General features: G+C 37.5%; 2 protein-coding genes, 1 long non-coding RNA gene and 1 pseudogene across 6 annotated transcripts in view; 2 read left to right on the forward strand and 2 right to left on the reverse strand.

Moving 5' to 3' along the window:
• Positions 1-34,253: 34,253 nt before the first annotated feature.
• Positions 34,254-103,252, reverse strand: TRMT11 (tRNA methyltransferase 11 homolog). 4 transcript variants are annotated; one of them, XM_069077459.1, is made up of 13 exons: positions 103,118-103,252; positions 89,186-89,251; positions 86,796-86,869; positions 80,917-80,998; positions 80,738-80,830; positions 80,411-80,545; positions 77,021-77,177; positions 71,482-71,562; positions 66,084-66,248; positions 62,975-63,047; positions 62,702-62,833; positions 53,135-53,255; positions 34,254-34,850 (listed from the first exon to the last, which is right to left on the reverse strand). In XM_069077459.1, exons 1-13 carry the CDS (start codon positions 103,187-103,189, stop codon positions 34,719-34,721), a joined length of 1,383 nt encoding a protein of 460 aa, XP_068933560.1. In that variant the 5' UTR covers positions 103,190-103,252; the 3' UTR covers positions 34,254-34,718. The 4 variants fall into 4 exon arrangements, with proteins under 4 accessions (XP_068933560.1, XP_068933562.1, XP_068933561.1 ...); XM_069077461.1 differs by lacking the exon at positions 66,084-66,248; XM_069077460.1 differs by lacking the exon at positions 62,975-63,047 and having other exon boundaries at positions 62,702-62,828.
• A 4,336-nt stretch (positions 103,253-107,588) lies between these two features.
• LOC138153108 (E3 ubiquitin-protein ligase RNF115 pseudogene) lies at positions 107,589-108,636 on the forward strand (annotated as a pseudogene).
• Positions 108,637-110,670: 2,034 nt separating this feature from the next.
• Positions 110,671-112,916, forward strand: LOC138153349 (uncharacterized). Its single transcript, XR_011166347.1, has 2 exons — positions 110,671-110,802; positions 112,602-112,916. It is a non-coding gene; the product is annotated as an uncharacterized lncRNA (long non-coding RNA).
• A 19,776-nt stretch (positions 112,917-132,692) lies between these two features.
• HINT3 (histidine triad nucleotide binding protein 3) overlaps positions 132,693-140,995 on the reverse strand; it is a 26,556-nt gene continuing 18,253 nt past the window's right edge. Inside the window, exons 4-5 of the mRNA XM_069077463.1 lie at positions 138,324-138,450; positions 132,693-135,419 (exon numbers count right to left, since the gene is read on the reverse strand). Coding sequence (XP_068933564.1) covers positions 135,372-135,419; positions 138,324-138,450 — 175 coding nt within the window. The 3' untranslated portion in view covers positions 132,693-135,371. The remainder of the gene's footprint in view (positions 135,420-138,323; positions 138,451-140,995) is intronic.

The raw sequence follows: 140,995 nt of genomic DNA on the forward strand, positions 1-140,995 counted from the left end.
GAGTAGGACAAAACTTAAGAACAACTCAATAATAACAACAATTGTTGCCTGGAATACCCATGCATCTTTGGGGATACAGAGACAAAAATGAAACAGGCCATCCTCAGAACTTTTATATTCTATCAGAGTATGTATGTGCACATACAAAAAAAAAAAATACAAGGCATTTTTGGCAAAGGGAAAAGGGCAGGATCAAGAAAGACCTGATTTATGAGTTTTTAGGATGGTGACATTTAAGCTAAATTTAGAAGGATAATGGAGAGTCTAAGTCAGAAGCTGAAGTAAGGAAGGAGTACAGTCTAGTTAACACCATAGCTAACATTTACACAGTGCCTACTACATGCTACACACTATGCTAAGCATTTTATAATTATTACTTTATTTACTCCTCACAACAACCCTGGAAGGCAGGTGTTATACTATAAAATTATTGCATGTTATAATATGCTATAATAATTATGTTATAATATTATCCTCATTTTATGGTTGAAAAAGTTTTGTTCAAAGACTTCAGTCTCAGCTCAGCTTAGACTTATGTGACCTTGAACAATTTGCTTAAGGCCCCATCCCACCTCACCCCCTCAGAGTTTCAATTTCCTCATCTGGGAAATGGGGACAAAAATACCTGCCTGGCTCACTATACAGGGTGAAAATAATGCATATAAAGTCCTTAATATACTTCACATAAATAATAGCTATTAATATTATAATTATTAATATTGCATTCAGTCTTTCCCTATGAGAAAGTGCCATTGCAAGAGAATGTTTTCCTCAACACTTCCCATTCTTCTATAGATCTTTCACTGGATCCACCCACCTATGCTGTCTACCAGATCTCAGAGCACAGATCCTTCCTAGGTAGAAGTTCTAGGCCTGAAACCCATTGGATCAAGTCCCTCAGAGTATACAGAATTTTGGCCCTGGTTAATGGCTAGCTGAGCTACTGAGCTGACTATGTTTGGGGTGTGAAAGCTTTTATGTTGTCCTGATTGTTTATGTTTCCTAGGCCCTGAGGGCTTTCCAAGGTCATTAAGAAGGAAAATTTTTCCGCCTTTAGACATTGGAATGGTTTCTACTGTTGCAACAAGCTTAGTTCATCATTTTTCTTCTGTCCCCAGCTGAACAGCCTCTCTACAAAAACCAAACTGAACTGTCTCAAAAATACTTTCTTGGTTCAGAATAGCAAGAATCCCATTAATATAAAATAAATAAAAGGGAAAAAATAAGCTAATGAGACTGTCTTTTTCCAGATTCTTGGGCAAATTTACAACTTAAATAATAGTCCTACACATAATGTCATCAAGGTTACTCCTTAACAACACATCCCTTTGGATTAATTTCTACATACAGCACAATGAGTCTCTAACTGATTATTTATTTTGGAAATCATATCAACTGATGATTCATCAGGAACCAGTTCCCATTTTCTCCAAATACATTTAAAAATAGAAGGTAGCTTTTTAGTCATTTCATATCCATTATTCAATTGATTATTTATAATGCAACATTATTTATTCATTTGATTAATGTGCATTATATCCTGTTCCATATGTTCACAAATAAAGAACAGTAAGGGAAACAAATTTGTCTTTTTGCTAATATCTGCTTCTGAGACAGGAGGCCCTTAATAATGCTAGTTTCCATGCAGCTGGAATCCCACATAACCTAGGTCTCACTAACTTAAATTGAAAAATCTTGTTTCCTTCCCTTTGCCCATAGAGGAATATGCTTTCGGCAACTCTTCTTGTTCTCAACCAAATAGTTTGTTTTCTTAATTGATGACTATCCTCATTAAGACATTAAATCTGGCAGACTGAAAAATTGGATTGGTTTATTATTTTGTACCTGCAGCTAATTTTTTAATCCATTTTTGCTGTGCTAAGTGCTTCGAAAGACAACAGCCAGGATTTTTTTTAAGCCTCTAAAAAACAAAAGTGTCAACCCAGATATAGTCTATTAACAGTGCTTTACGTATGCACTGTCAATTCTCTGTTCTCTGCTGGAATGGAGATGGGAAAATCATGAAGAATAATGAAGAATAGATCATTTCTTTTTTAAAAAATCATTTACACTTGGCTACAGGATGCAATCCAGCCAGTAAAAGACAACATAAGGCACATGGATGAGCTGAAGCTGGCAGGACTCATTGGTCAATTGCAAGACAGAAGGAGGATTCAAAATTATTTTAACAGGCTAAAACAATAGTTTAAATAATAATAGTTAGCATTTACATAGAACTTTAAGAACTGCAAAGCACTTTACAAATATTAATCTCTTCTTATCCTCAAAACAACCCTGAAGAGTAGGCACTGTCATTATCCCCATATTACCAGTGAGAAAACTGAGTCCTATGGAGGTTAAGGGACTTGCCCAAAGTCACATAGCCTGGCACACACTCTGACACAGATTATCAGAAACTGAATTTGAAGTCAGGTCTTCCTGATTCCAGGCCTAGCCCTCTGTCTAGCCTCTAGCCCATCTGATAAGAGGAAGTTTTTAATCTAAGATGAAATTTAATAGGGGTGATATAATTTAATAGGGGTAAGTTCCTGCATGCAGATTCAAAAAGTCATATTTATGAGTATAGGATGGTAGGGGGAAGTGGTAACTGCACAATAATTCATGTAAAATGGAGGATGTGGTGAAGGAGGGAGGTTTAGGACTATGGAAGTACCAAATGATTGAACAGTATGATGAGCAGACCCCCAAAAATGTTGCAATCTTTATTTTTTCTTTTTTGTTTGGATCTATGATATCTTTGGTATAGGCAGCTAGTAGCAAAGAAACTTCCTTCTACCATTACACATTAGCAAGTGTTCTGCGATGTGTATCTTTGAGTTGGCTAGGGGCACCTGACTTAGCCAGGATCACACAGTCAGAATGTGTCTGAGGTCTGACTTAGACCCAGGTCTTCCTGACTCCAGGTTCAGTCATCTATACACTCTACTTAGGTCACCTGTCAGCCATGGTCTTAGACTGCATTAATAGAAATCTAACAAGTGGGAGTGGGTCAACAGAACCCCTGTATTCTACAATGGAATACTTCTTTGGAATAATGTTTGCAATTCTAGGCATCACATTTTAGGAAGGATATTGACAATCTGGAGTTCATGACAAGAAAGGCTATCAATCTGCTAAGCACTGTACTATGTACTGAGGATAACAAGACAAAAATTAAATTGCCTCTGCCTTCAAGCTAATGTAGAGAGTTAAAAACCATGGGATTCAAGGATCACTTGAAGGATTTCAGGATGTTTAGTTCACAAAAGAAGAAATGTACTTGTATTCAAGTATTAAAACTGTTGTCATGTGAAAGAAGTATTTAATTAATTCATCTTAGACCTAAAAGGCAAAATTAGGACCTAGGACCAAAAGTCCCAGGAAAACAGATTTTAATTCAATGTAAAGAATTTTCTAGAATTAGAGCTGTAAATATTCTAATGGAATAGAACAGAGTCTTAGTAGGTAGTAATTCCCCTGTCAACAGAAGATTGTCAGGTAGAAATCCTTGACCACTAGTTAAGGGTAAACCTATCTTAGCTGCCCCAGATACCTAGTCACTCTCTCTCAATTCAAATCTGATTCTGAAATCACTGATCTGTGAAGCACAGCAACATTGGGACTAACCAACAATCGTTTGCAACAGACCTACATGGCCCAATTCCCGTTGTGGATTAGACTTATGCATGAGCTGAAGAGGGATTCTGCATCTGTTATGGTCACAAGATGTGAAAGTGTGGTGTCACCCTGCTAGGCGTGGTGCATAGACACTATGCAGGGTGAATAAAATATAAACACACTTGTGAAATCCAATACATTATTTCTAAAACAAAGAGGAGGCTTGGTAGAGTGGATAGAAATGGCCTTGAGGCCAGCAAGACCAGAGTTCACAAGTCAAGACCCACCACATACACACACACACACACATACACACACACACACACACACACACACACACGCTGTATAATCCTAGGCAAATCTCTGAAGCCTCCCAGTGTACTCAGTAACTCTGCTGTGCATTAGTAAGGGAAGTTTCCTCCTCACCTGGGAGTTCCCTATACAAATGAAATCACCAATGTCTAGTATCCATATTATTGTTAGACTTAGTACTAGAGGATAGCTAAAGTCCCTTCCCAGTTCAAATGCCCTAAGGTTGTATGATCATTCATTAATCCATTCAATAAACATTTTTAAAGTGGCTACTGAGGGACCGACCTGAAGGCATCTTAACATTTTGGCTAAAATAAACAACTTATTAGCCATAATAAGTAAAATTTAAACAGTTCCCTAATTAGTTGACTAACCACTCTTCCCTGTTACTAGATATTCCTTAGGGGCAATAAACTATTCACATATTAGTGAAATCCTGATGGTTCTGAGGCTGATTCTCTGGTTTTCCCCTGTCCTGTGGGCCCTACTCTCCCCTTGCCATCCTGTCCATTTCAATTTTCATTATTACTTCTAACAGAAGATGAAGGAAGGTCACTGGTTAGAAGCACTTGGTTTTGTTTTGAGGCAATGGGGCTAAGTGATTTGCTTAGGGTCACACAGCATAAGTGTCTAAGGTCACATTTGAACTCAGGTCCTCCTAAACTCCAGGGCCACTGCTCTATCCACTGTGCCACATAGTTGCCCCAGTTAGAAGCGCTTGTAAAAGTCTGGTAAGAAAGGAAGCAGAAAGTAGTAAGCTGAAATGGGCTTTATAAATTCACTCATTTGTTGTTATTCAGTCATTTCAGTCACATCCAATTCTTCATAACCCCATTTGAGGTTTTTTTGGCAAAGATACTGGAGTGATTTACCATTTCCTTCTCCAGTTCATCTTACAGATGAGGAAACTGAGGCAAACAAAGTTAAATGACTTGCTTGGGGGTCACATGGCTAGTAAATGTCTGAGGTCAGATTTGAACTCAGTAAGATAAGTCGTCCTGAACCCAGGCCTGGCACTGTACCGCCTAGCTGCCCAATTATCTACATTATCCCTTGCCTGGCACTGTATCGCCTAGCTACCCAATTATCTACATTATTCCTTTTTCCCTGAAAATACAAAATAAGTGAAGAATATATTTGTGGTGTGAACAAAAGATGACTACATGGTTAGCTAAAATGACTTTATATACCCAAAATGCTGTGGTTGTTGCAAGCCTAATCTATTGCTTTACTCCCTGCTAAAACGGAGGATTATCTGTTATTATTATGGGAGGATTCATTTTGAGACAATTCCCCCTCAAAAAAAGACCTTCAAAAGAATCTGGCCTGTGAATGCTAGAAGGAGCCTGGCCCTTGTCTTCTCTTCCAATACTAAGCAGCTACATCCAGAAAGCAGAGCCACCTGAGAGAGATTCACTAAGATGTTGTGACTCCTTTTATCTTTACCCTGTCACAGGCCTGCTGAGTGATGGCACCACTTGTGAATGGCCTATTCTCTCTGCAGAGACTCAGTGTCAACAAGACTCTGGATTGCAGATTTGGCCAACCTTGCCTAAAGGGAAGGTGGAGAGAAGATGCAAGCCTGGCTTGGCATTTGAGCCTTGGAGTCCTGGAGCTTGACCCTGAGTGGCACTGATAAGATAAAAGCAAAAAATAAATGTTAGACTGAGCTAAGGGAAGACATTATTTTTAGAGCATGTGGGTTTTAAAGTACCCCAATCTATAAGGAGAGGAAAAATTCCATATTTTCTTAACTCTTCCCACACTCAATCCCTACCCCAACCCCCTAATACCTGAATTTAATTCAATTCACTAAACATTTATGTGTCTTTCCAAGCAAGGCACTGTGCTAGGTGTCTGGATAAAAATGACAAAAGCAAAGGTCCCTGATCTCAAGAAGCTGATAGTCTACTAAGGTCAGGGGGAGGCAGAACACAACATATATACATATGTGAAAATACAAAGCAGAGAGAGAGAGATGGGGAGAGGGAGAGGGAGCGATGGAGACAGAGACAGAAGAAGGGAAACAGAGAACAACTCTGGAGCAGAAAAGGCCTTGTGTAGGAGAAGCCACATGTACTGTACTTGGAAGGATACAGGATTGTAAGAGATGTCAGAGCTACCATCTATATGGTGCTTTAAGTCTTGCAAAGTATTTCCAAATATTATTTCATTTAAACTTCATAACAACCCTGGAAGGTCGATGCTATTATTATCATACCCATTTAAAAGATCAGGAAAGTGAGGTTAGGTGACTTGTCTAATGTCCTACTGCTGATAAGTGTCTTAGGCAAACCCACCTTCCACCATGCTAGCTAGCTAGATAGCTAGCTAGCAGCCTCTAAGTGAGGAGAGAAGGCATTCCAGAGTTCTAAGAGTTTAGAGGTAGAACCAACATGCCAACGATGGACCCAGAAGAGGTGAAATGATTCAAACCTAAAATAAATTATGTCCTTGGAAAGTAAAAGCACGAATAGAAATTGAATTGGCAAATGAAGGATTTTTCTTTGTTTCTTCTTTGGCCACCTGAGAATCATTACCATTCAGCCAATTTGTTCATTTTATTTATTCAATTACTTAGCAACCCTACTGAAATCCAAGATATTTTCACCATAACAATAACAAATTGATATTTAGGAAGCAGTTAAAGTTTTGTCCAGCTAAAAGATTTTTCTTCTTTATAATCATCAAAAAGCATTTATTAAATGACTATTCAAATTCACCCCTCTGATGAGTATAGTCAGTCAACAGGTATTTATTCATCCCGGTCATGTGCTAGGCTCTCTACAAAGAGCTGGGGCCACAAAGAAAAGAAGACTGGAAAAGAGTACTGGAAGTGGAGGCAGAGGCCTGGGTTTAGATCCTGGTTCTCCTGCATATTCCCTGGGAATCTTAAGGTTAGTCACTGAACTTCAATTTTGTCACACATAAAAGTGAGGGATAGAGAAGTGGGTTAAACACTCTCTAAGTTTCCACCTAGCTCTAAATCCTATGATTCTGTAATCGGGGAAATGGAGGGTGATTTCCTCCCAATACCTTGACATTTGGGTTGGGGGACAGAGCATCTACAGGGGAAGAAAATTCCTCCCACAGCTGTGATTAAGATATAATTAGCCCACAATAATCACAACAATGTCCACAGAAAGAACAACACACCAAAAAAAGCAAAAGTGAGTGGAACAAAATTATAAAGATCAAGTAGGCCTCAAATGAAGAGATATGAGAGAGTTGTTGCAAGTATCAAATGACTTAAGGTGTAAAGTACTTTGATGGTAGTTGTTACTAAGTCATTTCAGTCATGTACAACTCTTTGTGACCCCATTTTTGGATTTTCTTGGCAAAGATACTCGAATCGTTTACCATTTCCTTCTCCAGCTCATTTTACAGATGAGGAACTGAGGCAAATAGGGTGAAGTGACTTGTCCAAGGTCACATAGCAGTATCTGAGGCTGGATTTGAACTCAGGAAGATGAGTCTTCCTGACTCCAGGCCTGGGACTCTGTCACTACACTATATAACTGACTCTAAAGTGCTATGGAAATAAATTCTAGTTATTATTATTTATTGTTATCCTGTATAGTGTGTTTCAAAAAGTCAAATCTAAGCTACCAGGAATTTAAAATGTATCTATTATCAATTCTACATTACTATTCTTTACTTTATTTTTCCTTCTGCTTCCAGGTCAGGAGAGAATATCAGGTAGGTTTAACTATTCAGAACTGAACATATTCATTCAAAAATATTAATCCCAAACCCATATGAAGCTAAAACTTAGTTTCTGAATTCAGATACATATACATGTGTATATATGATTATATGACTTAAGTCATATATTACATATATAATATATAATACATATATAAAATTAAATATAAAATATCTTATACATATTTTGCATTTATCTGTGTACATGCTATCTTCTTCCCTTCCTACTACCACCATTAGAATATAAGCTCCTATAGGGCAAGCACTTTTGTTTTTCCTTTTTCTTTGCCCCACTAGTGCCTGGCATATATAGCTAGTACTTAACAAATACTTATTGATTGCTTCTATTCAATTCAACAAGCATTAAGTGCCAGACACAGGGCTAGGTGTTGGGGATGCACAGACAAAAATGATACAGTCCCTCCCTACCCTCCAAGAGTTTTCAAGCTTACATTCCAATGGAGACAGGAGATGAAACGTATAAAGATTAATATAAGGCATATATACAAAATAATTGAAGAGTAATTTCCCATGAGGGAGACACTACCAACTGGAGGAATCAGGGAAGGTCTTGTATAGGATGAAGCGGCTCTTTAGCTGAGCTTTGAAGGGAACCAGAGATCCCAAGAGGTGGTGGGGTGAAGGGAGAGCAATCCAGGAATAGGAAATAAGCTGTACAGAGACATGGAGGCAAGAGGGAGAATACTGAGCAAACAGCGGAAGCTGTGAAGTCAGTGTGCCTCCATTCCACCTCCTGTCCCCAAACCAACAGGTGTACAAGGAAAGCCAAGCATCAAGAAGGTGGCTCCATCCTCTCCATTCATCAAATATAATCCAGACAGGACACAAAAATCCATTAAGGTCCTGAGATCTGTCGGAGGTAGCACCTAACCAATGTGAGTCTTTTTGTAATATAATCATGGAGCGGTTGTTGCCTTGCCCTTTTGTGGAGATGCTCTCGTTGACAAGCTTTGAAGACTAACATAACAAGAAAGAAATAATCTCTTAGTCTTCAGGCTTCAGCCTGTTTGCTTGCAATTCTTCTCTCGGCATAAAGAGTAAAACCCACCCCACATGCGGAGGATTGGTTTGACTGACAGAAAGCAATGATGTGGATGAGTGGATGACACATTTTTCTGTGTTTAATTAGAAACAGCAATTGCTTCCTGGGCAAAAGCATTTTAGCTATTTTAATTGTTACCAAATCCATTTGTGGGCCATTAGAAAGCTCCCCTGGCGTCCAGGACCCGAGCTAGCCCTGCTCAACACCACAAGGAGGTATTGAGGCCGCTTCAAATATGGATCAATGTGCATTCCTCTGGAATGACAAGAGTGTTCAGAGCCTTTTTTCATGTTTAATACTGACACAAAGAACTTCATCAATCCCTCCCCACTAATGGTACACTACTGCCTTTATGAAAGGCTGGAGCTAAGAAAGCCAGAGTCTTTGGAGCAGACAGCCCAATGGAATCCCACAAAACATATCCTGAGAATCTCATTTTATTTTCTCCTAATAACATGGAAGGCAAGAGTTAATGAAAAGACATTGTGAGTTATAGGGATTCTATCTCTAGGAACAGAGATCTGGATCACTCTAGAAGACATTTAGATATAAGCCTGGTGGCCTCCGGGCCAACCAAAGAGCTTTTGCATTCTTACCACAGGGAAAGAAGGAATAATACTTTGACAATCTTGCAAACTCTTGATAATGATAGTTTATATATAAATAGACATTTAAGATTTGCAAAGTAGCTTATTAGACCCTCCTTTGAGGTAAACATTACCAATATTAGTGTTCCTGTTTTACAGATTTAAAAATTGGGTAAATTAAGTGACTTGCTGAAGGTCACAAAACAATTAAATTGAAGAGCTGGGATTTGAACTCAAATCTTCCTCACTCCAAGTCCAGGGATATTTGTATCACACTGAACTTCCTCATACCTTTAAGTGGTCTAGCACCGGGGAGGTTTGCTTGGACTGCTTTAGAAAGGTAGAAAAATTGTAGACAAAGTTTTTTGTTGATTAGGTCCCTTCTAAAGAGGTTTTCTAAGGTATTACCAAAAAGAGAAGTCCATACAATGTACATATAACAAATATGATAATCCATTATTAAGCAAAACAAAATGCTAGGTTCAGAACAGGGTTCAAAGTTTAGATAAAGTACAGTACCTACCTTCATGGAATTTACAATCTAACAGAACCATAGATGTTTATCAGGAAGGTCTCAAGGTCACCTAGTCCAAACCCCTTGTGGAAGTAGCAGCATCTACCAGGAAACTCTATCATATAGACTAAGCTTATTTTTTCCCCTAAAAAATCAAAAAGATTGTTGCTGAGATTTTTAATTTTTGCATAAGTTTTTTATTCATGTCTTTTGTTTTTCACATCATCATAGTTTTCCCCAGTATCTTTCACTATTTTTTCTCCCAGAGAGCCATCCCTTATGACAATAACGTTTTTAAATAAGAGAGACAGAGAGACTTATCATCACATTGAAAGTGCCTAAAAACATGTGCAATTTTAACACCTGTGGACCTCCCATCTCCATGAAGGGGTGGACTATGAGCATCATCATACATTTTTTTTCTTTTAAGTCCCACTTGTCCCTTAGCATTTTGCAACATTCACTTTTGATTGTGTGTATGCAGTTCTTCATTCCATTTTCACTGTTGTATGCACTGTGTATCTTGTTTTCTTGGCTCTATTTACTTCACTCTGTAACAGTTCATGTAGATCTTTCCATGATTTTCTATATTCATCACACTCATCATTTCTTATAGTACATTAATATTCCACTATATTCATGTACCACAATTTGTTTATTCCCCCAATGCGTAGTAGAAAACTTTGTTTTTGATTCTTTTCTCTTACAAAAAGTTCTCCTAAAAATATTTTGCTGTATATGGGGATTTTCTTCATATCAATGGCTCCCTCAGATATAAGGCCAGGAAGAGAATCTCTGGGTCAAAGGGTATGGACATTTTAGTCACTATATTTGCATAATAGCAAACTGTTTTCCAAAATGGTTGTACCAGTTCACAGTTCCCCCAATGATGTAGCAGTGACTCTATCTTCTCACAACCTCTCCAGCATTGACTATTGCCATCTCTTGCCAACTTTTCCAATTAGCAGGGTGTGAGGGAAACTTCAAGGCTGTTTTGATTTGCATTTTTTAAAATACTAGTTATTTGGAACTATCTTTCATGTAGTAGCGAATATTTCGCAATTCTTCTTTTGAGAAATGTTTGTTCATATCCTTTTACCACTAATCTATAGGAGAAAGGCTTATTCCTGAGATTTGATTGGTCTAATTGGGGTAAGGCTCCAGCCATTGACTTGTCTTCCTGATCACCTAAGGGCCATAAAAGAGGCCACTCCAGAAAGAATCAGTACTCTTCAAACTTGGTACATCTCCCACCACCATGCAACTCAACACATTCTGCCCTATAAACCAAATGAGTTTCTGTTTAAAGTAAGAGGGGCAGCTTAGGTGGTGCAGTTAATAGAGCACCATCCCAGGAATCAGGAGGACCTGAGTTCAAATCTGACCTCAGACACTTAACACTTACTAGCCATGTGACCTTGGGCAAGTCACTTAACCCCAATTTCCCCTGAAAAACAAAAAAGATTAAAAAAATATACTGTTTAAAGAAAGGAAGGACTTCATCCACCAGTGATCACTAAGTATCCTTTCCATGAGATAGGTAAATAAACCTCCTTATGCTAAATGTAGATAATCTATGAGTGCCTCATTTCATTCCAGTCTCAAACTTGAAGTATCAGACCAGGCTGAATCAGACCTGACCTACAACACCTCACCCTTAATCTTACAGAGGAGAAAACTAAGGTTTATAGAGATTAAGAAACTTGCCCAAGGTCATGCAAGGTAGCAGGTAGCAATGTTAGGACTTCAATCCAAGTCTTCGGTCTACAGATCCAAAAATCTTCACTCACTATGCTGCCAGTACTGGAATTAGAATCCTGTCCATAGTTAAGTCAGGTGTTCCTATCACAAACCAGGACACATAGCACTACCTACAGTCTCTCAGGAGGTAAATGGGCAAGGAATCAGAGCCACTATCTCCTCTCAAAGCGTTTTTTTCAAGGCGACTCTCAGACACACACATGGTAGTCAGAATTATCTCTGCGCCTTGCTGCATATCTTCTGTGAATAGAGTGAGGGCCTCGGTCTCCTTAGCTATCAGTCTAGCACCTCTTCACACATGCCCATATAATTATACATCTGATCTGCATTCCTTCCTAAAGTAAAATTTCTTCTGAAGCGCGAGGCCATTTTACCTCAGGAAAGATGACAAGAACAAGCCTATAAAAAGCTTTTTGTTAGCACTCTGTATCTTTTTTCTCCAGACCAAGGTTTAAAGTGTCATTTCTGTTTCCTTTTTTTTTTCTTTTAGGGAAAAGACACCCCCTCCTAGACCAACCAAGAGGGAATGGATTACCCTGGGAAATAACATGCTAGGCTGCTGTTGACCCCAGAGGTAACAGATCAACTCCATAGAAAATGAGCAACATTCTTTCCTAAGGTCTGCACCTCAAAGACCTGAGCACTTCCAGCTAGATGATGGGAGAATTGTGGAGAGGATTTGACAACTGACAGGAAGTAATTCCACCTTTTGTCCTACCCTAACCCCCTAAATCTGTGTGCTAGAAGCTTTGAAACACGTGAAAAGGTTCCTAAGGGAAAAGCATTCTAATTCAATTCCTCCTCACCATAAACATAACCAGTAGGGTTTGGGGTTTTGTTTTATATAATTTTCTAATCTTTTATAATTATACTTTTTGTTGTTCAGTTGCATCCATTCATGACTCCATTTGGGGTTTTCTTGGCAAAGACACTGGAGTGGTTTGCCAGTTCCTTCTCCAGCTCATTTTACAGATGAAGAAACTGAGGTAAACATGTTTAAGTGACTTGCCCAGGGTCACACAGCTAGTAAACATCTGAGGTTAAATTTGAACTCAAGTCTTCTTGACTCCAGGACTCTAGTCACTGCACCACTTAGTTGCCCCATAATAATACTGTACATCTGTGGAGTATTTTGTGCTCTTAAATATATTCCCATAATATTTTCACAGGAGATCCTTCTAACCTGTTTATGGGGTAGAGCAGATATACTTGGGCAGACACTGTGATTTCCACTCTATGGCTAATAAAATAGACCCTAGTTCATGCTTTACGGCTAAAGAAATACAGATTTGGGGGCAGCTAGGTGGCACAGTGAATAGAGCACCAACCCTGGAATCAGGAGGACCTGAGTTCAAATCTGACCTTAGACACTTAACACTAACTAGCTATGTGACCTTGGGCAAGTCACTTAACCCCAATTGCCCTGCCCTCTCCCTTCCAAAAAGCAAAAAAGAAATACAGATATACCCAAGGACACATAGTGAGTCAGTCAGCGCTAGAGTTTCTGAGACTCAGCTATATGCATCTCGACAGTACCATGCTGGTGTCACAATCATGATTTCATCACTTTTGAGTCCTTTCAGATACATGGCAGTGAACTAAGAAGTTTAGAAAAAAAACTTACAAAACTCAGAGTAGGTATGATAGTAAAGGGGAGTGAATTCAACCTTCAGCAGAACAGGCTGTAAAAGTTGCCAGTTAAGTGTGATGGAGAGAACAGTGGACTTGGAGGGAGGGAGACCTGTGTTCAAATGCTACCTCAGACATTTTTTTACTTGCTGTGTGACACTGGACAAATCACTTAACCACCCCATGTCTTAGTTTCTTCATCTGTAAAATGAAAAGATTGGACTCAGTAGCTCCAAGGTCCCTTCCAGCTCTGAATCCATGATTCTACGACTGGAATTTCAACTTTCAATGATTTGAAGTCAGGAAGCTCTGAAGTTTAGATTCAAACCTCAGTGCTCTGATTCCAACCCTGGCTTTCTTTCAATTACATCAACTTTGCATTTTGTGTATTTGGGAATATAGTTCCTTGGATCTTGAGAGCAACTTTTTCAAGATGTATTGCATGCTCTGGGGTGACTTATGTCAAATTTCCTTCCTATTCGTATTAGTAGGCTGGGCTCCCTGAGGAAAGCTTCATTTTTTTTCCTAATCGTATCTCTGAAGATTCGGGGAGGGGTGGTTTTCTAAAGCTGTTCCTTCACCATAGTACTCCATCTCTTCACTCTGACTGTTTTCACTGGCTTGTCTCCCATTCCTGGAATGCTCCCCTTCCTCATCTCTGCCTCCTAGCTGCCCCGGCTTCATTCAAGGCTGAGCTGAACTCCCATCTTCTGCAAGAAGCTTTTCCCAGTCCTCTTTAATCTTACTGCCTGTTCTCTGAGACTACCCTAATTTCATATATGTATATATATATTTATATTTATATATATATGTACACACATACACACATACATGCATACATCTATTTATTTATACATAGCTGTTTGTATTTTGTCTCCCCCATTTGATTGTGAGCCCCTTGTGAACAGGGAAAAAGTGCTTACTTTGTAGTAAGAACTTAATAAGTGTTTATTCCCTTCCCTCATCTCTAACTTCTAACTTCCCTGGCTTCCTTCAAGTCTCAGCTAAAGCCCCACCTTTTACAAGAAGCGTTTCCCAGTTTTCTTTAATCTTAGTGCCTTCCCCCCTGAGACTAATTTATCATATCTTTTTCTGTCTCTCTGGCTCTCTATCTCTCCCCCTTTCTTTCGCTGTCTCTTTGTCTTTCTCCCTCTCTCTCTATCTTTCTATCTATCTATCCTTCTAGTTTGTATATAAATGTTTGTGTATTGTCTCCCCCCACCCTTTAGAATGTGAGCTCCTTGTGAAAAGGGACTGGGTTTTTGGTTTTGGTTTTTTAGTTGGGTTTTTTGTTTTGTTTTGTTTTGTTTTGACCCTTCATCACTCAGTATCCTTAGCACTTAACAGATTGTATGGGACATGAACTAATAGGTGCTTAACAAATGTAAGATGATGATTTGACTTGCTATTGCCCATGAGCCCCCCAGTGTACTTCTCCATGAATATAAGTTGATATCAATTAACCAGCCAGACTTAATTTGTTTTAAAATAAGTATTTGCTTTGGCAATATAGTTAACACAAAATAGCCCTCCTTGCCTCCCCTGTCTGCAACAACACAGGTTGCAGGTGAGGGACTCTTACAAACTTCCTGGGTGAATCAGCCTTTTCCCACTAAAGAAGGATGCCCACTGGTGGTCTTGAAATTCATTCCTGCCTGAGTGAGAAGGGCTAAAGGATATGGCAGATAAAGAAAGCTATGGATCCAGTGAAACCAGCATTGTAGATGGTGATAATGATGTATCTTTTGATCTCTCCATCAGCACTCTAAGTACACAGAGTCCAAGAGGAAATAGGCTCCAGATTAGAGCCAATGTGACACAGCTCCTAAAGGTCCTTTTGGCTGTGTATGTTATGCCGTAGTTATGCCGTAGCCCTTTTGCTGGGTTCCTTGTAGAATCATGAATCTACCTTTCCTCCTCACATCAGTTTACCCTCTCTTCCTTATACAGACACAGGATATTGCTAAGATACCAATGAAAAAATCCAAATCCTTCAGTTCTCTGAAGTTCATGAGGTCCTTCTCTAGCCAAGCAGGAAGAGATATGCAAATCCTTCCATTCTAAACTGGCTCAATGTTTGTAAATGATTCACAGGGCATGACCAAGTTCTCTCAACTAGTTCAAACATACTTCTGGCACAATATTGCTCCAGTTCATCCAATAGCTTTCAAATACACCTAAATTAATCAAGGACTTGCCCCACATAATCTAAAGCCTCTAACTGATTGATTGATTAAATGAAGGTGTCAATACCATGTTCACACCTAATGATCAAGATGTTTCTTCCCTGCTTAAGGGATCAGAGCATAACATGCTTTAAGTGGGATGGGAGCAATTGTCTAGACCACACTACCCTACAACATACCCTTACAAATACCGGAAATAGCATTTGAAACATGAAACATTTATATTTAAAATATAGCAAGGCTGACCAGTTTTCCTCTGGTACATGTTGGTATACTGTGGTAGGACTAAACAATTGCCCCCATCAAACCTCAAAAGAGGGAGCCCCTGGCTCCTAGTTGGTCTTTATGTATCTTTGATTGAGAGCTGTGCCAAAGAAGAAGGGTGAATAAGTCATGGCTATTATAGCCCCAAAAGTAAATAGCTCAGAATGTCCAGGTCCATAGGAGGTGCTCTGGACCAACTATCAGACCAAGGGGTTCCCCTGTCCACCCCCTGTTTACCAAAACATGTCATATTCTATGGGGTAATCAATAAAATTTCATTTTCTGAAAATTTTTTACATTTCAAAATTGTGATTCTTTCACAGGGAATTTTTTAGATGGTTTCCAACAACACTTAGTACTCATAGTGCCCTTAATAAAAACAATAAAAATATACCACCTTATATTTTTATTTCTACCAGTCTACTCTTTCCCAAATCTACAGCATCACTTTTGCATAGATAGTAAAATCAATACAATAACTTTCCTACTTACTGGCTGACCTGCTGCAGACTATTCCTTGCTATAGTGGTAGGATAATCTCTGTTGGAGAGATTTCTATACAATTTTTATGTGAAATAACTTAAAGTGCATTAGGTAAAACCAATAACAACTTATATTTCACAGATAGATCAACAGAAAAGCTATCATTAGTCCAGGATCACAATAATAGAATAGAAGTTCTACATTTTTCTAGATAACACAGGCAACTTGAGAAACTGTATATGTTGATTCTATCATCTCCAGCAAATTGAAGTGGAGAACTGCCCAAAAGCCATGGAAAGGCAGATGGTAGGCATGAGAAGTCTGAAACACATTATAAATGTGGAACTATGTGGGAGAAATGACACAAAGGATATATTCAGATACATGATTAGGGAAAAAGTTGGGCCAGTTGTACAGTGAAAGTACACAAGAGATAATTAATAAAAGAGTTCATGCATTCCATTGGTACCACAAAAACGTCAGGAGATCTAAAGCGAGGCCCCTAGCACTTAAGTGGCAGATTTGCCAGAAGACATGGACAAGAGTCAGATAGGAAACACAGGCAAGGATGAGTGTGATCAGCATTGTTGGAATGACTAGCCTCTTTCATGAGATCACAGGACAAGCTAAGTATTAAAGTAAGGTTTTTAAGGATCGCAACATATCAAATCTGTGCCCAAACCCTTCTAGCTTCCTCCACATGGCTCTTAAAAGTTTTCATGACCTTAGAATGTCCTAAGAGGCCTAGGAAGTATGGAAGAAAGGCAGAGTTACAAGACCTCTCTTCACAGGGCACAGTATGCTTAGAGGGAGTCCAGATCTTGAGTTAGTTCAACTGTTCCTAACTGTGGAAAGTGCTGATGTAAGAATCAAGGGGTTCTCCATTCAAACATTGGCATTACCATTATCTTCCTAGGTATGTGCCTTTGGGCAAGTTATTTTACTTTCCTAGGGCTCCATTTCATCACTTTTTGAATGAGAGGACTGAATCTTTAAAGTTTAATCTTTAAGGTTGCTTCCAGCTTGAATACTCTAATTCTGCTTTCCAGGAGGAAAAGGGGAGAAATAGGAGAAACAAGTGAGATGCTTAGGGCAAGCAAATGAGAGGCACTATCGCTAGATGTATAACCTCTCACAAACTGGGCAAATTGTGAAATGGAATATGTAAGGGGCAATATGGTAGCAACTGGCTTGAAGTCTATGGGGAGGGGACTTGGGATTTATTACAGACTTTGTAGATTGAATACTTATCATAGGATTACAGATTAGAACCGGAAAATACCTCAGAGGTCATCTAGTCCAGGGGTAGATGACCCAAGGCCTGGAGGCTACATGTAGCCCTCTAGGTCCTCAAGTGCTCAAAGGACTGTGCTTGAGGACCTAGATGGACATGTGTAGCCTCAAGGCCACAGGTTCCCCACCCCTGACCTAATCTAACATTCTTATGTTAGCCTTATGAAATTTAAGTGATTTACCCAAGATCACACAGGTGATAATCATTAGAGAATTTGAACCCAAGTCCCCTTAACTTCAGAAGTCAGGGCTTCTGCCTCTCTTGTGAAAATGGCAGCAAAAAGAGCTGCTATAAACATTTTTGTACATATTTATAGCAGCTCTTTTTGTTGTGGCAAAGAATTGGAAATTAAGGGGGTGTCCATCAATTGGGGAATGGCTGAACAAGTTGTGGTATATGCATGTTATGGAATATTATTGCGCCATAAGAAACGGGGAGCAGGCAGTCTTCATATTTACCTGGAGAGGCTTAAAAGAACTGATGCTGAGTGAGAAGAGTAGAACCAGGAGGAATTTGTACACAATTACGGACACAACGTATGTGTGATGACCAACTTTGATAGACTGGACTCTTCTCAACAATGCAGGGATATAAGTCAATCCCAAAAGACGCATGATGGAGAGAAAAACGTGCATCCAGAGAAAGAACTAGAAAGAACTAAATTTATATCCAGGTGGAAGCAAAATACCTGATCTTTTTTGTTCTCTTATTTGATTTTATGTCCTCTATACCATTTTTCATCCCAGCTGGTACAATCCATCCTTATAACCTGACCATTGTATAATGTGAAAGTATTTACAGATCCTATACTTGATTATAAGACGCCATGGGGGGGGAGGGGAAGGAGGGGGACAAAATGTGAAATTCAAGGAATTGTGGAATTGAATCCTGTAAATTAAAAGGAAACAAACAAATTAATAAATTAAAGAAAAAAAAAGAAAATGGCAGCACAAATGTTCTAATCTGAAGCTTTTATTATATACTCTACTTATAGTTCAGCAAAGTTACCTTTTCCTTTCATCAGAGTTTCACTGAAGTCATGTTTCATTGCTCTAGAAGGGATCTTAGGCCATCAACTTCAGTCCCTTCATCGTATTCATAAGGAGACTGGTCTTAAGAGTAGAGTGACTTGCCCATGTATCCACAGGTCATAAGGGTCAAAGGTGGAATCTGGACACAGATCTCCTTCACAGAGCCACTGTACCACATTGCCTCCAGTGACGGAAGTTCTCTTCTACTGTGGGACACTAAATAGTAATGACCCTTTGAGGTGAAAAAGAAAAATATCTTTTCAAAAAGTCTCACTGGTTTTAAGCTCTCAGCTGTATTTGTATTCCCCAAAGTCAAAGAAAGAAGCGAACAAATGGAGGATTAAGAAATTATATTTTCCTAATTTATTTTGCCTCCAAAGATAAGAACAGCTTGGAGAACCAAATGCCAAGGGACCTCGGCATATCTGCTGCCAGGATTTGCTACATGAGATTTTCTACTGGCTAGCTTAATCCAAATTAGTAGGAGCTTCAGAAAAGGCTTTTGGCTGATCCACAGCTGGAAAGGGTTTTGTCATGAACTCTGCCAAGTGCTTAAGGATATACAGAAAAAAAAAAAAGGAGGAGGGAAAAAAGTGAATAAAGGTTGGGGGAAGCAGATTTTGTTCTTTTTAGAATAAAATAAAAAAAAACAAATGAAACCTCAGATTAAATTAAAATTCTCTTCATATTTCTGGCCCACCCCACAATTTTTATGTAAGTCCCCAAAGTTATTAAGTGCTTATTAAACAACAGAAGGAGTGGGGAAATATTTTAAATTTTAGAGAAATGGGAAAGGAGGGAAACAAAATTTTGAACTTTTCTTTGTCAACCTCAGGACCAACAATGGCAACCTGCGGTATGTATTTTTGGGGGCCTGATGAGGTGCTACAGGCCTAGTCCTGCAGCCAGTAAAAGTAGTTTATCAGCTCTTCTGCAAATGATTCAGCAGAACACAGCTGGTCCTTCATCAGCAGACAAATGCAAGACACAACGAGAAGCCAACCACCCATCCAATTCAGGAAGATAGAACTGTGTTGTACAACTGGGTCCTTTCATCTTTAGTAATATTTCATTGCTGTAAATTGGTTTCAATTAACTTGAAATTATCTAACTGAGTCTCATGAGGATTGTGTCATGCCAAACTTCGTTGCCAAAGATTCTTGTGATCTGTGAAAAGGAAACAATGTTGCAAAATCAATCTTGGAGCTTGACAGTAGATTTCAAATCTGCGTATATCTGTCCTACAGCCTGGGCTCTCTGTCACCTTCCATTTCCAAATGTTTATCAATTTCAGCTTTTGAAAGTCTCTGCCCTATTTTCTATTCCTCAAGCTCCCATGGTAGGACCAATGGATTTGGAATGATGGAACCAGGGTTAAAATCCCAACTCTGTCATTTTCTTCCTGTGTGACCTTAGGCAAGTCACTTACCTCTCTAGACTTCAGTTTGTTCCTCTATAAAATCAGGGGGTTGGATGAGATTTAGATCCTAAAAGAGCACTCCAATAAGTTCCATTTAAAGCTGGAAGGGACCATAAAAATCATCATGTCCAACTAACTCACTCACTTGATAGATGAGAAAATGAGGCCCAGGGAGGGTGACTATGAGAGCCAGGTCCTCTAACTCCAAATCCAGTGCTGTTCCCACTTTGCTAGTCCCATGTTCATAAACTTTTGATGCTTCCCCACTGTCTACAGGATAAAAAAAAAAAATCAAATGCCTGAGCCTGGCATTCAAAGCCTCCCACAATCTGACCCCAACCTACCTTTCCTATCTCAGCTATCATGATTTCCTCTACGCTCAAGCCATACTGGCCTAACCAACAGTCCTGTAACATTAACAGCTCTATACCTTTGTACATGCCATTTTTTCCATGCAGAATATACCTCCTCTACACCTGGGGCCAACCAGTCATCAATTCAATTGTCCTCTCTACAAACAGTGACCATTCTACTTATTGTCTATACCACTCATTTGGCAATCAAATAATGCTATATGTTGTTTGTCATCTTTTGGTGTATATGTTTTGGCTCCTTGATTAAATTTCAAATCCCTTAAGGGCAGTGACTTTATCATCTATTTCTTTAGCCACCAAGGGTTACTGCTAACCAATTGCCTGATCCTTTTCCATTAAAGGGGACCGAGTGCTGTCAAAGCAACTCACCTCCAACAGTTTTGTGTGTCACTCAACACCAGAGGGCACTCTATGGTAAGACCAAGTTCTTTTATGGCTCTCAGAGGGTTGATTACCTCCCTCTCCCCTTGCTCCATCCCTTTATGGATGGCAACATTCTCTTAGTAGTTTAAGGATATGGTGTAAATTATTCCATCAGATTCTTAGCTCAGCCCCTATTCCTAGACCATGAAAACTCTCTACTCCATCTACCCTGTTGCATTTTAATTGAGGTTATATATAAAAGTACAACATATGTTTATACAGATCTCTAATCATAATACTACTGCATTGTCTTTCTTTTTTCAATTTTTATTTATTTTTAATTTATGGAATAAAGTTTTAAAATTTATTTTTATTATTATTTATTTTTAAAAATTTATTTTTTAAAAAAGATGATTACATATGAAACTGCTATTCTATTATGTACAATTTGCTATTCCTTTTAAATATGTAAAAAAGTTATTCTGTAAATTTCTTTTTTTTTCTTTTGTTCTTCTCTCTCCCCCACCCACTCCGGAATTTAAATGATTGAAAAAATATTAATTGTATTGCCATTTCAGTTGGCCTGTGGGCGCCAGTTCAGGGAATGAGCACACAGAACTCCACTGAAACTTCAAGAGAAACCAGGCACATAGTGAATCAGTACTTGGGCCTTTGGGGGATGAACTTTGTGGCTGTTTCTAGAAATATAGTGAACCAGCACTTGAAAGAATTTGACAGTCTAGGTGACACAAAAAACTGTAAGTGGTGCCCCACTTCCTTCCCCCCATACCCTACCAGATGACAGTGAAAAGGTAGGAGCCAATGTAAGGACAAAATTCCTTGCCAAGTAAAAGAAAATACAGCTTTTGTCTGGCTCTCTTCCTTTGATGTAACTTCTGAGATTTATAGTGAAAGAAGATGAGCTGACCCTTCCCTGCCCCCAAATCACTTTGATATGAGCTAGAGTAAGGATACTCCTTTAGGGGAGCTTGTACCTGGGCCCCTGGACCTCTTCTACTTTGTGTTTCTTTTTCTGAGTAGGTGGCCAAGCACGGAGCTTGAAGTAGACATTTCCAGGCTTGGAGGTGACTTTATGAGTTCTAGAGTTCAGAAGTCCTGAATCCATTAAGTGAGGTTGACTGTTGTAATGTAATGCCAAGCAAAAGAAAGGCAACTTCCCAAGGTTCAGAATACCAGCATAGGTGCTCTCTATTTTATTCAGTGACAAACCAAGAACAGAGAAGATCAAAACATGACATCATTCAAAATACAGCATTTACTAAGTGTGATTAAATAATCTCCAAGGACTACCCCACCCCAGGACCTTCCAATCATTCAATCAATTACAAAGTCCCTGTTCTAAATACTTCTCCACCCCTAGGCTATACCTTAATTAAGTCCACCACAAAGCCCCTCTTCTCAAATGGAGATTAGTTTCCAAACATAAGGTCAAAAGTTCCCCACCCCTGGATCACAATTGAATCTACCCCAGAGTTACATCAAGTTTAAACACAGCACTTAATACCCAAATGGAGCTCTTTTCTTCATCTTGACACGAGGCAAGTTCTCAGCAATCTTAGTTCCTGGGGAGACAAGGCTTAGCAAGGCCATAAGATACATTGCCAGTCCCTTCATGAATTCATCCTCTGTCTGTAGAACAGTCCTAGAACCCCTGAACACATTAGCAAAGCCCTCTCCCAGGATCTCTGTAAACATACAACAAGAAAATCCTTCTTCAGGGCTTCTGAACCAACAGAAAGGCTCCCAGACCCCTGCAACAACAGCACTGTCCTTCACCAGTGGACAGTATTCACTCTGTCTGCAGGACAGTCTCCAGACCCCTGCAACAACAGTACTGTCCCTCACCAGTGGACAGTATTCACTCTCTGTCTGCAGGACAGTCTCAGGGCTTCTTAACCAAATGCCAGGTTCCAGGACTTCTTCAACAAAAGGACTGTCTTTCACCAGTGGACAAATCTGGCAAAACAACATCAAAACAGACAGACAAAGTACCAGCAAAACAGCCATGTCTCCTCAGTCCTTGGCAGCTCAGGGGGCAGGTCTCAAAAGTCCAGGGCAATTCAAAGCGGCCACCAGCAATTCTCTTAGTCTCTCTCTCTCCACGAGGTGCTGCTTCCAAAAAGATCTTCCGCCTCTCTCTAGTGTCTCTCCAAATCTACATCACCAGCTCCTCCCAGTTCAGGACTTTCTTTTCACATCAACAAGCCCATCCCACAGGTGGGATTAACAAACTCTGGGTTTTAACACAATCAATTTGAAAACCAAGCCAATACAGGGGAATCTTTAATTGCCATTATTATCACAACTGTATAGGAAAGGGAAGTTTCTTCATCAGAGAGGATGACCACTGAAAACAGAACAAGCCCTTGTTCTAGCTTATCAGCCAACATGGAGTTTTTTGGACAGTACAAAGCAAGGGTAAAATATAAAATGCCTAATTAAGAGTTCTGCAAACTGCTTTATGTCCTGATGAAGTTTTAAGTATCACTTTCCAGAAAATTATAATGGTAAGATTAAGTTAAGTTACTAAATCTTAATTTAAATTGCTCTATCAGCATTTGCTTTTTGAGAGTCTTTTGTGTTTGGCATTTCTCTTTTTCTGTGTGAAATATACACCTTATCCTTACCTGACTTATACTGTACAGTGAGAACTTTTTTATTTTCCACTTTGGGGAGACCTAGACATGAACCAAAATGTCTTCTGAGTGCTGGGAGAAGGGATGTATGAGCTAAGGAATGTGGGAAAAGAAAACCTAATCCCTCTCATCAGACACCAGGCTGTCCTAGGATTGAACCAAGTCAGATGGCCTGCTTGGGTCCAGAGCAGAGGGGCCCTTAATGGAAGAGGGATAGGGGCAAATGGCCCTGCCCCTTGTGCTCTGCAGCAGTTTTTATTGTTATTTTAGAAACAGAAATATTCAAGCAACCAACAAAGAGCCCACAAAGTCTTCTCTCACAGTAGCCAACCCTCCACCCTGGTGTAGGTGGGTCAAAAAAACAAAAGCATGAGAAGAATGTTGAGGTGGTTAGATTCTGCTCTAGCAATGAGGGAAAGACATTATTAGCTTACTAAAGTCCCACGACTAGACTAGACACTAGAGTTCCTGGCTTTATCTTGATGAGCTTCTGTTCTTCCTAATTTGCTTCCCATCCAGTTTAACTCCTTTCTGCTGGTAACTGACTACCCTACTTTGGCCACACCTTTCCCTTCTCCCTTGACTTTTATATGCCATGTATTCTCTGCTTGCCCCTGGGCCTGGCTCATACCAAAAGAACATGTGACTTTCTTATTAAAGTCTGTAGCAGCAAGCACCCCAGCATCCCCAGGGTGTCTGCCACCACAGGTTCTTGGATCTGCTTTGATAAAGGAAAGCAACTCAAAATGGGTTAACAAGCTTACTTTAATCAATCAGATGTGTATCATTTACCTAGTTCAGGGGAAAAAGGTCAGCACCCCGAACTTCAGAATATACAGACAGAATTATCAAGACAGAAACAGATCAAGTAGCTTTCCAAACTGTCCAGCCATTACATCCATACCAAATCAACATCTGGGTTTCAACATCTGGGTTTTTCAAAGTCGGGGGGCTCTAGACAACAGCTTCCCAGAATCCAGATCAAATCACAGAACACTTCTCAAAGTGAGCCCCGAAACAAAGCTACACATCAGGGCTTATATAGCCTTCTCCTGGCTCAGAGAATGTAACAACCTTATTGACCCACTGGCCAATCAAGAAGTATCTACTGAAAAACAAGCCTCCTACCCCAGGCTCCAGGTGCACTTTAGCCTAGGGGCAGGGAAGATCTTACAAATTTAAATTCCCATTACAAAGTCACATCTCAGGAAATCAACCAATCAATCAACAACAATTTATTAAGTGCCTACTATGTATGAAGTACTGTCCTAGGCAGGGTAGATACAAATAGAAGACAAGGGAATAAGTATTTACACAACACTGACTGTGTGCTAGACACTATGCTAAGAACTTTAAAATATTATCTCATTTGTATATAAGGATACAAAAACAAAAATGAAAAAGTCATTACCCACAAGATGCTTACATTCTATAAGGGGAAGCACCACGGATACTTAAAAGTATATACAACATACATACAGAGTAAAAAAAAAAGGCATTGGAAAGTGGAAGGGTCAGCAAAAGCTGTAGGAGGTGGCACTCTAGGTAATTTTTGAAAGAAACGAAAGATTCTAAGAAGCAGAGATGAGGAAAAAGTATATGGGGGACAGACTCTGCAAAAGCATGCAGATGAGAGGCAGAATGTAGTGTATAAGGAACAGAAAAAAAAATGCCATTTGGCTGGAACATAGAGTACATGTTGGGGAGTAAAGTGTAATAAGTCAGGAAAGAAAGATGAGATCCAGGTTTTGAAGGACTTTACAAGCCAAACAAATAAGCTTGTACTTGATCCCAAAAGTAATAGGAAGCCACTACAACCACTTACTGAGAGGGGTGACATACTCAATCCTGTGCCTTAGGAATATTAATTTGGCAGCTATGTAGAGGAGGCATTGGAGAGGGGAGAGACAAATAAAGAGACCAATTAAGAGGTAACTGCAATAATCTAGGACAGATTCCATGCCAAATCCTATTTTCTCTGTCTTTTCTTCCCCTCTCGCTCCAACTCCCTGCCATTAAATTGTGAACTCCTTGAAGGCAGGAAGAATTTTTCCTTTTATCCCCAACACTTAGCACAGTACCTAACACATAAATATGTACTTTGTTGCTTTGTCAACTTGGTTCTGTCCCTCTTCCCCTTTCCCCAAACTCATGCTGCCTCAGCTGATGTGAAGTTCACTTCATCCATCCCCACATAGATGAGTGTTTTGTGTCCTACACTAAGCCACACTAATGCAACACATCCACTATCCTTTATTCAGTCTATAAGCATTTGTAAATTACCTACTACATAGAAGACAGGGTGGACTAATAAAGCAAGAGTCAGCACCTAAATTAGGAAAACCTGGGCTCTGAGTCCCACTTCTCTGACATACTGACTGTTAGTGACTAGATAAATTACCTCACCTTTGAGCACTCTAAAAAAACTCTCTAAAATTGTAAATTGCAACAAAGGTACCACCTCCATTGGTAGAGGGAGTTTCCTCATGTGGGAGTTCCCTATACTAATGGAATCTCAGGACCAGTTCCTATCTCTTTAAATAAGGATCCATGCTGATTCCTTTAAAATAGGAACTAGTATTTAACCTCCCCTTCACCTACACGATACATTATATTTAATAGGCATTTTTCTGAGAGAGGATGATTAAGGCTAATTGGAGTTTTATGGCTCTGAGAATTTTAATCATAAGGTAATCTTCAACACTCATCTATATATCCAGGAGAATAATCATAGACTTATGCCAGGTGATAAAGAATACTAAATTCACTTGTTTCCCTACATGTCACCCTCTTGTAGAAAGTCAGTTAAGTAGATGTTTTTATACAATTAAGTAATTTTTAATTACACAATTTTCACAAAATTAAATTTTACACAATTGTATAAAAATTTTATGCAAATTTTCACACAATTTAAGAAATGATCTGTGTCACATAGAGGGATGGCTTTCAGTCTAACAACCAGAGTGAACACACTTCTAACGCAGTGCTGTGACTTTCCTTCTGTGTGACTTCCATTCCTAGTGTCAGGATGACCTGGGGATCAAATTCGGGCTCAGATACTTAGCACCACACCCAGAAATAACTGGCTGTGTAACCTTGAGCAAGTTACTTAAATTAAATTAAATTGCTTAAAAAAAAACAGATCTTTCTCCTCACCACCTTCTCTAACATGTGTTCATTGGACCTAAATTTCTGGCCAGGAAGGAGAGGAGAAAAGAGGAAAACAAAGAACCCACAGTGCTATCTATTTGCTAGTAAGTGCTATGCTGTAAGCTAGTGAAATAGGATATACACACGTGTGTATATGTATATATAATGTGTGTGTAATATATATTTACTTCATCTTCAGTTACAATGCAGTCCAAAATTGGAAGAGACAAGGAACCTGCTCCTTTACCTCCTCTCTTCTTAGGGCAGAAATGATGACATACAAAACACCAAGAGCCAATGTTAAATAATAATAGTCAGTGGTGTGACTGGTGCATATTCCCCACTATAAACAAGGACAAGAGGTAGCTATAAGATGACAGCAGTTTGTGAAAGATGTTCAAAATTATGGAGACCTATTTTTATCCACACTGTGCCCTGTCATCATTCCACCATCCCAATCTGTTCCTCCCTTCACAATCTTGTCCCCATAGTTAATAAGTTTATCTTTATGCTGTGTTTTGCCCTTATATCCCTTTTCCCCTTATTGAACTGCTGCTCTTCCCTTTCCGAACTCTACCCTAGGTCACCTCCACCTTCTTTGACTCCTACTTGCATGCTGCCAAATACTAAGGAAGGAAGTCACATAAGTCAAGTCATTAAGTATTTATTATACATAATTATGGTGACCAAGTGCCCTGTAAATTTATGCCATTTAATCTCAACTAGCTTCTTGTTGCTACATGTAAATCCTTTTACTCTTCCCTGATTAACTCTATCAAACCTACAACACTATTTAAAATCCTCTCTCAAGCCACCAACACAACCTATTCCAACATCTATCCTGATGCTTTATTAAGAAAAATAAAGGCCATTCATTGTGAGTTTCCTCTTCTCACAATCTAATGTTACACCTCAAATTCTATCAACATCATCCCTCCCCACTTCTCTTCTCAGATGTTCCACTCTCAGTGAGAGATGGCTCTTCTCCTTGCCAAGGTCAACGACTCTATTGGTGCCCTCGATCCCATCCCCTCCTATCTCCTCTGGGATACTGACAATCCAGTTACTGTCTGTATCTGTCTCTGTCTCTCTCTCCCTGTATCTGGGTGTGTCTCTCTCTCTCTTGTTTTCACTTTCTTTATGCACTGGATCCTTCACTGTTGACTAAAAATATGCCCAGATCTCCCCCATTCTTAAAAAAAAAAAACTTAGGGGCGGCCAGGTGGCTCAGCGAGTAAGAGCACCAGTTCCAGTGTCGGGATGACCTGGGGATCAAATCCGGGCTCAGATACTTAGCACCACACCCAGAAATAACTGGCCATGTAACCTTGAGCAACTTACTTAACCCCAATTGCTTTAAATAAAAAAAAAACTTTCACTTGGCCCTCATTTCCAACCCCACCATTTGACTGAAATGACTCTCTCCAAACCGCCAATGATCTTTTAGTTCCTAAATCCAAAGGCCTTTGCCTGTCCTCATCCTTCTTGATTTCTCTGCATTATCTGACTCTGTTGCACACACTCTTGGATGTCCCCTCCTCTCTGGGTTGACCTGGGACTTCTTTTTCTAGTGCTCTTCTTGCCTCACTCCCCCTCAGTATTCTTCACTGGATCTTCATCCGTGATGTTTAGCCTAAACTTGAGCTCCGTCCTGAGCACTTTTTTCTTTCCTTTCTATACAGTCTCACAACGACCTTATTGGTTTAATGGTCATTTTTATAGATATAATGACTCCTAAGGCTCCCTTCTCTTTTCTCCCTCCTGAGTACTAGTCTCTTGTCTTCAGGGGCCTACTCAATATCCCCACTTGAATGTCCCCTAGGTATCACAAACTTCACATTTCCAAATGTAACATTCTCTTTCTGCCAAAACCCAGCTCTTCCTAACTTTCCATTCTTTCTAGGGCGCCACCATCCTTCACCCAGATTTGCAGCCTCAATCATCCATGACTCTTCACTCTCCTTCACCCACCCCATCCAAATTAGCTGCTAAGTATTTATTCTCTATTTCTGTGCCATTTTGTATCTCCTTCTCTTCAGGCACACAACCACCACCCACTTTTGATCTGTGATATTGCAAGAGTTCTCTCTGCTTCCAGTCTCTCCCTGTACCAACCTATCCTTCACACAACTACCAAATTGGTTTTCCTAAAACATATACCCGGACCACATCACTCTCCTGCAAAGAAGCCTTAATGGTTCCCTAGTGCCTCTAGAATTAGTGACTTCTCTGCTTGGCATTTAGTCTTTCACAATCAGTTTATATCCTCCTTCCAGGATTATTTTCATATTACTCCTTCACTTATGTTCTATGTTCTAGCCTTGAGGCCACATGTGGTCCTCTAGTCCTCAAGTGCAGCCTGGCCACCCTGTTCTAGCCAAACTTGCCCACTTTATGTTCCCCATATACAATTAATAAAATTCCTTCTCCCACCTGTCTTTGAAACGACTGTCTCAGGGGCAGCCAGGTAGCACAGCAAGTAAGAGCACCGGCTCCAGTGTTGAGAAGACCTGGAGATCGAATCTCAGGCTCAGACACTTAGCACCCACCTAGAAACACCTGGCCGTGTAACCTTGAGCAAGTTACTTAACCCCAATTGCTTAGGGGCTGCCGGGTGGCTCAGCGAGTAAGAGCGCCGTAAGAGCGCCGCCTCCAGTGTTGGGATGACCTGGATCAAATCTGGGCTCAGATACTCAGGACCACACCCAGAAATAACTGGCCGTGTAACCTTGAGCAAGTTACTTAACCCTGATTGCTTTAAAAAAAAAAAAAGAAAGAAAGAAATGACTGTGTCTAGAATGTTTTCCTCTTCCCACATCTACCTCTTGGAATCTCTAGTTCTCATCAAGGCTTAACTCCAGTGCTGCCATGTACATGAGAACTTTCCTGATCCCCTCCCCAGCTGATATAGTTCTACATCCCCACCCTGAAGTTATCTTGTATTTACTTATCTGTGCACATATCACTCCTCCTTTCCCCCACTACCCCAAGTTAATTATAGTAAGCTCCTTGAGGATTGAGACCATTTTTCTGTCTTTGCACCCCCAGCACCAAATATAGTGCCTTACACAGAGCAGTTTCTTTTAAAAATACTTATTGTGGGGTGGCTAGGTGGTGCAGTGAGTAAAGTGCCAGCCCCGGAGTCAGGAGGACCCAAGTTCGGTTCCAGCCTCAGATACAACACCCACACAAAAAAACTAGCCGTGTAACCTTGGGCAAGTAGTTAATTAACAATTGACCTCCAAAAGGCAAAAAAAAAAAAATACTTATTGAATGAATGAAGTATAGTTTGTAGAACTTAGAAGCAGCATCTTCTAGAACTGAGTATAGCATTTAAATTACAATTTGAGATCCAGTTCTCAGACACCACCTGTGAAACCATGAGCAAATCACAATCTTTCTAACCTCTATTCTCATCAATGAAATGGGGAAGACAGTACTGACACTACCAATTTTGCTGTGTTTTTGTAACTAACCACCCTGAATCTTTTCAATTCTATTTCTTCCACATAGTCTGCTTTCTTTTAAACCTGAACAAACTTTTGGGATGAGCCCACAATTCCATGCTAAATTGCACTATTGGTACTCTGCCAATACAGAGTTTCCCTTCTTAATAATTACCCAGGAGAGTCAAGAGAGGATGTTTGAAGGAGAAATTTCTAAATTATTGAGCTCAAAGCAGAGTCCTTTTTTGGCAATTTAAAGTCTGGCATTACTGCAATATGACTGTCTTTGTAAGAACATTCAGATGCCAGAAAGAAAATGTACTGAGTGCATTCTAATACCCTGTGAAGTAGGGCTAAGGGCCTGAAATTGCATAAGGGCAGCTGGCTTATCTTGACATTCATCTAGTAAAGCTTAATTTTGATCTGGGGCCCAGGTTACCTAAGAGATTGCTGAAACAGTTTAACTTCTATCCCCTAAGGTCTTGTCACCAATAGCGTACTGATGGAGGGAGAAGAGTCAAATACCAAGTTGGCCTCAGTTACAACAAAATGTCAATTGGTTTACCTAACTCTGTGAAACAGATGAACATTTTCATGAAGACCCTTGCAGAGAGAATAGGGTCAGGGTCCTAAGTGAGTTATTTCATCCCAGTGTAGACAGGAATGTGCTGCATCTGTGATTCTGTGGCTAGAAATGTGTTTATCCTTCTACTGCAATACTTGACACTCTAGACCTTCTGTTCCCAGACCACTCTGGTATTAAGGAAGATCTAAAATGTTTTAATGAAGTGCAAACACCCTTAGCTTAAGTTTATTGTGTCCATATACATATACACATCATGGATTAAAGGATCAGGTTGTGGGTTTTGGGGGAAGTGAGGGGGAGGGGAAGAGGGAGAAAGAGGTTGGAGAGAAAACTGCAGCACTTGACAAATGACAGAGAAAACATCAGTGGAAAAGTCTAAAGTGGAAAGTCCTTTTTCAGGGGGACCTGAGTTCAAATCTCTCTTCTAATGCTAAATACCTCCCTGATGTTGAACAAGTGACTTAACGACTCTGGGCCTCAGTTTCCTCATCTATAAAATGAGGGGGTTCAACAAGAGGGTAGGAGGAGAGGTCTCTTTCAGTTCTAAATCTATCATCCGATGACCCAGAAGAATAATTCTCTGCACAATTTGCTCCACTTGTTAAGACATTAGAGTATTGTCCTACTCTTATCTTCCCTGATGACCTAAGGTACTTAATGTGACACCCACTGATAATAAAGGAAATCAAGTCCCCAGCTCTCCCCAGCATCTATCCATTATTCATAACAGACAAGAAGAGACAAAGGCTATGGTTAAGAGGAGGCTGCTGCTGCTGCTGCTGCTGCTGCTGCTGCCACACAATCTTCAGGTCAGAGATCAATTCAACCAGCTCAATAAATATCGATTTGAGAAGTCCTCCCAAGTTTCATCTTGCTGTGCATCTTGGAGTGTGAGTCCTACCAAAGGGAAAAGTTTTGTGTCTGTTATATGAGGACTACACTAGTTAACTTTGGAAAGGTTCATCGCCAAAAAGCATGCCAAAGAGGGGTGCTGAATTTAATACAGAAATTCACTAAAGGAGAAACAGAGGGGAGTTCTGTCTAGACTGTGGGTCACGACCCCACTGGCCAAAATAAAAGGTTTCTGAATACACAGCGACCAAAAATTAATTCAAAGTCAAATGAGTAATGAATCCAAGGTGTTTCTGGCAGCGCTTGCCCGTGATGCATCGTGCAACTTCACTGCGGTCTTGGTTCTGAACACAAAGCATGTGCATTTTGCACTGCACATGCCCTCGGGCCACAAACACCAACAAAATCTGCAGAAACACGAAGAGAGGTCATGAGTGGGAAAAGTTTAAGAAGCCCTGGTCTAGAGGACTAGTGTTAAGAGTCAGAAAGACTCAGTTTTAGTCTCGCTTCTAATACACACTTATGACCCTACTAGAAAAGCTATCTAACCTCTCAGGGCCACAGATGACTCTCTGAAACCCTAAGTTACAAATGTGTTGTTAATTGTCATCACAGAGGAAATTTCTGGAGGTAAGTAGATAAGGCTGAGTCTTGAAGACTGTGAGAGACAAAAATAAGGAGGAAGCGCATTCCTAGCATGGAAGGCAGCTTACTCCAATTTGGGCAGGCAACAGATAGGATGTTAAGTTCTGGAACAGTGAGCAGTTCTCTCCAGTTTTCTCAGTGGACTGCTCACACTGGCAACCAGATCACTGCATCTTAAAGTCTTATTTCCTGGATTTTAAAAATAACATCCTTGCTTCTTTCATTTACATTTTAATAAGGGTATAAAAACACATGAGTCAAAAGCTATTTCCATGTCTCCATAAAGCATGTGCTTAGAGACTTTTAAAGCATATTTTTCACCCAATAATATAAACACATTCACTTTAATGAATCCAATTATGCTACCTCAGGCTGTACTTCCCTCCAAGCACAAAGCTTGGAATAAGATTCTTTTCAGTTGTAATATCCACTCCTCTCAAGTGTATAGAGAATGGCCAACTTTATGAGTGCACATTTCCTTAACAAGGAAACTATGATAAGATTGTCTTACCTCCCAGAGCTTGCAAACACTTTGAAAATGTCATATTGCTAAATCCCTGTCTTTAAAGGATTTCTCATGGATAGGTTGGCCTAATGTAGCGGTCACTCCCAGGGAGGGAAGCTTCTATGAAAATATTGCAGCAGAGAGTTCTTGAATTTTTTTGTGTCTATTGGTTACTTGGGCAAAAGGCTCTCAAGACCACCTACTCTACTTATTCCTCCTGCTTACCACCAGACCAAAAAAAAATGCTCACCAGAATTAACAAGGGTGTTATTACCTTTGATGAAACATCACTCAGGTGGTCTGGTTTTTATTATATGTTAAATAAATTAATTTGTACCAGAAACAAAACTACAGACTTTTTGTCATATTATAAACATTAAAGAGACTGGTCTAGAGACCACCTGGGGGACCCTTACAGACCATATTTTGAATCACAGAGCTCCAGGGCTGTTAAGTGGATTAGTGTTTAGTTAACTGGCTAGGTGATATTCCTGCTGCTAAATACATAAAGAAACGAGCCAGCATCCACACATAAAGTTGAAATAACCTTCTTTGAAGTGATGTTATAATTGCCACAAAATATTACAAAATATATAATAGGATAAATTGTGTATTCCAATGATTGGCTCCCAAGCTGGTGACAAATTAGGAGTTTAAGGGTGGTCCCGCTGAAAAAAACTCCAAATAAATTCCATAGAGTTTCTACAGACTCAAAGTTTAATAGACTTTTAAATTACTGATCTTAATAATTAGCTCGATTAAAAGGATAATTTAGAATCTGAAGTCCATTTATAAGTTATATGGCTTTTGTTTTGCTGTTGTTTTAAATGGTGGCCAAGTTAAAATTCATCTTAAAATACTGCAAATTTTTAAACAGAGACTAATTTCTGTTTGCAAGAGGGGAAAAAAAAAATCACAAGGCTCAAATCTCTCATTCCAAAATTTGCCAGTTACAAAAATTCAAATTTACTTCTAAATAACCTCCAATTTTTAAAAAAATAAAATACAGCAGTTTATGATAGAAATACTGAAAATAAATCACTGTTGGATACTTTTAGATTTTCCCCTAACGTACCACAAATCACATCCAGAAGCCCAAACAAAACAATCACTGAAATTTCTGAGACCTTCCTGCTGAGATTCAGAACCAAAGCAGAAGAGGACAAAAAGAAGACTCCTCCAAAGCAGGGAGCCTTCTGCATGGGCTCCGCTGGTCTTCTTAAGGTACTGATCACGGACTCACTAATGGGTGACCACAATTACCAAAGGTAACATTAAACAAACAAACAAACAAACAAAAAACCTTTTAACTCCACCAGCATCTGGAGGGATTGAAAGACTCCACTTTACCATCACCCTGCTGAGGTCCATTTGACCACCAAAGGCAAGGAAAGCCATTAACATCCTGAATTAATGGGGTTAGTGGTTTCCCGAGGAGATACTTTCATGACACAATGTGGATTCAGCAAAGTTTCCCCTTCAAGAAAAATAAAGCTTCAATTTCAAAGAGCACTGATTAGAAGTAATACCATTAGGGGACTGTTACGGGCATTTTTGTTGTTGTTGTTTGTTACTGCTTCAGTTGCTGAATCAAAAATTGTGGGCAGTCGTCTTCACCAAAGTCAAGGTTTAGGAATGTGAGAGCAAATCCAAGGTACAGATGAGCTTCAGATGTGAATAGGCTTCGGACAATTTGAGAGTCTTTTTTCAGTTTTAATAGGTCCTAGGGTTTTTATTATCACTACCAGAAGAACAAGAAAACTTCACCAAAGAAATAACAAAAAAAAAACAAACAACAAAACACTGAATGTGTTACATGATGTTTAAGAAGCTGCATAAGTTTTATTGGTTGCAATGAATATTTGTTACAAATGAAAATTAAATAGCTGGACAAATCTACTTAAGAAATAATTCTTGATCTACTCCAACAGGTCCTAAAATAGACAGAAGATCCCAAATACTAAAATACCAATAGAACTATTTCCTTTTGCAAGTTAATGGTAAAAAAATATAACTTTAAAGTCAATCTTCATTAACACTTGAAAATACAAATATAAATTAAATAAGGTTTGGAAAAGACGTATAAAAAATCTGCTATAAACAAACCCACTTTCAAAAGAATTGTTCAATTTACTTTGTCACATTTATTTTTTCTATTTAAAAAAAAAGTTTAAAACAGTACATGTTCTCTAGATCATCCATGAATATCCAGATGTTTTTTCTCTTCAAACCCCAGATCTTCATTCTTAGTTCATTTGTTGTAAACTTAATTTTCACTGCTGGCTGGATTTTTCTTCCTTGGCAATTCTTTTTGTTACCCCACTAAAATACTTTTCACGAAATGAATTAAGACCTTTGTATGGCAGAAACTGATTATCTAATAGGTGAGAATATTGGTCCTGGTCCTGGATGGGAAGATAGAGAAAAAAATATTGTTTATTAAATTGTTTATATATGGCATAGCAAAAACTCCATTAAGCAAACTCTTTGTCTTTTTGTTACCCTCTCATTACAGAATATATTTTCAGAAGGAAAATATGAATAAAAGGATTGTGTCCTGAGAGTGCTTCTGCACAAGTCAATCAATAATAATTTTTAAGGGCCCATTATGTGCCAGGTACTAGAGATGCAAAGCGAAAGATGAAACCAGAGAAGAATGGTCACAAGATGAAACCAGAGAGGGCTGCATTTGTGTAATATTCAATGAATAAATGAAATCTTTGGTTTACCCCCATATACAGGCATTAAAGTGAATGACACACTACTGCAGCAAGTGCCATTTTAAAATAGTTAAGCAGGCTAGACTACTAAGAAATGGTGTGCCAGGATGAGATATGTTGTTGCTGTTGTTTGGTTATTCAGCTATATCTGACTCTGTGACCCCATTTAGAGTTTTCGAGGCTGAAATACTGGAGTGCCATTTCCTTCTCTGGCTCATTTTACAGACAAAGAAACTGAGGCCAATAAGGTTTACTCAGGGTAACAGAACTAGTAATTGTCTGAAGTCAGGTTTGAACTCAGGAAGATGAGTCTTCTTGACTCCAAGTCTAGCATTCCATGCACTGCACGACCTAGCTGCTCTGGATGAGATAATCTATACCTGACAGTGAACAATGCTGCTAATTCAACTACTTCTCAACTAGACCTACTCTTCCATATAAAAACTGGAGGGAGTGGGGGAGGGAGAGATAGGTTCCACTTAGAAAAAGGGTCTTATTACAAACAAATAGATTTATGTTGCTATGCACACAAATTTTTTTCATATAGATAATCAACTAGAAAGCAGAAACCTAACCTCTACACCTTAATTTTAATATCAAAATGGTAGCTACAAATGCATCTGGAATGTATCAGCTGTCAGAATGTTTTCCTATTTCTGCTTATTTCATGAGAAATTAATATCTTTGTCCTACTTCATTGTTAGTTTATAAATACCCAGAAGCTTTAGCTAATATGAAATTTCATTTTATATACTGTTAGCCCATATGTTTTCCTAGGAACATTTTAGTCACAACCAAATAATCCAAACTGTGCAATAAGTATTTCATAGATATATCTAGCTTTACTATTGCATTAAGCACAAACAGGCAGCTACTTGAATTTAAGGTAGTACAGTGTACAATGTGTCTAGGAGTTTATCAAATTTTCTAAAGAACACCAATGAATAATTCAGTCAACAATACAAAAGCATAATGAAAATAGCAAAGAGTCAGCAACTTCTGGGAATATATAATCCAAGAAAGATGAGTTTGTTCCTAGCCACCTGTGACATAAACACTTTATCTTATTTTTCTCTTCTCACCAAAATAAATAGGACTAGTTGAGGCACAAAGGGGGTGGGGGGGTGGATGAGAAGTATGGCAGAGGGACCTGCATGGGGTCACCTCAAAAATGGAAGGCAGGACTGGATCATAAATACAATAATATGGATAGGAATCTGTAAACCTGTGATTTCGCTGGTTTTGGAAATGCCCTCATAAGGAAACTCCCCCTGTCAATGCAGGTTGGTATCTTTTCTGTAATTTATAGTCTTAGTTGCCTAAAACAATGACAGGTTAAATGACCTGTCCAGGGTAACAAAGCCAGTATGTGTAAAAGGATGCATGCCAACCATATACTCTGTGGTTGTAAATTCTTGTCAAATACAGATTATGGAAAGTGTTCTAAGATAATATTAATAATAGGCAACATATAGCATTTTATGTTTTGCAAAGAGTTTCAGATATATGATCTCATTTGATCTTCACAATAACCCTATGACTTATTATTATATATAATAACCTATTATTATCCTCATTTTGCTGATGAGAAAAATGAAGCTGAGAGATTATATGACTTGCTTAGAATCATACATAAGTATCTGAGGTAAGATTCAAACCCAGATCTTAATGGCTCCAAGTCTAACACTATTCACTATGACAAGCTACCTCCTGTATCTTTAAGCACCTACTATGTGCCAGGGACTGTGCTAAGTGCTAAGAAAGGTAAAAGACAATCCCTGTTCTCTATAAGTCTTCCCTTCATCTCTTATATACCAGGCAGGTATATCTCCATTGGGGAAGGAAGGAACTCAAGTAATATCTCCCTAATTCTCAAGTGACTAGCCCCAGTACCTCAACTAAATGAAAAGACGAGCTACTGACCCACTTTTCTCATTCTACCACTACTGCCACTGACCCAGTACTAAAGAGATGGAAAAATTTCCCTTGCATCCAGACCAACTTTGTGGAAAGTAGTTTTGTTCCTGAGAATGTGTTATTTAAGATATCGCTATTTACAACTACCTTAAAAGACAACTAATGAATAATAAAAGTGTTAAAAGCTTATCTTATTTGATATATAGGAGTACCCAGAAAAAAGAAAAGTCTAGTCAAGGAATTTCTGTAAGACAAGACCACCATAATGCATCAGCTGACAGATTACAAATTGGCCGATTTCTACCTGAACCTGAAGAGATGGAGTTTTAACAAAAATAAAAACAAAAACCTTCCTTCAGGGTTAAAATGTGGCTAAAGGAAATAATGTGATCTTTAAAATAAGGTGAATTTAAAGAAAGGGTAGTAAATTCAAGGGTCATGGCTGTTAGAGGAACCAGTGACTGAAGGTGAAACAGGGAAGTCCCTGAAAACACAAAAGTAACACTTTCAGCCCATGCCAAATGAAGGAACAAAAAATTACACGCTATAAACACCCTATGTATAGTTTATATCCCAAGATCTCCTTACAATGTCTTAAAATTTGTGCACTAGAACATAATGTAATGTTTTATATTGGGATAGAGAAGGGGGAGTAGTGCTGATGAACAAGACAGGAAAAACCATTGTCACATATAAACGGCAACAGCACATTACATATATGTGTGCTAGTCCATATGAGTAGCTTACAGGTGCTTTAAGGTTCACAGAGTTCTTTCTTTTATCAACTCTGTGAGGTGGACAATGTTGTTATTTCCATTTTCCAGATCAGGAAACTAATCCTTGGCAAAGTTAACCCATATCTCCTGACTTCAAGTCTAACCCTCTTTGTATGTGTGCATGCACATGCGCGGGCACACACCCCCCTATGAAACTATTTGTGACAGTGAGAATTTATAGTGCCTCCCTTCAGATAAATTCAATTCTCAGTCTTCTGCTCCTCTCTATCTACTCTTATCTTTTGTTAGTGCCAGAGTAAACACTTAAGATGCTGATATTCAACTCTACATATCTTTCAACACCTTCAATGACTCTTCTCTATTCACATTCCCTGTCCATTCTGACCAAGTATGTCCGTGGCTTTGTTTCAACTCTCATCAGGTAAACATCTCTGAGACAAAAGGGTTTCCTTTAAAGAGAGGAGGACCTTCGTACAATACAAGCTCCTATCTCTTTCTCCTTGACTCAGGATTGCTATTTGCTTGAACACTGCATCTTGCTTCTCCAATTTCTTTAGTATTCATGAAACTGCCTACAAGTCTGAACTACAGTACTATCTCAATATTACAAAGCCTTCATTCAAAATACCTTTTTTTTCTTTAAAGTCACCAATTTTCAATGACAAAGAAAAGTAGAGAGAAAATAAAGATACTCAGAAAACTAAAGACTACTAAGAAAAGAAGGGATATGGAAAAAAGATTACATCTGCCCTGGTTTGTTGTTTCACACCCTGATTTTTTAAGTACTAGATGAATGGGGGGGGGGAGGGGAGGGAGTGGAGGAGCAAGAAAGACAAGCTATTGAACATCTATTCTCAGAACAGAGAATGAAAATGGCAGAGTGGATAAATTCAAGAAGACTTGGGTTCATATCCTGAACACACTGTGTTCCCACAATTGCAGATAAGATTCTAACTTGCACTGGTAGAAGGAGGTTCCACACTGGTAATTCCTAAAATTAAACCCACCCATCCCACCCTGAAAAAAAAAGCTGGCAAGGGAGATGGAAAAGAGGGTAAGACACAAACAGATAACTACATACATGTTACATGATAAATTCATTAGAGAAGTATAAGATAAATGCTATACGATTGGTAGGAGGGGTTCTTCACATCATTCTTAGAGGAGCCAACATCTGAAATGGACTTTAAAGTATGGGTAGGAATTCAACAGGTAATGAGAGATAGTGAAAGTACTTCAGACATAGTAAACAGCATGATGAAAGGCATGGAGGCAATAGAATATAATGTATATTCATGTGACAAAGAGTAGTCAAATTTGGCAAGAATAGAGAATACCTGGATGGAAGCAATGTGAACCAAATCTGTAAACGTAGTCTGGTCCTAGATTGTGGAGGGTCTGCAATGCCAGGCAAAAACAATGGAAACTTTACTCTTTAGATGACAGAGAACCACTGAAGATTTTTGAACAGAGGCATGACATAATCAAATCTTGTATAAGTACAGTTTCTGGTATAAGAAAGACTGGGAGATGGGAAGAGGGAGAGCAGAGAGGTAAGAATAATTTGTTGAAGCCATGTAAGATAGTTAGAACATGTGGTAATGAGGGTTTTTACTAGAATAAAGGTGATTAATGTGTTGTAGACAAGAAATCAGTAAGAGTTGGCATCTGACTGGGTATGAGTAAAGGAGAGGGAAGAATCCATATAATCTCTGAGTTATGAACAAAAGATGACGAATCAGACAAATTATAGCTAGAATAAATGCTTCTAGAAGAAAAATTATGGTAACCACAATTACTCCATAATGGAAATGAAAATATCTTAACCATGCAAACTGGTAGGTAGTTTTACATATCATGGGAAATAAACTACTTCAGAGTGTATAAAAACCAACACAACTGAATAATATTCAATTCCAATTTGTACAAAATAATTGCTAAATGGTGTCCTGTAAAGAGAGCTAGACTTTTGAGTTTGATGCAGGTGACCTTAGGTAAATCATTTCATATCTCTAGGTCTGTTTGATCATCTGTAAAATAAGAGTGCTGGATTAGATGACCTCTAATGTATTTAACTCTAAAGCCTATGAGCATGTGGTTAATTTTTCTAAACAAAAGATTGGTGGGATTTTCAAAATAAAATAAGATTTAAAATCTACTAAAATAGCAAAAAATCTTTGACCTAAACTTTTTTTAGCAAGGATCCTATTAACACAATGTCCCCACCGAGGCAATTTCCTGCACCATCAATACTGCTAATTTCAAACATAATCCATACGGAGAAGTGAAGCACTATCCCTAAAGTCGAAATGGAATTCCAATACTTTTATGTGTACCACTGCCCTCTGCTGGCTAAGATCACAGAATCCCTCTTTATGCTCCCTTACCCCATAGGTTACAGTAACACTTTAAACCAGAACTGACCACATATCCTGGGGCCTAAGAACTAAGGTTAGGAGCTCTTGGGTTTCAGTGCTATTAGATATCTGACTATGTAGTTATCCATTATAAAGATGATCCAATCTTTTCCCCATTTGGAGGGCTAGTCATTATCCATACCAACTCATTTCTTAAATATACAAATACAGTAATTGCAAGAGATTTCTACTAATCTCCATTGGTGACCAACCAAGAACTGAAAAATTCACTTTAAAACAAGAGCAAAGAATGGACCCTATATACAAATGAACTGTTTATATGCCTAACTATCCATCAAAGAGTAAAATGGGATGTCCAAAATAAAGGAAAAAAGGGCATTAAAAACAACTGACCTCACTTCCGAAAGCATAAAAAAACACTTCATGATGTAATATATATTCGCATAAAGGTTCATAAATGCCAAATTAAAAGAAACCTCATGGAATATTTTGTGCACATACAATCAAAAAAGGTACTTAACCCAGGGCTACTGAAGTTAATTGGTTATTGCTTAAGGGTGAATATACAGATGCATTTCTCAACCTGAGGATCAGAAACTTCTGGGAATTAGAGAAAGGTCTTGGGGCAGTGGGGGCTAAAACAAGAGAACAGAAAGGATAAATCCAAATCACCTTTTTTTAATCATATTTGCTCCTAAAATCTATTATCCAACCCCTCTTATCACCTAGTACTCAGAGAAACAAAGGTTCTTCTATAGTTCTTGACAGTATGGTGATTCTGCCACCTCACTGTTGTCCACTAGAAAAAAAGTGAAGTTAAATTATCAGTCACTGGTTGAAAAAGTTTGAGAACTCTAGCTTTAGAAAGTGGCTCCACTTAATTCTGATATTATAATACTGAAATTAAGTGAATTACAAAATGGAAAATTCTGGACTCTGTAGCCATTGGCCATATTCACACACACACACACACACACACACACACACACACACATACACACACCTCTACACCCTTTTTCATAAACAAGTGGCATTTTTTAATCAAGCAAGCAACAAATGAGTGTATACGATGTACAAGACACCAGATGCTGTGAGGAATACACAATAGTTTCATAAATCCTAGTCCCCATATAAACCAATCCCTATCTAACTCAGACCTAACTCTCCCTAAGACTCATTTCCTTTTGACTTCACTTCTACTGGATCCCTTGGAACCTTCATTCAAATAGAAATAGACTTCTCTTCACTCTCAGTCACCTCCTCTTATAATGCTATCTGTTTGTATTAAATTAAACCTGACTTGCTTCCGAAGGAACTCACAGCCTTTTGCTCCATAACTGACTAGTCCCTGTTTCATTCCTCCTCATACAAACTCACTCCACAAATCGGTTGTTGTCCTCTTTATTCTCCACTGCGATTTTATACTCTTGTTCTGCCACTCATCCTGGAAAACCCATGCAACTCTGCCTTCAGTCACACACTTAACCAGGTGGCCATGTTTTATAAGTCACCATTACTTGGAAGAGTTCTATCTTCAAGAACTTCACTTCACAAAAGTCCCTCTAAAACAATAATCTTGTCTTTCCACTTCTCCCACACCATCATTCCTAAACCATATCATCATTCTCAGTATGACCACCTATCTCTTGATCCTTCTCTGTTTTCTCAGACCATCATCAACATTTTGGCATCAAGAAATTAAAAGTTGGAAGAAAACAAAAAGGTTCTTTGGTCCAACCTATACCTGACTGAATTCCTTACGCCTCACCACAGGCAAGTGATCAACCATCCTCTGCTTGGAGAACTCTAATGACAGGGAACACTCAGACTACTGAGATAACGAATTCCATTTCTAAACAGCAATCATTGCTAGGAAATTTTTCCTTTATAACAAGCCTAAAATCTGCCATAACAACTTCCACTCCCTTGCTTCTAGTTTTGTAATCTGGGGCCAAAAAAAAATCCCTATTCCATATGACAGTCCTCTAAATACTTTAAGACTGTCATCATGTCTCCCTTCTACTCTTTCTAAGTCTTCCTTGCTACAGGCTAGATAAGCCCAGTTCCTTCAATTAATAAGAGTTCTTTTCCTTTATTACACAATGTAACACTTTTGGCAGTCTGGGGGAAGCCTATGGATTCCTCAGAATAAAGTTTTTAAATATATAAAATACACAGGATGACAGAGCAAACAAATCACATTTAACTATCACAATACTTAAAAAAAAAAAGCTGCCAGACTCCACGTTAATAATTGCTTTTTTATGGTATGGATTCCAGGACTCTTACCATCTTGTTCACAATCAAACTTATGTCCTTTCTAAAATGTGGCACCTAGAACTGAATACAATATTCCAGATATAATGTAACCACAGCAAAATCATTCCCTTCCTTTTCCTGGGCACCAAGCCTCAGAAATTCTCCTTAGAGAGCTTTGGGTACTGCCATATATCACTGTTGACTCATGTGTTGAGGCTTAGTTCATTAATCTTCCTCTTACCCCAGTTTCTTTTTCCAGGAATCATTATCTAGCTATACTTCTCCCATCCTATAATTGTAAAGTTATTTTTTTTTTAACTCAAGTGTAATACTTTGCATTTATACCTATTAAATCCCACCTTTCATGATTTGGTTCATTGTTCTGGCCTATTAAGTTTTTTGGATCCTGACTTTGTCATTCAACATTCTAGCTCTCCCTTCTAGCTTTATGAAATCTTCAAATTTAGCAAAGCAAGCCATCTAGGGCCTCATCCAAATTACTTCCCTACCTACACTCTTAAATCAAAAGTAGGCCATTTCAACAATGTTTTATCATAAACCCTTAAGTGTTACCTTTTGGCTAAGAGCTTATCACGATACCATACTGAATCCTTTTATTCACCTTTTTTTGAATCATATTCAGGAAGTTTGGCAATACAGAAGAAAGATGAGATGTTACCAGGTCAAGGAAAGTTTTCCTGTAAGATGAAGTGAGCTGAGTATTTTTATAATCAGAGACAGAGGAGCCATCACAAACTAAAAATGGTTGAGATAGGGATGACTGATGGAGCAAGGTCCTAGAGTGGATTGGGAGTAGGCTGGGAGAAAGAGTGTCAAGGCACAAGTGGAAGTTATACTTAGCAGTAAGAAGAGGGTAGGGGAAGTGAGAAAGTCATTGAGGTACAGGAAGGAGTTGAGAGAACTTGCCACATACAAGTTTGTATTAAGAAAAAAAAATATGGAATTGACCATTGATTGGAAATGTGGAAGGAGAGAAAATAAGGAGACAAGAATAACATCCCAGGCTGTGAGCCTAGGTAAGTAGGAGGATAGTAATACCCCAGACAGTAACTGAATCTAATGCTTCCTTTAGGCTCATAATGTGACCAGACTTGGTTAAAGTGCATATGACTTCTAGTCTGAACTACTGCAAGAGCTTCCCAACTGATCCCTTTTACACTGGCCCTTCCCCTCCTCAAGATTCATCTCATGGTCTGAGAATGAAATATGCTTACTCAACATTTAGTTATTAAATACTGAAAATTCCTAGATGGCAGGTGGCTGCACTTATTTTAGCTTTCTTTATGTAGTTAGCATTTGAGACTATTTTTCCAATATAATCCTCAATGAAATTAAAATTCCATGTTTCTGGTACATCCTCTACTACAAAAACAAAAAACAATGATATTTATTAAATCTGCCACATAATCATAACATTAGTGACAATTCCCAAGGACAATTTTCAAATTATAATATGGCTATTTGTAGAGAACAGGTAATTGTCCCAAAAAGGCATCAATTTGGGACATGGACAATCAAAGACTCAATGATGCTGACCTAAGTAAATCTATAATGATAACAGAGGAAAACAAGGGAATTTTACTTTATTTATGGGTCAGGGTAAAGTTGTTTCTTTACTTACTATCACTCCTTGATAATGAGATAATGATTTCTTCCACATCACTGGCATAAACTTCAGATCATTTATATTTTCCCAAGTGACAGCAATTTATATAAAACAGCAGTTTTCACTGCAAACTTCTGAATACAAATGGCTTATGAAGCATCTTATGATAAGTGAAAGCCAGTGATGCTAATAGCAAAGTGAAAACCACCTAACATAATACTTATCTAATTTTGTCAGCCAACATTAAGAAAAGACTCTTTAATTACAATGGAGACTGGAGGTACATGATATATTCTTAGAGAAATACTAAAGTGAGAGCAACAAGGGGAAAAAAGATGAGGAAGGGAGAGAAGGAGGAAGAAAGCAGCAGGTAGTTTTTCTTTTTTAAATTAATAGAAAAATGAAACATAAATGATGTTGCTGAATTCAGTGGGCCTCAGTTCAGCTTCAGGGTAATTACCCATGTCCGGCTTTTGTTTAAAAATCCTGCTACCCTTATCAAAGCTTCCCACTGTTCGACATCTGGTACTGGACAGTAGCTATAGAAACCACTTGTGCTGAAGTTATACAACTATAAACAGCACTAAGCAATTTCCAAACCAAGGACAAGCAGGTCAAAAGTCTGGCACCCAATACTGGTAAATAGAAACTCCCAACATTAATCTTAATGAGAACCTGAATGTCATAAGGTGAGATTGGAAATATACATATATATTTGCAACTCTATTCTCTTCAAAAGTTCTTTTTTCAATTACTCTCACCTATAATATCTTTTATGGAATTTTTTTAACATCCTCAGTCCTAGAATTCTAAACTTTGGGCAATATTCCCAACAAAGTATTAAACTTTAATAGGACTCTTAGCATCAACTACAGGAATCAATTGTAACAATGACAGCTCATAGTTCTATAGTTTAAAACAGTGAAATTCAGGTCCTTCAGGTATTGTCTTAATTTTACTGATCAAAGAATTGAGACTGTGAGAAATTCTGTGACTTACCCAGTGTCACATGGCTAGTAAGTGCTGGAAGCAAGATTCAAACCTGGGTTTCTCCATCCTTTTCACTACATTAAACTGCCTCTCTGAAGAGGTTCAGAATGAGACTTAATAGATTTCTAACAAAAGGTTCTGTACTCCTCAATGTACCACAAGGGCACCCTATTCAGACATCTACAGCTTTATGTAGAAATAGTCAAACTTGAGGCCTGAAACAGCACCAGGCAAGAATTTACTTACTGCCAACTTAATGTATTTGCTAGGGTTAAAGTTTAATTATATCAAAGAAAATATCTTGCTTACCTTCACTTCAAACCAACAAAAAATAGTATATATATATTTTAGGTCATATTTATTAAAAGATTTCAAGAAACTGGAAGTACTAACAACCCATATGAATTTTAGAAAATGCCTATACATGCCAATAGAAACAAAGTATTTTATAGAAATTAGAATTAGAATGGATTTCTATGGTTGAGAGTTTTGTGAGAGTGATTGTGATGATCCATATTTGATTTAAGAAAAATGCTAGAAAGACTATTCTAAATTAAAAACTGAATAAAGAACAACTGAAAAGGCCACAACACAAAGAAAACATTATTGAAGTAATTCTACAATAGACAAAGTACTGGTATTTCTATTTCAGCTTAGAATACTGACTAACAGAATAATAAATGTTTGTTAAATGGAACTGGAATTCACCTCCATAGCCACCATCATGAAACTACATATAATTCTTCCATTTCCCTTGTTCAAAATTCACTTCCATTTCTATTTTATCATACTATAAGATAGACTTTACCTAGGATTCTACCATCACTGGTCCATAAAGAAAGGATTTTCTAAAGACTCTTTAAATGGAAGAGGATATTATTCATAATGACTGACTCTCTATTTCCCTTCAGAAAAACAAATGATCTTACAATTGAATAACCAAATTATGCCATATATACTGGGATCCAAGTAACTCAAAGAAAAAACAAACTGACCATTAGGAAAATAAAAATAGTTGTCATGCTTGTCCTTGGTTTGAGCAGTAATCAGTTTATAACCCAATGTAAAGGAATATAAACTATACTCATCTATATCTCTCTATGTGACATATATCACATATGTGTATACGAATATACTTCTCCTAGATAAACATTTCCTAAGGAATGTACATCCCTCTAATATGTAATATTTAATGTAAACTCATCATAAGGTTTAATTTATTACCCTCCAAGACATTCTTAAGTCATCTCTGTCTCTGGGGATACCACCATCTTGCAAACAAGTGACCTCAAGGTCATCCTTGATTTCTCTTTTTTCTCACATGTCCAAATAATTGTTACAATCTGGACAGTTCTTTCTCCACAGTTTTAAAATAGGATCCCTTTCTCTAGAGCAAAATCCCTCATCTTTGGCCACATTCCACTCTGATTTATTACAATCTTCTCTTCATTCTTTCCATATACAAGAGTCTTCTTCCCAATAAATCCAAAACAGAGAAACTAACAACTTTTGCCTTGTCCCTACGTCCACGTTATTTTCTTCATTAGGGCCTCTGAACTAGCATACTAACATATCTGTGACAATAATCACAACAGTCTGTACAATACACATATAACATTTTTCTAGAATGCAGTTAAAAATATTCATAACAAATAGAGATGCTTAAACAATTTTAAAGAAATAGATCCCTGTTGAACTATGCTTTTAATGAACAGAATATTTTAAAATAAGAATTAGCATAGTACACAGAATATAACTTTATATTTTAGCAACTTTCTTAAATTTACTAAAAATAAAAGTGAGACTAGTATTTTGATATGTGCTAAACAAACTTGTGGAGTTTCAGCATTTTCCACATACTAATTATAGATGGTGAAGACTACATAAAGAAAGTAAAGTACTAATCAACTGATCATCACAAAATGAATAGCACTTTAACTCCAGCATGGAACAGTAAGGGCACTGGTTCTTCAAAGACAAAAACATAAATAACCTGAGGCTGTATAAGTTAAGAGAAAAAATTCCTTAATATCCATTAAGAGCTAACTATGAATTTCACTGTGCCCCTAAGAGAAAGATATTACATAGCACCTTAAGTTTTATGTTTTAAAAAGTGTTTTCTGGGGAGGCTAGGTGGCGCAGTGAATAGAGCACCGGCCCTGGAGTCAGGGGGATCTGAGTTCAAATCAAACGTCAGACACTTAATACTTACTAGCCATGTGACCTGAGGCAAGTCACTTAACCCCAACTGCCCTCCAAAAACAAACCAAAAAAAAAATAAAATAAAAAGTGTTTTCTCCAAGACAAAGTATTGTTCTCATTTTCCAAATAAGGAACCTGAGATTCAGAGACTAAGTGATTCAATCATAGTTATACAACTTAGTGTTAAACTCAAGTCTTTCAACTCCAACTGATATTGGTCTTTTCCTATAAAGAGTTCACAATCTAGTAGAGGGGAGCAAGGTAAATGTGGTGGAAAAAATGTAATAATAATTCAGAATACCATTATATACAATGACAACGATATGGTAAAGACAAACAACTTTAAAAGAATCAGGGTGTGATCAGGTAATGACTGACTAGGATCTGAGGAAGCTAATGATGAAACACACTTTTGCTGGACTACACATGCTTGTAATAGGGGTTTTGCTTTTTTCTTGTACCCAACTGGGGAGAGGATTACGGTAGGCAGAAGACGAGAAGAAAGATTCTTGCTGACTGAAAAATTTAAATGTAATTTTTAAAAGAATATGAGTATATAAGAGAAGAATAAAATCAGAAACTAGATCAATAATCCCCAAGGACACTCACAAGAATATTCTTGTAGTGACTCTCTTTGTAGATATAGTGTGAGAAGATAGACACATTACTAATTTATCATTAAGACATACATTACTGGGGAAGAACAGATTTCTCAATATGTTTTTGGCTCGGTAATGGACCTTTATTAAGTTCATCTGGATTATCAAGAAAACACTTTTTACTACTGAGACCCAGTGGTCAAGTTTAAATAGTCCATCCAATAACATACCACAAATACAATTTTTTATAATACACATTTTCACCAACTACTACTTTTCTCAATTTTAAAAACAGAAATTTCAAAAGGGTAAAAGGAAACCATATCAACATAACAAATACACTCAAGTTGTACTGATGTTAAACATGACTAACATATTACAACCCAGCAATGAAAAGAAAATACACAAAAGTATAAAAATTTATAATTAATGGTATTCTGTAGCCAAAGTCAATAGTGCTAGACAAGCACAAGTGCAATTTGTTAGAGAAAGGAGAACTGTTTGACAGTTTTATGTCATCTCTTGCATTATAGAGGACTAGGACCTTAACAACAGTTACATACATTCCTCATTATAAAGTAAAGGTAAATATAAAGCAATATATTTCCATCTAAGCACAATTACTTAACATAACAAACTAAAGAATACGCATAATGAGTTGTAGAAGACTCTAAATGACGCAATAATGAAAATAGGATGTTCAATTCTTAGAAAGCAAAGATCATGTTATAGAGGACAGCTATAGGATTCTCCTTGGCAAAATGGAATGAGGTAGCTAGCCAATTATTAACACTAACATTAATGCCTATAAAGCACCCTGGAAAGCTTCTCTTTACATCTTTCATATGTGGTTTAAAAAAAAAATTAAAAAGATACTTCAACTTTATCCCTACCTTTTCTTTTCAGTCCCAAATGAATTTTCCTAGAGGGAGATTATAACTTTGGAAAGAGGATGAAATACACTGAAATAAATTAAGCTCCAGAAGGGAAAACAAAGGTAAAAGGTCCACAATAGATCTTATTTCTGCCATAAAAATAGAAATTATGAGCTTATTTTGCTGGATAACTAAGCTTGAAAAAGTCTACAAATTATTTCTGTTATGTCTCACTTTCCATTTCTTTGGAATAATGTTTCAAATTAGCCATTATCATCCAGAGTTAAGGGGCGATTTATATTGTCCAAATAATAACAACAAAAAAATGTTCATTTGATTTGTTTTACTTCCAGCACAATCCTGGTGGTGAGTACACCTCTGCTCCTCCCCAAAGTACTGTAAGTCATCTATACAAATTGCATAGTTAAAAAAAAAATCAAACATGCCAAATTTACTTCTGAATGAATGTTGCCCTCTTCAACATAATCACTTTCTTATTCCAATGGTGCTACCATTGCTCAAAACATTTGGGAGGAATTCCTGGATTGGAATTGCCTTCAGAGATAGCATCACATTCTTCTGAATGTACTTAATGATAGCAAATATTAACTTTTGACATTAAAAGTCATTTGAGTCTTCCCCCCTCCAAAAAAAGAAAGAGGCACTTGAAACCAAATACAGCTAATAAGGCAAGTGATCAAACCAAATAATACTTTGGGAGGCAAGAAAAAAAAAAGGCAGGGAGTTGAGGATAAAGTAATAAGACTAGTAAGTTTGGCTTTTATTTTTTCATGTCTCAGAAAATGACTTTGAAAGTCATCTGTTAGGACAGGTAACCTACAAACATAGTCAGGGAGTAGAGTCAGGTTCTATGACTCAGGAAATAGAATATCTCCCACCACACCAGTGTCCCTCTCATGAATTAAAATCATAAAAGTTGAGGTTCATCAGAAAAAGGCCCCTGAAAAAAACTAAACAAACAATAAGATAAAGAAAGGAGGAGTAGATTGATCTGTGATCAATAAGACATGATAACATAGGAAAACAAAGTCTTTGTCCTTCAAAAGCCCTGCCTTGATTGAGTTATATAGAATGAACGAATCATATGTGTGTGCCAATTAATGAAATAGTAGGTTTCAGAATAGCCTAAAAGGTTAAAGAATTAAGGAGAGAGAAGAAGCAAATTAACAGTTCTAAGAAATGGGTGAGTGTTCAAAAAATGAGTGTTCAAGCTAAGAGGATAGCTCAAGGGTGGGAATAGGACAAGGAGAATTCAGATAATTTCATTATCTGAGCTAGAAGATGGGTAGATAAATAGATGGCTAAATGGACACAGATAGAAAAATATATACACACATAAATAAAAAGGAAAAAAGATAATTACAATTTAAACATACTCAATTAACTTGGGATAGGAAAGGAAAACAAGGTAGGAGAGTGAGTCTATAGGTTAACACTGAGATCAAATTAGTGCAAGCAAAACTAATTGCAAGAACCAAGTGCTGATTTAAGGGAGGAGGGGAAACCACTAAATTGAATGTACTTTTGGAAAAATTAGATTTTAAAAGCCTAAAGGATATGGCATATGAAGAAAACAGGATATTATTGCACTATAACAAAATTTAAAAGGGACAGTTTCAGGAAAACCTAGAAGGACTTCTATGAACTGATGCAAAGTGAAGTCAGCAGAAACAGGAGAGTGATTTATAGAATACAATACTGCAAAGAAAAAAACACTTTGAAAGACATAAAATCTCTGATCAATGCAAAGACTATTGGAGGACTAATGACAGAGCTAGCTACAAGAAAGGTGAGAATATGCAAGATGCAGAATAAGTTATATATCTTTGGACACATAGCAGGTGCTTAGTAAATGCTTGCTGAAACAACCAATGTGGGAATTTGTTTTCCTTAACTACACATATTTGTTATAAGGAGTTCCCCCCACCCCAGCTATGAGAATGAGAGTTGGGAGGGAGAAAGGACTTAAAGGATATGGTAGTCCAAAAAATGAAAGAAAAACAAGAGAAAGAAAACAGAGTTGATTAGCACATTTTTAAATGAATAAAAGAGAACAGAAGACCAAAAAAAAAAATCACTGACAAACAGAACTTTGAAAATAACATGCTGAATATATTACATATTTTAAAAGATAAACAACTCTTACAAAATATAGATTCACAGTTTCATTTATAATCCTCTTCCACTGTGATATTGTGTAAATGTGAATATATTTAGTGTTAGTTAATTTCAGAATAAAAACAAATTTTTCAAAAAAGAAAATTTATGCCCCACTAGGCCTGGGTCTTGGTATATTTACACATGGAGATATTACTTTACTTGTCTTCATTCTGTTATTTCTAAATTTATATATTATTCTCCTTTTAAACATGCCTCAGAAAACACATATACACATACATTTTACATCATGGTCTGAATGGGAAAATTAAAGTATATACATATTTCTTAGCATCCCATAATGCCTTTATCAAAACTAATGAGGAATCAGGGCGGTGGCGCAGTGAGTAAAGTGCTGGCCCCTAAGTCAGGAGGACCTGAGTTCGGTTCCAGCCTCAGACACTTAACACCCACATAAAGGAACTAGCTATGTAACCTTGGGCAAGTTACTTAACCCCAATTGCCCTCCAAAAGGCAAAAAAAAAAAAAACTAATGAGGAACCAAAGCACAAAATCATTCCCTAATATCTAAGTGATCAAAATATATCAAAAAATATTATCAAAAAATAATACCTATGTGATCAAAAGTTTCCAAAGGAACTGCAAATTATCAAAAATCATATAAGAGAATGTTCCAAATAACTTGTAAGAGAAATTAAAGTTAAGAGAATTCTGAGGCTTCATCTCACAACTCTCAAAGCAGCAAAAATCACAAAAAGATAAAAATTGTCAATGTTGAATAAGGAAGCTAGGTAGCCCATTGGATAGAGCACCAAGCATGGAGTCAGGAAGACTTATCTTCCCGAGTTCAAAGCTGGCCTAGCTGTGTGACCCTGGCCAAGTCACTTAACCCTATCTGCCTAAGTTTTCTCATCTGTAAAATGACCTGGAGATGGAAATGGGAAACCACTCCAGCATCTCTGCCAAGAAAATCCCAAAAGAAGTCACAAAAAGCCCCACATGATTTAAAAACGACTAATCAACAAGTCAATGTTGAAAGGGCTATGGAGAGGCAGACAAGTCAATATTCTTTTTTTTTTTTTAAAGCAATCGGGGTTAAGTAACTTGCTCAAGGTTATATGGCCAGGTGTTTCTGGGTGTGGTGCTAAGTATCAGAGCCCGGATTTGATCCCAGGTCATCTTGACTCTGGGGCCTGTGCTCTTACTCTCTGAGCCACCCAGCCGCCCCTAAGCAACTGGGGTTAAGTAACTTGCTCAAGGTTACACGGCCAGGTGTTTCTGGATGGGTGCTAAGTGTCTGATCCCAGATTCGATCCCAGGTCATCCCAACACTGGAGCCGGTGCTTTTACTCACTGTGCTACCTGGCCACCCCGACAAGTCAATATTCTTGCTAGTGAAATTGAAATGGTTCAACCTTTTTGAAAAAGAATTTGTAAATATGTGAGAAAAGTGACTAAACTATTAAGACTTTTCTGACCCAATGATTCCACTACTGAAGTTCTCAAATAGACCAAAGTAGAGGGAAAAGTGTCATATACTTATAGCGGCAATTTTATGTTAGCAAAAGACCAGAAACTATATGAGTATCCATACATTGGAAAATAGCTGAATAAATCTTTTTTTTTCTTTTTGGAGGGGGTAAGGAAGAGCAATTGGGGTTAAGTGACTTGCTCAAGGTCACATGACTAGTAAGTATTAAGTGTCTGAGGCCATATTTGAACTCAGGTCCTCCTGACTCCAAGGCCAGTGTTCTCTATTCACTGTGCCACTTAGCCACCCCCACTGAATAAATCTTCATATTTATTGTAAATGGAATGGAATATTATTGCAACAAAAGAAATAACTAATATGAAGAATCCAGAGAAACAAAGGAGAGTTTGTACAAACTTATAAAGAGCAAAGTAAGCAGAAGCAAGAGAACAATACTTATACCGACAAAATAATGTTAATAAAAACAACTTTTTTTTTTTTTGCAGCTGAATTCAGCTTAATTGTAATGGCCACTCTTATACCTGGGGGTATGATGATGAAACACCCTTGCCTTCAGACATGGAATGTAGCATGCATTATCAGAAACAATGGTTGCATCAGCTGGTTTTACTTAAATGTCTTTCTTTGTTATAAGGGAGGGTTGAATGGGGGAGATTGTGTTTAAGAAAAGATGACTGTGGTATGAAAAAAAGGGCAACAATGGGACCTTAAAAATAAAATCTACATTTCTTCTAAAAAGACCAGATTGATTTACCTCAAAGTCTTTCACCTTTTCCATTGTTATCAAACGCCTTGCAGTATTACTGGAAAGCCTCTGCTCACAGTTGCTAATGAGTTTCAGGCAGGGGTGGCGTGGTACTATCTCCTCCATGTATCTGGAAAGAATAAAGCCACTGTAAGCTTAGGAACATGTGTGCCCCACACTGAAAAATCAGCATTATTCAGCTGTACTTATTTTACCTAGTCCCACCACAGCCCATACTACTTTACTTTCCTAAAGTAGCATATGCTAATTGCTCTCAAAATTCATGACCAAAGTATACACATTTATTTAAGATAACAGTATTAATAATAATAATACAGAACATAAACTCAAACCAAAAAAAAGTATTTGTGGTATATAAAGAAAATAGCTTTCTTTATACAAACACTATAAGATATTCATTGAACCAGAAATATGTAAGTAGTAGCTTCTTCATTACAATTTACCTAAAATGGGAAAATGCTTTTAAAAACTTTTAGTTCAGACAGTGAACAAAATATAACTAGCCTCTTGGTAATATTCACTCAGTTCTGAAAAAGCACTAGATTGTGAGACAGAAGATTAATGTTTTGATGCTATTTTTACACTAACAGCAAAAACTTGAGTAAGTTGCTTACAAGATCCTTCTATAAAACAATGGCAAGTTGAACTAGATGATGGTTAAGATACTTTCCAGTTCTAACATTCTATGATGCCTTCTTATATGAACCCTTGGCTTCACTGAATCATAAGTAACCCTATACATTCTTTATGTACCTTAAGTAGAAATCAGAATTCAACAAAACAAAATATACTATGCATAAAACTATATCATGTTCAAATAAATAAAAACAACAAATGTTCCTAAGGTATTTTTAATTAAGTTGTGCTTAAGTATAAATTTTAAACTACTTAAGTCTCCAAAATTAACTATTCCAAAGATGCTTTGCTAAAATCTATTTCTGTTAGATATCTTTAGAGAAAATATAGTACATATAATTCCAAAGTGGTCATCTTTGAATAAGGTACCAGAAAACTATTATATCCTTCAATAAATTGAATAAAGAAATTTTTTAAAAAGTCTAGGTAAAGGACTAAAGATATAGAATCAGATATGATTCTATAACTCAGACACAGGCATTATCTTGACTTGTAGTACATGGTTATATGTATTTTTCATAAAGGAGAATTTTTACTTGGTGGGAAAGAGGGTGATACATTGGTAGGCAATGATAGTTATGAGTGGAAAGAACTTCAATAAAACACCTTTAAAGCTGTACAGAGGGCAGAGAGGATAAGTGCAAAAGAGAACAATCTGTTATTACTGGGTTAAACATATACTTAAAAGAAAGAAACCTATGTGGTAGAAGTTCATGGTTTCATGTTCATCTTCTTCCCTCTCCTTCATTTCGTGAGATTGTTCAAGTCACAATGAAATCTAGGTTTTTTTAATTTTTATGGTACTGTTTTTTCATAGTTAACAAAGAAAGAGAAGCAAAGTAGATGCCCATCAATACGGGAATGAAATGTAGAAAATTAATGGAATGGAATATTACTGCACTGTAAGAATCTATGAGAATTGGGGCGGCTAGGTGGCGCAGCGAGTAGAGTGCCAGCCCTGGAGTCAGGAGGACCTGAGTTCAAATCCGGCCTCAGACATTTCACTCACACACACACTCACACACACACATACACACACACACACACACACACACACAAGCTAGCCGTGTGACCTTAGGCAAGTTACTTAACCCTAATTGCCCTCCAAAAAGCAAAAAAAAAAAAAAAAAGAATCTATGAGAATATGAGAAGTATAGGAAGACACATAAACTGACATTAAGTAATCTACACCAGGAAAACAATTTGTTGTTATACTGATACACTTTTGTGTATATAGGTGGGTGTGGGTGCGTAGATGTTGATATATACATTTTTGTATACAGATACACACAAACACGGAGATACATTTACTTATGTACCTACTGAGTGAGTGGTTTTGTTTTTGCCCTCATATCCACAGTACTGAGCACAGCGTTCACACATGGCAGGAGCTTAATAAATGCTTGTTGACTTGAACTGCTGAATTCATGTATTCTGTGTTTTAGCCAAAAAAGACTACTGTCTGTTCTCCATTCTCATACTGTCCTGTCCAGCTTTAAATCTTTCATCAGAGAGATGACTGAAATCTACCTCTTCCTTCAAGGTCCAACAGGCAGATCATCTGAATTGCAATTTTGTCTGTGATCTTAGAAAGATCTTAGAATGGAAGAAGCACTGTGGGATCAGAGAAGGGCATTTGTCTCAGTCTTCAAATAAGAAAACAACATGGATTCTGCAGATTAGAGGCCACTGAGCTTGACCTTACTTTTTGGCAAAACTTTAGTCCTTTTTTAAAAAATGGTTAATGAAGATCTCAAAAAGGAAACTGTGATCACAAAGGTTCAGCATGACTTCTTCAAGAGTAGGTCATGCCAGACTGAAGCTCTGGGAAGAGAGTAGAAGCGGAGATACAAGATTTGAACAATATCTGCATAAAAGTAATAAGTAAAGGTAAAAGAGCCAGCGAAATCACCAAGAGAATATACAAAAGGGGGGAGGGAGGAAGAGAAGACAGCCTTTAGTTATACATATTTTGAAAGGGTCACCTTGTCAAAAATTATTAAACTAAGAAGCCTGCAGACAAAAATATCCAATATACATCCTTTACAGTCTTTGAAATACTGTAAGCAATTAAGACAGCCTCTAGCTTTACTTTTGCAAAGGTGAAAAAACTAGCACAAAGATTCTAAACTACTGCTTTAGCAGACAGAATTCCAAGCATAATTAAATGCTGGAAAACAAACCAGGGAAATGCAGGATCATATATTTACTGCTAAAATTTATCCCTACAGGAAAAAAGCTATATGGATAAAAACTATAGAAAAAAAGATATTTAATTCCCTTTGCCTAAGACAGAAGGAAAACACTTCCACAAACATTATGTGCCAATAAGCTCCTTCTCTGACAGATGGTATATATACAAACCCACCTGTCATTTCAGACATCAACAGACCCCAAGAAATGATTCTGGTCTTGAGTCTCTTTGTGTTGCCTATTAGCTACTGAGATACATACTCAGAATAATAAGATCAGTCTGGACAAGGGAGTCGGTGGTCTCATTAGCCATTATATCAGAAGCCAAGCAAAAATAACTTTCAATAACCTATCCCACTCTAAAAAATTCATTAATCTCAATGCATGTTGCCTCTAACATGTAATGGGCTTCCTATTATTCCAACAAAGGCAAATTCCATGCCACTGCTCTTTAAAACCTTGTTTATTATGATCATGATTATGAGAGGCATAATAGTAGCATAGCAAAAAGGGCAATGGAGCTGGGCTCAGAAGAGCTGAGTTTGATTCCCTCCCCCTCCTTCTGCTACACACTTATTAGCTATATGACTACAGGGTAATGAGTTATCTTTTCAGAGCCTAAGTTTCCATATCTGCAAAACAATAATACTTACATACCTGTTTCACAATGGATTGTTGTGGGGAAAGCACTTTGGAAATATTATAGCACCATATAAATTTAAGTGCACAAACTTGACAGCAAAAGAATTACAAGAATTCTAAAACAATTATTTCTAGTTCAGTTTGAAAAAATAAACTCCATTGGTGTTTGAGGTTGATGAAAAATGATTTTCATTACTTATAAGAACACATTATTACCTCTAATCATTAACATACATGTTATTTTTCTACAAATTATGATTATTTATAAAAGCAAGGAAACCCCCTAGAACACTGGAAGAACCCCAGGTATGAAAATCATAGCAGAGCATAGAAAAAAGTTGAACAGGTTAAAAAAGCACAGATATATGGCAGTTTCGACTGTTAGAGAGAATCCCCATATCCACAGGATGACAGACCCATCTCAGTATTAAATAAAGCTGGGCCAATGATAAAATACATAACCAGGGCTTTCACAAAGAAAACTCCCATTTCGGTTTCACCTTTTTTTTTTTCTCAAAAAGCTTTAATGCACTCAAGTCAATGACCAACCAAGATTCTACCATACCAGCTAAAGAATGCAGCCTGATCAGTACCTTTGTAAAGAAATGGACAAGCAGGCTTTGGTTAAATAAGAAATTGGAACTGATACAAAGTAAAGTGAAAAGGGTCCAAGAGTCAGTGCTTTAATTAGCATTCACTGGGTACCCAGAGATGTTCCCAAGGGTCTCTTGAATGAAGGTAACCCAAAAGAGTGGAAAGTAAAGAACACCAGCAGTAACAGAGGCACTAAGTGTCTCTGGATCTCTAGCGGTAGGATGTAAGCTCCTTGATGAAGAGGAAAATTTTTTTTGTTGCTTTTGGATCTGCTGAACATAGGCACTTAAATGTGTGTGGAGTTGAATAGCTGCAAACAAATGTATCTATGCCGGTCCAGCCTTTCCATTTAAAATTATTTTTGAATTGATGCATTTTGTTTTACATTACAAATACTTACAGATTTCTCCCACTTTGTGAGAGATCTCTTGTAGCAAAGTAAAAAGTTAAGTAAAATTAATGTGATGACTTTATCTGAAAGTACATAAAGCATTTCACATCTATAACATCCCCCTCATCTCTCTTTTTTTAATTAACTGAACTCCATTTTCTCTCCCTCTCATCCCTCACCCCATTAGGACAGGGGAAAAAAAATTCTCAAAACAAATATGCATCATTAAGCAAAACAAGGTCCCTCAACAGCTACATATGTATGTATATGTATCTATGTGTACATGTATATATATACACATATCTAATTATGTCTTTCAATGTTACTTCTCTATAAGAGACAGTATGTTCTATCTCTTACACAGTATATATGTGTACATATATATGTGTATATGTATATATATACTTATATCATATGTGTGTGTATACTTATATCATACATATAGTATGTTCTATCATTGGTCTTCTGGAATCATGTATTGACCATAATTCTTACAGCTTTCAAAAATATTTGTTTTTACGATATTGCCACTAGTGTGTAAAATGTTCTCCTAGTTCTACTCATTACATCCTTCATCAGTTTATAAAAGTCCTCAAAATGGTTCATTAAAAATTGAGAGAAGCCACAAAAGGATAGGGGAAAGGCGTAAGGATGAGAAGAAAAATGAGAGAGAAGAAAGGGAGTGAGGAAGAAAGAAATTGAGAAAGGGAAGAAAGAGAGCCAGAGAAGATGGAAGAAAGAAATGAAAATCATCAACACCATCAGAAAATAGCAGATTCTAAAAGCAGGAAAGATGAAAGCCAGGAACAAAGACAAGAAAAATTAAGAGAAGTAATAAGAGAGTAGCCTAGATGAGTAGTGCAGTCAATGGTAGTAATTAAAAGTAGTGACAGAAGCAATGAGCAGCACACATTCTGAACCTGGAGAAGGAAGCCTTCTAAGAAACAGAAGCTACCACAGCGCTGTAGTTGGCAAATGGCATCAATAAACACGTTAAAACTCTAGCTTTGAAGGTAAAAAAAAACAAACCCTATTTCATGTGCATCTGGAGAGAGAAGGGAATACCAGAGCAAATGATTTCTTGTACCTTATCAGCCCCTAAAGCTATAGAAAAGGAATATTAAATGGTATATAATTCAGCAGCTAGAGGTATGAATACACTGTATAAACAGTATAGTGACATATTAGGTCATTCAAGTCTTATCTCATACCATTTATGGATGCATCTTATAGCTAGAGTTACAGCACAGTATAATAACAAGGTTTATTTGGAGCCATCAAGAAAAAGCTAAATTATGTATGGTATATTTTGAGGATTATACATTATAGTTCATCTTACAAAATTTCTCTCAGCTACTTAAAGAAACTCAGGCATCCAGAATAATTCCCTGATAGTTTCAGACAGATAAGAATTTATTGGGGCAGCTAGGTGGTACAGTGAGTAAAAGCACTGGCCCAGAGTCAGGAGGATCCGAGTTCGGTTCCAGCCTCAGACACTTAACACCCACACAAAAAAACTAGCCATGTAACAAAAAAAATAATAATAATTTATAGTACTATTAATTAATAGTTTTCCCCAAAAAACAAATCCCTGAGAAATAAAATACAATATCCATTTTCCTCTGGAGAAAATACACACAAATATAAAATGTGAGCCCAAATATGTCTCCCTCTCTCTCTCTCTTTTTTCTTTTTGGAGAGGAGAAGACAGGGCAACTGGGGTTAAGTGACTTGCCCAAGGTCACAGAGCTAGTAAGTGTTAAGTGTCTGAGGCCAGATTTGAACTCAGGTCCTTCTGACTCCAGGGCCAGTGTTCTATCCAAGTATGTCTCTTAACAATAAAAAGTTTTAATCTGAAAAGTTCTGAGTTCTCTTGATAAACTAAAGTCACACTGTACAATATGCAGTAAGATTAATTTTTCTTTTAGCTAAAGTACTAAGTGCAATATATGTTAACTTAAGAAATCCTATACTGAGTCAGAGCAATCACCTATGCACCCTGATATTTTCTCTGAGAGAGGCACTAAGGATGTGGGTTGCTTTGTGTGATTTCACCCCCAAAGAATGTAAAATAATCCAAACATCCCCAGCACCCTTTAACTTCTCATGGTTCTATCATACAGAAATTTATCCAATCCCTGACAAAATTTTTATAATTTTTGCCTAGAGTATTCCTTTTTTTTTTTTTTAAAGCAATTGGGGTTAAGTAACTTGCTCAAGGTTACACGGCCAGTTATTTTTGTGTGGGTGCCGAGTATCTGAGGCCGGAACCAATCCCAGGTCTCCTGACAGTGGGGCCAGCGCTCTTACTCACCACTGCACCACCTGGCTACCCCAGAGTATTCCTTAAAGCTGTCTTTAGTTCTAGCTGTCATCCACTATCTCCTCCTTTACTCCAGTCTCTGATGAAGAGTAGCTCCTCTTCTCTCCAAGACCAAGCCATCTATAAGTACCCTTGATCTCATCCCTTCCTATCTTCTCCAGTAGATTTCCCCCATCATTATCCTGTCTCTCTCTAATCTTTAATCTCCATCTATATATTAATTCTTTCCTTGATGCCTATAAATATGTCTCTATTGTCTCTGTTAGCCATTTTCCCTTTCTCAAATGAAGTCTTGGAAAAAAGCCATTTGTACTGTTTCCCCACTTCTCCTCTCACTCTCTTCTAAATTCTCTTGAGTCTGGTCATCTGACCTCAGCACTCAACCGAAACTTTTCTCTCCAAAATTACTGGTTATTTTTTGATTGTGAAATCTAATGTTCTTTTCTTAACCCTCATTCTTTTTACCTTTCTGCAACATTTGACACTATTAACTATCCTCTCCTCCTTGATGCTCTGTCCTGGGCTCTCTACTCATTGCTTTCAACATCCTCTGACTTAGGGTTTTCATCAGCTCTGATGATGGTGATCTCTATTCTGAAGATTCTAAGATCCATACACTGAACCTTCATCTCTCTCTTGAGCTCCAGTCCCACATCATCAACAGCCCATTGAACATTTTGAACTGGATATCTGAAAGGAATCTCAAACTCAACATATTCAAAAGAGTACTTGTTACCTCTTCCCAAAAACTCACCCCTCCTATAATCTTCCTGTAACTGCTGAGGTACCACCATCTTTTTAGTCAATCAGGCTTGTAGCCTCACTGTCATCCTCATTTACTCCACAGAGACAAACCAGCTGCCTAATCTTCTCACTTCTCTCCCCACATTTCTCATACACACATTCTTCTCTCCACTTAGACCTCTACCACTCCAGCTCAGGCCCTTATCACTTTTGGACTGAACAAAACAATAGCCTCCATATTGGCCTACCTGTCTAAGTGTTTCCTCACTCCAATCCATCCAACATATAGCTGCCAAAGTGATTTTTCTAAAGTACAGGTTTGACCATTTCACTCCCCTACTCAAGAAACTCCAACAGCTCCTTGTTACCTGAAGGATCAAATACAAACTCCCATTTTGCATTTAAAGCTGTTCACAACCTGGCCCATTCCCACCTTTCCAGTCTTCTTTATACATTATTGCCCCTCCTGATTTCCTTCAAAACTCAACTCAAGCTCCATCTTTTGCTGAAGGCTGTTCCTGGATCCCTATTGCTAATGCCTCCTCCTATAAAGTATCTACTTTGTATATATCTTGTATGTGTCTATAGTCAGAATGTGAGCCCAAAAAGGGCCGATCTTCACTTTCATTTTTGTATCCCCTACATTTAGCACAGTACCTGGCATACAGCTGGAGACTTATAAATACTTGTTGATTACTTAATTTGTTAAGATTACTCTTTCAAATCCCAAGTTTTAGTATTCTGAAATTTTCTCCTTCTGCCCTCTTATCTTTCAGTTTTTTAGCCTGAATCCTACTTTTTTTGTTACTTCTTATATGAAAGCTCCTTCTTCCTTGGATTCCCTAACTTCTGATCCATTTCATCAGATGTAGCAAAAAGAAATTTAATTAGTGTTCTATAAACTCCTATGACTCTTATGCAAAGACTTTACTGTGGACTACAGCAAACATCTCTTAAAACTCTAATTTTTAAGTAATCTTAAAAAATAAGCTGAATAACAAAAATAAGTCAAAACAAAACAAAAACAAAGGATGCTCAGGATTTATAAAAGAAAATGAAACTTTACACAGTCAATACTATGACCATGTCACTAGTATCTTTAAAAAGTTAATATAAAGAAAGCTAATATAAAGAAATTAAAATACTAATTGACATATGTCAGAAAAAAGTATAAAGAAATAAATAAATATAACTTTTAGCTTAAAGTATTCTGAGTATGACAAAATATTACATGCTAACCAGGACTACCAAGAAAAAAATGTTAAAGAGTACTACTGGCTATGATTACAGGAAGAGTGGGCAATGAGAGTAACCCATCTATTGTAGCTTCTCCCTCAACAATAACGTTCAGTCTAACTGCTCACATTTGTCTGGCAATCTAAATTTCCTTACTTTATACCTATACATTGCCACAGTACTTTGTTTTATGCTCTAGAATCTTAATTATTTTTTTAGATTATTAATCTATTTTTAGAAAAAATAACAAGCTTTGTCTTAATAAGTAATTAATAGGGTAATTCTGTGGGCATCTCTTAAGGTTCCAGACCCTCTCCTCTTTGCTCTTTATATTTTATGACTTGGTGATCTCATCAACTCTGTGTATCCCTGCCCTGGTCTATGTATTTATTTTTTAATATTTTTTTTTTCTTTTCAAAAAGACCTCATGTGGGGATATAGCCTATATTCAGAACAATGTATGCAAATTGATTAGACAGACAGGATCCAAAAATAAAAATGTTTGAAGAGCCTAAAATTAAGAGAGAAGCTACAGTGTGTCATATGCTGCTAAGCTTTGCATAACAAAACATTCATTCAACAAATATTTATCAAGTCTAAATAAACCAAAGAGCTAGAGAGACAAGGGCCAAATAAACAAGACTGTGCTGTGTATAGAAACTAAAGACTTTCACTCCACTTGAAATACCAAGACTCTTACTCCTGACACAACTAAAATTAAGAAAAAAAAAGATACAAGATAATCTGAGAACACTATAAATAGAATTTAAAAGATAGTTTTCCAAAGGATACATACTCTGGTGTATACACTGGCAGCCAATAGACTAGTCTTCCACCAAGTACAAGAGTTTCTGAGGCAAAATTTAGAAGGTCTACAAACATATCACTCAGATGATAGTTGAAAGAAACAGGGATGTGGCTTTCTGGGCTAAACAAAAAATACCAAAATGATATGGTTAGTGAAATACTGTGAAGATTTTTTTAAAGATAAAGTTAAATAAAGGAAAGCAACAAGCATCCCAAAGAGCTTCAATTTTAATATGTACATAATTACCTAAAGTTTACTTACCATTTTTCTATTCCTTTTGGTATTTCTTTCTGTGAACCAGTTTTTCTAGTAGATTCTCTGATACCATAGGGAGCTAAGCAGAAAACACAGGGAACACTGACAGCCAGAATTCATCCTTATAATTTCAAAAAATATACCTACATCTAAATAATAATGTCTGGGCAATTTTTCTGCACTCTTTTTAGTATCAGTAATTCATTTAAGTGACTAATTTAAAAAAAATTTATTAAACCTCTGTTAAATAGAAGACACTGCTTCATATTCAGAAAACCAAGATTAAAAAGGCCTCTGAAGAAGCTTACATTTTATTGGGAGGTGGAGAAGGGGGGGGAGGAGAGCAAGGGTGGTATTATAGCATGGACATAACTAAATATAATAAAGCTAACAGAATAATTGTGGAAAAAGTGAGATCACTATAATGTTTTCCAAGAACATGTGAGAAAAAACATCTCAATAAGAAACTGAAGGAATGGAAAAAAACATAAAAGGTGGCCAATGAATAAAGACTTGATAGGTGCCATACTGAAAAGGCAAATCTGGTTCATTAACTATAACAGGGAAAAATACTACTACTTTCATAACATGAGAAAATCGATTTCTATCTCTAAACACGTATTAAGAATCTACTATATGCCAGGCAATGTACTAGCTTGGGGGAGGTGGAGGGCAAAAAGTAGAAGCAAAACCGATTCAGAGCTCAAGAAGTTTATATTCTATTGGGGGTAAACAACTTGCATATTAAATAAACACAAAATAAACAGAAGGAGGTGGGGGGAGAGGAAGCACTAACCACTGGAAGATCAGGAAGATACTTTTGCAGGAAGTAATGTTTGAGATAACCTTTGGAAGAAACTAGGAATTTTCAGAAATAGAAGTGAGGAAGGAATGCATTTCAGTAAAGGGAGACAGCATGTACAATGACATGGAGAAAGAAGGAGTAAAAGAAAAAGCATTCACTAAGGACTTACTATGTGCCAAGTGCAGTAATAAGTACTAGAAGATGGAGTGGTGTGTGTAAGGAATAGAAGCAAGGTCGTTTTGCCCTGCCTTAAGTAATATGTAATAAGGATGAGAAGGTAGATTGGAAACCGTTTAAGCGCCAACAGAGGAGCCTGTAATAGGAAGTATAATAGGGAGTAACTGGGGTTTCCCAAACAGGGAAGTGATATTCTAGGAACAGTGCTTTAGGACTATCACTCTGGCAGTTATATGGAAGACAGATTGGAGAGGCAAGGAGACTAACTGGAAGATTATAGAAACAGTCCAGGAAAAAGGTGATAAGGGTAGTAGGCAAGGTAAATGGAAAGAAGGGGATACATGTACAAAATGTCATGGAGGTAGAATCAACCAAACTTGGATATGTGAAAGTAGAGAGAGTGAAGAGTTGGAGATAACTAAGGGATTGCAAAGGTTGGGGGAAATGGAAGGATGGGGCTTCCCCGGAGAGAAACTGGAAAGTTTGGAAGACGTTGGGTTTGGATGGTGGGAAAGGTAACGAATTCTTTTTTGAACATGTTGATAGGTAGCTAAGTAGTACAGAGTACTAAACTTGGAGACAGGAAGTTCAAATCCTACCTCAGAACCTTATTAGCTATGTGACCATGAGCAAATCACCTCTGTGAGCCTCAGCTTCCTCATATGGAAAATGGGAACCTGCCTCCTAGTGCTGTTGTGAAAATCAAATGAAATATCTGTAAAATGCTTAATACAGTGCCTGACACACAGTAAATATTTAATAAATGTTTATTTCCCTCCTTCATACATCAAAGGACTTTTGTGAAGACCAAGTGAGATAACATATTTAAAGTACTTTGCAAACCTTAAGGTACCATTTAAGTGCTGGCTAGTACATAAATGCTAGTTATTAGTGAGATACTTATGGGTTAGGCAGTTCAAAATGTCCACTAAGCAATGGGTGATGCAGGATTAGAATGCAAGAAAGAGGCTAGGAGGAAAGCAAGATCAAGGAAAAAAGTCCATCAGCATCTATGGCATAATGGAAAGAAAACTAAGTTAGGAGAGGTGGGTTCTTTTCCTGGTTCTGCTACTTATTGGATATTCTTAAGAAAGTCACTTAAATTTACTCAGCTTCTTTTTCATCTATAAAATAGAGTTAATAATATAAGCTCTAACAACTTCGCAGGATTATTATGAAGATCAAAGTAGGAAAAAGAAATAAATTGCTCTATAACAACAATAAACATTTATTATGTTCTTCTATGTTCCAAGCACTCTGCTTTGTGCTAAGCATACAAAGATAAAAACAAAACAAAAAAATTCTTCAACTTCAAGAAACTTGTTGCCAAATAGAGGACACCGCATATAAATAGATAAGTAAATACACAGGAGAACAAAGGTAACAGCAAAAGTTCCCCAAAAGAGGTATGTCAGATAAAGTAAGTAATTTTTTTTTTACCTTTCAAATATTTATTCTCTTACATATCAATCTCTTGGAGGGTTTTCCCCATTTTGTTTATTTCTTTTCTTTTTTGTTTTAATAGAACACTTATTGCTATTTGTTTTCACATAGCCTACATTTCCCCTATATCTTTCTCCCTCTGCCTAGGATTATTACTATCACTAATGGTAGTATTATCAAATTATCTCAGATCTATGAGAACTCCGTTTTCCTCTAACTGCATAGCATAAGATATCCTGTGAACCTTCCTCAGGTAGCAATAAGTGCTATAGAAATACAAAGACTTCTATTTAGACAAACATGCAATATTTACATGTTGTCTTATTAAAAATCTCAGATTATAAATCTAAATGAACTAAACATCTTGCCTCTAGTTTTTTCTTGAGACAACTGAATTATCACATCCATGAAAACAAGTGCATATGTACATACGTAGAGCCAAAAAGAAATTAGACTAAGGGAAATTAAGAAATTAGAAACTAAACCATGAATCATGCTGTTAAATTCTCTAATCCTCTTCAATCAACTACTTGTGCTACTTCCCTAATTTTTTCCCTTACTACTAAATGAAGAAGCGTCATAGAAATATCAATGGTTAGTTGTATACCCTGGTAAATGTTTTCCCCAATACATAAAACTACTTTGCATAATTCTAATTGTATACCTACTATGGTATAGAAAGATACTTACGATCAGTGATAATTGCATCAAAAAACAATCCCTTCCTCCAGGAAGGCTTAGATGCATCTGCAACGAGGACATCAAGATAATATTTCTCTAAGCCATACTGGCGAAGATTTGCCTTAATATTTTCGTCTGGGCCTCTCCATTTCTGATTTTTCCTACTAGCCTTTCCTAATGAGTAAAAGGAATGGGAGGAGAGAGAATATCATGCATGACATATCAGTATTAGCCAAATCATTCTTATTCCTTATCATGTAACTCGCAGCACTTTTAATTCTTTGTTCCTCAAAGAAAAGCTATTGATAATTTCATTTACATTTTATTTATCTAAGTCAACAGTCACTTTTGTTCACCTTATTATGAAACTACTTCAGTACAATAAGATACATCATACACTGAGCTCTTGCAATGATTGTATCCTTAGGCAACAAAATACAGGGTCTATTTTCATGCAAAACTGCCTTCCTACATACTTTTCATGCATTAGAAACTAAATCACCTTGGAAAAAGAATAAAACAGGCCAACCTTTAAAATGAATTCTACCCTTTAACACAGTACCCTACAAAATGAAAAAAAAAATTTAAAGAATTTTTGGGATATTTTCCCTAAAGGAAATCTACCTACTATGTGCAAGAATCAGAAGATAATAATTCACCTGAACACTTTATTCTATAATTTCATTAGCATGATATCCTCTCCACCAACACTACAACTGTGGCATATGGGTATCCCCTCCACCAATTACTACTGTGATACAGTAGTCAGTCTTCAAGAGTTGTGGGCTCTTTTTGCAGTAACAAAGAACTGGGAACCAAGCAGATGACTATCAACTCAGGAAGGGCTGAACAAATCATGACATATGAATGTAATGGCATACCATTGTGACATTAGAAAAGATGAAAGGGCTACGTCAGAGAAACCTGGCAGGACTTCTATGACCTGATGCAGAACAAAGTGAGCAGAACCAGGAGAACAACTTAGACAATAACTATAACATTTTAAAGCCAAACAATTTGAAAAACTTAAGAACTCTGATTAATGGAATGACCAACAACAATTCCAGAGGACCACTGATGAACAGTGGTACCCATATCGACAGAACACTGATAAACTTAAAATGCAGAATAAAATATACATTTCTTGAAATAGCCAACTGAATGACCACCTCAAATACCTACAAAAAATGATTCTAAACAAATTTTAGGGCTGCAGAACCCAAAAAGTGATAGAGAGAAACAAATCTCTCACTGAAGACGGCCTGGCAGGTGGACAGGAAGGATTCATCGCAGCTGCTGGGAGCAGAGCCCAGCCCCATGTAAGCCTGAAGTTTTAGCCTCAGGGCAGCCCAACCCATGGGCTAGAGGGAGGTTGGAAGAGTAGATCACCAGCAGCTGTAGCGGTTTCCAGAATTATCAATCCATAAATGCCAAAGACAAAGTGAGAGGGCAGTGTAGACTTTGGGAACAGGGAGTCCGGAAGTGCAGTCCGGCCTCTGCCACCTGAAGGAGAAGTGGTGGCCTCCGCGTGGCTGCTTCAGAGCTCCTGGCCTGCAGATCGTAGGGAGACCAACCAACCATTCTGAGGGGTAATTGCTCTTGCTTTAACCTGCTTGGATCTGAATTGCTATCTAGAGTGGAGATCCAGGGGTGTGTGACTAGTGAGCCAGAATGTGTGGAGGCTTCAAAGAGGGCAGCCAACTAATAGCTCCAGCACCTGAGAAAACCCCAGCAATCTGGAACAAAGCTCTCCTCTCTGAAAGCAGAGTTCTACAGCGGCAAAAAGCTCACAAGTCAAGTAACATGAGCAAGCAAAGGAAGCAAAGCAAGCACAGTAATACAACTTTGGATTCCTTTTCTGGGAACAAAAAGGATCAAAGCACTAAATGGCAGGAAGACAACAAAGTCAGAACTCCTGCATCAAAAGCTTCCAAGAAAAATATGAATTAGTTACAGGCCACAGAGGAGCTTAAGAAGGATTTTGAAAACCAAATAAGAGAAATGGAGGAAAAATTGGAAAGAGAAATGAGGATGATGCAAAAAAAAAAGATGAAAAGAGAGTCAACAACCTGACTGAAGAAAAGAACACCTTAAAAAATAGATTAACTCAAATGGCAAAAGAGGTTCAAAAGGCCAATGAGAAGAAGAATGTCTTAAAAAGCCGAATTTGCCTGATGGAAAAAGAATCTCAAAAGCTCACTGAAGAGAATCATTCCTTCATAATTAGACTAGAGCAAATGGAAGCTGGTGACTTTATCAGAAATCAAGATACTATTAAACAGATCCAAACAAATGAAATAATAGAAGGCAATGTGAAATATCTCATTGGAAAAACCACTGACCTGGAAAATAGATCCAGGAGAGATCATTTAAAAATTATTGGACTACCAGAAAGCCATGATCAAAAAAAAGAACCTAGAAATCATCCTTCAAGAAATTCTCAAGGAAAACTGCCCTGCTGTTTTAGAAACAGAGGGCAAAATAGAGATTGAAAGAATCCACCGATCACCTCCTGAAAAAGATCCCAAAACGAAAACTCCTAGGAATATTACAGTCAGGTCCTGGAGTTCCCAGATCAAGGAGAACATATTACAAGCAGCCAAGAAGAAACAATTTGAATATTGTGGAAACACAATCAGGGTAACACAGGACCTGGCAGCTTCTACACTGAGGGACTGAAGGGCCTGGAATATGATATTCCGGAGGTCAAAGGAGCTGGGATTAAAACCAAGAATCATCTACCTAGCAAAACTAAGTATCATGTTTCAGGGGAAAATATGGTCATTCAATGAAATAGAGGACTTTCAAGCATTCTTGATGAAAAAACCAGAGTTGAATAGAAAATTTGACATACAGATACAAGAAGCAAGAGAAGCATGAGAAGGTAAACAGGGAAAAGAAATCATAAGGAACTTATCAAAATTGAACTATTTACATTCCTACATGGAAAAACGATAATTGTAACTCATGAAACTTTTCTCAGTATGAGAATAGTTGAAGAGAATATAAATTGTATATGTATACATAATATATATGTCTATATAGGAGGGTATATGAATACATATGTAAGTGTGTGTATATATGTGTACAGGTATACATAGACATAGACAATTGAATAAGAAGGGATGATATTTAAAAGGTGAAATTGAAAGGTTAAAGAGGAATATAATGAGAGGAGATGGGGAGAGACAAAATGGGGCAAATTATATAGAAGAGGTAAGGGAAAACTGTTACAATGTAGGGGAAGAACAGGAAGGCAAAAGGGAATGAGTCAACCTTACTCTCATTGAATTTGGCTTAGGGAGGGAATGACATACACACTAAATAGGGTACCTCATCCTACAGGAGAGTAGGGGGAAAGGGGAAGAGAGAGAGAGGATGATGGAGGGGAGGGCAGGTTGGGGAGAAGGGATGTTAGAAGCACACTTTTTTTTTTTCCTTTTTGGAGGGCAATTAGGTTTAAGTAACTTGCCCAAGGTTACACGGCTAGTTTGTGTGTGTGTGTGTGTGTGTGTGTGTGTGTGTGTGTGTGTGTTCAGTGTCTGAGGCCAGAACCAAACTCAGGTCCTCCTGACTCTGGGGCTGGCGCTTTACTCACTGCGCCACCTAGCCATCCCTAGAAGCACACACTTTTGAAAAGGGAGAGGGTCAAAGTAGAGAATAGAACAAGTAGGGGGTGGTGCCGATAGGATGGAGGGAAATATAGTCAGTCTTTCACAATATATCCACTATGGAAATGTTTTGCACAGCTATATGTACAACCTATATTGAATTGCCTATCTTCCCAGTAAGGGTGGATGATGAGGGAGGAAGGGAAAGAATCTGAAATTCAAAGTTTTAAAATCAAATGTTTAAAAAAATTATATATATATGTAATTTTATATATGTATTTATATATATAATATATTATATATATATATACATATTTTTTTTTTTTTACATGTGACTGGGAAATAAGATATACAGGCAGTGGGGTATAGAGATCCATCTTGCCCTACTGGAAAGTCGGAAGGTGGATGGGGAAGGATATAGGGCAGAGCAGATTGGGGGAAGGGATATACAGTGGGATCACTGTTTTGGGGTGGTGGGTAGGGGAAAAACGAGGAGAAAATTTGTAACTCAAAATCTTATGGAAATGAATGATGTAAACTAAAAATAAACATAAATTTTAATTTAAAAAAAGAACAGCAAAATAAAATAAAATCCTACCTTCTACAAAGAAAAAAATTTAAAAAAAGAAATAGCCAATGTGAGAATCTATTTGTTTAACGATGTATTTGTTAAATGATTTTTCCTTTTTTTCCCAATGTGGAGAGAGGTAGTGAGAAAAAAGAGGAAATGAATACTTGTTAATTGGAAAATTAAATTAAATTAAAATTACAACTAAAAAAAAACTTTTGCAATAGACAAAAAACTTATTACTCTAAGAAAAACCTAGTGATTAGCCTCTCTGAACTTAGCAGAACTAATCTTCAGACAAAAGATATGCTGTCTTTCACCAAGTCTATATTCAGTGGCACTTTACCCCAAATTTTTCTAACAACTATATCATTTCTATTATTAGTAACATATAAACATAAATATGACAATGATATAATAAGCTTCATTTGCCCATTTTAAATGTTACAAAATCTTTTCTATTCAACAAAGAAAAAAAGACAAGTTATCAAGTAGGGACATTTAACTTTGGCTTATTCTAATAAGAGAAAAGGAAGCAGCATAAGAAAATCTCATCCCATACATTATACGTAAAGCTAACTGGCTACCATCCTCTATAATAGACTCCCATTTCTTCATATAATAAAGTAAATCACAAAGAATACCTCTGTCCTAGGAAGTGGTTCATGGAATAGCTTGTTTCTCCTTGCAAATTGTTGGGGAAACAAAACAAAAAACAAAGACAAAATAGTGCTACAACTCATTCTGTCAAATTTACCCTACTGAACAGTTCCTTAAGGCTAGTCCTACATTTAGCACCTCAATAGAGCAATTTTGGCTTCATTGTGGGAAATGCTTTAATCAACAGCTGCCAACTTTTGACTAATAGTACTAAATATGCCATAGCAAGATTTATAATATTGCCTCCAATCTGTCACGTGAAAGAAAGCTATGAAGGTCACCCAGGAAAGATGAGTTATTGTCATCATATTCATTCATATATGTCATCCCTCTCATGTGCATCTGAAAGAAAAAAATTAGGAAGGCTGGGAAATGAGAGAAGGTAAGAAGAAGGAAAAAAAATGTTTTTCTTGTCTTGGAGTACCCATCACTTACTTTGGCACTTAGTCATCTAAAGATGACTATATCACAATAATACCAAGAAATTTCTTTAACATTCTATTATCTAGAAAAAGAAACTTTTAATATAATAGTAAAGCATATTAAACGATTTAGAACCACAACTTACCCAATCCATGAACTGTATTATAATCTATGTCCGTTCCACATACATAGGCCCCAAAATGAGCAGAGGGTATCAAGAGGCCACCTGAAAATTAAAGAGATTATAACAGTGCATGACTAATTAGGAAGAAAGCTGCCTATTTTCCCCTTCCTCCTTTTCACTTAAGTTCCAGAAAGCCTTAAAATATAGCTGTATGAAAGGTATAATGGATTTATTAATCCTTGCTAGTAAATTAATCTGAGCTCATCAGAAAGTAAGGTATGAATTAGTGTGTTATTATCATTACTGAAAAGTATTGCTGTTATGCAATTACTTCAACAACTTTTCTACTATCTCCATTCTATTCAAAGGGGCCCCTACAGACATATCCCGCTCATTTCTGAAAAGTTAGCTCATAGAGTTTGCTTCACAACCACAGTTGGCATCCCGCCCCCACATAAAAAAGGAATAACTTCTGACATTTGGGCTTAATTCTCAATGAAGTCACAAAACTATAAATAAATATCAGAGGGCAGAATTTATGCCACTCACGTGCCAACCCCTACCAAAACAAAAAGAAACATGTTAGGACAAGTTATAGCTTCTCAAGTAGATAGCTATGCAATTTTCCTTCATATTTTAAAATAATTCCATTTTTCAAAGTTAAATATCAGCATAAAAAAGAAAAAGAAACACAATAAATTATCTGAAATTTTATTTATGTCATATCCCAAAGCAGAGTAATCTGTCAAACTACACATTTGCCTGGTCTATCTAAATTTGATTTAGGCTATAAAATATACACTGGCTTAGAAAAGAAAAGATATGTATCTTCAGCCCCAGAGCCTTCCCAAATGTGATGTCTCAAGATAAAATGGGTAGTAACTCCAGAGAGTCAATTACTCTCTCCAGAGTCAAAAACATTACACCTGTATTATGTGTATGTATATACACACACACAATACACACAGAGTGTTGTCCTTTAAACACTACTTAGAATATAGTATTATAGGATTCGTATAAAAATACTTTAAAAGAGCAAACAATATTACCACTAAAGAGTCATGAAAGTAAAGGACGAAGAGAAAATAAGTGCCAAAAGCAATCTGAAAACTAAATCCAAAGTTCATTCATCATGAAAAAAAAGATAAGGGGATAAAGCCCTGATTAACCTAGTCAAAAAAACAGAATAGTTCCAGTAATATTTATGAAATGTGAGGATAAAATATGTCATGCTGGATGACTTGTCATATTCACACTATGAATTGAATTACCAAAATTCTGCCCAAGGACATAGATACTCACCTACGAGAACTAGTTGCCAAGGGAAAAAGAAAAACTTCCCTGTACTTTCTTAAATACAACCTTATCTACTTGGCTACAATGAGTTTTGAGGAGACAAGACACACTTTATAGTAGAGTACACAGCTAAAAGGAGATGAATAATCAGTTTCTTTCTACTTTTTAGGTTCTTTAAAAAAATTAGCTGTCTCACTGACTTAGTTGTTGGACAATTACTGGTAGCAGGCCACTAAGGTTGAAGTACATTTAGGTATTCCAAAATTGAGGGTGTATAAGGTTTCCACATCAAGAGAACATGACAAGATTCAACTGCTTCTTGCTCTCCTTGCAGAGCCTGGGATGCCTTGGCTTCACACTATTTAGCAGGAACATTTTCAAACAAAGGGAAAATCTTATACAGAGAATTTTAATTTAAAAAACACTACTAAATATGCTATCCAAGTATAGCCTGGTTATAACTGATGAATAAAAGCTTTCCATTTCTGAAGATTCAGATATCAATCATAACATGGAAATGAATAACTGGACTTTGGTTTATATGTAAGAAAAGAGGTAAAATAAAAAAGAAAGGAAAAGAAAGGTAGAATCTAATCAGTTAATTATGGCATTTAAAACATACATACATGATATGAAATGCCATGCATAATTAAATCTATTAATCAACATTAGTCTGAAGCAACATCAGCAGAATGACATGGATAATACTAATACATAACCAGACCAGTTAGCTCAATAAACGTCCACACCTTTCAATTCTTTCATGAAAATTAGTCCTTTCTTCATAGAATTTACAGTTAGAATTATACCAAATTTGAATTTTGCCAACTTGGAATTTTAATTCCAATTCCATTTAACAGAAACTAAGCAATGGGACAAGGCCAAGTGAAGTTGAGGTCACAAGAGTTTAAAATGAGAGTTTCCCACTCTGGGTGCTATGAGTCTCATCCTGAATAGTGAGAAAAGTCAAGGGAATATAACTCAGGGTGGCTAGGTTGCACAGTGAGTAGAGCACGGGCCCTGGAGTCAGGAGGACCTGAGTTCAAATCCGGCCTCAGACACTTAACACTTACTAGCCATGTGACCTTAGGCAAGTCACTTAACTCCAATTGTCCTACCTTCCCCTCTCCAAAAAGCAAAAACAAACAAACAAAACAAAAGAATATGACTTAGCACTCATTGCCCACTTAGAATAAATACTATTCAAAGATATCTCTGGGTATCTCCCAAAGGTATCTTTTGGGTATCTCTTTGGGTATTAAGGGTATCTCCCATGACTTCACAGCACTAACCCCTGCAGCTCTCTCCAGTATAAGTGTAGCTACAAACAGAGAATTAGGGTTTTCCAAACCGAAACCTTTATTTCCTTACCCTACCTTCTGCTCTATTTTCACATAGAAAGAATAACTATAGTAATAAATAATCCCAAGCAAACTTCTAGAAATTAATCACAGAAATGTTCAATTGTATTTTAACAGAAACTGGGTACATAATAAATTTGTTCATTATAACCCTACTGCATCTTGCATCTGTAATCAGTAATAATAATAATAATGAAAGCTCAAGATTTGCTAAGTGCTTTACTAATATTGTCTCAATTTTATCCTCACAAGCCTAGGGGGGAAGGTGCTATTATTGTCCCCACTTTACACGTGAGGAAACTGCCCAGGATCATACACCTAATAGTTCTTCAGGCCAAATTTGAACTCAAGTCTTCCTGACTCCAGGTTGAACACTGTATCGAGTAGGCTCTATCCACTTCTAAGATCTTGACTAATAATGACTCAAAACCAATATTATCTCTCACCCATTTGGTAGAAAGGATAAGAGTATGAATAATATAATTTATGTAAAGATATATACAGCTAGTGAAAGTGCAAATAAATCATAAATCTACATTTATAACATAATTCACAAAACAAAAAAAAAACAAGTAAATATCGTGAGTGAAAATTTACTCTAAGCACATAGCAGACATTAAAAAATTACTTTACTGATTAAGCTTCCACTAAATTTTGTTCTCTGGATGTGCTTGGGATATTAGAATAATATTTCCAATTAATAGTTATTAAAAGTAATTATTTCATTCCTTAAATAAAAGGATATATGCATGTTTTTAAAATCCTGAAAAATCTGCTTGTTGAAAAATAGAGGAAAATAGTTTTTTACACAGCTCATAATGTCATTCTAGAAAACAGTAGCAGACTGTCTAAAAGAACAAGGAAAGTTATTCAAATGAAAAAAGATTAAATCTCTCTTCTTCCAGTTTCCTAGAAGTTTTTAACCTATTACTCTATAACCTTGAGAAAAACATAGCCGTGAGTAGAGGCAAGATGCTGAGCCTTTAGAAAACCAAGTTCATTTCAATTCTGCTTTTCTATAAATAAGCATTTTTAAAATTAAATGTTGGAAACAAAATAAATGTCAAACAAAAAAGAACCACAGCTAGAGGAGGTTGGAGCAGTGAGGATAGGAAAAAATAATGCCAAATCTATAATCTAACTTTGAGGAAAATGTGACTTCAGAGGCAGGACCATTTCATTTTTCCAATCCTTAATGCCATCTACAAGAAGGCAATAAACTCAGTAATGAACAGGTTATGCTTAAGAATTGTTCCCAAAGAAAAATGAAACAAACTCATTTAACTATCACTGAACTAAAACAAGAAAAAATTCTAAAGCTATGCCTAAATTGTAAACAGACTAGTTATATAAAAACTGATCTGTGCAGCAACCACTTGGTTTAACTGCTCATCTCTCTTGCTGATGTCATGGTCCTCTTCAAGAATGAAGGACAAACCACACAACAACCACAACCTTCCACTACTAAGTCTAGGAGAATGACTGTTAAAACAGCCAAGAGACTTTTTCCTATCAATCTTAACACCTCAAAACAACTTCAACACGCAAGTCTACTCCCATCCACAATAGTAAAAGCAAGTGAGAATTTTTATTGCTAGAGAAATTAGTATTTTGTTTATCTATTTTAACTTGTGTAGCCAATAGAAAGGATTTTTTACTATAATACCTGGAAGAATAAGGTTTTCCCCTATGTCTGTTTTAATTTAAAACTAAGTTAATGAGACTTAAAAAAAAAAAGCAACAGACTATGACACTATATACCTGTATTCTCCAAGAATTCCTCCCACTCCATAAAGCATTATAAAATTCCCAAGATAGGTACTAAATAGTGATGAGGATAATGATCAGTAAGGAAAGATATGGGATCATAAGGGTAAGGAAAAAATGTATTAGCAATATGGTAGGAATGCATTATCTGTATAAAGGATAGAAAAGATGGGGGTGTTGGTTAATTGAGTGGGAAGGATATGAATTAGTTGGCTAATTCATTAATATAAACATATAAAATATTCCTTAAATTATGTATCTGTAGCTCTTTATGTCATTTTATTCTCATATACTAAAAGGCAGCTTAGTGTACTGAGACCTGGGTTTAAGTTGTAATTCTGACACATACTATTTATGTGATGACAGTGCCATCAGAATGGCCAGAAATTTTACTTGAAGGAACTCTGAAAGGGCTGTAATAATGAGAAATTGATATCTGGAATTTTCCCTAACAGCAGCCTGGTATCTTTTCCTCATTACCACAATTCTTATGGAGCTCATGATGATGAAATTTCTGGCCATTCAGATAATGACCAGGGGCCCCAATTCCATAATAACTGAGCAATGGCACTGTGGTCACAGACAGTCTTTTCTCCAAATTTTATTCCATCAGTCTCTACCTTTATAGTTTACTTTCCTACTAACTCAATAGTAAACAATATCTATTCTTTAAACTAATCACTTAATTATCCCTTTGTGAGGTGATTATAATTAGTTGTCTGATCAGCGCATGCAAATCTTTCTTTCTGAAATCTTCCTTGAAGCTCAAAATATTATCATGTTTCACAACACTTTGGTCTTTCAAATTTAACTGTAGTATTATAATGTGTGAGCTAAAAGCTCCCCCTACTGGTTCGTCCCACATTACAAAGGATTAAAAAAGAAAAACATATTCTCTTTACTTTTTAAGAAATTACTACTTTAAAATTATTTTAAATCTTGGACTTCACAATTTCGTTTTTGTAGTTTTCATTTTCATATATGTTTCTATTCAAATGACAAATGAAACTCTCCAAAAATTCAACTTTCTAAAAATATGTTTAACTTGGTCTCATCTAAAAAAAATCTTTGATAATTTATATTGTCAATATAATCAATCAAAATAATAGTTTTATAAAATAATGAAATGAAAATACCTGTTCCAACAAATGGATCAAAGACAATGTCATTTTCTTTCACTTTCCCATGATTAGCCATGATGAATGATAACCCAGCATCCATGCTTGTGTTTCCAATAAAATGTCTCTTTTTTACACTGTATGACTCAATAAGCTCCCTCTGTCCATCTGCAATCTGTATCAAAAAATATTTTAAATTAATATGAAGACCAGCAAAAGACTGCTTAAGATAGACAATCCTGGTAAAATCCTCATGCAAAACATCTTGATGCTGATCAAAAAATGAATTTCCTAAGTACAAGGGAAGGCATAACTTTGCCTTCAATAAACAGCAGTTTACTGCAAAAGATCTGAGGGTTATAATGGCTCGCTGGCTAGCTCCATATGATTCAGGATTTTGATTGACAGAAAAAACTAATGCAGTCTTTGGCTACATTAAAAGAGGAAAAGCTCACACAAACAAAGAAGTTATAGTACCTTTGTAATATGCCATGATCAGACACATCTGAAGTATTAGCTACAGGGGATGGTGAAAGGCCTTACAGCCATGTCATATAAGGATCAGTTAAAGGAATTGGCGATGTTTAGCCAGAAGAAAAGAATCAGTAGGACATAACAGCAGTTTTCAAGTATTGGAATGACTGGCCTGTAGAAAAGTGATTAGGCTTATTTTATGTGGTCCCAGGGACCAAGGGTAAGAGCAATTGGTAGAAGCTTTGAAGAAGCAAATTTAGATTTGATATCAGGAAAAATTTCTTAACACTAAAAGTTGCTCCCTTTTTTTGTGGTGGCAAAGAAACGGAATGTGAGGGGATGCCCATCAACTGGGGAATGGCTGAACAAGTCATGATATATAAATATAATGGAATACTATTATGTGCTAAGAAATGATGAGTAGGTAGATTTCAAAAAAACTTAGGTGAACGGATGTTGAGTGAAGGAAGCAGAACCAGGAGAACATTGTACACAGAAACAACATTGTACGTTGATCAACTATGATAGACTTAGGTTTTCTCAGCAATACAATGACCCAAGACAATTCTAAGACTCATGATGGAAAATGCTATCCACAACCAGAGAAAGAACTGATGGAGTCCAAATGCAGATCAAAGCATACTATTTTTACTTATCTTTGGTCTGGGTTATTTTTTTTTCCTTCTGTTTCTTTTACAACATGACTAATGTGGAAATAAGTTCTACATGATTGTACAGGTATAACCTATATGAGATTGTTTGCTGCCTCGGGGAGGAGAGAGGAGAGAAAAGGAGGGAGAAAAATCTGGAACTCAAAGTCTTTTAAAAAACGAATGCTGAAAATTGACTTTACATGTAATTGGAAAAAATAAAATACTATTAAACAATAAAAGTTGCTTAAAGGCAGAATGGACTGCCCCAGGGTACCTCATTGGACTGGCTGGCCTCTCATCAGGTATGGTAAACTGTGGATTCCTTTCTGGTATATGTTGGACAAGATGTCTCCTAAGGTCTTTCCCAACTCTAACAATTCTGTGATTCCAAGAGTCAGATTCTCTCCAATTCCCACTGTTTTAATCTTTCCTTTTAGTATAGGTAATAGAGGTGATTACAAAAAAATTCCTCACATGACATCTTTACATGCCTCTGATTCCCAAAACAAAGTCAGACGAGTTTGGATTAGAATCAGTATCAATATCAATATCAAAAGTATATTATCCAACTGTAAAATTATTCAGTTAACACTTGCTATGGAATCCTTCTCATTCATTAGTGATATTAGAATAAATTGTTCTCTAATAACAATCACTGCATTTTGGATGGGAGACATAAGAAGACATAGTATAAAGAGAGATAAAGAGCACTGGATTTAAGATTTCTATACTCAATTAATAGTTATGTGACCCTCAGCAAGTCACTTTACCTTTATTGACCTCAGGTTTCTCATCTGCAAAATAGTGATAATTTTACTTGCACTATCTATTTCACAACATTATTGTAAGGAAAATACTTTGTAAACTATAAAGCATTTTATAAATCTGAACTATTATTATGGAAAGTCAATAAAGAGGTCTCTATAATTGACACAAGAATTCTATCTTTTTATCACTTCTGTAGAAATGAAGTATGATAACGTTTTTCTTCATGCTTTGTCCTAATTGTTTCTGAGGCACAATTCACAATTGTGTCTGGGGCACAGACAACACAATTCTAACAGTACCATCCAGTTCTGTTTATATTCAGGTACCTGACCACTGCCCTCTGTCCCAATAGGTTACTCTATTTCTTCTCTGAGTCATGGAAAGAGGAACTTGTCTTGACTTTGTCCTATATATACCTGGATGCTTATCAGAGGCTGGGGCCTAATTAAAATTCTATCTTCATTCAAGTAAAAATTCTAGACTCTTCTGTACCTTGGGCCTCAAAGGAATAAGACAACCTACAGAAAGGGCCAGCATCCACTGTTCAGGGTTTTGGATAGAGGAGCTTACCCACAGTAACTGAAGTAAGTTGGTTTGTCAGATCAAAACAGGTGTTTTATATGGATTGCTCATTTGGAACTTGAAGTAAATTCCAGGTTTCCCTCAGTCCAGGTCGAGAAAAGGGGAAACTCTTCCCACAGAATTCACAGGATACAGATTGATCCTATGGATGGCCTACTGTCAAAGAGGCTTATTACAAGCCTCTAGCTCATTGTCTCCATGCCAGAGTAAAACTCAAGGGAAAAATCTTTAAAAGGAAAAAAAAAGTGTAGTGGTGCATACCCATATTCTTTGCACCTGGGGATGCTAAGGCTGATGGACAGTTTGAGTTCAGGTGTCCTGAGATGCAGAACAACTAAAGCTGATCAAAGGTCTGCATGAAGTCCCCCATCAATTCAGTAAGCCCCAGAAAGCAAAGGACCACAAAGCTGCCTAAAGAGGTGTGAATCAGCCAGCTTCCAGGTCAATAAGTGCTGGGATGGGGCCCAAGAGTAGCTGCTATACTTCCAGTTTGAGTGACAAACAGAAAAAAAAGGAAAAAAATATTTTCTGGAACAATACTTCTTCCTGTTTACTACTTCTAAGTCTGAATCTCCACCTCCCCCTACTTACTGTTTATACCAGAAAGAGTGTGGACAACATCATTCAATTTTCTAGCTGTAACAGTTTAGTTCTTTTAAGCTTTTAATAAAAAGGAATCAAACTGGTAGTGCTATTTTTTTTCCTAAAGATAAATAGAAATGGGGGCGGCTAGGTGGCGCAGTGAATAGAACACTGGCCCTGAAGTCAGGGGCATCTGAGTTCAAATCCAGCCTCAGACATGTAACACTTACTAGCCATGTGACCTTGGGCAGGTCACTTAACCCCAACTGCCCTGCCCTCCCCCCTCCAAAAAAATAACCCAACATAAAACCAAAGATAAATCAAAATGTAAAGAAGTAATGCTATTTACCCATCTACCAAAATAAATATTAAGTGGTTTCTCTGGGATATGGTTTGGATCCAAGCCATAATCTTCCAGGATAGAAAATACATGCTGCGGATCTTTTAAATTCACCTTTCCTTTAAACGGCAGAAATTCAAGTGCCTAAAAGAAAAAAATTAATAATTTTAACATCCTAGTAAATAAATTTAAATTTTCTTATAATTTATTATACACTTTATAACATTGTTATGTAACATTAATAACAAAATTTTAAAAGACTGAAATAAAATTACATTAAAATATTCAATAATTGTTCTGCTGAGTTAAAATTACATAATTTTTAAGTCTACTTACATCTATTCTCTTGATTTTTTCTTCTTGTGTTAATGTTTTATTAAATGTGTGAATCTTTATTTTATATGTAGTATCTGAATGTAGAAATGGAGCCTAAAATAAAACATAATTTTCTTTTAATATCTGTGATTCTATTTCAACTATATGCATTTCTATGCAAGACACAATTTAATACATACCATCTTTTCCATGGGATAACTTTTTAGAGAATTGTATAGTTCTTCTGAAGATTTTCCATGACCCCATAGTTCAAATATAGACCTGGAAATTGCATGAACAAAGTTATTTTCAGCTTGAAAAATTTCCCACCAAAATCACAACACTGATTTTACTCATCTTAATTAAGCAATTGTTTCCTTCTTTTTCATTACTATACATTTAAAATAAGAGACTTGGCTCCTAAAGTTACATATAATTCTGTTTCTCCAACATTCAGATTTGGAGATTGAATTGTCATCAACTTAAGTAGAGAAGTTATCTGAAGATATACATAGCAAGGAAAAACTCTTCTCAAATCAACCAAGTATTTTTTAATCACTTATTGTGTGACAGGCACAGTGGCACTAAGATCTAGAGATACAAACAAAAAGCAAAAACAATCCCTGACCTTAAGGAGTTCAAGTCTAATGGGAAAGACAGCATATACAAAACCCAGAACATATAAGCTTGATGAATACAGATGAAAGGTAGCCTTAGAGAAGATGGCACTATTGCTGGGAAGAAAGTCATAGAGTAGGATTTTCTCAACTCCACCCCTCCAAAGGACATACTGCTGCATCTTCAAAGCCAGAATGAGAAAATCAAATTGGTTATGTTACCAAAAATATTTCCCCCCTAGTTTCAACCCAGTTTTTGGTCCTTGTTCTCCAAAGCTATATAGAAAGTATCCCTCTTACTAATGTAAATTTTCTCTGATGGGCTCATCAATCTACATTGTACCTATTATTATATTCAAAATTATAATCTTACCAATAATTCAGAATGATTGAAATATAGACATACAACAATAATTCACACAATCTAAACCAAAGTACAACAAACGTTAAGGGGTATTCAAGTGACCTGAATTTGTTTACTATGCCTAACACTTCTTAAAATGTACTGGGGTTTAAAACTATATTTTTGTCAGTGATAATCAAAGTAGCAGCATTTTATCCTTCATCCTTTTTCCTTTCTTTTTACAGACATGTAAGATTTTGAGGAAAAAATGGTGAATACATTTATTTATCTTTTTTTCACTATCTGAAGAATAAAGAAGTGTGATACAGTAGTGAGAATGCAAGACTTAAGAGAATGCAAGTCTAGAAGACCCCTGTTCAAATCCAGTCTCAAATACTTACTAGCTATGTGACCATAGGCACATCATTTAACCTCTGGGTGCCAAAGTTTCCTAAGCCATGGGGCCTTAGGGACTAGACCTGAGATTTCATTGATTCAGGGAAGTCCCAGAAGAAGAAAGGGCAACTGTACAACTTATAATCAAGTTGCTAAAAGTACAAAGAAGTTAAGAGATTTGCTCACATCTCACAGCTAATATGAGTCAGAAGCAGTATTTGAACCAAGGTGTTCCTGCCTTCAAGACCAGTTCTTTATCTTCTATAGCACACTGCCTCTTACCTTAAAAATGGGGATAATAGGAGCACTTATCTCACAGGGTTGTTGTTAATAATAATATTTGTATCAAGGCATTATGGCATAAGTGATAGCTTCAGAGTCACAGAAACCTAAATTCAAGTATCTAACCTCTATTTCCTGTTGCAAAAATTATCAGGGAAATTTGGTTTATCTTTCATATTGAACCTATTACAATTTCAAATTAATACTACTTGTGAAGTTCAATGTTTTTTCTCTGAAAGTCTATGACATATACTGTTTATGTAATCCTGAGCATGTCACTCAATTCCAACATGTCCCAAGTAATTTTCTAAGACTCAAGATGCAGAACAGGTTCCAAACCACACTTGTAGAAGGAATTCCCCAAGGAAATCATAGGTCCAACTCAAAAACTACATATGCAATTGTTTTAATGCAAAAGAAAATGGCAACTTAAAAAATTCCTTCTCCTGAACAGCCCAAATGTTGTTTTGGGAAGACCTCCCATTTCACAATACTATATTTGTAGAGCACTTTGCTGTTTACAAAATTTTTTTCACATATAATACTATAGAAAGAAGGACATGGGTTCAAATCAAATTCTTACTAGCTGTATGACTTTCAGCAAGACATTAACCTCTGGGCCAGAATCTCCTCATCTGGAAAACAAGGGATTTATACTACATGGGTTCTAAGACCCCTTATAGCTTTAAATCTATGATCTTGTGAACTCTAGAACAATCCTATGAAGTTGGCAAAGCAGGTGTTACTATCAATATTTTACAAATGAGAACATTTGAGGGCTAGAGTGGGTTAACTGACATGCCCATGGTCACACAGCATGGAGGCATCAACCCAAACCCAGGCCTTCCAACTCAAAGTGCCCTTCCTTTTATACTACAGTGGGCTCCTTCTTTAATAATAATAATAATAATAATAATCTCTTACATTTGTGCAGTGTTCATCTTCTCTGCATGAGTCGTCAACATCACTAAGAATTCTATCAGAAAATTCAACAATATGAAATAAAGAATCTGCTCTAAAGAGACTTTTTTCCTCATTCAGGGCGATTTTTCACAAATGAGCCTTAACATTACCATATTTAGACATAAACCTAATGTCTGTTCAATGGTGTACATAGACCACCTTAATAAAGAAAAGTTTTACTTATTTATTAAAAGCTATTACTTATTTTTTAAAACTATATCACTAAAGCTTTTGAAAAGGATTGGTCTTCAAAAGGCACTTGTTAATCCAGTTCAAGATGGAAAAAGGATTTCAACCTCACAAAGCAAAAGGTAATCAACTAAAAGGTTTGTCATTTGATTACTAAGTTCAATTATCTGAACAGTAACTGAAACCTGAATTAATTCTGAAAAAGAAAAGGCAGTTTCAGGGCAGTGTTTCACTGTCAGTGGTTTCAAAAGGTCCTAACTCCTGAATAAACTATAACTTCTAAATAGTTCTATAAGAAGTCCAAACCATTGGTTGCAAATCTTTGAGTCTCAAATGTGTATGAACTAACCTGTTCACCAAGTATTGCCATTTTCTCACATTTTATTTTTCAATCAGTGAATACGAATAGTATACCTATATGAGAAGTTTGCAAAATGTTTGGATATTTTGGAAAAGATTATCATACTCACAACAATAAAAGCTTAGGAGTTATTGCAAAACAGAACTGAACATAAACCAAAAACTATTACTTTACCTTTAGCTTAATTCAGTAACTTCTCAAAGATTTTTACATGTATATGCAACAAAACACCTTGAATATCAGTGCTGCTTCTTCTATCGAACTTATTTTGGAAGGAGACACAATAACTTCTCACTTAAATGCTAACTTTAAGTATCTAGAATTTCATTGAGAGCCAGTAAGTAAGCAAAAATCATCTCTGAGCAGTCCTTGGGCAAAGTGCTCAGTGCTTTCAAACCTCACTTTCCTCATCTTTAAAGCAAAAGGGTTGGACAAGATGATCACTAAGGTCCATTTTCCCTCTAAGATATACAAATAATTATGAAAAAAAAGATATTATTAAGTCCATGAATGAAAATTTATTTGCTTCACTAATTTTTTTTTTTTTTTTGCTTTTTGTAGGCGGGAAGGCAGGGCTTTGGGGCTAAGTGACTTGCCCAAAGTCACACGGCTAGTAAGTGTTAAGTGTCTGAGGCTGGACGTGTGTGTGTGTGTTGTTTATCCTTTTCTAAGAAGTTTGGTTATCTGGTTTTCAGGGCTATCACAAATTAAAAGATTCAAAATATAAAGGAAAGGTGGATAACTAAATATACAGGTACAGGAAAATAGCAAGAAAAAGTGATAAGAGTAAAAGAAGAAAGAAAAATATATACAGCTGACAAAAGACTCAAAGAAACTGAGGCTATTCTGAGGTTATTCAGCAAATAGTTTTACACAGATCTATAACCCCTATATCACAATATAACACAATAACTCATGATTATGATGATGACCCTGAATTACTAAGGAGCAAACTATGTCATATTAGCTGTTTTTACAAACACTGAAAAGCATATCATATATTTTCAAAAACTTGACATTTTTTTAAAAGGTTCCAATAAAGTCTGAATATTAAGGGAAAAAGTGCATATACATATGTATGTATGTGTATACACACACACACACAGAGCTCACTTATGAAGCTAATACTTCCCTTTTCCATTCAACTTATTGAGAAAAGGGCTAGATAATAATAGCACCTCACTCATCTGGTAATATGAAATAATTTCTGTGAAAGACTTTGTTCCTCAAAATTACCAAGTAACAGAATTATTACTTCACATAATTACAATGTAAAGAATAAAAAGATCTAAAATGTGACTGATAATAGCAGTACATGAAATCTGGTTAACAGAGAAAGATGTTTTTTAAATCCATTCCCCGAAATTTCAGATTCACCACAGAAAAATGTAAGGTAGATGACAAATCTGATACTAAGAATGCACGTTCTGTCACACAATTACACATCCATGTCCCAATATGCACCACATGTTATGTCTAAGACTTCTCAGCCCCAGAACAGGAAAAATTCATACCTAGCAAATCATATGGCTTTAGAATATTTGATATTTAAATAATGACAACTTACAAAGTAATTTTATTGGAGAAATATGTTCATAGTAATATGACATATTAAACAAAAATGACTAGTTCAGGAAAGACAGTTTTCTAACAAAAACATGTCAAAAAGACTAGCTTTGGAGGTTTCAGTACTTTATATGAATACCATTCAGTATCACAGCATTTGTACACAATAACAAAAATAATATATATGATACTTTAAGACTTAAAAGTAAATGCATTTCACATTATATATATGAGAAATCCACTAGATTTGAAATTAGACATAGTCTCTAAAGATATATTCACCTTACAAAGCTAAATAGTATTAATTCTAGGCCAAAGAGAAATATGAGCAGTATGCTGAAATATTCCCCCCAAAACCTTAAGAATATCACAAAATGTTCAAGTTTCAAAAGGTTATATGATACTCTGGCTTAAGAAACTGTAGTCCATTAAACATTTTTGTTGTTGTTCAATCATTTTTTCAGTTATGTCCAACTCTTTGTAACCTCATTTGCAGTTTTCTTGGCAAATATACTATAGTGCTTTACCATTTCCTTCTCCAGCTCATTTTACAGATGAGGAACTCAGGCAAAGAGAGTTAAGTGATTTGCCCAGGGTCACACTGCTAGCAAGTGTCTAAAGTCGGGTTTGAACTGAGGAAGATGATTCCTTCTGTCTCTGGGCCTATCCACTGCACCACTGAGTTGATCCTTCTGTTGTAAATAAGTTGTTATTTTATACTTATTAATACTTAAATACTGTTAAATTTTTAAAATAAAGTTATTCCTTTAGCAAAATAATCTGTGAAAATAATTATATATAATAGCATTTACATTAGCTGTACAAGTAGTTATACCACTACCCTGTTAATTAATGGTAAGACAATACAACTTGGCTTGCTGAGTATTTTACTACTGAAAATTCTTGTAAACAAAGAATTAGCTTTGACTTAGGTATTAATTTCCCTAACAAATAAAGTTGGCAGAACAAATATATATTCAGGCAGTTCCCACTTTTCCCTTACTTGTACTTTGCTGATGTGCTCATTCAACATTATTTTACTTTTTTTGCCAACTTTATCCATTCATTTATCAGCTTCAGGATCTGACTATCTACCTTCTACAGACTATTCCCTTCTCATCCCAATAAACTTGCCTTTTTCATGCACAACACCATCTAGCTATGACAGCAGGTAGCTACTACTCATACAGCCTATGGAATAAAAATATTATCTATTTCTTCCTTCTGTTTAAAACTATTTTCCAGGAAAGCACTGTTCCAAAAAAAAAAAAAAAAAGCAGGGATTGCCTATAATTACCCAGAGGACATCGTAGGCGGGTACAAAAACGAAAGAAAATTACACCTTTTCAGAGGTGCTCTTACTTTGCACATACTGTCCGTTTCATTAAATTTCTGGCAATATCTTCTGAGGGAATGCTAAGAATCCAAAATGGAGACTGAAACAGAAACAATAAAAACAGTAAGATAATTTGGCTCTATGTGGCTTTTTGGTACTGAAGAAAAAGAGAAGTTCTCATTTGATACTTTTATGAGGAAAACACGAAAGCCTACTCCATGGTGTCTATAAGGAGCAAAACAACCAACACCAAACTTGACCTCTCTAGAATGAATAGCCAACTATAATCGGGCAGCAGTGGCCAGTCAGCCCAAATAATGTTAAATGTAACAAACAAATTTTTGAGGCAGAATTTGAAAACCAGGTCTCCCTGATTCCAAATGCAGCACTCCATTTATATATATATACATATATATAAATATTTTTTAATCCATATATACATATTTATATATATGTACCATGCTACCTCTCAGGAAAGCATTTAAATGACATATCATTTGCCATTTTTTTATATGTACAATTTTACTTTGAACTTTGCTACATTTAATTTCCCTTAAAGCACTGATCCTCCAACAATATCCCACCCTGTTGCTTCACTGGGGCATGGAGTTGGCCCTGTATTCTAGAAAAGCATGCCAGTAGAATGCACACTTTAGCAAGACCAACCAATCTGAAAAAGTTTCAGGAATGGAATTGATGGAGTGCTTGGGTGCCTGTGCCTGAACCTCAGTTCCAAAATCACATTTCTCCCTAGCCTCAAAACACTGTCTCAAGCAGTTTCTCTCCAATTCAAGGGCAGCATGCCCTAACAAAATACATCTCTCTCTTCCTGATACAGCAGCCAGCTGTACCAATAGAATTTAGTAGTTTGAACCAGCTGTGTACTGGCTGAACTGGCTATGTTATAAAGATATTTACTACTCACTGACCTATCATATGTGTCCTAGACTTAGCCATATGTATACTCCCTTAAGTTTATCTTGTTTAACAAGACATTGATGGGGGTAGCCTGGGTATTTCTCAGTCAGCCCTGACAGTTAGTTGACTTAGTGACATTTCAGGTCTAAAACCACACTTCTCTGTAGCGCTCCCCCCCCCCCCCCTTGGGTTATTTCCCAATGAACTCTGGGTAAAATACCTGTGCAGTAGATATTAAAAGTGCATGTTCCTTTAAGAACTGACTCACCTAGTTAGCATATTTGGCATATATTTTATCATAGTTTAGCCTATATAAATTTTAACCGTACCTCTCTAAGGTTGTGGGTTCCCTAAGAACTCTTGTACACTGTATAGCGTAACCGTAACTCTTTGCCACCTTGACTTAAAGAATGCTTAAGTCCAAGAATTCAATTCCAGGCAACCTTGCCCTGGGAACTCTGGTCTCAGAATCCCTGTATCCCTATGGGTTTCTCCCTCAACATTTCTGGCACCTCATCAGAACTAGTGACAGAATTTACTTCTGTCACTGAAGGATTATCCTATTTAAGTTCAGAAAGACTGCCCTCAGTCACAGCATCTCACACAAATACTGGTGACAAATGCTTGGAAAACCTTTACTGTGCAATGGTAGAAGAAATCTCTACAAATTATGGATCCATGAAATATTGCAATAAAGTTTTAAGTCATTAAATATTTGTTGTTGTTCAATCATGTCCATCTCTTTGTGATCCCATCTGAGGTTTGCTTGACAGAGATACTGGAGTGGTTGCCATTTCCTTCTCTAGCTCATTTTACAGATGAAGAAACTGAGGCAAACAGGGTTACGTGACTTGCCCAGTATCACACAGCTATTGTGTGTATTATTACTTTACTTTCTTAAATAATAGCATACATTAAATTTAAAAATAAATTGTAAAAAGAAGTTTGCAGTCCAGTAGTTAATATTCATTCTAGTTCTTTAAATCATAGTAAATCAATAGAAGATAGAATTATCTTCAATGTCTTCTATAAAAAATGGAAAATTAAGTGAAAATAAGTCCAGGAGTAAAAAGAGAAGGAATTTTTTGGTATTTACCAAGGGTTCTTAATCTGGGGTCCATGATCTTGTGTTTTTTTTTTTCAATTATTTTGATAACTCCATTTCAATATAGTTAGTTTTATTCATAATCCTATACATTTTATGAATTTAAGTAAAAATAATATTCTGAGAAGTGGTCCATAGGTTTCATTAGATTGCCAAAAGGGTCCAGGACACAAAAAAGCTTAAGAACTCCTGGTCTATACTAAAGTTTTCAAAACTGTAAGATGGTTTTTTTCAAAATATACCTTATCATCTAAAAATGCCAAAAATTTCAAAATGCTCTCACAAACATAAATGAAGTGCTCCCAAGAAAACATAGTTTCTTCCAGTAAAAGGCTAGATAGCATTAATATATACTATACATAGTCTTGTGCATAAGATAAACTCTCAACTTACTTTTCCATGAATTTCCTGATGGCTGCTGAATCGACCTCCAAAAAGTGAAAGTAAAGACTTTATTTCCTGTTGTGAAAATTATAGGGGAAATTCAATTTATTCTTCATATTAAACTTGTTACAATTTCAATTACTACTTCTAGAGATTATGAAAAATTTCAATGTTTTTCCTCTAAAAATACAACCAGAACCTTGCAATACACATACAAATATGTCTTTGTGTAGCTAGCTAGCTAGACAGACAGACAGACAGAGACAGACAGATAGACAGACAGACAGATAGAGATACATAGTACAGCAGGATTATAACGGAATTGTGGGAATTGAGTAAAGCATACTGACTGACTCCATCTTGTGACTCAATTCTGGATCTAGCTCAGTTCCTTTTCTATTGAGTTATGGGTCTAGCCCAATTTCTTTCTTATAAGAAAATGTTATTCAATTATGAGAATTCCGAGAAAACTTCATCACACTGTGTGGCTGGGAAACTGAACCACCTCCACCTGCTGCTTAGAGACCTTTAACTAAGGACCAAGGTTATGCTGACCAGAAACCCAGTTAGATCCAAAGATTAATACAAGGAGTTTTCTCACAATTATACATCTCAAGCAACCCATATGTCTTATCTGAAAACTAGCCTTGGACTGATCAACCAGTTACCATTTCCATGTTCCTCTGATCAAATACAGACATTCTGAGGAAGTGAAACACCTCTTTTTCTTACTCCAGGGAATTGCACATGTTTGGTCTCCCCCTCCCAATACAGAAAGCCCCTAATCTTTCTTCCAATTAGAAATAAGATTACTTAATAATACATCCTATTTTTTATCCTGCTTATTGTCATCTTTTAGTGCATAAAATCTGTCTCCCCCTGTATTTGGGATCCAATGCCAACCTGAGGAAGGCCTGATTACAATTTGTTATGAAATTGGCATGGATTGCTTAATAAATTGAAATGCCCCAAAGCTCAAATTTGTTTCTTCAATTACTCTTTCACAGGCCACAGTAAGAGGTAGAGTGGCACATGGATAGAACTACCCTTAGAGTCAGGAATGCTGGGTTCAAGTGCTACCTCTGAAACAGATGGGCTGTTACCATGAACAAGTTTTTAATCTTTCAGTGACTCAGGAAGCTTATGAATATTGCAAATGGCAGTTTTATTGCTGATTAACATTAGAAAAAGGAATTTCTGCACCAGGAGTTCCCAACCAAAAATGAAATTATAGATCTAGAGAAAACAAAAGTAATCAGAGATAATGTAATGATTGGGCAAATTGCTTAAGTTAATAACAATCACCACCACTCAATTTCTTCACTCCAGGGCTGCTATGATATTTGAAAAAAACAATATGCAGTTAGGGGAGGTGGAGCCAAGATGGTAGGGTAGAAGCAGGAACTCATCTGAGCTCCTCCATGAATTCCATCAGTAACCTCTAAAGAGTGAATCTAAGCGGATTTTAGAGTGACAGAATCCATTGGGAGACGGAGTGTGGCAGATTCCCAGTAAAGGAAAGTGTGTATGTAGGACTGGGCAGGGGGAACATGGAGTGTGCAGGCTGCACCAGCTCGGACCTGAAACCAAACCACAGTGGAGTGAGAGCGAGCCCCAGCAGCAGCTTCTCTTGGGCCTATCAGCCCACAGCCTGGATGTTTAAAAATCACCTACCTGAACTTCTGGGAGCTAAGATGGCAGAGTAAACCCCAGATGCTCTAATCCCCCACTCTGATCCTGAAAACCCAGAGATTATTGCCTCAGTATAAAATACTAAAATAGTGGAAGCAGTGGCAGGCTTGGGAGTCCTAGAAGAAGGGTATGACTAAGGCTATTCGAAGTCTGAAGTGAAGAGTGGGAGGCATTCCAATAAGCCCCATCTCAGCTAACCAGCAGAAGATCCAGAAGCCCAAGGGGGTGGAGCCAGCAAGCACTAACACCAGAAGCCCAAGTGTGCCTTAACACAATCAAAGAAATCTGCAGACACCAGCATGGCAGGCCACCAGCTGCTGAGCCTGCCTGAGCTGTAGCTCAGGGGCAGAATCAGAAACCTGATGTGGCCAGACCACCCCTCCTCTACACCATACTCTGTGAGCCTCAGTGTAACCCAGGGGAAATATTGAGATTCCCGACCTTGGCCTCAGTCTAGACTCCCAGAGGCTAGAGTACACAAAGTCAACAATCAGGCCCCCTAGCTCCCAGCTTGAAAAGCGTGGGTCAGAACCCTCTGTGCCCCAGAAGCAGAAATCTACTTTAAAAGCCAGGAAATAGGACATCACAATGGGCTGGAAGCAACCAAAGATGACTGGATCCTATCATTGTGAATGAAAGGAACCACTTTCAGGAGACACCATCAACTCTATATCCACACCTGAGACCACAGAAGGAAATATGAATTGGTCTCAAGCCCAAAAAGCATTCTTGGAAGAGCTCAAGAAAGATTTTAAAAGCCAGATTAGAGAGGTAGAAGATAAATCAATCAATTCTTTCAAAATTACATTGGCCAAAGTGGAAAAAAATCTCACTGAAAAAAACAAATCCTTAAAAAGTAAAATTTGTGAACTGGGACAGGAGGTTCAAAATCTGACTGGAGAAAATACTTCCCTAAAAATAAAATCTGAACATGTGGAAAAGGAGCTTCAAAATCTAACAGGGAAAAATAATTCACTAAAAATTAGAATCAGTCAAGTCAAAGCTAATGACTTTATGATGCTGTAATGGGAATGCAAATTTGGAAGATCTTCCCTGCCCCTAGGCTAAAGTGCACCTGAAGCCTGGGGTGGGAGGCTTGTTTTTCAGTAGATACTTCTTGATTGGCCAGTGAGTCAATAAGGTTGTTACATTCTCTGAGCCAGGAGAAGGCTATATAAGCCCTGATGTGTAGCTTTGTTTTGGGGGCTCACTTTGAGAAGTGTTCTGTGATTTGATCTGTATTCTGGAAAGCCGTTGTCCAGGGCCCCCCGCCAGCTTTGAAAAACCCAGATGTTGATTGGGTATGGATGTAATGGCTGGACAGTTTGGAAAGCTGTCTACTTGATCTGTTTCTGTCTTGATAATTCTGCCTGTATACTTTGAAGTTCGGGGTGCTGACCTTTTTCCCCTGAACAAGGTAAACGATATATGTCTGACTGATTAAAGTGAGCTTGTTAACCCATTTTGAGTTGCTTTCCTTTATCAAAGCAGATCCAAGAACCTGTACTGGCAGACACCCTGGAGACGCTGGGGTGCTTGCCGCTACAGATGCATCAAGAATTAGTCAAACAAAACATAAAGATTGAAAAATTAGAAGAAAATGTAAAATATCTCTTTGGAAAAACAACTGACCTGGAGAACAGATCCAGGAGAAATAATCTACGAATTACTGGTCTACCGGAAAGCCATGATGAAAAAAACAGCCTGGACAACATCCTCCAAGAAATTATCAAAGAAAACTGTCTAAGGTCCTAGAATCAAAGAGTAAAATAATTATTGAAAGAATACACCAGACCTCCTGAAAAAGATCCCAAATTGAAAACTCCAAGAAATGTAGTAGCCAAATTCCAGAATTATAAGGTCAAGGAGAAAATACTGCAAGCAGCCAGAAAGAAACAACTCAAATATCGTGGAACTACAGTCAGGATCACAAAGGACCTAGCAGTTTCTACATTAAAAGATCAGAGAGATTGGAATATGATATTTCATAAGGCAAAAAAGCTTGGACTGCAACCAAGGATCAAATACCCAGCAAAACTGAGCATAATCTTTCAGGCAAGGAGATGTTTATTCAATGAAATAAGGGACTTCCAGACTTTCCTGATGAAAAAGTCGGAGCTCAATGGAAAATTTGATCTCCAAATGCAAGACTTAAGACAGACATAAAAAGGTAAACAAGAAACACACACACACACACACTTGTGATTCAATAAGAGCAAACTGTTTACATCCCTATATGGGAAGCTGACACATATCAATATTTAGATTTATATAATTATTGTAACATTTAAAAGGGATATATAGATAGATAGATGGTGTGGGTAAAAGTGAACTAATCTGATGATAAAAAAACCTTATTAAGGGGTGAAAAGGGATTGATCGTAATGGGAGAAAAGGAAAGGAGGAGGCAGAAAAAGGTAAATTATGGCACATGGAGAGCCATAAAAACCTACTACAGTAGAGGAAAGAAGAGAGGGAGATGAACATTATATGAACTTTACTCTCATTGGTTTTGGCTCAAAGAGGGAGTAACATAAACAGTTAAGTTTAGGATTCTAACATGAAAAGACACAAAAACTCATTATAGTAGAGGCAAAGGAGGGAGAGGAGCACAGTAAGAAATTTACTCTCATTAGTTTGGGTTCAAGGAGGGAATAACACTCCATTAAGTATAAAAATCCATTGTGCCCTACAGGCAGTAGGAGAGGTAAGGAGGAAAAAAGGGAGGCAGTTAGAAGGAAAGGAAATAGTAGTAAGGGGGAAGGGTAGGTAAAGGGAGGGAAGTGGTGCATAGGGAGGGAATACTGAGGGAGGCAGTAGTCAAAAGGAAAACTCTTAAGGAGGGAAAGGGAGAAGGAAGAAATAAAAGCATAAACAAGGGAGGGAATAGGATGAAGGGAAAGAAACAGATAATAATCATAAATGTGAATGGGATGAACTCTCCCATAAAACAGAGGCAGATAGGAGAATTGGATTAAAAACCATAATCCTACAAAACGCTGTCTACAAAGAACACATTTGAAATAAGGGGATATGCACAGGGTAAAGGTAAAAGGCTGGAATAGAATGTTATGCTTCAGCTAAAGTAAAAAAAGCAAGGTTAGCAATCCTTATCTCAGATAAAGCAAAAGCAGAAATAGATCTAATAGATAATGAAGGAAACTATATCCTGCTAAAAGGCACCATTGAGAATGAAGCAATATCATTACTTAACATATATGCACCAAGCAGTATAGCATCCAAATTCCTAGAGGAGAATTCAAGGGAATTAGAGGAAGAAATAGATAGCAAACTATACTAGTGGGGGACCTCAATCTCACCCTCTCTGAACTTGATAAATCTAACTTCAAATAAACAAGAAAGAAGTTAAGGAGGCAAATAGAATTTTAGAGAGGGTAAATATGATAGACCTCTGGAGAAAATTGAATGGGGATAAAAAGGAATATACCTTCTCAGCGGTACATGGCACATACACAAAAACTGACCGTGTACTAAGGTATAAAAACCTCACAATTCAGTGCAGAAATATTAAGTGCATCCTTCTCAGATCATGATGCAATAAAAGTTATATGTAATAAAGGGCCATGGAAAGATAGACTAAAAACTAGTTGGAAACTAAATAATTTAATCCTAACGAATGAGTGGGTCAAACAAGAAATTATAGAAACAATCGGTAACTTCATTCAAGAGAATGACAATAATGAGACAACATACCAAAACTTGCGGGATGCAGCAAAAGCAGTTCTTAGGGGAAGTTTTATATCCCTGATTGCATACATGAAAAAAATAGAGAAAATGGAGGTCCACAAATTGGGCATGCAACTGAAAAAGCTAGAAAAAAACAAATTGGAAATCCCTAATTAAATACTAAATTAGAAATAATGAAAACCAAAGGAGGGATTAATAAAATTGAAATTAAGAAAACTACTGAATTAATAAATAAAACTAAGCTGGTTTTATGAAAAAAAAACAATAAAATTGATATACCTTTAGTCAATATGATAAAAAAGAAGAAAACCAAATTACAAGTATCAAAAATGAAAAGGATGAATCTAACTCCAAAGAAGAAGAAATTTTAAAAAAATAATTAAGAATTATTTTGCCCAATTGTATGCACATAAATTTGACCATCTTAGTGAAGTGGATGAATGTTTACAAAAATATAAGTTGCCTAGATGAACTGAAAAGGAAGTAAATTATTTAAATAACCCCATCTCAGGAAAAGAAACTGAACAAGTCATCAATGAACTCCTTAGGAAAAAATCTCCAGGGCCAGATGGATTTACCAGCAAAATTTATCAAACATTTAAAGAACAAATGATCCCAATACTTTCCAAACGATTTGGGAAAATTGGAGAAGGAGTCCTACCAAATTCTTTTTATGACACAAATATGGTACTGATACCTAAATCATGAAGAGACAAAACAGAGAAAGAAAATTATAGACCAATTTCCCTCATGAATATAAATGCAAAAATTTTAAATAAAATATTAGCCAAAAGACTATAGCAACTTATCGTAAGAATAATACACTTTGATCAGGTAGCATTTATTCCAGGAATACAAAGACGGTTCAATATTAGGAAAACTATCAGTATAATTGATCACATCAACAACAAAACTAGCAGAAACCATGATTATCTCAATAGATGCAGAAAAGGCTTTTGACAAAATATAACACCCATTCCTATTAAAAACACTAGAAAGTATAGAAATAAATGGAGTCTTCCTTAAAATAATAAGTAGCATCTATCTAAAACCATCAGCAAATATTATATGTAATAGGGATAAGCTAGAAGCATTTCCAATAAAATCAGGGGTGAAACTATTGCCCCTTTTATTCAACCTGATACTAGAAATGTTAGTAGTAGCAATTAGAGAAGAAAAAGAAATTAAAGGAATCAAATTAGGCAAAGAAGAGAGTAAGCTATCACTCTTTGCAGATGATATGATGATATACTTAAAGAATCCTAGAGAATCAAGTAAAAAACTACTTGAGACAATAAATAAATTTGGAAAAGTTGCAGGATATAAAATAAACCCACATAAATCCTCGGCATTCCTAGAGATTTGTTTTGTTTTGTTTTGTTTTTGTTTTTTGCTTTTTGGAAGGCAACTGGGGTTAAGTGACTTGCCCAAGGTCACACGGCTAGTTTTGTGTGTGTGTGTGTGTGTGTGTGTATGTGTGTAAGTGTCTGAGGCTGGATTTGAACTCAGGTCCTCCTGACTACAGGGCCAGTGATCTATTCACTGCACCACCTAGCCGCCCCCCCATTCCTATATATTTTTAATGAAATCCAAAAGCAAAAGATAGAGAAATTCCATTTAAAGTTACTACAGACATTATAAAATACTTGGGAATCAACCTGCCAAAAAAAACCCAAGTCCTATATGAAAACAGTTACAAAACACTTCTCACACAAAGAAAGTCAGATCTAACTAATTGGAAAAACATCTGCTGCTGAAGGCTAAATTGAGCTAATATAATAAAAATGAAAATTTTACCTAAATTAAATTACATATTTAGTGCCATACCAATCAATCTATCAAAACCTTATTTTATAGAGCTAGAAAAATAGTAACAAAATTCATTTGGAAAAACAAAAGGTTCAGAATATCAAGAGAATTAATGAAAAGAAATCCTAGGGAAGGTGTCTTAGTCATACCAGATTTAATTTTTTTTTAATTTTTTTTTTTATTTTTAAGCAATTGGGGTTAAGTAACTTCCTCAAAGTTACACGGTCAGTTATTTCTGGGTGTGGTGCTAAGTATCAGAGCCCGGATTCGATCCCAGGTCATCCCAACTCTGGGGCCGGTGCTCTTACTCACTGCACCACCTGGCCACCCCTAAGCAACTGGGGTGAAGTAACTTGCTCAAGGTTACAAAAAAATTTGTAATGCTGTGCTACAACCATTTTGCTAATATTTAATATTTTGTATTAATACTTACTAGTATTATTGGTCTCTATTTTCTCTCTTCAAAACCACTATGATCTTTATAAATGAATCAAACAAAATATGCCTTTCTTCCCTATTTTTCAAAAAAAAGCTCTTTACTCTGGAAACTTCAATACACTGTTGGATGTCTTACATTGGAAGTACTTTTTGTTCCAGCAACCTCCTCCTTTGATTGGCTGGTTCTTCCCAGAACCTCCATTTTAAGGAGGAGGCCCAGGCATCTCCAAGAGGCTTCTTGGACTCCTCTCCTCCCCTTCCCTTTTACATTTTTTACTGGGCTTTTTTTCTCTCATGAGAATATAAGTTCCTGAGGGCAGGGACTATCTTTCTGATTGTCTAGCACAATGTCAGAGTCCAGTTACTAGGAACTTAATAAATGCTTGTTGACCTGACTTTAGGGAATAAGGATGTATGTAGGGGTGGGGGGGGGGGGGTGTGTATACACACAGACTTTTTTTTTTTTAATGTTCAACAGAATTCATTTTAAAATTTATCTGAGCAAGGAATTTTTAACCCCTTTTTAAGTTCATTTGTTACTTGTTCAATTTCTGAAACTGGGTTGTTTAGACTCTGTTTTCTAAATTTTTTTTAAAAAGAGTATATCATATTTGTGCAAACAGTCATCCATTTCAATTAAATCTTTGCTTTTGTTGGACTACAATTGCTCCTAATAGTTTCTGAAAATGTATTTCCTCTTTGAACCAGAATGTAGCCTGCTTTAAATGCCTTACCGATGGACCTGCACTTTATCCTAGAGAAAATCCTAGGATTCATTAAAGACTTTTTAAGAAGGGAAGTGAAGTAGTCAGATATCTCAAGAAGATTAATTCTGGAACATATATATAGAAGATTGACTGGAAGGTCGAGAGACTGGAAGAAAAGGAACTGATTAGGAAGTTATTAGAATAATCCAGGCAAGTGAAAATCAGAAACTGAACTAGGGCAATAGCTGGATTAGTTTAAAAAAAAAAAAAGAGATAACTGATGAGTGATATGGTGGAAGTAAAACTAATGAGGTCTGACAACTGATTGGATATAGAGACTGAGTATATGTTTTCTTTTTCTTTTATTTTTTTTTAAGAATATATTTTATTTTATTTTTGCTTTTTTGGAGGGGTAATTGGGGTTAAGAGACTTGCCCAAGGTCACATGGATATGGGTTTGTTTTTTTTTAATAAACTGAGATTAGGAAATGCCCCTTGCATATAAAAGGCAAATATTTATTGAAATGAACTTTACATTGTGCTGATGATGACTCTGAGAAGCAATGAGGGACTCTTCTCTCCCAAGTCTGGTCCTTCTACAAACTGCCCATCCAAGTCACCCACATTCAAAATCTCAGGGTCATCCTTGACTCTTCCCTCTCAGCCCCTATTTCCAATACTTTTGCCTGGCATTCATGGTCCTCTATGATCTTGGACACCCTATCTTTCTAGCTTTACCCCATCTTTACCTTCCAGACATTCTAGCAAAAATGGAGTACCCAAACACACTTCCCTCCATGCTTTGATGCCTTTACTCATACTGTTCCCTATGTGTAGAATGCTCTCTGCCCAGTTCACCTACAGAATTCTCTCTGGTCAGTTCACCTTTTGAATTCCTAACCATCCATTAAAGCTCAGTTTAAATGTTAATTTTTCCACGAAAGCTGGGATTAAAACATGGGTCCTCTGATACCAAACGTAATAACATTTTCCCCATACCATGTGTCTACTTGCTGGTCCCCCAATGAAGAATCCAGAAGCCTTGTAGACCTGAATTGTATAATAAGGAGGTGTGTTATCTTTTTGGAATATGTATCTGAGACATAATGCTCACCCAATTCTATGGATACACATGAGTAAGTCAAACACCTATGATGTTATTAGGGCAGGATCTCCCAAGGTGAAAATTTCCTCCACTGATCCAAATCAAAATCCAGCTATAATTCATAGTCTTGGGCAATTGTTTATACAAGTTGCCTGAAGGTTTAAAGAGAAAAATAAATTTGCCCATGGTCAAAAACTTGTAGGTGTAATGGGCAGGATTTAAACCCAAGTATTTTCTGACTCCACATTCAGGCTTCTATCCATTATGCCTAGCTGTCTCTCCACTGCTGATGAAGTGAGAATAATATTACCCAAAGAAGCCTGGATTGTAGCTTTCATGAAATTCCAGGGACCAGAAACTAGATGACTTGGAGGTGTTTTCATCTCACCTTCAGACAACAACTTTCCAGGAAAAAAAAGGAGGTGGGGGAATCTAAGAAGTGAAAAACTTCTTATGGATTCTTATGAATATGGACAGTGTTACTATGGGTAAAATTCATCTATAAACTGAAAGATATTTCCTTTGCTCTCTCAGAAGATACCATTCTGCTACACTTGAGGTCATCCCTATGATCCCCTCTTTTATTCCAGTCTTTGATTTAGAGCCCTTCTCCTCTCCAAGGACAACCCTTTTACATGATCCTTGATCCCATTCCCTCCTACCTTCTCCAGCAGACTGCCCCTGCTATCATGCCCCCTCCATTTAACCTTCCATCTTCTCTACTGCGTCTTCTCTGCTGCCTATACACACCTAAGTGTTCCTCAATATTAAAGATTCTCACTAGATTCTACCATCACCAATAGCTATTGTCCTGTATGTATCCTTTTCTTCTCAATTAAATTCCTTGAAATAGCTATTATTCTTCTCATTGTCTTCTAAACACTGCAATCTGGGTTTCAAACTTACAGTTCAGCTGAAATATATTCATATAAGGGGCGGCCAGGTGGCTCAATGAGTAAGAGCACCGGCCCCAGAGTTGGAATAACCTGGGATTGAATCTGGGCTCTGATACTTAGCACCACACCCAGAAATAACTGGCCGTGTAACCTTGAGCAAGTTACTTAACCCCAATAGCTTATTTAAAAAAATATATATATTCATATGTAAGTACATATAAAACACATAGCAGAAACAAGATAACCTCAGGGAGAATGCACTAGCAGCTAAATGACCCAGAAAAAGTCTCATCGACAGGATGACACTTAATTTTACCAAAATTGTCAGTGACTTTTTCACTGATAATTGTAATGGTCTTATCCTAATCTTCATCCTTCTTGACTTCTCTGCACCATGTGACACTGTTGACCACCCTTCTCCTCTGGGGTTTTGTGATTGCTTCCTCCTGTTTCTCTTCCCACCTGTCTGACTGCTCTTTCATATCCTTTGCTGGATCAGTAACAATTAAGGGACTGTGGACATGTCCCATGACTCTGGCATGGGCTCCCTCCTCTTTTCTCTCTGCACTCTCTCTATGGGTTAAATGAAAATATGCAGAAGACTCCCAGGCCTATATATCTTGCCCTGATCTCTCTCCTGGGCTCCAGATCCACATCATCCACTGCCTATTGGACATTTTGTGCTATATATCTCAGAAGTATCTCTCTCAATAATCCAAAAGAGAACTCATCATCTTTCTCCTCAAACCCACTCCTCTTCCAAATTTCCCTATTATGGCTGAAAACACCACTATCTTCCCTGTCCACCTTTTTACAACCTAGGTGTCATCCTAAATGCTTCTCTCTCATCTCACATATCCAATCAGTTGCCAGATCTTTTCTATCTCCACATGTAATGGGAATGCAAATTTAAAGATCTTCCCTGCCCCTAGGCTAAAGTGCACCTGGAGCCTGGGGTGAGAGGCCTGTTTTTCAGTAGATACTTCTTGATTGGCCAGTGAGTCAATAAGGTTGTTACATTCTCTGAGCCAGGGGAAGGCTATATAAGCCCTGATGTGTAGCTTTGTTTTGGGGCTCACTTTGAGAAGTGTTCTGTGATTTGATCAGATGAAACTCTGGGAAGCCGTTGTTGAGAGTCCCCCGGCTTTGAAACCCAGATGTTGATTTGGTATGAATGTAATGGTTGGACAGTTTGGAAACTCTCTACTTGATCTGTTTCTGTCTTGATAATTCTGCCTGTATACTTTGAAGTTCGGGGTGCTGACCTTTTTCCCCTGAACTAGGTAAACGATACTTATTTGACTGATTAAAGTAAGCTTGTTAACCCATTTTGAGTTGCTTTCCTTTAACAAAGCAGATCTAAGAACCTGTGTTGGCAGCAACCCTGGGGATGCTGGGGTGCTTACTGATATACCACACCAGCTCAGGCCTTCAGCCCCTCTCCCCTACAATCTTCTTACTGGGACCTTCCCTACTCTAATCCATCCTCCACAAAGCTGTGAAAGTGATTCTCTGAGTGTGCCAATCTGACCATGTCTGTCATTGTCTCTCTGTAAGCTTCAGTGGGTTCCATGTTACCTCTAGTATCAAATATGAACTCCCGCTGGGCATTTAAAATTTTGACTCTCACCTTTCCTGGCCCCATCCTACCTTTCCAACCTTCCTAAACATTACTACTCACCACACACTCTATAGTCTAACCTTACTGGCTTTCTAGATCTTACACAAATGCTTCATTCCCTCTCTCTCCACCACTTTGCACTATCTGTTCACCATGCTTGGAATACTTTCCTTCCTCACCTCACCTCTTGCTTCAAAATTCAGCTCAAATACCATTCTCTGCAAAAGGCTTTTTCTGGGTCACTTAACAGCTAGTACCTTCTCCCCCTAGGTTCTCTTTCAACTATCTCTTCTGTACATACTTACATAAGAGTATCATGTCTCCCTCCTGAGATTGTAAACTCCTTTGAGAAACTGTTTGTCAGGTACTATCTTGGGATTCTATCTTCAAAATGTCTCTGGCACTGATCCTCTCCCTTTCAATTCTCACTATCTCCATGGCTGGCTAGGAGACCATCCTAACCAAGAAGTTCAGGGCTTTATTGCCTATCAAAAGAAACATCACAAGTATTGTGAATGTGTTGCACATTAGAGCACTGGATTTAGAGCCAATGAAATGGTTCAAATTCTGGCTCTGCTACATACTATGTGGACCGGCTACCCCTAAGTGACCCTGGGCAAGTCACTTCCCTGTAGGTTTCCTCATCAGTAAAAAGAGTGGATTGAAATAGATGTTCTTAATTCTATACACTGTAGCTATGACTGAAAAAGGAGGACTTGGCATAATTAGAATACTGGAAATCTGAAGACTCAGGTGCTCTAGTTCTAATGAACTGAGTGATCTCAGGTGAACTGAAGCCTTCTAGATCGGTTTTCTCCATTAGTAAAATGAAGAAGTCAGGTTGGGAAGCTCAAATGAGATAATGGATTCAAATATTTTGCAGATATTTGAGCACTAAGAAAATTCAAATTATCGGTCAGTAGCCTAGCCTACAGAGTACAGGTTCATAGCTTTAGAGCTGGAAGGGACGTTGGAGATCAACAACTCTGATACTACATAATAAGCTATCTAGGTGGCAGTGGATAGAGCACCTGGCCTGGAAGTCCAACCTCCAGCACTTAATGCTGTGTGACCCTGAGCAATTCAGGTCACCCTGTTTGCCTCAGTTTCTTCATCTGTCAAATGAGCTGGAGAAGGAAATGGAAAATCATTCACATCTTTGTCAAGAAAGCCCCAAATGGGGTCAGGAAGGGTCGACAAGATCTAACAACGATAAATATAGTGCTTTAAGCTTTACAAAGCTCTTTTCAGGATACCTCATTTAATCCTCACAACCACCTAGGGAAGCAGGTGCTACTAGTCTCTTTATCAGATGAAGAAACTAGGGCTCAGAGATGTTAAGTGACTTGGGTAGTGATGGTCTGAGTCAGAATTTGAATTCAGGTGTCCCTGATGCAAGCCCCAACAGTCGTGCCACCCACCGGCCCCAGCGCATTTTATAAAGGAGGAAACGGGGACTGAAAGAGGTGAAGCCACTTGCCCTTAATGCCACAGCTGTTAAGTGAACTACAAACCCAGCATTCTTTCCACTTCTGCATACGCCTCGGCCTCCCATGTTTGCACCTCTCAGTACCAAGCACTGTACCCTACACACAGTAAGAGCTTAATAAATGCTTGACAGACGAACAGAGAGACTAAGGAATGGTAGATGGGCTTAGAACTGTTCCCCTCACTGCCCCGGGACCTAGGTCGGGCGGAGGGAGGAGCGGGCGCCTCGGAGCTGGCCGGAGACACGTGGGAGGGAAGGACCTGGAGCCTTAAATTAAGCCGCGGGAGAAGGTAGGACGCTCCGCCCGGTACGCGCACGCGCTTTCCATCTTCCTCCCCATCTCCCCCGTACTCCTCCCGCCGAGCCCCGCCCCCGCGACCACCCCCACCCCCTCCCGCGCGACGAGGCTGCGCGTGCCGCCCCGCCTCTCCAACCTCCCTGTCTCAAACAACCCGAGGAGGAAGCGCAGCACTGACCGGCAGCCGGAACTCCAGGTGCTCCTGCGCCAACAGCAGCAAGTATCGGTTTAGCGTGCTGGGAAGCGCCATGTTCCGCCGCAGCCACCTCCTAGGGCCGCTCTTTGCGCATGTGCGGGGGCTGAGGGTGTTGGTGAGGGGGCGGGGCTTTGGGAGTGGCCTTATGTTGGGAGGGTCTCGGAGAATCTGAGCCCAAAATATATTCTAGTAGCACCCGCTTCGCCTCTTTGACAAACATTCATGTTTAAAAGCTTTGTAGTGATATTGTGTTTTCGTATCTCCTAGATTTCTCCCGTATCCCTGCCCCCTCCTCGCAGAGAGCCATTCCTAATAGTAAAGAATTAAAAGAAAAAAAAAATATGCATCTGGCTGTTTCAGCAGTGTTACATCCCCGTGCACCACCCTCCTTGAAAAAGTAGAGGAATCTTCTCTCTTTGGGGTAGGGGGAAACTTTCAACCAGAATTAACGAAGCCCAAAGTGTGCAGAAGTTGTTAATGTTTCAGCTTACCCCTTTATACCTGGGATTGTGCAGTCATACAAATCAGGACCCGATTATCTAGGTTTTTAACAGTGTTAATAAGTTATGTAATTAGGTTAATAAAAACCTAAGGTCATGAGGTACAGAGAAGAAAATCAACAGCCCTTGTCTTCAAGAAGCTTGGTCTGGGGAAGGGGGTGGGGGATAGTACTGGGATATAGAAGATAGGAAAGGTCAAATAAAATTTGCTGAGCAGTCAGTTAATTATTGAGATAATGTCTCAGGCAGGGAGAGGAGTGGACAAAAGAACAAGGTTACTTACTACCGAAGTGACATTAGGAAAGTTTTCAAAATGAGGTTGCTGGACTGGATAATGACTAAGGTCCCATCCAGCTCCAATCTTATGCTTCTATGGTGATGATGAGAAATGGGGAAGTTAGAAAGAAGGGCCTGTGAAGTTTGAGGTGACCACAGGACTTGGAGTTGAGTGGAGGACGAGGTCTGGGATCTTATCCTTTCCTATGGCTTCAGGTGCTATGGAGAGAGCGCTAGGACCACAGTCAGCATACTTTGGTTCACGTCCTCATATATGTGTGACTTTGGGCAAATCATGCAATCTCTGGGTTTCAGTTTCTTCAGTAATGCGGGGGCAGGAATAAACTAGATGACCCAAGGTCCTTCCAGCTCTTAAATCTGTGATCCTATGACCTTTATGTGAGTGACTATCAAACCTATGTTTCTAATTATGATCTCTCTCTAATGCTCTGATCCCAAATTTCTACCTACCTACATCTCCATTCAACGCAAAGGAAACAACACTTCATCTCCCTCACTTCTCTTCACCCTTAAACCAGTCCTCCCAACTTCCATACTCCTACTGTCACCATCAGTAATTTTTAACTCATCCTCTAAGGGTCCAGGCATTTCAGGCATTCCAACATCTTGGGTAAACTAGCAATATTGAAACAAAATAATCAAGAATTTAAAACAAATTTTAAAAAAAACTGGGCAAAATCAATCTGCAATTTACCAAGCAAGTAGAACGTAGTCTGCAACGTATATTTTCACCCCTTTGCAGAAAATCTTGTCCCCTGAATAGATACAAAGAATTATAGAATGTTAGAGCTAGAAGGAACCTTAGAATCTAGGATCTACTCCCTTGCTTTACAGATAAGGAAACTGGCTACTCTGTAGTGATTGAGCAACCAAAGAACTAAATTGCTTCCATAGATACAGAAAGAAAACAAAGGAGTCTGTAAAATATACTAAACTATCAAATAATTAATAGTCATAATAGTTATTAATAAAGGACTTCATAATTAACAGATATATGAGGATGGTTATAAACTCAAGATTTGCATTTCCAGTACCTGGCCCAAAGTAGACATTTAATAAATATTTGTTGATTGATTAATCAGTGAGTAAGACCTAATAAAGACAGAATATCAAGAATTTACTCCCAACTTCTGTATTTATTTATTGTACAGTTAATTTTACTTTCACAGCTAAAAATATTGATGCATATTGATAACTGACATAATAATGGGTTAAATACAATAGCTGAAAAACAATAGGTCCTTGGCTTCAAGGAGTTCATAGTCTACAAAATAATATCTCTCCTGCCCCCTTTACAGAGATCTCCAAAGATATCAAACCTAAGAATATATTTCATTTGTCTAAGACAGGAGTTTTTAACCTGGATAGATTTTAGAAGGACTGTGAACTTGGATGAGAAAAAAAAATACTGTGTATTTTTATTTTCACTAATTTTTAACTGAAATTTAACATTTCCTTCATTTTATTTTCACCTTGGCTCTGCGCTGTCCAAATAATTCCCTTCAAGTCCATGTCATCTAGCAATCTAGGCCTTGTCTGTAACTCCTCTTATCAGTGATCATCCTATGCAATCCTAGAGCTCCTGCTGCTGCTGTGCAGCTCTGATGGAGGAACCCAGAAGTTCCAGCTTCTTAAACTTATGAGACTGAAGAGGAAAGCCTCTCCGCCCTATCCCAGGCTGGAGAGAATGATTTTTATTTGGAGAACCTGGATGAAGTGATTTTGATTCTGGGAACCAGCTGAAACTTCTGCTGAGTCTGAGGGCCAGCCAGAGCTACTGAGGATTTCCAAGGATCAGCTGGAGCTGCCAAAGACTGAAGAAGCATGACTGTGATGCTGGTACTTTGCTTGAACCTGTTTGTGACTTTGTTGAGCCCTGACTTCCTGGGAATGGAGACTGGGAAGGATTTAAGGTGGACTGGACGCTGTGAGCTTCAGCATGGAACAGGAAGTATGTGGAGAGCTGGACAAGGACCTGGTTGCTGCCTGCCTTTGAACCCAGGTGACAGTTTGATGAATCCAGGTAGGATCCGGGACCATGGAAGGGGATCCAGGGAATCTGAGAGACCACCCCAGTCAAGCTGAAAGAAGATACTTGGATACTGTGTACTGACTGAGAAATTGTAATTTACTAGTGACCTAGGGGTGGAGGGCTTGTATATTTTCTGATGATTTAATTGAATGATGACTGAATAAGCAATTGATTTGTAACTTGGTGTGCCCCATGAGTGGAGAACTTTGACTATTGTACTTGGTGTCCTTTAAGGAGGCAAACCTCCTTAAGGATGATTGAGATGATTGAATGATCCAGTTACTAAATGATTGTTCTTTGTTCAAAACTTTGTGACCACTGTGGTGAAAACTATGTGGCCATTTTCAGTGATAAGTTATTGTGAATGCTGTATTTTGATTATTTGTGATAAGTTATTATGTCATTGTGAATGCTGTACTTTGATTTACTGTGAATGTTTTGCTTTGATTTGTTATTGAAAAAATAGAGCATTCACTATACTATGTAATCAGAACCTTGAAAAGCTGTTTACAGTAACATTCTTCTGGAAAGCTACTCGTGTTTGGCTTTACAAATACCCATCTGAGAATCACTGTTTCGTCACCTATACTCAGGAAAGAAATTAAACAGAAAAGAAAGCCAGGGCTGTTCATCTCGTCTAGCCAAGTTCCAACTTTAGCTGCCCTGAACTTGCAGATGATAAGCTGCTGGATGGAGGGAACGGTAGTCACCCTTCCCACTTCTATTCCCCTTCCATCCTCCTCTCTCAGGAAGTCTAAGAAAAGAGAGCCTTCTGACAAAGACTGACATAGTGTTTGGAGAAGTGCTTTAGGAATTGGCATTAATGCCTACTGTAATATGCATGAATATCATACTATTTTCCTACTTTAAAAAATCTCAAAATATTATGGGGGAGGATAGAGTGTTTTTAGTGACATAGATTTATCTTAACAGCCAATCAGCAGGTATGTATTAAGTACCAGGAACTGCAGAGCCAAATACAAGAATGAATCAGTTTCTCCTCTCTAGTAATTTACATTCTAAAAAAGGAAATAACAAGTATTTTATAAGTACATATGGGATAAATATAAATACACGTAAATACAAAAGTTAAATACAAGGTAGTTTGAGAAGAGGACACTAGAAGTTGGGAAAGGGAGGGAATTGAGAGAAGGTTTTATATAGAAGTTGGTGCTTGAGCTGCCTAATGAAGGAAGAAGGATTCTGTGAAGAAGAGAGAAAGGGATCCATCCCAGGCAGGAGGGATGACCAATGGAAAGACACTGAGACAGACAGAGTGAGGTATGTGAGAAACAAAGAGGGCCACTTAGTTTGGATCCCAAAGTTGAGAAGAGATAGTAAGGTACAATGGGGCTGGAAAGATAGATTGGGACAAGGTTGTCTGAAAGCTAAAGAGCAGAGTTTACATTTTATCCTAGAGGTGATAGGGAACCTTACTGAGTAGGAGGAATTACATGGTCAATTTGGCACTTGAAAATTCCTCTGGCAGCTCTGTGGAAGATGACTTGAAACAGATGAAGACTTGAGTCAGAGGAGATCAATTAGGAGGCATCTGAAATAATTTAGGTGATGAGGTGACTCAGCCGCTGGTGCTGCCAGCTCCGGCTATGGAGGACCAGGCTGTGGCAGCGGGTGGGACCAGACAGGCACGGGAGAAGATGTCGAAGGCCTTGGCTGTGGGTGCAGGCATGGGCGCTGCTGTTCCCCCGCACTGCTCCTGCCACTGCTACAAGGGCAAAGTCAGCCCCAACCTGCTGGAGTATGTTTGCCCCAGATGTGAATTCAGGCTTTATTGAAGAAGTGACTGATGATCCAGTTTTTTAGATAGTGGTGGCAGCAGCCTAGACGACAGCACATCCACGCAGTTTGCAGAGCTCTGGGTCCATTTGGACCACACGATGTTTATCCCAGACTTTAGACCATTTCTTAGTAGCAGTTCACTGGTTCAAGACATTAGAGACAATGAACGGGGCCATCAAACCCATGCGGATCTTTGGGGACCCAGCAGGCCCCCCAGACTGCCAGTGGCCAGGAGATACTGATCCCATGGGAATTCTACACCTGATTGGTCCCTAGCTATTGAAGAAATAATACAACAGATCTTTGCAGAATTCTTTGCAAATTCAGCAATTCCTGGCTCCCCCCCATCCTTTTTCATGGAGTGGGATGCTGCACTCCATCCCTGGGGACTATGCCTGGGGTCAGGTGGGGCTTGATGCCATTGTCAGCCAGCTCTTAGGACAGTTGGAAAACACTGGGCCTCCCCCAGATGATAAAGAAAAGATCACCTCTCTTCCAACAGTGACAGTAACTCAGGAACAAGTTGATATGGGTCTAGTGTCCAGTGTGCAAAGAAGACTACGCGGTCGGAGAGCAAGTCCAGCCATTACCTTGCAACCACTTCTTTCACAGATGCTGTATTGTGCCATGGTTGGAACTGCATGACGCGTGTCCTGTTTGCAGGAAGAGCTTAAATGGTGAGGACTCAACTCGGTAAATACCAAACATCGAAGCCTCTTTAAGCAGTGGCTATAGCAGTGACAGCCAGCTATCTGACCTATGGACTTTCTGAAGCCATTGAGCTGGGGCCGTGGTAGACTTACTACAAATGTAAATTGTATAAAAAATAGTATGTGGATATAGGCACCTCACCAGAAATCCCAGCCCATAATATTAATGCAACAAGTGCTACCCCTCTCCAAATTTAAAGTTAGCATTTACAGATGGAATTGTATCTACAGCCGAATGCCTCTCTTATTCCTGACTTCAGAGTAATGACTTGATTTTATACTTGTGAAACTTAATTATGTGTTTCTTTCAGAATGAAATAAATTCCTTAAAGGTCTAGTTAGGATTCTGTTCTCTGTCATGTTGCCTTGTAATGGAGGTTCTGCTTTCTCCCCCAGCCTCCATCTCCCCCATCAGTGTATTTTAAAGTAAGTATATGCAGTGGAACCAAAACCCCATGGTCTTTTTGGCATAAAAGATTTGTCTTAACTGGATGAAAGTGGCTCCTCCTGACTGGATTAGTGAAGTCAGGTGAATGAAACCAGAGCTTTGACTTGGGCTTCCAAGAGCAAACTGGAGAACAGTTAAAGTAGAAAGGAGAACATGGCTTATTAGTCTGTCCCTTTGGTTTTGCTCATTTTCCTTTTTACAATACTTCAGGAGGAAGCAGTTCCCCTTGAGAAGACAATACGTTATATTCTTGTAGTCTAGCTGGACCCTGCCCTTTCCCCGTGTTGGGAAAGGGTCAAAACAGGATGAAAGCTAAAGGGACAGAGGACTGTGACTCTTAAGTTTAGGGTCTATAATTGCCCTCTACTCATAGTAGGTTCCTTGTTTCCTGCCTCTTGTCCTGGGGACCTCCTGAAGACATCTCTTCGGGAAATGAATGGGATATTTCGTTAACTGCTTGAGTATCTAGTTCATTGGTACTCGATAATTCATTGGTCTTCAGGAATTTAGATTTTTATGTTGTCTCTTTTTAAACTTTTTTTAAAAACACATTTCACTTGTAAACCCTTGCTGTTCTGCCTGGTTCTTGCTGCTGTTGGAGTCATACCAATCGTGGCCAAGCCCAAGAGCACTAGACTGAAGGAGATATCTGACCTAGGGTTCCACTCTGTTAACCTACAAGCATCCCTATACACATGTACACAGCTCTGTGGAGCGCTCATTTTCTAAAGCTGAATAAATGAAGAAGGTAAAAAAAAAATACAGGTGATGAGGTCCTAAGCTATGCTGGCAACTGTGCAAGTAGAGAAGAATCAGACATGAAGGATATTGGAGAGGTAGAAATAGTAAGATCTGATGGTTTCTTGAAATGTAAAGTGAGAGAGAATAAGGAGAAAAGAATAACCTCTACAATGTGAATTTGAATCACTGGGGAAAAAATGGTGGTGCCTTCAACAGAAATAGGGAAATTTTAAAAAGTGCTGGAGGGGAGTTAAATAATGACCTCTCTTCTGGACAAGTTCAGTTTGAGATGTCTCTGGGAGTTTTAAATGTCCAATAGGGAGTTAAGGATGTGGGAACTATATATATACATACATATACATACATATATAGACAAACACATATATTACGTATATATATTTGGCCATCCTCTGCAAAAATTAAAGCCATTTACAATAAATACTTGTTGATTCAATCTTCCAGCTGAGTTCTAGTACCAGTTCCAGTTCTATAATCTCGGATGAATCATTTCACTAGATCTAATAGTTTCCTCTTCTGTAAAGTACTAGGCTTAGGCCTAATAAAAGGATTTATTCTGTAAAAACTTGGACTCAGCCAAAAGGCCATATCCAAGGACCTAGAAGGCCACATGTGTTCCCCACCCCTGGACTAGAAGATGACCTGTAAGGTTCTTTCCAGCTCTGAAATTCTATGATGCTTCAATGTAACAACAACAAAAAAATTGAGGGTAAAAGTAGTTCTGTTTTTGTTTATGAATCAATCCTGTTTTACAGTCTTCCCCTCTCAAATTCTGCATTACCCTCTCACAGTTCCTCTCTCATGTATCTTTTAAACTATTTGTTACAGTCTAAACTACAAACACCAGATAACAGAGCCCTCTCTAAATATGGTTTCTATTCAAGTCTTCTGAACCTTGTTGAGCTTCATCCACCTTAAAAAAATGAAGGAGGATATAGAAATCCCACCTTATTTTAGTCACTGATGTGTTGCTCTATAGGGATTGGTCAGTTCTACTGTCCATCTAAAATTAGATCTGCTGCATTGAGAAGAGGTTCCAGGATGAGGAAAGATTACAGACTAATCTCTACTGCCGAAATGAACAAACAAAAGTAATATGGCTTAACTGAAGGCATTCAAAGGTAAGTGCTTTTCTAAAAACATATCTAATGTAATAGGTCTGTGTGTAATTTATTATGATTACCTCACTTAGAAGTTGGGGAATCAGGAATGTAAAAAAAAAAAGCCAACCCTCTTGGTAACAGACCTTTATCACATCATTTATGACTTTTCTGGGTTAACTAATGATGACTAGAATATCTATCAGGAGAGTCCTAAAGGAATTGTAAAGAATTTTTTTCCTTCTCAATGTATATTAGAAAAGGCTGATGCAGGCATTTTGGTATGTACAAAGGAATGTGTGTACAATACAATCCAAATGTTTTTTTTAAGAGGAAAAAATCTAGAAACATTTTCTAAGGTTTTCTTTTCATGTTTATTATTTATATCATGCTCAGGAAAGAAATTGAGCAGAAAAGGTAGTCAGGAGTGTTCATCTCACCTAACCAATTTCCTGCTTTAGCTGCCCTGAATTTGCAGGTGACAAGTTGCTGGAATAGAGGGAAGGACAGTCATCCTCCCATCTTGTATTCTCCTTCTATCCTCCTCTCTCAGGAAGCCTAAGAAAAAAGAGAGAGAAAGAAGGATGTATATCAATGTTGGTGCACTTAACTTTCGGTTCTGAAGGCTCTCAACTATCTAACAGGAAAAGAGAGCCAAAAGTATTAGGACCCAACAAATATAGTAGTAGATATGACATAAAAAGGAAAAGCATTGTTTCCAGTGAAATAGCAATTGAGACATTTTCCATTCCTCCCCCCATCTTGGAAAGGTGAAGATTGAATTTTCTGAAACCAGGGTGGCTACAGATAGGACAGCTGCAGTGAAGGAATGGAAACATGCAGTACTTGTTTCCATCCTGGCAGTGTGGGAGAGGGAGGGCTCTTCATCAAATTTTGGAGTCAACTTTCTAAAACTGATCCTTGGTTCTGCTCACAACCTTAGCACACCATCACATCACAATGACTCTTTTTGAGTTCTTCAGTCTTCACAATCAATCAGTCAACAAGTATCTACTGAGCATCTGCTATGTACTGAATAGTGTTCTAGAATTACAAGACATGATATCTTTCCTCATGAAGCTTATGATGTAATTGAGCAGGCAAGATACCACACGTGAAAGAAATAGAGTTCTAAAACAAGGGAGATCAATGATCGATGAGAGTTACAATAGCTAGAGAAGGCTTCATAGAAAATGTGGGACTGGAGCAAAACTTTGAAGGATGAGCAAAATTTGGATAGGTGGGAGGGAGAGAGAATAAACAGAGCAAGATAAACAAAAGCATGGAATGAGGAAGGAATGAGCACATCAGAATCCTAAGGCATTGAGGAAATTAGCTTAATTAGTACAGGGGGAATATGTTCTCTCTCCTACCATTCTGCTTCATCTGCTTCCTCAAGAGGGATCAAGACTTCCTAATAGCTATGGAAGTAAGGCAACTAGTGCATTGCCCTGGGCCAGAAATGACAGGGCACTGGTTCCCCTTGCAGTTTTTCAACAGCTAGAAATAGTAGAGATTGGCACCCAGTTAGGAAGAATAATAAATTAAAATATGAAGCTACCAAGTGGTAACTGGAGAGAGCTCTTTCTTTGCCTCTTATGGTATGGCCCCTTCTTAGAGGCTTCCCCCAAGAATGAACTTCATGCCAGTCTCATGCCAATCCCCCAGGATCTTGGTCTGTTACCTTGGAAGTTGTTGCTCCTTTTGTCCTTTTCCTCTGACTGACTGACTGCCACTTCCTTAAAAGCATACATTTTTAGCAAAGTAGACTTTATTAATTTGGGTGTTTGCCTCACAAGGCTATTTGGGTTTTATTACAGCTTTTTCAGGGTCAAGTTTCACATACAAGAGTAGCCAAATGTTCATCTAGAACCTTTCAAGAGATGGATAAAAATAAAGAAGGTAGGGTCCACTCTGCCACAACCTCAACGAATGCTGTGGATGACCTCAGGAAAAACTGGCAGGGTTGGATCAAAAACCATATTGAGTATCAGAAATGTAATCCATTCAGCAATGATGCCAGGGCCATAGCTGTCAAGAAAGGAGACCCCACTTATGGGAGACCTCCTGAAGGTTCTAAAACAGAGCAAAGGGGAAAAGATGCCCATGTTCATGTAGAGAAAGAGTTAGAAGAACTCTGCTGGATCATGAGAAACAGTGGAGAAAAAGGAGCAGATGGAAGCAGCAGAATGACGTTCAAACAGCTCTTTGAAAGGTATGCCACCATTTCCAATAAGGTTGTGGGACTTCTTCTAAGAGCCAGAAAGCATGGAATGGTTCATTTTGAAGGAGAAATGCTTTGGCAAGGACGAGATGATGATGTAGTTATAACATTACTCAAATAAAATGGCTCTGTGTATGATAACCCCTTGTTGGAGGCAGCTAGTTGGCTCAATGGATAAAGTGCTGGGCCTAGAGTCAGGAAGACCTGAGTTCAAATCCAGCCTCTGACACATACTAGCTATATGACCCTGGGCAAGTCACTTAACCTCAGTTTGCCTTAAGCCACTGGAGAAAGAAATGGCAAACTACTCCAGTATCTTTGCCAAGAAAACCCATGGACAGTATTGGCGTGCTATGGTCCACAGATTCACAAAGAGTTGGGCATGACTAAATGACTGAACAACAACAGCAAGCCCCCTTGTTACACTCAGGAATCTAGAACCTGCTTTGGCATTCGTATCTACTCAAATTAACACTTCAAGCTCCTACTTACTCCCTTTGAACTTCTTCCCTAATCACCTACTACAGATCACATGCTATCACATGATAAAAAGGGACTGTTTACTTTAAAATACAGGATAAAGTCAGGATAATGGGCTAAACCACATTTTTACCACCATCTCCCTTAGAATAGAAGATTGTGAGTCCAGCCAGGACCTATAGACTCTGCCCCTTGTTGCTGCTGCTCCCAGCCTGGTTCTCCCTCCAGGAGATTAGGACTTGTTAAGTTAATACATTGCTTTTTGGGTGACTATAGAAGATACTACCTCTTGATGTTGGCATGCTGCTACAAGATAACCATAAGAACACCAAGTCTAAGAATCTGCAACCACCACAGCCAGCACTGAAAGTATGATGTCTGCCCTCAGCGAGCAGCAAAGGACCATGTCTGACTGAAGTCCACATCACAGGATGGGGAGGAGAAACCTCAGGGTCTACAAACTGTAACAGGGTGAGGTAGAGAAGCCTCTTCCCACAGCCATATCCTCCACTAATTTCTTTCAGCTCCTTTTTAGGCTCCCACCTGGGAGATGCACCATCTGGTTTTAAAGCCTTTGGCAACAAGGCAAAAGTCCAGATAGCCTCTCTTTACATGTGAATCCTTAAATATTTCTACATTGTATTCTCTTTTGAGAAATTGGAAGGACCAATCATACACATTTTAAAGAAATACAGACACTAAACTGTCAAGGAAAGCATACAAAAAAAGTGAGGATTCTTAGGTCTGTTTGTTTTTTTATTTGTTTTTTGGTTTGTTTGGTTTTTGTTGGGGGATTTGGGGGGGGTTAGTAAATATTTACCTCACAATAGTTTGTTCTCTGATAAATTTAGAAAATGTAACATTCAGGCTTGCAAAGTTTGGAGCTTTGATGATAAGGTATTATAATTAGAAATCATGCATTTCTCTTATATCTGATAAACATTTTGGGACAAATTTGGGGAGTCATCATTGAATTTCCAAGGTCTAATTCTTAATGGAAATACCAATAATGCTAAATTCTACTCAGCTAATATAGTTAAGAGGGTGTTTAGTGTAATGCAGTCGTGTCAAACTCAAATAGAAATAGATCCTTGAAGGCTGCATATTGACTTAGAAACAAACTGTAAGTTTAAATTATTTATGTTTTATTGTCCTTTCATTTATTTTGTTAAACATTTTCCAATTACATTTTAATTTGGTTCTGGTCTCAAGGTTTTGCCGGCATATGGGGCCAGTGGCCCTCGAGTTTGACACCTCTGTCAATCTCAGAGCCAGATAGAAAATTCTCATATGTGAAACATAGTGTCTGTGTGACCTTGGACAAGTCACTTAGTCTCTGAATGTCCCCAGCAACTCAAAGATTTTAAGTCACAGTACAGGTGGCAGTCTAAAGTGGTGGAAAGAGTTTCATCACTGGAAGTTCCCTCTCTATAACAACGAAAGCACAGTACCAATAAAATCTCAATGATGGACTGAGATAAGCCAGTTTCTTGAAGATGGATGAAGGATGACAAGTGGAAAACATGAGTGTTCTCTTGGTATATCCACTTTATGTCAGGAGAAAGTGCAGAAAGCTGTCAGCATTTTGGCTGAATCCCCTGTGCTAAACTTATCATAGCATCCTAGTGCTACGGAGGGAAGGGACCATTTAGTCCAATTCCCTCGTGTGACAGATGAAAAATTGGGACCCAGGAAAGGTAAATGATTTGCCTAAGGTAACACAGGTAAAGGTCAGAGGTAGGGTTTAAACCTAGGTCCTTTGACTCCTGAGTAGCACAGAATGCACAGGCACAGATGGGCTGCCATTTGTATCACTGGAGTGAATATCTACATCAATGAAATCAAAGATCCAGGCCAGCCTCTGAGTATAATGTTAGTGTCGCAGAAGACACTAAGGTAAAACCACCTCTCCTACCTGCCTCACCCACCTCACAGGGTGTGTGAAGATCCAATATCCTAATGTATGTGAAATCAACATAACACTATGCAAATGTAAGTTATTTTTGTGAATCATCCTCTTCACCTCTTAACACAGGGAGAAAAAGTGCCTTTGCAAACTGTTATAAGCCTCTTCATCACTAAGACACTAGAGTAATGGCTACTATGAAGTGCCCTATCAAGAATCTGGATAAATTTTAAATGTTCTTTCCTCATAGAATGAAAAAAAAATCTGATCACATGATTATAAAGAAGAGAATGCTGGGGAAACAATTCCTTTTCCTTGACTAGAATGCTCTTTGATCATGCTCTTACATATGGAAATTTCTCAAGCTCACTCTCTTCCTAACTTTTGCTATATGCCTACTAGGTTACTTTCAAAAAGATTCCACTAATTTCTAACTCTATTAGGAATCAATAAATGTAACCTTGCATTTCCTTTGAAATTTGAATTTGAAAAAAAAATTTGAATTTCAAATTCCTTTGAAAGCATTGAATTTCCTTACTTTTTATTACTTTGGTCAATTTGATAGGTATGAAGTGTTACCTCAATGTTGTTTTAATTTGCATAAATTTGATAGGTGGAGCATTTTTCAAGTGCTTATTAACAATTTGTGCTTCCTCTTTTTAAATTGTTTTTATCCTTTGACCATTTGATTCACAGTTGACTAGGAGGGACCTTTATATGTGTGTGTGTGTATATATATATATATATATATATATATATATATATATATATATATATGGGGGGGGCAATTGGGGTTAAGTGACTTGTCCAAGGTCACACAGCTAGTTTTTGTGTTAAGTGTCTGAGGTCGGATTTGAACTCAGGTCCTCCTGACTCCAGGGCAGGTGCTCCAACCCCAACTTCTTTTTAATAGATTAAAAATGCCTCCCTTTGACAAGTGAGATAAGCAAATTATTCTGTTTTCTTCCATTTTCTTGTTCCATCTTTGTAGCCACCACATGCAACCTGTGTCTTGTACTATGTAATAAATGCTTGCTGAATTGAACTAGTCTTGACAAAAATGCAAGGAGTAGGTCTCTCCATAGTAAAAAAAAAAAAAACGAAAACAAAAAACACTATAAATCAGAAATCTATTCCTAGCTGACTATATTTCCAATTGTAAAAGCTTAAAATAGGAGAAGAGAGAAGGGAAATCAAAAAGGAAACAATAAGAGGTGAAATAAAAGAGAGGAAAGGAGGTATTATACAGTATTAATCTATAAACTTCCTTCTCCTTCCTTTTCTTCCTACCTCTTTTTCTGTCTTTTCTGGAAGTCCACGACTACCTGGCAACCATTTTCTTACTGTGTGGACTTACTCCACAAATCAGAAGATGGAAGAGTTCCTTGAGAACAAGTAAGGAACCAAACATGATTAGAAACATGACAGCAATGTTTCCCCAAGTGATAGCAAAATTTTGTTATAATAACTCACATTTATATACCACTTTATGGTTTTTTAATCCCACTCCTCACTTGGTAAAAAAGCTTTGTATTTCTCTCTTTTTTCATCAGAACCTGATTTTGTCCATAGAAGGATTACTATACTATACCAAGCTGCCTTTTAAGATAGTATTAGTGTGGTCAGCTAGGTGGCACAGTGAATAGAGCACTGGCCCTGGAATCAGGAGGAATTGAGTTCAAATCCAGCCTCAGACACTTGACACACTTACTAGTTGTTTGACCTTGGGAAAGTCACTTTACCCCAACTGCTTCACCTTCCCCCCCCAAAAAAAAGATAGTATTATTGTCCCCATTTTATAAATGAGGAAAAAAGCTCCGAGAGATTGACTTACCTTCAGTCACACAGTGTGTTAATGACATCTGTGAATGGAGTTATTGGCAAATGACATTAAATATGGAAATGTTGTACAAAGAATCCCTTCTTTCTCTTGTGTCTCCCATAGCACCTAACACCATACCAAATGCATAGTAGGCAATGCAGCCAATGGTGTTAACTACAAATGTGTTTTGATTACTTGCCTGTGTATTTCAAAATAACTGCTAGAAATTATATAAATGAATCAGGGTCTTTCAGTTAAAAAAAAATACTCCAGTCTATCACAGGACAGAAAGATATAGGTCACTGAGTTTACTTTTTTAAAAGTTTACTAAAGGTAGGAATTTTCAATCATCAGTCTTCAACCTTCTACTTACTCCTCTAGATTTTTCACCATGCTAGCTTAATTATGTTCTTTTTACCCAACATTTATAGAAAAGGACATGAAATCTCTTGTGTAATAGATAACAACCTTTTTTCACATATTGAAAGACCACTGGAGATGAAATTTGCAGTGATTAATATGGAGTAGAACCTTGTCTTTCACCAGCTATACACTGGAAAATTCTCCATGGATGGGGAAGTACCAATAATATTAAATTTTATTGTAAAAAATTAAAAAGTGGAAAGAAAAAGATGGAAGACATGTACTTGTCTATGCTTCCACTGCTTTGTCTCCTTTTTGTCTTTCTTTTTTCACATAAGATCAAGGATAAGGATTAGATAAGATGACACTGGACAAAACAGGAGCAGTCTGATGCAATTAAACAGGACTGAATTGGATTGACTGAAGTGATGGGGGGAAGCTAAGTTTTGCAAACTTCTAAAATAACTGATATCTTAGCTCAAGTACTGACTTACTTAGTAGCAATCAGGAAGGTGATAGGAGTTGTGATTAAGATCAAGAGGAGGAGAAGGGAGGGAATTTTGAAATTAGAGAATAGTCTTGGTTGGAGTTATAGACTTTGAATACCTAAGGAACAACATGCAATCACTGGAAGGCAGAGGAAAGGACACAAGAGGTAGAAAGAGATTAAAATGGGAAATGGGAGGCATCCTAAATGTAGGGGTACAAGGGACCTAGAAGGGAGGAAGAGAGAAAGGGAGGAAGGAAACAAGCATGTATAGAAAACACCTACATTTGAAGCATTATCTTCCATTCTGGGAATCACATTTTAGGAAGGATGCTGATAAATTGGAATAGGATCAGGAGGCTGAAGGGATTCAAGATCACACCACATACAGGTCAGTAGAAGTAACCAAAATATTTAACCCAGAGAAGTGAAGACTTAGGGAGAGCATGATAGCTGTCTTCAACTATTTGGAGGGCTGTCATATAGAAAAGGGACTGGCCTTTTTTCAGTTTGGTCCTGGAAGAAAGAATTAGAAGCAATGAAAAGTCATAATTTGATGAAGGAAAGAAATTTGCTAATAATTAGAGCTATCCAAAAGTTGAATGAACAGCCATACATAATAATGAGTTATTTCTCACTAGAGGTCTTCAAACAAAGGCTAAATGGCCATTTGGGGGTGTGTTGATGAGTATAGGGCCTCTGGGGTCCCCTTCCACTCTGAAATTATGGAATTGGATTCTCAAAACTAGACTTAGGAATGAGAAAAAGTGTAGGACTCCTATAACATACCTCATCTAAAGCATGTTATTTATATAAATAATGGGGGTGTGGGAATCAGCTTTTTCAGTTATTGAAATATATCCTCCCTCAAAATCCTATTTAAACAGAAATATACATGAAAAGTGTTTCATACTACAACTATATGAGGTAAATCCCCAGCAGGGGGACAAAGGAAATGAGTCTCTAATCCAAAACCATTTAAATGAGAACACATAGTTGGTTCTTTTCCTTGTTGAGGAAATATTCTCTATTTTAATAAAATAGAGATGGCTCAATCAACAAAACTGAACAAGGATTCTTTCTGTGGGGAAAAAAATATTAGTTCATATTAGTTGCTTAAAACAAAACTTTTATATTCTTTTCTTCCTCTAACAATAAGGAACCACTGTTGAGTCCACAGGGATCTGAAGTACTCTGTCATTCAGTCCTGGTGAAGCATGACCCTCTTATGAAAGAGAGGCAAGGCATCCTGTTCTCCCAGTCTTTTGGCTTATTAAACCCCTACCCTGGAGACTTGAGGAAATTTAAACATATACATGGGTTATGGCTCACATCTAGGATTTCCTCAAATAAAGATGACTAAAAAAACACTTAATGTACAAAAAGAATATGTATGAAATATAGGTAATTCGTTCCTACACACAACTAAACATGTTAAGTCTCACAGGGTGCATTAACAGAATGACTTAAAATAGGATTTATTAACTTAATTTATAACTACAATTATAATATGCTGAGAGGCTAATAATGTTTAAATCTCATGAGAACATTAAAAAAAAATTAAAGTTTACCAGACTGCTAATTAAGAATTTTACATTTTACTTTGGCTCGTCACTGTCCATAGTTTCTTGTAAAACAGCCTCAGGCTTATGCTAATCCTTTTCTGGTCAGCATCCACCTCTTTTAAAAAAAACTGGAGTAGTTGGGGACTCTTCTGCCACTGTGATTTAGTTCCAACTAGATGGAACCCGGAGTCCAAGCTGAAAAAGGTAGCCATGTTCCCAGACACAAGTTTGCCTAGCTGTTTTCATGCTCATGGGAGAGAGTAGCAATGAAGGAGAGGGAAAGATTGCAGCCCACTCACTCACACTTTTCATGGGGAATCTAGGAAAAGAGTGCACTACTAGTCACATGGGAGAGTTGAAGAGGCCAAGGCAGAAATTGTTTCTTCTAATAATTGATGCAGCATCCCACACACCAGGCAATTTCACAGGACAGGGGATCACGTATATGACTCACTACATCATACCAAAATGTTAAGCCCTCCCAGAACTGGGACACTATATGGCTGGGAGCAGGTCCCAAAACTCTCATGTAGTACCAGGAAGCTAACTCCAAGTATGCTACTTAGGAGAGCAGCTAGATGATGTAGTGGCTAGAGTGCCAAGCCTAGAGTCAGGAAGACCAGAGTTCAAATGTGACTTTAGCCACTAACTAGCTGTGTGACCCTGGGAAAGTCACTTAACCCTGTTTACCTCAGTTTCCTCATCTGTAAAATGATTTGGAGAAGGAAATGCCAAACCACTCCTGTATCTTTGCCAAGAAAATCAAATGGGGTTATGAAGAATCTGACACAATTGAAATGACTGGATAACAACATGCTCCATGGATGGTCCCTACTACACTTGGAATAGAAGAAAATGAACCCTGAGTAGTCATTGAACGTATTGCCTTTACTTTAGGCAAGATGATAGTTAATTCTTGATCAACTATAAGTGTTTGATTTGCTTGATATCTAATTCTTAGGGAACCACATATATGGTAGAAGGTTCTGCCTGAATTGTCTAGTTAATTAGTACTGTGCCAAGGATTTTCCACTCTGCCCTGGAAGTCCCCACTTTACAGACAGGTTCAATAAGGTGAAAGAAATATATTCTATGTTCAATATCCAATGTAGATAGATGCCATGTAAGGATGAGACAAATGATTAGAAGTCAAATAATAAAGCATTTAATAATAGCTCATATTTATGCAGCTTATTGCAGTTTGCAAAGTGCTTTCTATACATTTTCACATTTGATCCTCACAATAACCCTGTGCTACTATTAGCATACTCATGTTACAGATGAGGAAACTGAACGCAGAGAAGTTAAGTGACTTGCCCATGGACACACAGTAAATGCCTGAGGCAGGATGTAAACCCGTTTTTCTGACTCCAAATCTATCATTATAATCCTTATAAAATATAACAGGAAGAACCAAGCAAAAGCAATTGTTATTGAATGTTCATAAAACAATGGAAAACAATTCCAATCCCTCCTCCCCCTTCCCTAAGATTCCTGTGCCAGTGAGTAAAAGAAGAAAAATGGGAGAAAGAGGCTCAATATTCCAAAGACACTGGATGGAAGGCTGCCTTGAGTTGCTATAGCAACAGCTCTGCAGGCCAGTTCTTGCCTCGAAGTCACTGGGCAAGGCCCTTGTCTCCTACCATCCACATCCACAGCAATAACTCCATCCCAAAGACACCACACTCAATGCAGGCTTTTTCGGTCCTTCAGGTAAGTGATATTTTAACTCTAGAACTCCTAAGTCTGATTGATAGCTAGGCACTGATGATTCAATGCTCTTTTACATTCATATTGTCTGGGCCTCATCCCAGATAATTTTAGGATTGGGGGCTAATCATTCCACCTTTCATCTGTTTCATAGCTCTGCCTAGGTGTCAGCTTAATGACCCTTCCAGCAGATATGAGGAGAACCTTCCTTGGTCTTCTCTATAGGGAATCTCCAGGCTCCAGTCTTCACTTCATACTGCAATTTTATGAATCTGGAGAGAAATACACTCATATATCCCTCTTATATTCCCTGTCATGTAAAACTGACCTTTTATAAGTCTCAATTGATAATGTTGTCATTGTTCAATTGTTCAGTTTTCTGTCCAACTCTTCATGTCATGGGGTTCAACTGTCCATGGGGTTGATTTGTCATTTCCTTCTCCAGTTTTATGCCTGCAGTGGTTAAGTCACTTGCCCAGGGTCATACAGCTAGTAGGTGTCTGAGGCAGGATTTGATTCCCAAATCAGGCATACTGCAAACAAAAAAAGGTGAGATGGAGGAGTGTGAGCAATGAACCATTTGCTGACCATTCTTTCAATATTTCAAATTTCATATTTCAATATTTCACATATTTCAATTTCCCATTTTATTTGTCTGTGCTAGCAGTTATAAAAAACATCACATGGTGATGGACCCCCGGTGATACTGATTACCTTAACATTACTATACATGAAAAATAAAAGATTTTTTTCTTAAAACATTGTGCTGTTAATGAATATAAACTTTTGAGTTTTTTGTAAAAAAATTCCATGTAAAGAAACTTCCTTCTTGAAATCAGCACACAGGATAGGTACAAGATAGAAAGTGATTAGAGGGATGGAAATTTTGTAAGAAAACACAGATCTTGGTTGTCCCTGAGTCTGTAAAGAAGCAAATAGCAAAACCAATGTCCAGACCCTTTCCTGGTGGATCAATTTACCTTCCAACAACCATCCAATATAATGGAAATACAAGTAAACCTTTAAAATACGTATCTCTCAAAAATTCCCTTGATTTTCCTAGTTTTAAATGTACAGAAAATTATATAAAAAGGAATCATCTAGACATATAGAAAGACATAAACCAGTGGTTCTCAGCCAGAGTTAAAAGAGAATACCAATGGGGTGGCTAGGTGGCACAGTGAATAGAGCACCAGCCCTGGAGTCAGGAGGACCTGAGTTCAAATACAGCCTCAGACATTTAACACAAAAAACTAGCTGTGTGATCTTGGGCAAGTTACTTGACCCCAATTGCTCTACCTTCCCCCCTCCAAAAAATAAAAGCAAAAAAACAAACAAACAAAAACAAAAAAAGAGAATACCAACCTGTGTGTTGGAAATTTTTCTTTGCTGTCAATTCTTAACCCTGACCAGCTATTGCCCATACTAATTCATGTGGGGAGCCCTGCTTCATGGATAAAGGGGGCAATCTCTACTTTCTCTGCCTATTCTCTCCAATCAATCAATTTATCAGAAAATAAGGATTTATCAAACACCTATTAAGTGTTAGGCACGATGGAAGGAATACAAAAACAAAAATGAAAGAGTCCTTTCTCTCAAAATGGGGGAAACAGGAATATATGTAGGCATTTACAAGATACATACAAAGTAACCTTACAAAGGAAGGCACAAGCATTTGGGGGATGCAGAAAGACCCTGTGCAGAAGATGGAATTTAAGATGGGGCTTGAAGGAAACCAGGGATTCCAATAGGCAGAGTTGAGTAGGGATAGTATTCCAGGCCAGGGGAACAACCATTACAAAGGCAAGAAGAGAGACAGAACATGGTGCTGGGAGGAACAGCAAGTATGTCAGTATGGTTGAACTCATAGATTGAATGGAGATAAGTATTATGTAAGACTAGAAAGGTAGGAAGGGGTCAGGATGTGAAGTTCTGATGCCAAGCAGAGGAATTCATATTTGATTATAGAGGTATTAGGGATCCACAAGATTTTTTTGAGTAGAGGGTTAATCTGATCAGACCTATGCATTCTGAAAATCACTTTGGCCACTATTTAAAGGATCAATTGACGTAGAGACTTGAGGCAAGGATATCAAATAGGAGCTACTGGAACAATCTAGGGGTGGCTAGATGGCACAGGGAATAGCACACCAGCTCTGGAGTCAGGAGGACCTGAGTTCAAATCTGGCCTAAGACACTTAACACAAAAACTAGCCATGTGACCTTGGGCAAGTCACTTAACCCCAATTGCCCTCCAAAAAAAAAGCTGAATGAAGGAACAGTCTAGGTAAGAGACAATGGAATACTGAACTACTATGGTGGCTTTACATAAAGAGAAGGAAACTTATACAAGAGATGTTGTAGATAGAAATGATTTAATAAATGATAGAAAAGATTTGGCAAATGATTGCATATATGGGGTCAGTGTCAGGATTAAATAGAAATTGTGAGCCTGAATGACTACACAGATCAGGATGGGTGAGACTGCAAAGCAGAGGTGAAGGTATTAAGTTGTGTTTTGGATATAATGAGTTTGAGGTGCCAATGGGATATCCAGTTCAGAACGTTCAATAGGTAGTTGATGATAGAAGAGTGGAGCTCAGGAGAGAGAATGGGGCTGAATATCTAGATCTGGCCATCTACACAGAGATGATAATTGAACCTGTGGGAACTAATGAGATCAACAAATGAATATAGAGAGAAAATGAGGGGACCCAAAATAGAATCTTGGTATATATTGTTAGTGGAAATGATAACAAGGAAGATCCTTCAAACAAGACTGGGAAGGAGGGGTCAGATAGGTAGGAGAAGAACCTATATGGAGCAGTGTTATGAAAACCCAGAGAGGAGAGAGTATCCAGGAGAAGAGAATGATCGTGGGTGCCAAATTCTTCAGAGGTCAAGAAGGATGAGGATCAAGAAAAGGTCACTAGAGCTGGCAATGAAAAGATCACTAGAAACTTCAGAGACAACAGTCTCAGTTGAGTAATGAGGTCAGAAACCAGACTGCAAAGAGTTTAGAAGAGAGTGAGAAGAAAGAGAATGGAAAACAAGAGTGAGAATGGGTTGCACTTTTTGTTTGTTAGGGTTTTTTTTTTCTCAAGAAGCTTACCTGAAAAGAGGAGAGATATAAGGTCTTTTAAGCCTGGGGGAAGAGGAACATGTTTGTAAATAACAGGGAAAGAATCAGTATGTCCTGTCCCTACTGGGTCTGCTTAAGAGTTGGGGGTGGGGAGCATAGGTACCACTGGTTGATGGTAAGATGACAGGAGTCCTGATAAGCTTATTAGAGAATGCTAAAGTAACAAGGAAAGATCTCTATAGCTGCACATGGTGCTCCCAGAGTATGGGGGCCAAAAATCACTACACAGTACCTAATAAGATTTGAGATTAGAGATTGATAAAGAGGAGTTGATAAAAAGGGCAAAATCTGCTGGAGAAAACAGGCAGGGATAGGATCAAGGATGCATGTATACAAAAGTTCTAAAGAAACAAAATTCATTTTTCACCCCCAGGTGGTCTTCAAGTGAGGAGGAAGAGATGCCATACGTACCCCTTGGTAGAGAAATGTCTTCTTCATTAGCTCCAGTGGGTGCCACTCCTGCTAATTAGCCAGTTTCCTTAGTCATATAAATGTGAAATATTATTGTAATATAAATTAATAGAAAAGGATATTTTCAGACCAAATAAAGCTTTGTTAAAAATACACACACATGCACACACTGTACATAGATATCTGAGAATCCTTCCACTAATTTTTTTTTTATCTAGTACAGTAAATGTCAGGAATTATCAAAAAGTCAAACTTTGTGTTGAGGCATTTTAAAAAGTTTTTAATTACATGAACTGAAAAGATGAATCTATAATTTTTGAAAATGAATACTTGTCTTCATTCATGAGGGCATGAATATTTATCATCTAGATAACTGCTAAGCTCCTGACAGGGAATTGTTGATGGAAAGAGAGAAAAAAGCAAGTGTTGCCCTTTGAGAACAAGGTTTTAGCGTGTAGGTTTCCTTGAAACTATTCTATTAATTTCAGCTATTAAAGTCATTAAGGAGCCCCCAAAATACATTAAGTACTTGGTATCACGGACTACTGGAATGAAAAAGGGACTTGGAGGATATTTCATTTAGGCAAATGACACGAGCATTGAGTGCTAAACTAGGAGTAAGAGTGACCTAAATTCAAATTCTGCCTCAGATTCTTTAGCAACACAGGGCTAGTCACTTAACCTCTCTGTACCTCACTTTCTCCATCTGTAAAATGAGGACGATAACCTCACCCACCTCCTAGGTGTTGTGAGTGTCAGATGAGATAGAATGTATAAAATGTTTTGTGAATCTTAAAGCTCAGTATGAATGTTAGCTATTACTACTCCTAACAGGTTCTGCTTCCCTTTGAACATTTCTAGAGACTTCTAGATGGGGCAGTCCACTCCACTGTTGAACAAATAACTCATTTTAATATCTTCCATGTCCAGATACCTCTTTTGATAAGCTCTCTCAAGACTAATGATGAAATCGCCAGAGAAAAGTGGAATTTACAACTTTTAGACACTTAGGCAATCTTTTTTTCTAAATCTTTATCTTGAAAATAATTTTCATCATCTTATGATCTTCCCTCGTCAGTAGTACCAGAAGCAATGTATAGAAACTGCAGAGGTAGATTTTGGCTCCCTTAAAAAAGAACCAAACTTACTTAGAATTAAAATTGTCCGCAAGTTGAATGAGCTGCTTCCATGGTCTCATCATGGGAGGTCTTTCTGAGGGAAGTCTCCACGGGAGACTGTGACAACTTGTCTAGGGACATTGTAGAAAAGATGGTTTCTCAGGAACAAGTTAGCCTGACTAGCTGGCTTCTGAGGTCCTCTTTAACTCTGAGATTCCATAATTTGTTTTCCTCAATTTAGCTGTATGATCATTGAACGCTACATCAACACATTTAGTGCTTGGCTCTCTGATAAAGAGGACACTATATCTTTTTAGTAACCCACTTTGACACAAAGATCAAAGAACATATAGTTGTAGGGCAAGAATTTTAACCATTTAGTCTAACCCACTCATTTTATTTATTTACTTTTTGCTTTTTGGAGGGCAATTGTGGTTAAGTGACTTGCCCAAAGTCACACGGCTAATGTGTCAAGTGTCTGAGCCCGGATTTGAACTGAGGTCCTCCTTTTTTGTATTCACTGCGCCACCTAACTGCCCCAAACCCACTCCTTTGACAGATGAGTAAATGAGGTGAAGTAACTTGCGTAACATTCTCACAGCAAGTCAACAGCAGAGCTGAGATCAGAACACAAGTCTTAAGAGCTCTGTGCAAATTGACTTTTTTTTTTGCACATGGCCAATGCAAGGGCATACTGGTTACAGGGGTTTTGTTTTCTTTTTAAATAGGAAGGAGAGAAAGGAGAAATTCATCAATTGAAAAAAAAATTAATTAAAAAAAAGCAGCTGTTAGCTTGGATTGGTTATAACACAATTTAGGTAGCGTATTCTGCTCCAGGGAAGAACAAGGCATCCTCTTCCTGTCCCTTTCATTACTTCCAGTCCCTGGTCCCTTCACAACTGCTGCTGTGCACCCCACCCTCCAGGACAAACATACACAATCATACGTTTTCTAAAGGAAAAGCATATGGAACAGACTAGACAAAGAAGAGTCAGAAATAATTGAAATAAAAAACTCACTGTTCAATAAACTTGAAAACTGCCTAGAAAAGAACTCCCTATTTGATAAGAACAATAGGGAAAAATGGGACACTATCTGGCAGAAATAAGGATTAGGTCAACATGTTAGACCATATCCATAATAAATTCAAATACATACATGATCTCAATGTTAAAGATCGTATCATTAAAAGAAAATGAAAAGAGATGCAGATCATGTTCCTTTCACAGCTGTAGACAAATGCTTATCCAAACAAGGCATATAGGAAATAGCACTTACCTCATAAGGCTGTTGTAATAAAACAGATGATTTGTATCGCACAAAAACGAAAAGCTTCTACACAAAAATTAAGGCATGTCAGATCTTTTTTTTTTTAACGTATGGATTAGTTTAGCTGAGCAGTTTTTTTTCTTCCTCTCTCTAAGAGAGGAAAGAATTATACACTGGAAAATGTAGTTGGTGTAAAAACAAAAGACACACATGGCACTTTATTTTTTATTATAAAAACGTATTATTGGTTTGTTACTTTTCCAAATTATTTGTTCATACTCAATCCACATTCAAAGATACACAAAAGTATTTCTTCTTCTTGAAGTTCCATCTCATTCACAGTAATGAATTTTTTTTTAATGTTTTATTGATGCTTTTTTTTTACATTGCTGTTACTTCCCAATGACTTCCTTCCCTCTCCACCCTCAATTCTACCATCTCTTGTATGAAATAAGTGCAAACAAAACAAATGAACACATTGGCCGTGTCTGAAAATATTTATTTCATCCCATACCTGTAGTCCTCTCTGAGAAACCAGGAGCATCCTTTACCACCAATATTCTGAAATTATGATTAATCCCTACACTTACCAGATACTCGCCTATCCATATTGTTTTATTTTTTTAAAAATTACATGTTTTTTCAATCAGCAAAAACACACCTTTTCTCTCTCCCATCCCAACTCCATTCCCAATTGAGAACATAAAAAAAACAAAACCCTCATTAAAAACATGTATAGTCAAGTGAAACAAATTTCTGCATTGTCAGTGTCCAAAAAACATCTCATTCCTCTCTATCAGGAGGGGGTAGCACGTTTCATCATTAGTCTTCTGGAATGAAGTTGGTCATCACACTGATCAGAATTCCTAATTCTTTGGAAGTTGTTTGTCTTTACCATACTGTCATATAAATTGTTCTCCTGGTTTTGTTCACTTCACTCTGCATCAATTCATACAATTCTTCCCAGTTTTTTCTGAAACTATTCCCTTTATGATTTCTTACAGCACAATAATATTCCATCACATTTATATGCCACACTTAGTGAGCCATTCCTCAGTTTATGCCCCTCCCCAGATTCCATTCTTGACTACCTCAAAAATAGCTGTAAATGTCCATAAATCCTTTGTTTTGCTTAGGATTAATCCCTCCCTTAACCTACCCTCTAATTCCCCCATTTCTCTTCTTTCCCTCCTGTTTTCCTGTTCAGTGAAATAAATTTGTGTGCATGTGTGAATATTTCTGTGTATACATGTGTGTGTGGGGGTGTTGGTATCCTTCCCAATTTTGACCAGTTCCAGTGAGAGGTAGGTTCATGAGTCCGCTACTATCCTTTACCCTCTCATCCTTATTTGTATAAGTGTCTACTTGCATATCCTGATTATGTGAGATAATTTACTCTAAACTTCCTTTACTTTCCTATCCTCCTTATTGCTCCATTGCACTCATCTTCCTTCTAATTCTTCATAATTAATGTAGTTTTTATACTATTTCATCATAATAAAAATCAATGTTTTATTGCTTTGTAGATATGGAATTCTATTAAATTTTTAAGAACCATTTTGCTTTGCACCTCATCATAAGTGTGTGACATGCATAGTATAACCTGATAAATATTACCTCCCATATGTCACCAGCATCTTACTTAGTCTGGATTGGGGGATCTTCACTTCCCTTTCCCTACCCTATTTTTCTCTTAAGACATTAACAGCACCACTTTCACACCTTGTTTAATTACTCTATGACCCCTGATGATGCCAGGGTTCAGGGGATATATATCATTAGAATTATTTGAATTAAGTAATTTATTGTTTAGTTCTTTAGGACTGTTCCTTCAAGTCTCCTTTTTTACGTTTCTCCTAACTTTTGAATGTTTCAACTTCAAAGTTTCTATAGTTCTGGTCTTTCATCAGGAAGGCTTAGAGCCACATTTTTAGTCCTCTACTTTATTAAATACCCATTTTTACCTAAGTACACTTATGCTGTTTTGTTGGGTAAGTTATCCTTGGCTGTAAGCCTCTATCTTTTGTCTTCTGGAATATAGTATACAAGGTTCTCTGATTCTGTACCATGGTGGTTGCTAAATTATGTTTGATCCTGACTACGGCTCCTAGATACTTGAATTCTTTCTTTATAGCTGCCTGTATTTTCTCTTTGACTTCAAAAGCTCTAGATTTTGATCATGTTCCTGGGATACTTCATTTGGGAGTTTTCCTTCAAGAGGTAACCAGTGGATTCTATTTCCTCTTGTTCTCTGGTTCCAAGAGATCAAAGCAGTTTTCTTTTAAGATTTTTTTGCAATAAGATACCTAAGCTCCTTTTTCAGTCATGGCATTTCAGGTAGGCCAATGATTTCTTAATTTTTTTTCTCCTTGAACAGCTATTTTTCCAGGCAATTGTTTTACTATGTGACACCTTACATTTTCTTCTATTTGTTTCATCTTTTGACTTTAGTATTTCTTGTCTCATGGAGTCACGTTTCTTTTTGGTTCATACTAATTTTCAGGGAGTTTGTTGCTCAGGCAAGGTTTTGCACCTCTTATGCCAAAACTATTACTTCCTTTTCCAATTCTTTCTCCATAACTCTCATTTCTTTTCTATATGTTTTCCTCTAGCACTCTCATCTCATTTTTAAAAACTTTTTTTGGGATGGCTAGATGGCACAGTGAATAGAGCACCGGCCCAGGAGTCAGAAGGACCTGAGTTCAAATCCGGCCTCAGACATTTAACACACTTACTAGTCATGTGACTTTGGGCAAGTCACAACCCCAATTGCCCTCCAAAAAAAAAAGGCAACCCTCCCTTTTTTAAAACTCTTACATTATCTCTTCCAGAAATTTTAATTAATACCAAAGCTGCATATTTCTTTGAGGGTTTGTTTGCAAATGTTTTGATGTTTGTCTTGACTGTCACCATAGTAACTTTTTATGGTTGGATTCTTTTTTTGTTCATTCTTCCAGTCCACATCCTGATTTCAGACTTGAGATGTTAGGGTCAGAATCTTTGTACTTCTGAAGAGAAGGTCTGGGCTTGTCGTCTTGTGGCTTTTTTGGCGGGGGGGGAGGGTATTGAGTGTTGTGTTATTTCAGGATCTCAAGGACAGCTCAGACTGGGAAACTAAAAGCTTTCGGTGCTCCCAAAGAGGCTCGATCCAGGGCCAAGTCCTGGAATTGGGTAGTAGGTAACAAAGCTGCCAGTTGGTACTGTTTTGCTGCTCCAGTACGGATTTGAAATCTCCTCTTGCCCTGGTGCACAGAGTCTTTCTGGGTACTATAGTGTTCCACTCAGTCACTTATGGCCAGACTCCATCCATAGTATCCACAGACAGACCTTGCTTTCTCCCTATGAATACCTAGGCTGGAAAAATGACTTATTTCTTGGATTTCCCCATCAGTATTCAACCTGGTGCATTTACTAGATCTGTTTGGAGAAGTCTAGAGTAGAGGGAGCTCAATGTACTGCTATGCCATCATGTTGGCTTTGCCTCAACATTGTTTTCCTTACATTACTGTGTTCATCTTCCTACTGGCTTGGTTAATTGTTCTCTATAGGTTCTACTTTTTTCTCCTTCAGTTAATATAAATATTCCCCAATTTCTCTGAATTCTAGTCATTGTCTTTTACAGTGCAATAATAATATATTACATTCATGTACTACAATTTGTTCTGCCATTCCCCAAGCAAGGGGCACCCGTTTTCCTTCTATGTCTTCACGATTAATGTAATTTTCATTATATATCATTTTAAAAAGTCAACTTTTTATTGCTTTGTAAATATAGAACCCTGTTAAATTTTGAGACTCATTTTGCTTGCATCCCACCATAAATGTGACATATATAGCACAAAGTAATGAATATTAATCAAATGCCACAAATCACCAGGATCTCAGATAGTCTGGATTTGGGGGTCTTTAATTCAGGTTCTGGTCTTCAGGATGACTGTTCCAAGGTCTCAAAGATTATCTAAAGTTCAGGTAAAGACATCCTAGACGATGGTAAATGAACTAAGTTTTTTCATTCTGCTCTGCAAGAATCCTACAATTTCATATAACATTTTGTAAATGAAATTTGACTTTTGGTGTTCTATGAATTTCTTTGTATGATAAGTTGGTGTGAAGTTATTACTGAATCCATTTATCTTACTTTAAATTGTCCTCTCATCTTCACACTGCAGTAGCAAATTTATTCCCCGAGTACAATTTAAGGCTCAAAAAATGATAAAGAGTGTTGCCATTGCACATGGAAACTGTATTACCAGTATAGTCATTATACTGGGACTCATATGAGGCACAACATAAAAAGGAAATCTCAAATCCTCAATCTTCCTACTCTAATGCCTCCCTTTAATATGATTGGTATTGAATCATATTTTGCTTGACACATTTTAGATTTATTTTTTTTTTTTTTGCTTTTTGCAGGCAATTGGGGTGACCTGCCCAAGGTCACACATGACATATGTTTTAAATATCACTAAATCTTTATTACCAAGAGGGCTGAACTGGGTTTAACAATACAGAGACAGAAAACATTGGAGAATTAGCAAATCCCGCTACCATTAAGAGGAAAGTTCCTTGGCATTCTCTCATCAAATAACTACACTATGAGAGAGATATGTATGACCAGAAAAGGGCTTTGGATCTACCCTTAGATTGTAAGTTCCTTGAGACTTCCTTTGTGTCTCTTGAACTTAGTACAGGGCCTGGCACATAATAGGAACTTAGTAAATGCCTGTTGACTTGACCCTAAAAATCAGGGTACAAAAATAAAAGGGTATGAAAATACAAATTAAAAAACAGTAATATCCCTCACTGTTGATTCCTCTGCCACTTTGATTTAAGACCACTTGTTATATTCATCCAGGTTGCTGGAAGTTCCCTTTGACTTGCATAGCTGTGTTGAGCAGAGCACCTTGTAATCTTGTTTTTATCCAGTTATAGGTTGGGTCTAGAATCATAGTTCATGTGGTCACCTGATCCAAAGGATATTTAATAATTAAAAATAACTTCTGGGCACAAGGAGATGGGGAACCCCATATATTCTCTCCCATTTCTGCTCTCAACTATAGGCCTGATGAAAATAAAATAACTAGAAACACGTTGACTAGTCACTCGCCTGTTTGGACCTAGTATCTCATTTTAAAAATTGCAACACTCTGTTGAGTAAAGGGAGTAGAGGCAATAACAACAGTGGTGGCAGAGATTATGACAGCAGCATGGACAATTCCACTAATAAATGCAGCAGATTCAAACTGAACAACCTCTGCTAAAAATAATATATAAGGTGAATGAATGTTTGTTGAATTTAATTGGCTTGTTTTACTCTCATTCACGTCTGAAATCCTGGGAACATTTAAACCTAGCTCTGATCTAAGTTTGGGCCTGTTTTTTATACAATAAAATAATATTCCAGAAAAGCATAATTTGACACAAAGTGTTTTTAATTTTTACCTACTTTTCTCTTTCACATTATTTTATGTGACTCATTGCTAACAATCTAGGATATCTCACAATTCAGTAGTTACAAAGTACCACAGTATTCATAAGTAATGTCTTCAATACTACCATAACATTTTTGCAAAAGCTTACAAATTATTGTTATTGTTGTTTTTGCTATTTTGCTTACCAAATCTTGAAGATAGTTAGTGAGCCCCCTTCAATCTATTTTACTAAAAAGGCCAAGTGAAAAGTTTAGTAAACTGAAAAACATTAGCTTCTGGTAGCAAACATGATGGACTTCCAATAAAAATGGTTTCTTTATTTTCCTTGGGATTTTCACTTGGGAGAGGGTAAAAAAAATGTTATCTGATAGTTTATTGTACCAATATACACAAGTCAACAGACCATCTAAAAGAGCTTGCAATACTTGGAAATCTATAAAACTGTGTAACAGCACCTTATCACTGTCTGTTAAAAATATGCATATCTAGCTAAGACCATTGGAGTTCATTAAATCAGTTTAAAGAACCTGGCAAAGTGCTGAAAAGGTGAGATGCAAGAACAAAGCTCCTTTCCTGTTAAGTGATTTATGATGACAGAGAGATGGACAGTCCTTTCACTGACAAGGAAGGTTTACTATGAGCTCTCTCCAAAAAGTCAGATTAAAACATACCTTATATTCAACCTCATTTGCTGTTTTTAGCTCCAGGACTCCCAACTCAGCAATGGATAGAAAACTTGGGAGACCCAGGTTCTAGCTCTTCTGTCATTACACATCTTGCTATGTGACTTTAGGCAGGTCAATTAACTGTTATGGGCCTCAATTTCCATATAAAGAGAGGGGGTTGAATCAACGATATCTAAGGTTTCTTCAAACTCAAACATTCTCTAAGTCTATGGTGAACAATCCATAAGTTCACTCACAAGTCTCCAAAATCCAGTATCTAAAATTAAATCTCGAGGCTCATTTCACTCTTGAACTAATAATAATAATGGAAAACAGGATTCAAATGAAATCCTTCACAAAGCTATCTTCACTAAGTGCCAGATTTGTTAAGTTCAATATTCCATTAATTAAAAGTACTGTTTCTTTAGTAACATGTAGGCAAACATCAATAGCTAAGACAAAATATCATTCCATTCCTACACAGAGGCCTTAATCCTTACATATGCATTTCTATTCATCATATAATACAATAATCCTTCGGAAACTATACACTACTATTCACTCTAATCCACCAGTTTGAGTGTAAACTAGAAAAAGATGTACTAAAATGGATCAGCATACCAAGACAATGGCACTCCCTTCTTTTCAGCAAGGTACCCAATGAAATAAGGAATAGGAATTTTATTTATTTTTGTCCAGACCTATGGTTTCATCAGTGTAAGGAACTACTGGATGAAAAAACTACCAATGCAATCATAAACACATCTCTAAATTTCATCTTAGAGAATTGCACTGGGAACTCTCAAGGGATTGTGAGAGTTTAAGCGACTTGCCCATGGTCAAACAGCTGGCATATATTAATAGGCATGTCTTGCTATTTCTAAGGCCAGTCCTCCATCCATTATACCACTTTATGTCTCATCAATTTTATAGACATCAAACAAGATCCCCTGTTTTACTTTCTAATTTCTATAAATCTTAAGCATTTTTTTTGTGGGGATGATAGGGGTAGTGCGAAGAAGTGGCATAGGAAGAACAAATTTATTCATTTTTGATTCAACTTCCTTCAGATAGAAGAAAAATGTGTCATAAAAACAGTTCCTGTCAATTTTAATACATTCATATAATCAGTTTCTATATTATAAGAATTTCTTCCCCAACTCATGTCACTAAAAGCAAGATCTCACCCATTATAATGAACTCTAATATCTAGTTTTTAAAAAAATCAATGAATGTATTACTAGAAATCATGGTCAAAGCCTTAGGAAGCTGAAGAAGAACTAAGTGGAGAAAAGCTGAACTTTAAAAAGTGGGAAGCACTCTGATCCAGTAGAAAGGTGAGTGGTGTCACATACAAGCAACCCTTTCTAATCCAAGTTACTGGCATCCTTAGGTGTTATTTTTGTCAATGTAGTAAGATAATACTTAAGTGGGATAAGGTTAAAGAGGATGAGAAATAGTTACTGCTTAATTAGAAAACAGATCTGGGAATAAATAACTTGGTTTAAGTCTCCTTTCCTATCCTGTCATACAACAGCATATAACTATTACAGAAAGTAACTGTTATAAATAACAAATAATAAACGTGGGTTTTAAAAAAGGACTTCAGCAGAATTTCTTGGTAGTGTGACCTTTTTAAGATACATATTAAAAGGGAAATATTAGTTAGAAGTCAGTCATTAAGACATGAAAATAACTTATTGTGTGTATACACACACATCTATGTATATAGAACCCTTCTTTACAAGTAGTAATGTGATTTTTTTTTACCTGTAATATTTCCATTAAAACATTCCCAAGGTCATTAAATAAGTACTTATGTGAACTATGAACACATGTCTCATTAAGATTCAAACACAGGTTTTCCTATCTTTTCAGAGCAAAAAATTCTATCCTGCTTCAGATGGCCTGTCACTAAAGGCATCCAGCTATACAATGGCAGACTCCTAAGCACCCAACTTTTTAATTTACTGTGAGCCAAAATCAAGGCAACTCTTCAACTGGTAGCACTTCCAGCCTGTAGTCTTTCAATCAACTGATCAGCCTGCAAACATCAAGAAAGAAAAATGTTATTTGCTCTGCAAAATTATATGTAGTGAAGGTCAATTACATACAAGCAAATGTGTTGTCTTTTCCTATAAAATTTGAGTTCAATGAGAGCAGGGACTATCTTGCTTTTTCCCCAGTACTCAGAAGGTTTGCTTTGCACATAGTAAGCATTTAATAGATGTTTTCTGATTCATTCCTATGCAAATACTATATAACCAAACTAGTTACTGCTTCCCAAAAAATGTGGTTAAAGGCCTCCAATATAATGTAAATTGTTTTACATTGACAAAGCAGGCTTTTATTGGGTAGAATGCTGGACTCTGGAGTCAGGAAGCCCCGGGTTTAAATCCTACCTCTGACTCTTACTAGGTATGTGGTCATGGGCATATCACATAACCTTTGTGAGCCTAAATTTCTTCATCTATAATATATGTAAAATAATACCAGCAATGCCTAACTCCGAGGGTTATCTTGAGGCTCAAATGAAATAATTCAGATTGAATTAAAGTCTTAGTGAAGGCTTAAGCTCCTTAGTAAGCTATGATAGCATTTTGTAAATTCTAAAGCACTTCATACATGTCAGCTATTTCTCTTTCAACTGCCCCCACAAAGAAGCTAATATGTAAATAAATGTGCAAATCCAAACTTGTAAAAAGCAAACTACATTTTTAAAAAATTTCTTTTCATTTCTAGAGTTTTTCTCAACTATTTTATAAAATGTGGTTAGACCCTTCAGTGCTTCTTGGTAGAGTCTTTGGAGCAGGGATGGGGAACCTGAAGCCTCAAGGCCACATGTGGTCCTCTATGTCCTCAAGTGCCACCCTTTGACTGAATCCAAACTTCACAGAATCATGAAGTTTGGATTCAGTCAAAGGTCTGCACTTGAGAACCTAGAGGGCCACATGCGGCCTCAAGGCCGAGGCCGCAGGTTCCCCACCCCTACTTTGGAGTATTCCCTATTGTCTTTATTTATTTTCTCAGAACCACTCTATTGCACATTAACAAATGTCCATTTATTTCTACTCATTTTCTCCAAAGAATATAAAAAGGATTCACTTTGTAAAGGAATGTGATTTAGAACCCTACCGATATTTCTTTAAAATTTAAAAGATAAAAGCTGACACTCATAAAATATGACCTTCCAGATGTCAAGCACCATTTCACTTTTTAGCACTACAAGAAGCATATACTACTGACTGATAAATTAAACAGGTATGACCATTAGTCTTCACCAGAGGTGACTAAAAGCTAAGCCTGGTCAGCTGCTACACAGGTGACTCTAAAGATTCCAGAGTCACCTCTTATATTTATTTGAGAAGTCAAGGGTAAGAGTGATATGACTAAAACAGTTAGGGTCTATTTTTCTCAAGCTTCAGGAAAGCTGTCCTGGGTCAGATATGACCATTAATATTCACAGACTCTCCCTAACTAGCTTCCTAAAGCCACAAAAACTAACCCATACTCTACTACCAAAAGTAAGCTTGGGAAGATTTTCCTAGTTCCCTTCTGTTTTCAAATTGATTGTGTTAAAACCCAGAGTTTGTTAATCCCACCTGTGGGATGGACTTGTTGATGTGAAAAGAAAGTCCTGAACTGGGAGGAGCTGGTGACGTAGATTGGGAGAGACAAGAGAGAGGCGGAAGATCTTTTTTGGAAGCAGCACCTCGTGGAGAGAGAGAGACTAAGAGAATTGCTGGTGGCCGCTTTGAATTGCCCTGGACTTTTGAGACCTGCCCCCTGAGCTGCCAAGGACTGAGGAGACATGGCTGTTTTGCTGGTACTTTGTCTGTCTGTTTTGATGTTGTTTTGCCAGATTTGTCCACTGGTGAAAGACAGTCCTTTTGTTGAAGAAGTCCTGGAACCTGGCTGTTCGCTAAGAAGCCCTGAGACTGTCCTGCAGACAGAGAGTGAATACTGTCCACTGGTGACGGACAGTGCTGTTGTTGCAGGGGTCTGGAGACTGTCCTGCAGACAGAGTGAATACTGTCTACTGGTGAAGGACAGTGCAGTTGTTGCAGGGGTCTGGAGACTGTCCTGCAGACAGAGTGAATACTGTCCACTGGTGAAAGACAGTGCTGTTGTTGCAGGGGTCTGGGAACCTTTCTGTTGGTTCGGAAGCCCTGAAGAAGGATTTTCTTGTTGTATGTTTACAGAAATCCTGGGAGAGGGCTTTGCTAATGTGTTCAGGGGTTCTAGGACTGTTCTACAGACAGAGGATGAATTCATGAAGGGACTGGCAATGTATCTTATGACCTTGCTAAGCCTTGTCTCCCCAGAAACTAAGATTGCTGAGAACTTGCCTCATGTCAAGATGAAGAAAAGAGCTCCATTTGGGTATTAAGTGCTGTGTTTAAACTTGATGTAACTCTGGGGTAGATTCAATTGTGATCCAGGGGTGGGGAACTTTTGACCTTTTTGTGTTCTGTGGTTGAACAAATGAATGTAGTTTACTTATGTTTGGAAACTAATCTCCATTTGAGAAGAGGGGCTTTGTGGTGGACTTAATTAAGGTATAGCCTGGGGTGGAGAAGTATTTAGAACAGGGACTATGTAATTGATTGAATGATTGGAAGATCCTGGGGTGGGGTAGTACTTGGAGATTATTTAATCACACTTAGTAAATGCTGTATTTTGAATGATGTCATGTTTTGATCTTCTCTGTTCTGGGTTTGTTACTGAATAAAATGGAGAGCACCTATGCTGGTATTCTGAACCTTGGGAAGTTGCCTTTCTTTTGGCATTACATTACACCTTCCCTCTTTCCCCCTAACACAGTCATGTGGGGTTAGAGTAGACCTGTCAGTTGGGAATAAAACTACTCAGAGGTAGGAAAGTTATAGGAGTTGGAGGGCTGTACAACTCTCTATCTCTTGACTGTTCACAAGTCAACAATACTTACTGTGATGAACCAGTATGAATTGAGTCTATAAACCAATCTGGATAAGAAGCCAAGTTGACTGGCTGGTGCCAGGACATGAAGGTGCAAGTGGCCTATGGAACAGAACGGAGGCCAGTGGAAACCCATTCTGAAACAGAGGAGCAGAGAATCAGGAGTTAACAAATGAATCCGGGACCATCATTTGGCTCTATTAAAGGATTCATTTACTTTAAAAACTGTCCTAGGAAGATGCCCTGGAGGTACATTTAATATTCAAAATTAATTCTCCCAGAAGGCAGTTCATAGTAGCTTGGGACAAGGTCTTTAAAGATTCAATCTGTGCTCCTTTTACATGTAAGACTCCTTCTAAAGCAGTGGTTCTCAGATTTTTCCACAGTGGAAGAATCTTTTGGTTTTAAAAAAAAAATTGCAGAAATTTCATAGTAAAATTTTCTAAAATTGTTATATGGTAAAGTTCACTAACGAAAATAAAAGCTTGAGGTATTTCAGGATTCCTTGTAGCACAATTAAAGAAACACTGCTCTAAAGTATCATCACTCTTATATTAAATGTAAAAAATAGGGCTATGAATACAGTGAAGTAAAAACAGCAGAGATGATCTATCATTCAATCAGCAGAGGGCACTCTTATCTTTGTCAAAAGCCGAGCCCAAGCCAAGCATCCAAGCCTTCTCAAGAACAATTTCAACAGATATTGAGAACACATACAGCGTTCAACACTTTATCTCTTGACTTTTCTTAAGTCAACAATACTTACTGTGATGAACCAGTATGAATCGAGTCTATAAACCAATCTGGATAAGAAGCCCAGTTGACTGGCTGGTGTCAGGACATTTTAAGGAAACACTATAGATCAACTATATGCAAATATCTGATTTTACTGTGAAAATAGTTTACAAAAATTCTATTTATATACAACTTCAAAGGAACATACATAGTGAATAAAGGAATACCTATTTATAACAACCAATCCATCCAACAACCTAACAACAAATATTTATAAAGTGCCTGCCACATAACTATCCAAACCACAAATGGCGGCTACAGGACTGACAAGTGAGCACAAGGCACACAGAATTGGTACTATGTCATCAATCAAAATTATACATCAATAATCACTACTAGAGGCTGTGGGAAAAACAGGCATACTAACATACTGTTGATGGATCTAAAATTGGTCAAACTGATCTAGAAGGCAATTTAGAATTATCCAAAATGAGTGACCAAATTCTCCTTACCCTTTGACCAAGAAATTCCACTACTAGGGATATTTCCCAAGAAGGTAAGACATGGAAAGGTTCCATACGTAACAAAAAATTCATAGCAGCACTTTTTGATGTAGCAAAAATCAGAAACAAAACAGGTACCTGTGAAGTTGAATCAATTTTGAGACATGAGAGTAATGGAATATAATTGTACCATAAGAAATAATGAACAGGAGAAATCTAAAAGAACTTGATAAGGTCTGATATACGTATGAAATGATGCAGAATGAAAAGGCAGATTCAGAGAACCACATTTGTAAAGATCTCAATTTGGAGAGGGTTTTTTTTTCTTTTGGTCTAAACCAGAGGTTCCCAAATTTATTTGGCCTACTGCTCCCTTTTCAAAAGAAAGTTACTCAGCACCTCCCTAGAATATATACTTTAAAAATCATTTAATAGGTTTTAAAAAAAAATTCGCATCATTTAAAAAATGAACTTTTTAAAAAATGACACATCTTAAATTTAATAATTTATTGTAAATTTGTGAGTTTTTTCCTATATATCTTGATGACACAATATTGCATCATGTAACCATACAGTATCGTATTGTAAACAAATCGTTACATACATATTCCTACAGATGCACGCTGGACGTTGCGATGATGTGCAACATGTTCCCCTATCAGCACCTTCTGGTTAAGACTTGTTGATGGACTTGACCAGTGATCAGTTATAACTTGCACTTTGTGTGTTTATTTGGAAAATAATGTAAACATTACACCTTTAACGGTGTTACACAACAGATGAAACATGTACAAATGGTTTTTCAAAATTTTCTTATCTTCTCTTCTTATGCTTTCACCACCTCCTTATTTTTATGTGATGCCCCGGTTGCACCTGAGGCTACTGCTGCCCACCCCCCCTCATAGTTCCAGTGCCCAAGGGCCACTTATCTCTGGCTAGACCTTAATTTAATAGGTGACTCTGAGTGAAGAAACCCCCTTCCACCAATGCAGATTTGCAACTAACTAGTAATTAATATTCTCAGGGAGGTGCCTGGGACATTGAGATGTTTAACTGACTTATCTAGAAACAGAAAGATACTATATACTAGATTCAGGGCTTGAAGCAAGACCTTCTTGACTGCAAGACTTGTTTGCCTAAGTGATCATGTAAAGGAAAACAACCCTACGAGACAGTTTCATGTGTAGTCTTCTTTTCCTGTTCATAACTTATATAGGAAAATGTTAATTTTATTATTAAATTCAGAATAATGTTCTTAAAAATAATAATAAGGGTTGGACTAGATGCCTTTTGAGTTCTAAATCTATCATCCTATAATTAAAGTATACAAGTCTAAATCCCAGAATCAGACTTCACAAAGCACTTTGTACCTTTCCTATGCAACTGAGGGTGAGGGGGTGTGTGTGTGTGTGTGTGTGTGTGTGTGTGTGTGTGTGTGTGTGTG

This window comes from Petaurus breviceps, unplaced genomic scaffold (genome assembly GCF_028583685.1).
Source record: "Petaurus breviceps papuanus isolate PSGF00001 unplaced genomic scaffold, PetGlider_PUasm1.0 90977, whole genome shotgun sequence".
NCBI classification, from domain to species: domain Eukaryota; kingdom Metazoa; phylum Chordata; class Mammalia; order Diprotodontia; family Petauridae; genus Petaurus; species Petaurus breviceps.

What these genes read in the sequence shown, in the direction of transcription:
- TRMT11 (XM_069077459.1), bottom strand. Translation starts at nt 103,189, where the DNA reads ATGGCGCTTCCCAGCACGCTAAACCGATACTTGCTGCTGTTGGCGCAG. An exon ending in ACCTGGAGTTCCGGCTGCCG is followed by an intron (nt 89,252 to 103,117) that starts GTCAGTGCTGCG and finishes TTTTCACAACAG; the next exon opens with GAAATAAAGTCTTTACTTTC. An exon ending in AAACGGACAGTATGTGCAAA is followed by an intron (nt 80,999 to 86,795) that starts GTAAGAGCACCT and finishes TGCAATTTCCAG; the next exon opens with GTCTATATTTGAACTATGGG.